This window comes from Aulostomus chinensis, chromosome 11, assembly GCF_037954235.1.
Source record: "Aulostomus chinensis isolate RoL2024-O1b breed Wild chromosome 11, RoL_Achi_v1.0, whole genome shotgun sequence".
Lineage (NCBI taxonomy): Eukaryota > Metazoa > Chordata > Actinopteri > Syngnathiformes > Aulostomidae > Aulostomus > Aulostomus chinensis.
Window position 1 is genome coordinate 24,691,235 of NC_141330.1, and position 142,503 is coordinate 24,833,737.

Genomic DNA, 142,503 nt, shown 5'->3' on the forward strand with positions numbered 1-142,503 from the left:
ATAACTGGCAACATTTTGGGGGGGGGGGTAGCTGGGTTAAGTGGTTTGGGTTAAGCTCTGAATCTTTGCATCACCTGACTGTGCCCCTGATTTATACGTGTTTTGCCAAGCTTCTCAGAGTATTTGCTATATACCGTAATGATTGCGTGGATGTGCACGAGCAAGAAAAATGAACAAGTAGATGTTTAGACATTAGGGTAGGTAACTCCATTGATCAATATTTGATTAGGATGGCTTGTTGTAAAATATATTTGAATACATAAAATTTTGAAATAAAAAAAAAAAAACCTAAAAATTAGACGACATGACATCATAGGGTGACACAAAGATTTTTGCTGCCCCAGGTCAAATTCATGATTTAGTCTTCAGCAGCATTAATTCACACTTTGACCAAAGTCATAATTATGTCACTAAAACCATCTTTAAGAAAAATGATAGATCAAATTAAAACCCATGTGATACAATGTCATCCAGTCTGATTTGCAGGTCATGGTGATACAACTAAAATGAAATGACACAGTCGTTTCACTGACTAATAATTTTAAAGCGAACCATTTAAAAAAAAACATTTAAAATGTATTCACTTGTATCCGTAGCCAACACTGTGGGCCAACCTAACAATAAGCAATCATTCAGATTGATGTTAACTGTATAACTTTAAATAATGTTGCTGCCGATGTCAGTTATGTGTGAAATTTCCCCTTTGGAGATTAAGCGCCTACCTACCTACCTACCAGTTGGAATTCAGTGGTATGTCTTCAGTCAATCCCCTATCCTCCCACTAGAAATTTCAGAGGTAACTTAACCAGTTATGATATAAAAGTTTATAGTTTACAGAGTTCAATACAGAGATCACTCATGGCAGTTTCATTGCCTTGCAAACCCTATAACCTCTTCAAAAGTGAAGTCAAACAACCCCCAGAGCTATTTTTAGGCAAAGTAGACACTAGGTTATCACATGACCTCTGGTGCCGTTCGATATGGGTGCAGAGAGTCAGAGAAGGGAACTGTCCTCTCACCCAATAGTGAGGTTCATGGGTTTGCAGTTAAGGAGAGTGAGCTGACCCTTTGCATAGATTGAAAATAGGAATATAGTATAGGCACAGACTTTACTCTCCTATTATACATTTACCGTTCTTAGTGAAATACTCATTTATTTATCAGTTAACCAGCACCAGCTACTGTCTGACTGGCCAAAACAGATAAGTTATTCTCTGTTACATAATTCTATCACTGGCTGGAGACTAAGATTCTAAAATAACCCCTCTCAGCTGTGATATATCTTTTCAAGCAGGGCAACACTGACACTGCCTGAATAACTCCAGGTCAATGCAGGCATCATATGAGGCCCAATCCCTCCCCTCCAAACAACCAAGCTGCACACTTGACATTATGCTGGTCAGCATGTACATGTTGAAAAGCGAATATTGAGCTGTTTTTGACCACTGACTTTTACTCTCTGGACAGGGGAGGGAGAGAGAGAGAGAGAGAGAGAGAGAGAGAGAGAGAGAGAGAGAGATCCAGTACTTTCCATTTAAACAGCTAGCTTTGAACATGGCTTATGTTAGATGAAAACTCCATCTGTAGAAATGCTGTCATTTGATTGAAAAAAATCAGTGTGTCCATTGCACAATATCAGTTATATGTTTTAAAGTTTTTGCCAAAAAAAAAGTATGGAAACTGAGCAACTGGGTCTTGGTTACATCACGCTCAAAAAACTAGGACAAGCTAGTGACATGGCACAGAACACATGTACAAAAATTAGTTTCTTTGTGTTATGAAAGATGACTCCCAAGACTTAATCCTACCAAGACGTTAAAAAAAAAACAACTTTAATCTGCAATATTTTCTTAAGGATAATTTCTTTTAGTGTGTGATGTATAAATCCTGCCAAGAACAACCACTCTAACCCCAACTAATAGAGCCTTTCTTTCTATTTTGGATCATGGTGTTGGATTAGATTCCCAACTCCAGGTGTCCTCCAAATGTGAATATTACAAATGTAATCACAAATCTACAAGGTAATAAAAGGTTTTCTTCAAGCTATTTCTGTCCTGGGGGGTCAAAGGGACGTAAATTCAAGCAGTTTTTGGCAAAATGATCTTTGTACCACTTTCATACATCTCTTTGGTGAAGAACAGTGAAAAAATAATTATGGATACCAAACTATGTGAGGATATAGTCTTTTATTTTAAGTGCAAATTACATATATTGTGGATGTTCAACACTAAACATTTAATATGCCTTTAAATATACTAATTTTGATGATAAATACTGTGTATGAAATGATGAATAAATGTTGGCTTGCAGCACACACAAAACCATTTTTGAACTGGATTTAGTGTAGAGGTTGAGACCCTGAATACAACACTTGAAATATCAACTTTTTGCTGACATATTGAGCAGAATGATATTCAATACAGTACCAATACAACTGAAATGACATTTTTTTTTATATTGTTTGATGCACTATCTTTGATTGTTTGACTGTTTAAAAGCCTAACCATGTTGCTATACTGCATTTTAGGATAAACACACTAATACTGGTAAAAGTGTGATAGTTGATAAATGACTTTATGATAATAAGCAGTTGCCAAAAGCAAAATTGCTTAACACTCTTTCAGTGTTAGTGCGATGTAGTGGCTGGAAATAGGTATATCATGATGATACAGTCCATGCTTTACACAAGGAACACACCAATGTTTCTGTCAATACGTTTAGTCATTCCTGGATATGCTTTTGAGGAACATCCAAATTTACCAGCTACAGGCAATGTGCAAGGCCTCTTTGTGTGTATTTCTCCATTGTTTGCTGACTGCCAGCCTATTGTTAGGAGTCTTTGTTCTGTACAGGAAGGTCTAGACAGCTGACACTTACCTAATCCATGGGTCTGCCTGAGGCTTTCTCCTGTAGACCGACCTCTTTCTCCACAAGGGAGACCTTCTGAGATAGTGGTCTTTTTTTTTAAGATGGAGCAAACACTTTTAATAAAGTCAAAAACTTTTAATAAAGTCAATTGGGCATTTTCACAAACTCAAATTTTTGCGGGCAGTTGACATATCTTACAATTGATTGATGACAGGATGCAGAGTGACAAAGATATGCTCCTGTACCACCACTTTTTATACTTCCTTAAAGCAAAGTTTTAACAGTTTTAACTCTGCTGTTATCAGTCTGTTTTCAACGCATTGTTGAAATACCTTGAGAATGATGTGAAACTGACAAAAAAAGTCTTTATTCTTTATCGATATATATTCTTGTAAACATTGATATTAGATGCAATCTGATCATGTACCTTAAAAGCGCTTTCATTTTTTTATCCACAAAACATGCCAATGCACCACTACCCTTTATGTATGTGCCTTTTTATTCTGCAAACCTTCATACCCCACATTGTATTTGGTGTCATGTGTAAATGTACCCTTACGGTATTTAAGAATATTAACTGTAATGTGCCAAGTGACTGCAGATGAAAATCTGGAACACGGCATTCCATGACAATTTTCTTTAATTAGACATGATCACTTATAAACAAAGAAAAGGAAAGAAAGAGAGCAAGATGTCATCTATCTGGTGAAGAAATATTTTCAAGCATAATCACCTGCAGACACACACCTTGATGTAATGACATTTACAACCAAATTGTCTGGACATGTTACACCATCCATCCATCCATTTTCTCCCTCTTATCCTGTTAAGGGTTGGGGGGGGCTGGAGCCTATCCCAGCAGCTTTCGGGCAGAGGCGGGGTTCACCCTGGCCAGGTTTACAGTCCATCACCGGGCCAGCACATAATAGACAGACAACCATTGGCTCTCCCAGCCACGCCTACGGTCAATTTAGAGTAGACATCTTACACCTCTGCAAAAAGAAATAATTTAAAAAATTATATTAGAATAATATTTAGCGAATACCATGCATGGCAGTTTTTCCTTGCCTGAAAAGAAAATTAATTTTCAAACATCATTATAATGCTTTACATTATTTTACACGTGTAGAAACTCAGAACCCTCATGAGGTGTGCCATTACAGATGGGTGTATATAGGTTGGTGGGGGTGATTTGGGGGGTGCATGTAGTCGAGAATGCTTGTCAAACGCCCATGCTGTGTACCACGCTGCAACCATGATGCCGGCACCCCCCGATCACGCATCCACTCGCTGTCTCATTGGTCACTGCCACGCACACCTTTACATCTCATTGGGCGACACAGAGCACCACGCCCCATGCCCCCCCCCCCCCCCCCCCCCCCACCACGCTTGAACGGGGAAGAGATCTGGAGAGATGGATGAGCGACGTAATGTGACTACTTTTGTGTTCCGGCATGAGTCAGGCTGGAGTCCTCATCACTTCAAACACACACGCACATGTAAGTAAATATTGTATTATGCACTTCAGTGTAACGTATGAGCTCCTTTTTATCCGTCATGACAACCTGTTAGCTGAGTCATTTCATGAATTTCTGTTTGCATGTTTGTCTGTCCCGGTAGTTGTATTTAATTTTCATTGATAGGGTGTAAACGTTAGCATCTCTTGTGTATGGTGTATATATAGTCATAGCTGTGCAACAGTTGGGTTGAGCAGTGACCTGATGGGTATTGAGTAGAAGGAGTATGATGGTGGGTATACTGGGTGCTGGTGGTGGTCTGTAGGCTCCTGGGTCAGGTCAGGGGGGAGGAGGGGTGTGTAATCTTTCCACTACAGAAGTAGGTGAAAAGGCTCAGTGGTGAAGCAGCAGCTGATCATGATCACCTCACATGTTCAGTCCATCATTAACAGAACAGTCTGCACACTAATGGTAACACAGGTAGAAATCAAGCTGGTCTAGCCCGTGAAACTACAGAATTACCCTTGATTAAAAGTAACTCATCATCAGAGTGATTTCTTTTGGGGGTTTTACTACAGTTACTTCATCGGCAGTAAAAAGCTCTGCTCACATGTCCAGGGTGAATTACAGCCTGCAAAGACTGCAGGTGATATGGAGGCTGTGGAGGTCCTGATGTCCATGACAAGTCACTTGAAGACCAGCAATTTAAGACACTTCAGACCCCTTACACCCACCTCTGACTGTTCAGAGGATGACTCTGCCCCCTTTGGGTCTACTAGGATACAGGACTCTCGTTTGGTAAGGCTAGCTGTGTGTGCACTCAGTTGACTTGCAATAATCTCCAGTCTACTCATCATAAATAATGAATGGAACCATGTATCAGTGTTGAACTGATTGCACCTCCTTTACTTTCCTTTCAGTGTATGACCCCCCCGTACAGCCCACCCGACTTTGAGGTCACCCTTCCACCCTCAGGAGTGTCCTTCCATCAGTGTGGCGAGCTGCACACTCCTGCTTCTCAGCAACGGTTCCAGTACACCAGTGTAATCTGCCACACAGCAGATGGCCGCCATTGCTTGAATAGTCTTCATCCTGTCCCAAGCAAAGACAGAATCACTCAAAAGGTCAAAGTTCACGCAACAGACCCAGATACAGATTTGGACACTGAAGATGTGCGGAAGCGCAGGGACTCTGAGGAGACAGGTATAATGCAGAGTGACTGTAACACTGCCACACCACAAAAACCTGTCACCGAGACTTTGCCAGATGTGGTTGAAGCCGGTCAGAGCCCTCTGAGACTTTCAAGCCCATTTCATGAATCAAACACACCTCATTGTGTCCCTTCTGTCCAGGCTGGTATTGCTGGAGTGTCCCCTGCTTCAGTCCACTGCAAAGTTCTTTCTGTCTCACCTTCATCTACTTGCACACTGGTCAGCACCTCTGCTGTGCAGAAACCTGCTGCCCAGCAGCCACAGCAACACCCACAACCAGTCACCACTGTCTGCACGCAGCACCACCAACAACGGGCACAAGCACAGGCATCTTCTCTAACCCAGGTCTTATTCCTTGGGGCTCAGGTGGCAAAAGGTCCCATAATGCTCCTTGTCCCTCAGCCGGCTGTTCCCACTCTCTATATTCAGCCAGCATTGGTGCCCTCTGGTGGAACCAAGTTGCCAGCTATTGCCCCCGCACCGGGTCATGGCTTGCTTGAGCAGAGACACATCCCGCTGCAACCAAAAGTGTTGCGTACACGCAATCATGTTTGTCCCCGTGCAGACTGCAGCAAGACCTACTTCAAGAGCTCTCACCTCAAGGCCCATATGAGGACACATACAGGTAAGCGATAAAGGATTTCCACAGAATTTTAAGAGTGTAGAGTAAAAAATAAAAATTAATGTGAGTGTGGGACTCCTCCACACACACAGACAGACGACAAAAAGGGGAGGACAATATATTCAAGGAGGTCAAGGGTTGCAACATAAAACACGAGTAGGAGCAGATGTCAAAGCGCCACCAAGGCTGTCCCATCATCCCATCCAGCCAAAGCCACTGTTCTTACCCATAACTGAAATGTCCCCCAATTTGATTTACTCCAAATTGTTATGAACGAGTGAATATTTGACACAGAAAGTCAAATGTAAGTGAGATGTTCCAGCTCACCAGTGGAAAATCCTAATACCTCTGGATCCAGATTCAGATGGTAAGTGCCAAAATCACAGCTTTTGAGTGCCTGTTATCAGACTAAAGTTCTTTTGTCTAAAAAAACAAACCAATCATGTGTCCTCCTGAAAGACTAAAAATGTGATCCGACTTAGCTCGTGAAATGACATATTTGTCCTCCTCTCTCTTTGTATGTCAAACCGGCCACTATCTTTATTATTTATTAGTCTCATTCTGATTATTTCTTCTGGACTGTCTGTGTCCTCTTAGGTGAGAAGCCCTTCAAATGCAAGTGGGAAGGCTGTGAGAAGGAGTTCTCGCGCTCTGATGAGCTTTCTCGTCACCGGCGAACCCACACTGGGGAGAAAAGGTTTGCCTGTCCCGTTTGTCTCAGCCGCTTCATGCGCAGTGACCACCTGGCCAAGCATGCCCGGCGACACCTAGCAGCGCGGAGGCCACCCTGCTGGACAGTTGGGATCCCAGCAACTGACAACAATCCCCCTCATGGACCTTGACATAAGAGAATGAGGCAGAATCTCAGTGTTTAAACGTCAGGCGGCTTAATCACATCGTTGCATGTCATATCCATGCTGCTTTACTGTTCTTTTAATGCGTCTACACCAACGCTGTTATCAGAGTTTACGTGTGGTTTTTACCACCTTGATTTGAGCCATTACTGAACTCATCAGTTCAAGATTCAAGTTTACAAGCTCTTATAAGTAATTTTTGACCAAAGAATGTAGAATATTTTTCTGTGCCATACAAGAATCTGTATTAATTTTGCACACTTGACTTCTTCCAAGATTATTTCTTCTTAATTAAATTTGAGCACATGAATCTCTTTGTGTCCCCAAATCTATTTTGACGTGCTTCCTTTTTTTTATCATGTCCAGCAATAACTTTCAAGCAGAATGCTCTCATCAGTTATATGACTTGGCAAAATAATTGAATTGGAGAAAGAAAAGAGAAATTACACCATATATTTACATTTCCTTTGCTTTCACTGGGTTCATCAATACTAATGATAATAAACCACACAGAACCAGAGACAAATATCACTGCATGTGGATTCTTCTCTTACAAGTATATTGCCATCGTGAATTCAAAGTTTTTTGAAAAACATACACAGTATATACATGGAGAAAGTTTTTGTCACAAGTATTTTTTTTTCATTCCTCCCCCCTAAGAACACAGGCTGGCTCAAAGCAGCTTGCAGCACAGATAGACCTGGAGTAACAGGCAAAAACCTGGAGTAACAGGCAAAGAACAGTACAGCTTAACATTCTGCTTGCTGCAGACGTCATGGATACATTTGCTCATTTGACTTTGATGTTATTTTAGCCTTTCTACTGTGCTGTCCTCCACTGCAGGTCAATTCTCAGATACATTTAGGCAGAGGAATAGCCGTAGCCAACGAGAAACTCAACGCCAATGGTGCAACGTGATCACTCGGCTACAAGTCCTCCTGTCCAGCCAGAAGACAGATACACAGACTCGCTGTCTATTCAATAAGGTCTTTATTATTGTTCATTTAGACACGCATGGCTACATGTTAATAACAGGCAAACGCCTGGTAATTCATCTGGCTTCAGACAGATAGGTTGACAGTTTCACAGATATGATACACACTGCAACTTGCACAGTCACAAAATAATATTGCTTCAACACAATCATATGTGCTGAAAAGTACTGTTACACAAATCCAAGAGAGCAACAAAGGAACGTTTCCTGCATTATAAATTGAGAACCCACTCTATATGAACCGACGCTGTCCATCAACACTTCCATTATTCCTTCTCCAGCACATGCTGTTTGGTAAACTTGCTTTGCTGTGTATTACCTGTCAGTCCTTCACTCGTCTGGGACCCAGCAAAGGCCACTGACCATTGAGCCGTTAGCTCCTAAACTACACGTGAACTGATGACAATTATCCTATCTCCAGGAGTGCCATGGAGGAGACACAACTCTGACCACACTGTCTCCGATTACTGCATCTAATCGATGAGTATCGCACCTTCTTGAACAAGCTTGCATTTCGAAAACACTGACGGGTACACCTGTGGCCTGTACTTTCGAGCAAGTTTCAAAATAACTAACACTAAATGAACTTGCTTCACAAAATCTAACAAATACACATGCGCATAAGTGGTTTCATGTTATAAATGTGTTATATCAACCCAGGTTTTCTCTTTATTAGCTGAGAGCAAGTTTGCATGCAAGGGGGTGATGAAGACTAATCACAAACAGTCCAATGCTTCCCTCAAGCAGAACAAACTACCACTTGATGGGTATATCCATAATACAGGATAAAACCATGGGGATATACCCCATTGAAAAGGGAACCACATTTGATCCTGTTCAGACCTGGCATTAATGTGTGTGCCATCTGTGCCACAGGCAGTCTGGGCCACGTGGTTAAAGGTGTGAATGAGTGCGTCCAGGGGCCAAACTGAAGGACTGCTTCATCAGCTGCTGTATTTCTGGCAGACATCAACATATTATCACATCTGAGCATTTGCATTTTGTCAGCCACAGATGTATTAATTGCATTGATTATCATTCTGCGGTACTGTTGAATAGTACTGACATACTGGAAGTTGCTCTTAATATTATGTCATTTAATCATACAAATGGGATGGATGAAGACCATGTACACCCAACAGTAAATCTTCAAACTTACCAATAAAATAAGTCGCCTCCTCTCTTGAACAGATGTGGTAAAAACTGAACATTAGAATCCTCACAAAGGGGGCTTTAATGCAGCGCTGTCAGTGGTTTAATTTTGGTTGATCTGTGTATTATGTGGGAATGCAGCATGATACGTATGATTCGGTGTCCTTTTGATTGCTCTCTCTCTCCTGCTTTTAATTTTGACTGAGACAGAAAAAGCCCCACTGTCTGTGCTGCTCACTCGCTCACCAAAAGCTGATGTGGCTCACACATTAACTGATCGCAATCTCTCTCTGCAATCAATTTTAGAAAAAAATAAATAAAGCAGACAATTGAAAATATCTGGAATCGACATGAATGGGTGTGCTGGTCAACGCAAAACCAAAAACTAAAATATATATTATGATATTATATTTCACTGTTCATATTGAAAACTTGAGGTGCATATAGAGCAGGGAAGGGAGAGCCAATTCTTAGTGGAGACATATTTTAGACATTTTAAACATATTTTCTACCACACACAAATTTCCCCGTTGTGGGATACATAAAGTTCTATCTATCTATCTATCTAAGTCAAGTGTGAACTCAGATGTGTTCACCTGTGATTAGACCACTCAGGATATCATAATACCAGGTCTAAACAGGGCCTAAGACACACAGAACACTTAGGGTTACCCTCAAGATACTTTGCCGCCTCCCAAATCAGCTTTATAGTACAAGCCCTGGTATTATCAAGTTCTTATCTCTCTCTCTCGCTCACACACACACACACACACACACACACACACACACACACGATACAACCAATTAAAATAAATACAAATCTTGTAGCAGAGCATTCCACAAAATCTAAGAACTGTGGTTGTTTAAATACACTGTTTCACCTTCACAGATCTGATCTTACTTTACAAGGTTGCCAACAGCAATGGAGACAATATGTTATAGATTTGTCAAATATAATCATTTAAAATCATTACAGTTTATTGTATGAGTGTAAACTGTAATTCAAAGCAAAGGGAAGAGTACGTCTGTCCCGTTGGAGTCATCCAATTTGTTGCATACTAATTATTTCAATCTACTTTTCTAGTCACATACTACCCTGAACATTGTGGTTTGCATGATGAATCCAGTCTGGTCCCAGCAATTTCAAGCATGATCTGCAATGTTGGTTCAGTTCATCCCAGTGGAATGTAGACCAGGGGAAATGAGCAGCAGAAAGTGGTAGAGGACCCATCTGATGGCTACTAGGCTGGGACAGAGAGTGCAGCCTCTGTTTGGCAGGAATTGAGGAAATAGGGGACCAATGAGAAGTTCTTCAGTGTAGCCTCTTGGGAGACTCCAGTGTCCTGCATCTCAAACCTTGTGGAGGATGAACACAAGTATGACTGCTTATTTCAATGTATAACACTTTCTCAAGTATTTAAAACTGTGAGCAATCCAACACTCTCCAAATTGAAAAACAGATCACGACTGCACTTCTTACCAGTCTCTAGAGAAGATGACATAGAATACAGGCGGTGCGGGCGAGTCGGGTGAGGTGCAGAGTGGCTGGCCCAGACTATAGCCACCTGCATTGGTGAACAAGAGCCAGTCTCCAATGTTGAGCTCTGGCAGCAGACAGTGCTCCATTACCTGGTCCAGATCATCACCAGAGGGACCCCACAGGCTGCTGCTGAACACTGGAGCATCCAGGGCAGTTTTCTACCAGCACGCAGAGCAGAGATTGTGTGTTTATACAACAATCCTCAATAATTACAGGGTATGCATTAAAAAAGGACAAGCACCATTTAGAGTCAGTCAGATTTGAACCCAGAACCACTCAGCTTGACCTGTCTAAACATAGCTGGATCAACACAAGCAAGTAGCTCCAGGGCATGGCTCTGAGATTAAGTGTGCCTTCTAGGGCCATCTTAACTACATGTGATTTACAGGTTACCAAACTTTCGACTAATCTTGACACAGGATCTTAGATAAACTCACCTTTTGAACAGATGGAGCAGCAATCAGTGTATCTGTCAATTTATTGGCAAAGGATCCATAAACGCCCTCATTCATGTAGTACTGGAACTCTGGCTCATCATTGAAAGATGGATCATCTGTGCAGTAAGATTGTAGGCAAAATGCATTCGTTACTGTTGGTGATCCACACATTTGAGTGGTTCTTTTTATGAAGCCTTGACATGCATTTATACATTAAACTCATCTTCACTGTTAGTAACCATCAGGAATGCTCAGTTTTTTTTGGAAATGCCTCCCGAAAGCCAGACAAGATGATGGATATCCTTCTCTCTATGCATGCTTTAGGGACCTGAGACCCACACAGAGTAGGTATCAATGAATGGTAGTGGATGGGCAGATTAGGATACCTCTGTCATTGTAAAATATTCTAATTCTAGAGTTTGATACTTAGCCCGAACTACTTTCTTGATATAGTGCGGTGATTTGTCAAATCCTTTGTAAAAGGATGAGGAGGATTACTTCAGAATACACCAAGACCCTGAAGTTCATCTATATGAACCAGACTACACAGTAGAGGACCTACTGGAGTGGTCAAGACTGAGGTACGCTCCACAGCCCATCCACCACTGTGTGTGCGCGTGTGCGTGTACTTCCAGTCAAAAGGTTGGACAGTTCTTCCCATTTAATTGTTTTTCTTTATTTCCCTGACTATTTACATTTTAGATTTTCACTGAAGGCATCAAAACTATGAATGAACATAAATGGAATTACGTCGTAAATAAGAAGTGTGAAATAACTACAAAACATGTTTTATATTTAAGAGTCTTCAAAATAGCCTCCCTTTGCTTTGATGACTGCTTTCCACACTCCAGGCATTCTCTCAGTGCGCTTCATGAGGCCGTCACCTGAAATGGTTTTCCAACAGTCTTGAAGGAGTTCCCAGAGGTGCTGAGCACTTGTCGGCCCTTTTGTCTTCACTCTGTGGTCCATCTCATCCAAAACCATATGGATTGGGTTTAGGTCAGGTGACTGTGGAGACCAGATCATCTGAAGCAGCCTCCATCACTCTCCTTCTTTGTCAAGTAGCCCTTACACAGCCTGGAGGTGTGTTTGGGTTCATCGTCCGGTTGAAAAATCAATGATGGTCCAACTAAACGCAAACTGGATGGGATGGCATGTCTCTGCAGGACGCTGTGGTAGCCATGCTGGTTCAGTGTGCCTTCCATTTTGAATAAACCCCCAAGAGTGGCACCAGTAAAGCCCCCCCACACCATCACACCTTCTCCTCCATGCTTCACGGTGGGAACCACACATGTAGAGACCATTCGTTCACCTTTTCTGCGTCACACAAAGACACGGCGGGTGAAACCAAAGATCTCAGATTGGGACTCATCAGACCAAAGCACGGATCTCCACTGGTCTGATGTCCATTCCTTGTGTTTCTTGGCCCAAACAAATCTCTTCTGCTTGTTGCTTTTTCTTAGTAGTGGTTTCTTAGCAGCTATTTGACCATAAAGGGCTGACTGGAGCAGTCTCCTCTGAAAAGTTGATGTAGAGACGTGTCTGCTAGTAGAACTCTTGAGTGGCATTTATCTGGGCTCTAATCTGAGATGCTGTTAACTTGGGATTTCTGAGGCTGGTGACTTAGGTGAACTCATCCTCAGCAGCAGAGGAGACTCTTGGTCTTCCTTTCCTGGGGCGGTCCTCATGTGAGCCAGTTTCGTTGTAGCGCTTGATGGTTTTTGTGACTGCACTTGGGGACACATTCAAAGTTTTTGCAATTTTCTGGACTGACTGACCTTCAGTTCTTAAAGCAATGATGGACTGTTGTGTCTCTTTAATTAGCTGATTGGTTCTTGCCAACAGTTGCCAGATAGAGCTGAAAACTGTACACCAAACTGACTTCTACACAACACAACTGATTGTCCCAACCCCATTAAGAAGGCAAGAAATTCTGCAAATGAACCCTGACAAGGCAAACCTGAGAAATGAAACCATTTCAGGTGATGACATCATGAAGCTCATTGAGAGAAGGCAGGGGGTTTGCAGCGCTGCCAACAAAGCATAGGGTGGCTACTTTGAGGCATCTAAAATACAAAACATGTTTAGAGTTATTTAACTTCTTTTTTTCTTCGATACATAATACTATATATCTTGCTTCATATATTAGATGTCTTCAGTATTTGCCTACATTGTGGACAGTAGTAAAAATAAAGAGAAAACACTGAATGAGAACATTGAATCCTTCTGTCTCTAGTACTTAAAATCTTGAGGTTTCTGACATCTGCTTCAGTTAACTTTCATTTCCTGCCTCTTCCTCAGCACATTTTGTAAGTAGCAGTTTCGGCAAATTGACTCCAAAGCATACCTGACCTCAATGTGAGAACATTTTATTTCTTTCCCTATTTATCTGAGAGACCATCCAGCATCGTGAGGTGCTTTGATGCAGACTTTTTTACTGTCACGGAGTTCTCAACATTTTGCCATTTTGAACAGGAATAAGGAATCCAAGTAAAAAGCTATAATTTTACATATTATGCAAGAAATAATAATGTGCTTTACTATTTTGTACCCAGTTTTTTTGTAAAATAGTAAATTTGAAAATTCATGGATAACAGCAATAATCATATTTTGGCATTGTAATATCATTTTAGTTAAAGAGCTTCTACATATTGCTGGGTTTTTGTTTTGTTTTTTCAGGTACCAATGCTGTTAATTCAGGGCAGCTGTGGCATAAACCTTTCATTGGGTGGTGGTCTAATAAATTTGTTAAGTACTGTATATAGTTGTGAATTTTTGGGCTAGACTGTAAATCAGGGGTGTCAAACTGATCCAGTAAAGGGCCATGTGGCTGCAGGTTTTCATTCCAACCAAGCAAAAGCAACACCTGATCCAACAAGTGAGCTGTGAGGACACTGCTTGATTGATCTAAGTTGTTTCAGGTGTTGCTTTTCCCCAGTTGGAATGAAGTCCTTTGCAGGGCCGTTAGGAGCAATTAGGAGCTCAGTACCATGCTCTGGGATACATGGACATGGTCACCGAGGGAAGTGAGGACTGAACCAACAACCCTTCAGCTGCTACACAACCACTCTACCTCTGAGCCATGTCACCCCTAACAAAGAACTTACTTTATCAAAATGAAATAACAAAATAAACTGAGTGCACTCTGCTAAATAGACTACCTTAAGACATTTCAAATCACCATAGGCACTGTTTTCTCCATATTATAAGCTGTAAAAACATTTTTAAAATAGGCCCATAGTTGAAAACATAGAAACTGATATATCTGTGATAGGCCTTTGATAGGCTGATATATATCCATTGGGCCCTACAAGTTAGCATATTCCCAAAAAGATAGTGTGCTCCTTTAACATAAACGGATATCATGCCACTGACCGTGGCTTTGAAGATCCCGGGCCACCATCCCCTTGGAAATCACATTGACGGCCAGGGTGAAAGCAGAGGACACAAAGTAGCTGCTGGGCTCAGCAATGATAGAAATTTCAGAGGAAGGAGGGAAGTACAGGTCCACCATAGACATGATTGTATCATTGATCTACAAAGATAAAAGGTAAATGAACATAGTTATTCCTTTCGTGATTTGAGGAACAGCTGATTTCAATGCACTACAAGGGTACTGACCAATTCCAGCTGGGTCTCAGAACTGCTGAAGTCACCTCCAATATCCAGGATTTTCATTTTGAAGCCAATTTCCTCCTGCAGGGGATAAAGGGTCTTGTAAATAACACAGTTATTACCAAAGCAAATAGCAGGTAATGGCGGCTTAGTAGTCATGGAGCTGTGTCACTGCCTATGCAATGTTTACTTACTCCCATATCGAAGACACACCGAGCATCAGAGATGGCATTGATGTACACCTGGTCATCCTCACATGAGCGAGAAATTAGGGACCTGTGGGGTCACAAAATGGATTCCCAACTTTCTTCTGATTTTCATGTTGTTGAGGCATTTCAATGTGATGCTACATCCCAAATTTGTGGATTACCCATACACAGTCAGTCGAAAGACTTCTCTGTTGAGTTTAAATATTCAATCTACTGGTGCTTTGAGTACCACAAAACAAATGCAAAAACCCCCCATCATCTGTACTATGATATATTAAACGTTCTACAAACAACACGATCTAAAAGGATAAATTGTGCAACAGGGAGGAGAAAGAACATGTTTTTTTTTATTGTGGCAGAAGGGTCCCTTTATGCTTGAATGGTGTGCTGGGGTTGAACATTGGGAAGTCAGCAGAAACAGCTTTATATTTCTGTATGTGTGCACTAGTGTCTCTTTGTCACTCATCTTTTCCATTTATAATGCTATCTGTTGTTTAGCATAGCGACCATGATACAGGGAGGAAGGAGGTTGCATTTGGTTAAAAACAACCCTTTGTTTTTTTCTGTCCTTCTAACAGTAACATTATGTTTCCTCAAACTCACCTGACCCCAACCACCTGCACACCCAGCTCCTTGGCACTCTCCAGCAGATGCCGACAATCTTTGAGTGTACAGCCAAATGCCATGCTCATCTCCTCATCCTGGCTCAGTGCCTCTGTTGACACCTGTAGTAGCAGCCTGAATCAACACAAGAAGGAAAGGCTTTGATTACTGTTTTTTACTAAGATTAGTGTGAATCATTTTTGTTGCTGATAAGACATAAATCATTCTAGGTGATATACAAACAAATAGTAACTTCTGAAAAATAACAAGTGGTCAAATCACTTATCAGTGTTGAAGTGGCAGCTTTTGTTCATTAGAAATTGTAACAATACATGCAAAGCACCTACTTGGCATTAGGGTGGCAGCGGGAAATCTTGCGTAGCTCTGCTTCATTATCACACACCAACAGGTCAACTCCATTCTTCGCAGCATACTTAATCTGGGAGACCTGTTTACACACACCACTGTAGATGATGTCTTCAGAGGGAATACCATGGCTTTGCACCAGCTCCAGCTCAGACTGAAATACAAATATGTTATGTTCAAAGTGATGTTACTTGTTCATCTTAAAACAGTGCTTTCGTACTTGGTTCCAGTATCTATACTTATTCAATTTTCTGACAACCTTTTATCTTTAACTCAGTAACATACTTGTACTTTCTACAGTTCCCATGTAAAAACAGGCTTGTTACTTTAGTTTCGACGTATGATAGACAATAACGATGTAAAAGATGTAACCCTCTTATTCTAAAGTGACTACTGTGCCAAATTAAGCCTCTTGAGTCATGAATGTGTGTACGTCCACCACCTCTGAACATGAGTGTTTTTGTGTGTGAAAGCTTTGGTGCAATGTACCTTGTTAGTACATATAAATCCAGTGCCTAGGGCTGCCAGAACTTCAATAACAGCAGGACTGCTGTTGCATCTAACAGCATAGAAGGGTCGAATTTGGGTCATGCGGGTTCGCCAGCGAACATGCTGTTTCATTATAACTCCCAAGTCTGCTACAAAGAATGCATTCTTCTCAGACTGAGGAAGAAGGAAACATATATCCAGATTCAGAGTCAAAAAGACACAAAATTAGTCGACACTGCCTTTAAATTCATCCACATTCAGAGCTTGACTCAGAATCCAACTTCATGTTGCATTATAAGACAATAATAAGACTGTACTTAAATGCAAATATCAATTACAAGGTGTTAAAGTGAGATCCCTTACCAAAGTTTGCTCATAAATGTGATTATCAATCACGTCACAGAGGGCGGTGCCTCCTTCCAGGAGGCACACAGAATACAGTGGTTCATCGGTGATTCCCTTCATCCTCTCAACCGTGCTCTGCTAATCCAACAGGCATAAAGAATATGGCTAGTTCGAAGTGATCTTGCTCTCTCCCTCTCGAGCCCCTGGGTCCTAGGCCTATGCAACAAGCTGTAAACAAACAACAGAGAAGACAGAACACATCATTAACCCTCCTATTATCCTTGGGGTCACTTTGACCCCATTCAATGTTATCATTGGAGAATAAAAATTTGAATTTTCTTTAGCTTCATATTTCATGACTTTTCCTAATTTGATGGGGACAACTGATTGTGCATTAAAATGATCATGATGATATTATTTCAATGTGCTGAACTGAATTGCATACTTTTGCTGTTTCAGCTGTGTAAAACTTGTCTGTGTGTGTGTGTGTGTGTGTGTGTGTGTGTGTGTGTGTGTGTGTGTGTGTGTGTGTGTGTGTGTGTGTGTGTGTGTGTGTGTGTGTGTGTGTGTGTGTGTGTGTGTGCGCGCGCGCGCTAACATCCCCACACCTGCAGGTGCAGAGTTGAGATACTTTTGAGTTGATTCATGCCAGGGGGCTAGGGAAAAACAACTATTCCCACGACAACTTCGATACTTCTCGTGGTGGGGGCATGTTGGGAACAACTTGACTTGTTAACTCCTTCATGAGGAAGCCAATGTAGGCTTGCGTGTTGATCAAATCCAAGTCTTTCCAACTTACGCATGCCTCCCCTCAAAAATTATCATCTCAAGTACAATATATTCAATTGATTCTTGATTTTTTTCCCCAATTTTTTCCAAACGATTTCGATCGAAGAGCTCAAATAATGACTTAATGTCTTCAACATGGCTGACTGTGTCTGGTGGGACACACTCTTAGTACCATGTTTACCTTGTTGTTGAAGTGAGTAGAGGGACCATAATTTTCCATTTTTGGTGTTAACATGACATGGGACAGGGAGAAACAACATTCTCAATAGAACTTTCCTGCACCATGGGCATGAAGGTATGTGTGTGTGTGTGTGTCTGTGTGTGACCTACTGTACTCACACCTGCCGAAGCAGACCATGCACACACACTTCACATCCTGTGTACTGTAGTGTAGACTAAAAGCTTGACTGTGGGCATAAAGAAATGTTCCATGTTCAGACTATCTGATTCGTGTTCTCATTATGACTTTGTTTCACAAATGAATGCATTTTCAAACATGTGACACCCCCCCCCCCCCCCAACACACACACAAAAAAAACAAAACAAAACCATAAACACACAAAAAAACCATTTTAACTCTGCAACTGCCAGTCCCAAGCCTGGATAACAAAAAAGGAGAGGTGAGTGAGACGTTAACTCTAAAACTGAAAGTTTGACCTGATGGTGGTGCTACAGGAATGGTGATATCATCACCAAAACCAGTAAGGTTCATACTCTTGTGGTCAGTAATGTTGCCAGTAAATTTGAAGATTTTTATGAAAACTTTTCAAAACAAATTGATTCTAATTTAAAGATTGGCCTGATGGTGGCACTACAGGGCAGGTCAACTCACTAAAAGGTTTCATTATCAAGGGGTTATCTATGCATTCAACAAATAAACAAAGTGCCTGACACAAAAAAACTTGGTCAACAATATTCTGTAAATCCTTTTCTGGAAGCATATATCCCTGGTGTCAGATTGACCCCCAAGGATACAATGTGTCAGTAATATTTGAGGATACCAGGAGGGGTTAAAAAAAAAAAAGCCATCATTTTCCAAAAATGCATTTTTACTGATGGTGTCCAATACTTTTCCAGTTTGATTCAGCAGCTGAATCCTGGATCTTTCTGATGAGATCTTCAATTAAACAGTAATTTTTTTAGAGCAACCAATCAGAGCACAGGACAGGTTGGACATCATGGGGTAGCTTTGTGGAAGAGGTCTATTCTTCTGGAAATCCACAGTGAAAACACAGCGTCTGGGGCACAGGGTTCATGTACTTTACCATCAATTACTCTCAACAATCACCATTAATCCCCAAGCTGGTGACCCATAAAGGTTCTTTTTGATGGCATTAAGCAAGGTACAATACTGGCGGTGTCTGGTCAAGCTTTACTTTTCAGTAATGTTGCACAGTACATCATAGAGACACAGCAGTCTGGGATGGACCAGATATGACACAGCTGGGGTTTTACATGGCTATGACAAGGCCAGGGCTCCTGCCCTACGAGAGGTGCATTCATGAACAGGCATTTTCCATACAAAAAGAGTAAAGCTTTTGAATGATCCTCTTTGGTGACAAATTGTTCCAAATTAAGCAACAGTGGGTACTGTTCAAAGTAAGTCAATTAATTCTGTAAACGAAAAGCATGATACTTCTTTCCCAAAATCTTGAGAGGTGTGACTGTATGTATGGTAAGTATTGTGCAAGAATAATAAAGACAGTCTGATATTTATACATGAACAGATAAAAAGACAAGAGTTAGTTTGCAATTCAAATACACTTAAATGTATCCTTTGTTCCTCCTGTGCTGAGACACAAGTTAAAAAAGGTTGAATCAAACCTAAGACTTTTTTACAAATAAACCAAATTTGAAAATGTTTAACTGTCAGTCACATTTACTTCAGAAAAAAACTGTTATCTTTAACTAGGAACACTAGAGGTAGTAAATTATATTTGTATTACACTGCAGTGGGAACAGTATATTAAAGAAAAAGTAAATATCATACAATTGCCAAATAATTCACTTTTTTATTGCAACTAAAGCAGAGCAACAGAAAACCTACTGCAGATAAAAAGCAAATAAAAACACAAGTCCTGTAATAGAAATGCTGAAAATAGATCTGAAGTGCTGCATCTAAAATAACCATTCGCAATTATTTGGCACTTGTCGCTTTCTTCTGTTCTCTATTTTGGTCTAACAACTGGTCACAGTGGATTTAGTAGCAATCGAATGTATCCCTGCAAACATATACACAGATATATAATGCAGGCTGATTTCCTTAGCACCTGTCTCCCTATAAGAATATAATCAGTTCTACTCACGTGGATGAGTCCTGGGATGAACTCTTCCACTATCAGCTAGGATCCCAAGGTGGCTCGGCGTTGAAGTCAAATGGCTCTCGATAAAGAGCTGCCCCTAGATCCTCTGGATAGTTGTTGTACACCTGCAGCAAAACAAATGAGAACAGGACACACAGGAGTCAGTCACTAACAGAGAACCACCTCTGATCTCGTTTACATTCATGCCACAACTACGCAATAACATACTAAAAAGAATGTCCCTGTACAGACGGTAGGTTGTGGTTTTGTTTAATAGTAGTAACGTTACAGTGAATGACAGTAATTGTTGAACCTTTAACTTCCTTCCTACTGTTAGGACAACCATGACTAGCAGTTTTGAATGAACTCGGTGACAACGTCAAAGGTTAACGTAATTGTTAACCTTGTGGCTCGTGTGATTGACGAATTTAAGGCTATTGCTTATTCCACCGACAGTTAATATTTCAAACAAGAATAACCTTGCTATCACAATGCTGCTCTGGACATATTTATAGCGTTATTAAAATCCATTAGCATTAGCTACCTCCCTACATTCAAGGTAAATAATATGGCTACTCCATTCAGCATAATTCCGCCACCTGACATTTTCTAAAATTTCTTTCATATAATTTCTGACTGACAAGCAAACTACATTAACGCTACTTATCCGGTAGATTTAACAAGATGCTAATTATCAAGCTAACAACGCGGTTAGCTAGGGATACTTACGTCTACGGAAAACCCAACAGAGGGGACAGAACGCTTTTTCTTTTTAGGCGGAATTTTTAACGACTGGTGGGGTTACTAAAAGAGAAAATAATTCCTGCCATGGACGAAATTGATTAAGTCAAATTAAGATCAAACGAGATTTTATCGCTGGAGTTTTGACCGAGAAGTAACCGACGGCGGAGAGGAAGAGAGAACGTTCGTCAACCGTAATGTTTCCGGTTAATATCAAAATAAAGTAAGATTACTAACAATGTCTTAGCATTTCGTCACATTCTTAAATAATTGCCGAAGTCATTTTTTGACAAAAACAAGTTGTTGTTGTTGTTGTTTTGGTTTTTTTGCCTGAATCAGCTCTTTTTGATGTTTTGTCTCCAGTTTGTTGTGTTTCTGGAAAACTAGAAAAACATTATTTTGAGAGGGAGCAACGATTTGGATTGGAGCACTAATTAGAAATGTAGAAATTTCTTTTAAAAAAATGCACAAAAAATGTTTTAGCTAGACTTATATTATGAATTAACACATAATTCCCCACTCAGAAAGAGTGAAGAATTATGCTATTAAGGATGAATATTAGAGCTGTTAAACAAATAGTTGAATGATTAAATAAATAACGAAACATTTTTAATTACTATTATTAAAACCACATTATATAAATTCCATAATAAATAACACAACTCTAAACCTAATCATCATCATCATCTACAATGACAACAATGATATATTTAACACAACAAATTAATGATCTCAGTTTTTTTTTCTTCAGTTGATCATATAGTATTCTCAAATTTCACCAAAATCCACACCCAAAAAAGAAAAATCTCTCTTTTCTTGTCCACAAACAATATGTAAAAACATACATTAAATAGGTCAGTATCATATTTTCCAAGATTTACCTGGGTTATGTCTTCATTCTCTCTCCCATGGCTCAGTAATAGGGACAAAATGCTGTCCAATGAGGTGAAGTTTGGTGTATTTTCCTTTTTTCCTGAAGTCAGTATCAACAGTTGCAAAGCATCAGTCCCAGCAGAAACAGATAGCTGGATGCATGTTTTTTTATTTGTCTCTGGGTTTAACCTCAACCTGGATTTTCTCCTTCCTCTGCCGGTGTTGTTATGACTTTTACTTGTGCCTTTCTCTGAAAACACAAGGTCTAGGGGAGTGGGTTTTTTTTCAAGGAGATAAATTTGCATGTCTCCCTCCTTACCACTGGAATAGGAGGGTGCCAAGGAAAGCTCAGCTACTGTTGGCTACACATAGGGGAAGTGTTCTCTCGCAGGCTGTTTTTACTCCATATTAGACCTGACATCACCCTGGCCCACATACCTGAGTAGAAAATTCTGTAGCATGTCACTGATTTACTTAACATTTAAATTTGACATTTTTACCCTACACAGGTTGCTTTTGGGGTGTATATTCATTTACTCTGGTTTCCTGGAGCCAAGGTCCATTTTTAGCAGTATCTGTGAGTCTTTTTTTACACAATGTTCCCTTACTTCAGGGGTTTCAAATATTTGTTTCAGAGAGGCACAAACACGAGACAGCACGTTGTGATCATAAGTTCTTTTTTTCTCAAAAAAAAAACAACCAAACAAAAAATACTGATAAGTACATATCAATAAAATACTCCAACATAGTAAAACTTGATATCTTGTTATTCCATTGAGGTCACTCTAAATCTTGACTTACCAACACTGCATTTTTATCCTCATGTATATTTGATGATGTCTGTTGTCTAAATTAACTGCAGCAGTTTAGTGAGCCCACATAACTATGAAATTCTTCACAACATTTGATAAGCTTTGCACACTCCTTAGGGAAGAAAAACACAAAGCAGTGTTTGTTTCACTAATAAAACTATTGCTCAGAATCCATTGTGAGAGGCAATAACTTTTCCTCAGACTACAACACAAAAGCTGTTCCGTGTTTTGTGATTTTTTTTTCTCCAGTGCTAAATCAGAATATATATATACATCTAATCGCACATAGCATCTAAAGTGGCTTCCAGTAATGCACAATGTTTGATTTCCATTGTTTGGTTCATAATAGCCATCGCAGCCACTGGGTATGCAGCAGCTAGACATGTGTACCGCCCACTGTGAGGGAAAATACTCCAGTGGCTGCATTGTGCAGCAGGAATTCTTATTTGCAAACAGATTACATCAGTGCACAGACCTTGCATGGATTAATCCCACTGACCAAGTCTCCAGTCAATTGGAAATTTAAAAAAAAAACAATTCACCAATAAAAAGTTAAAGTGATAGAAGAAACCCCCTTTCTTTCCTCACATGAAGACCATCCATCTATCCATTTTGCTCCGCTTATCCTGTTCGGGGGGGGGGGGGGGCTGGAGCCTACCTAACATGAAGACTTAAACCTAAATTAATGTATAAGCATACATTCCATCCATCCATCGTCATCTTCTGCTTATTCCTTACAAGTAAGGGTCGCGGGGGGGCTGGAGCCTATCCCAGCATCTACGGGCGAGAGGCGGGGTTCACCCTGGACAGGTCGCCATCGTGGGACAGTCCATCGCAGGGCCAACATACAGAGACGAACAACCATTCACACCTATGGTCAATTTAGAGAATCCAACCAGCCTAGTCCCCAATTGCTTGTCTTTGGACGGTGGGAGGAAGCCAGAGTACCGGAGAGAACCCACGCAGGCACGGGGAGAACATGGAGACGCCACACAGAAAGATCCCGCACCTGAGCCGGGACTCGAACCCAGAACCTTCTTGCTGTGAGGCCACAGTGCTAACCACTGCACCACCGTGCAGCCCTAGCATACATTCCATCACATAAATAATAAATCCAAAGTATCAACATATTTACCCATTATACCAACATGAATGACAAGTTAAACCTACCATAAAGTGGTCTTATGCAACAGATATTGTTGTAAGAGTTGTTAAGTCACTCAACAGTGGATTCAGTACTTTTTGCCAAAAGATGTTGCTCAGTAAAGGAACTTGACACAAAAGTTTGGTCTGACTTGTCTGAATGTTAAACAGGATTAAATAAAGAAACTCTCCTGGAATATGACAAACATTCCAAATAAATCTCTGTCAGAGATCTGAAATAATTAAGTGTTAATTTGATACATAAAACCAACAGTTATGAAATATTTCTCGGACCCTAACCCCAGAGATTATTTCTAAATATAATGACAAACTAAGATCTCATAGCTCGAGAACCTCCGGATGAAATAATACAAATTAATTGCATATTTTTTTCATGCAAACAAATTAATCATTTGTTAGTAGCTAAAACGTCTATAGATGATTAAAAAAAACAGAACAGGTGATAATGGGAAGTACCTCCAATCGGTCAAGATGAAAATTATTCCTATAGAATCTTGAGAATCACAGAACTGAAACACATTACATAAGGGTGGAAAAAAAAAATTCCCAAGATTTGCAAAAATGGAAATCATGATTTAAGATACGCAACAAATGGAGAAAATAACTCAGAAAAGGTAAACCTGGGTTGATGGGAAATTATTGTGATGGAACAACTTCTGTTGATGAATCCACTCATCCAACAACACACTGGCAACCATGCAACTGAATATCTGACTACACATGTGTACATTATATGTAATGATGGAAATGTATGTATGTATGTATGTATGATAGATAGATAGATAGATAGATAGATAGATAGATAGATAGATAGATAGATAGATAGATAGATATTTTCTACATCTTAACAACAGATATTTTTTGAAAATTATAAATATCTTATTTACCGTTCCTGAAAATTAAGTGGAGAAAAATGTAGCTGTCTTTATCTATCAGCTTTCCCAGAACTAGTATTTTTTTTTTACAATAGTATCAATGTGGTGGGGAGATAAAGCAAGATGTACCATGACAGTGAAACAATACCACTATCTAAAAAAAATGATGCATGCTTCACCCTCATTTCCTGTCTGACACAATACAACAGATTACAGTGCAATTTGTTATATGAACATTATAACTGAGAGTGCATCAGCTAATTTGAGGCAGCAGTTTATTTCAAAATGTTTCAAGACATAAACAAAGTTTAATCAATACAAATGAAATGGGTAGTTCATTTTACTGCATCTATAATGTACTTTCCTATGATTTGTCAGACATTTGACACCTACACAGCCACATGTTTCAGTCAGAATCTTACACTCCTATCACTGATGAGTCTATGTGTGTGTGTGTGTGTGTGTGTGTGTGTGTGTGTGTGTGTGTGTGTGTGTGTGTGTGTGTGTGTGCTCTCCTAACTGTGACGAACAGGCAACTAAAGTCCATGAAGAAAGCACAGTGAGTTTAACGATTAAACAGGTGATGTGCACAATGAGACATAAAGCACTGAGACTGACTGAAACCTCAAACTTGGCAAACTCGAGTGGTTCAGCAACACTTCTCAGAGGGGTTTCACTTTGTTATTGTGAGAGAAACAGGCAGTAGTTAAAACTTTCTCAGGAAAATGAGCAGAGGTGGCCACATGTTCATTGAATAAAAATGAAAATGAAAAATTAGGCAATATTACAATGGCTCTACTTTATGTCAACGACATCTCTAGGCCCAGTACAGATTGGAGACAAACCTCAGCAATCTTTCCTGAGAGCTGTGGGAGTCCATGCACAGCTTTGAGATGTGTGAGAGGGGATTGCTTAAAGCTGATAAACCATGATTTATTCATCTTTTATTGCTAAAGCAACAGTTTCCTGTCTTACTGAATATGAAGAATTTGTACCAGACTCAAAGCAGTAGCCTACATTCTCCCAACTGACTGATTGTAGCCCCTGCGTGTGTGTCCTGATAACATCCCGGCAGACTGGCACCCAGCCAGCCATGGGCAAACTCACCCTGCTGTTTGATGTTGAGCGTTGGCTCCAGGCAGACCAAGCATTGTCTACCAAACAATGAACCCCAGACCCACTGAACTATAAACATGTCCCTTTGGGGGGCGTTTTCCTCAGATTCTGTGGAGGAGACACCCAAAGCCAGGAAACTTGAGGCGGCTTTTCTAAATTTAGTAACTCTTAAGTTTGAAATGCTGCTGACTTGGCATCCAAGATCGAGATTGTCTCCTACTCCAATAAAGTAATAATGGGGTTGGAATGTTGACTAAAGTTAAGTCTGGGGCGGTGGTCTTATCATATTTTGCAAGTCAGGACATTTGGTGCATATTAAGATAGAAAACAAAACGTTGCCTCAACTAAATTAGTTTTTGTGTTACTGACTGGTTTTCAAAATATGACAACCCCACTCTACAAAATTAAATTACTTACTTAATTAAGCCTAATTATTTGAAGAAGAAAAAAAAAACTTGTTGAGACGCCCCTGGAGGCTTCAACCCTATTAGTTGGTAAGCGTGACCTGTCCTTGACCCTCAGGGATCAGACCCTTCTATTTTCAAGGTTCCTTCTTCTGTAGTAACCACTGTTTACCAGCTGTTGTCGCTACTGAGATTTCTCAGGCAGTGTTGGAGAGGCCTTCCGGTTCCTCTGGCAGATCAGCTGACTCTGATGCTACTGTCAGGAGACCTCACGAACTGTACTGAGTGGCAACAATGAAAATTATCAACCCATAGAAACGCTAGAGAACTCTATTCTCACCGGTAACGACCGTATTTTATTACACAGGTGAGTAAACTGTTAAATAACACGAGCTGTGTTTCAGTTTTGTGTAAAGCTAAGTGGCTAACGGTTGCTAATCCCTTCTGGTATTTGCTTGACCTTAACCATCTTTTTTGTTAGCTTCATTATACGTACAGTTTTCTGTCATACTTGTGTTTGTCGTTCAAACGTAAAGTAGCTATCAGGTCATGAATATAAAACACTGGAAATATAAGAATTGACTTGAACCCTGAATGAGCTTCCCTTGCTCCTCTAGCATCGTTTCCTTAGCTTGTTGAGGGATAAACAGTTTCACTTCATCTTCTGGACGACATCACTAACTTTACATGTATCTTCACTAGTTTAGGTCAGACACAGCCCAGTGTGCCTAACATGTTTCTGCGGGGGGGGGGGGGGGGGGGGGGGTTGTCAGTCGTCATTATTTGAAATCATTTATAATACTGCAGGTAATAGTTAAAATGCAGTTCTCCTTTTAGTTTTCCTTTGCCGCCCCAGCACTGTAAGCATGACAGAGTTTTGGTTGATCTCTGCTCCGGGAGAGAAGACCTGCCAGCAAACATGGGACAAAATGATGGCAGCCACCACACGAACCAACAATCTTTCCACCAACCACAAGTTCAGCATCCCAGACCTCAAGGTTTGCATGGATTTGTGGATTCTACCCCATTCTTTGGAGGCACACAGTCACTTATACACAAAGATATTGAATTTACAGGCTTCAAATTCAAGTAGTTTATTTTTGGAGGTGGTGCTCACTTTTGCTGTATATGTAACGATTCTTCTATCTGTTTAAAAAAATCCAGACTTAGGTTGTAGATAAAATGAGATCCCAGTCAAGTACACTCACCGTATGTATCCACTGTCAAGAGTAAGCTGACTGTGTGTAGGTGAAGCAGTCTTTAAAGAGATCCAGCGTTTGCATGTTGACGTATCGATTTGGTGATGCTTTCAACCAGAGCAGCTCAGCTTGTCTGGTACGGTTCCTCCTCTGTGCTGAAGGTGAAGCAACCCCGCTGACCTCACTGCTGCATGGGGCTGCGCTGTTCTCTTGGAATTGTTAGCAATGCATGAGCGACTCTGGACAAGCAGGCGCCATTCTAAGCGCATAGGGCCCCCTGGATGTCACTGTAGGCTGACTGAACCTCAGATGTCGCTGTTTAAACACAACCTTGATGACCTCCACTTCACTCCATGATCCAAATGTCAGGACTGATGACTCTATTAAGTCTTAATGTGTTGAAGTTCCATTCTCTTGCTTTCTTTGTTTGATGTTCTGCTGTCCGTCCAAACACAGGTGGGGACATTAGATGTCTTAGTTGGACTGTCAGACGAGCTGGCCAAATTGGACTCCTTTGTTGAAGGGTAAGATATGTGTTGTGTTATGGCTCTTATCAAACTCCTCCTCATCCTAGTCATATTAATGATTTTATTTGGATAGCAACTTTCATACAAAGATTGCAGCTCAAAGTGCTTTATATAAAGGGGAAAAGAACATTCAAAACATGTTAAAAAAAAACATTCAAATTCCATTAAAAGAGAAAAGTAGGGAGGGAATAAAACCAGTGCATGTCATATGAAGGGAAGTAAAATATAAAAGAATAAAAAATCAAAATTAATATGATCATAGAAAAGAAACTGAAATTAAAAATATGACCAAGGCATTATAAAACTGTTCAGAAGACACATGTTTTGTTTTTTTGGTTGTTGATTTGAAATTAAACATATAACTTCTGTATTTGAGTAATTTTGGGGACAGCCTTCGATAGACTGTGCCACCCTAGATTCACACTACTCACCTCTGACTGAAGGAGGCTGCACCTCTCAGGATATAAATATGACATTGAATTATTAAACCCTTGTGATCATATTGAATGTACCCTGTGTCTTACACTTCTGTGCAGCATTCCCAGCTCACTGATGTTGCTGGTTTCCCGTTCCCCTAATCCCGTCCCTTCCTTTGAAACAATGAGGAATTTCACAGGACCCTGCAGCTAGCGAGCCTCGCAGTCTAAACTTGGCAATTTACAGTTGGGTGACACACCGACACCCCTTTTTTAAGTTATATTTATACCCAATGACTTATGCGCCGCAAGTATGTTTGAGTGTCATTTATAGTCTTTTGGAAAGATTGACATCCAAATCTCACACACAGCCATTACTGTGTAAGGCCTGCTTCGCTTCCCCTCTGGTTATTTCCAAGAGTGTGTGAGAAAGGTCAGCCCTACTACACGGTTTGAGGGCAGTCTGTCTTTTATCAGTTCCAGGTTCTTTTTGAAGATTCCTTCCTTATGTATTATGAGGAACTTAAAGTGTATTACAGACAGTTAGAATTCAGCCTATGTGGCGGATAGGCACTCTTACGTATCTTTTAGACATAAACTGCGATTTGGCTCTCAGTCTTTTTTGGGCTTCCTGTTGCTTTGATGTGCTGTTGAACAGTGTGGTTACACACCTTGAACTCTGAATAGCCGGCATGTTATAAATTGCCTTGTCAGAACCTTAACTCAGCAGGTATGTGTGAAACCTTTTGATGTGTGTGTATGTTTGTGTTAGATTTTGGCGGTAAGGTCGTAGTGGTCGTGTGAGCATACTGTATGTTGGGTGAATGTTTGATTTACACTGCTTCGTGCATGCAGTTTGTATTGGCAGTGCATGTTTTGATTTGTCCTGACTGTTCACAGTGTGGTGAAGAAGGTGGCTCAGTACATGGCCGACGTGCTGGAAGACAGTCGAGATAAAGTACAGGAGAACCTGCTGGCCAATGGAGGTACAATGATATTAGAATGAAATGATAGAAAATCCCAAAACAACTTCAACTGGGCAGTCATAAGGCACATCAGAAGGTCTTTTTTTTTTACATCATATATTACCTATGAGAAAGAAAGTGTATTCCCTAATATTGCAACATAAAAATTAACTACTACATTAGAATGGCACTCTATGACCTCCATAAACTCCCCTCCTCAAAAATGCAGGGATTTTCTGTGCTGTGTTGAATTGATCTCCCCTAGAATGTAATTGGTTATTCCTTGCGGCAGACTTCAGACCTCTGCCATGATGGTAGACATTGGGTCAGTAGTTTTTGTCTAATCCTGCTAACAATCTAGCAGACGCCAGATAAAACCTAACCCTGTTGACCATGGTGATAATTACCCGAAGGAACAGTAGCAAACAGTATAATCCTGTGTCATCCAGATCACTGGCCTATTAAAAATGAATGCTTTTGAAAATCTTTCGAACAGTAAAAACAACTTGTAACTTTTTGTAATTTTCACTAAGTTTCATTGATAAACAATCTGAGAGTGCAAATCTCTGCTTAATCACAAGAAGTGACAAATTCTTACCTGAATCTCATGATCCGCAGATTAATATGTCCTTGGTTGTGGTTTTTCAGTTGACCTTGTCACCTACATCACAAGATTCCAGTGGGATATGGCAAAGTACCCCATCAAACAGTCACTAAAAAACATCTCTGAAATCATCTCTAAGGTAATCTGCTCTTGTACAATAAGCATTGTTTCTTGTGTGTATGTGCATAAATTTTAGCCTAACTAATGTGTAGTGGAGCTTTCACTGACTAGAGCGAGAGTGAGGGGCTCTGAGGTGTTGCTGAATTTGTCATCAGTCACTGTCTTAATCTGTTACAGCAAGTAACCCAAATTGACAATGATTTGAAGACCAGAGCGTCAGCTTATAACAACCTGAAAGGAAACCTGCAGAATTTAGAAAGGAAGAATGCGTAAGTAAAAAGTCTAAAGCATAATTTCTACATTTTAGCTTAAGCCTGAGCCATGTCATTGGCTGTGTGAAGCCCTCAAGTTCACATCAATAAGCCTAAAACGCTAATTTCCACATTCTCATTTGTGAAATGGTATCGGGGGGTGTTGTACTAGGGGTCTCACTAATCTGCCTCATTTGAGACCTATTATCACCTTTACTAAAGAAACAGAGAGAGCTATTTCAGAGGCTGAAGGACAAGAGTGTAAGTTCTTTTGACATCTAGTGGTGAAGTTGCAGATTGCAACCCATCATCCCTTCTCTCTAACACAAAATGCCTTGTCAGCACCAACAACCATAAAGCAGAATTTAACAACAATAATTGATCCTCTCAAGGCAATAAGATAAAGTTCCTTTTTTGGTACGAAGACCATCATGGCACCGCCTGACAGCAGCAGTTCCCTTTCACTAGTTCTCAATTCCATGGTGGTCCGTTTCACTAAAAGGGAAAAATCGAACTACGCTGATGGCACTAACAGAGAAGTTAAGAGTAATACCTCATGAATGTCTGCACCAGATTTCATGTCTGTCCATTTAGTTTAAATATTTCAATCTGGACCAAAATGTTGAACTGATTGACATTACCATCACTAAGCCAGAGTAAACACCACAAACATTGCGGAAAGCATATGTCACTAAAAAGACCTGATAGTTAGATCATGCATGACTCCTGACAGTGTCAATTTATCCTTTTGTTATCTCACCTCAAAGATTTTGTTTATTGTTAAAACTATGTCAGAAGCATCCGTGTGTTTATTTTTTCTGGTAGGCTCATATGTCCAACTTGAATGTTCACCCACCGTATGTGACCATGTCAGTGGGATCTCAAAAGTTCATGTAGATTCAACATACTTTGCTACACTTGTGTGTCCTGTTCTGTCCATGTTCTTGTAAGCACTGTTTTGTGTCACCAGGGGGAGCCTGCTGACCAGGAGCCTTGCTGACATTGTCAAGAAGGAAGATTTTGTGCTTGACTCAGAATACCTTATTACTCTGCTGGCTGTAGTACCGAAGTGAGTATTACTGTCCCTGAGAGTGGATGTAAAGAGTTGACTTTCAAAGACATAAATGAGGTACCAATCCAGTGTGACCTGTCCTGTTGCTGTCTCAGAACAGCATACACTGACTGGCAGAAAACGTATGAAACACTGGCTGAGATGGTGGTGCCTCGATCCTCGAAGTAAGTGATGTTATGAATTGCAGTGTTGGATGAAAGAGACATCACAATCTGTATTTTCAGCATGCTGTGCTGTACATGGTACTTGATTGCATGATTTAGTTTTCATCTGTATTTTTACTCTTTTCTTGTATAAGGCACAGGATCCAAAATTCACTTTTTGGTTTACCAGAGAAAAAAAAGTATATTATATTATATGCTAGGAGCCGAACTGCAAATGTTATGTACTGCCCTTATTATATTATATTAGCCATTCATCCATGCATTTTCTACTGCTTATCCTCTTAAGGGTCGCGGGGGCCTGGAGCCTATCCCAGCAGCCTTCGGGTGACCGGGGGGGGGGTTCACCCTGGACAGGTCACCAGTCAATATAGACAGAGTGAACCCCACGTCACACCCGAAAGCTGCTGGGAAAGGCTCCAGGCCCCCGCGACCCTTAACAGGATAAGCGTAAGAAAAGGGATGGATGGATGGATGGACACGTAAAACACCTAGCAGTGGTGAGTACACTGTAAGGAAATACATTATTTTGTATTTATAATTGAGAGTATAGAAGAGTGCATGAAAACTGCTAATAACAATAAAATTGGAGTATTTTATTTGAAGATTTATTTTCAAATGGTAATTATAAAAGCGAGAGAAGAATAAAGAGGGCAATTAGGAAGTGATTTATTTCAACAGATGAAATGAAAGAAAAACAATCATTTTTGAAGTTGTAAAGCAGCCTCTTGGTCTCTAGAATCAATGGGTGACTTGGTGCAGCTGAATGCTCTGGATCACTAGATTTCAGGGTTAAGAGCTGTACTTGAATGCACAAATGATGTTGCTTGTTTACACTTGTGGTCTAATGCACAATTGATCTACTTTATTAAGTGGAAAAAGCGAGATGCCATTTACTTTTGAGTTTTCCTCCTAGATTTACCTGCCAAAAGGAAAATCTATCTGAGTGGCTAGTATTAATTTTGGTCTCTGTTTTTTTTCCTCCCCGAAGAAGCATGGATATGTTTACAGTTTGTCATTAGTATCATTCCAGCAGTATGACATCTATCACGTTTGTTCCAGTCTGCTATTTGAGGACCACGACAGCGGATTGTTCAGTGTCACTCTATTCAGGAAAGCTATTGATGACTTCAAACACAAAGCCAGAGAGAACAAGTAAGTTGTTACAGTCTGTGGTGAGCTAACACGCTCTTTACATAGAGCAAGATCACAAAAAGGTCTGTAATAAGTCGTATCTAAAAGTAGAGAAAAGCCAGACTTTGAGGTAAATATTAAGAGCTCTGGCTAAATATATCATCAGAAAATCTGGAGTCACAGTTTTACTGAAAAATGTTATTGTCACTAAACGAATTTTTGACGTGAAGAATTAAGCCAGTGTCCTGATGCTGACATAAACGTTCACAATTAAAGAAGCTGATTGCGTCCCTCTGTTGTGTTTAGGTTTATAGTGAGAGACTTCCAGTACAATGAGGAGGAGATGAAGGCAGACAAAGAGGAGATGACACGGCTGTCAACAGATAAAAAGAAGCAATTTGTAAGTGATAAGACCATATCTCGTTGAGTTGATGCCAGTGAGATTCATGAAAGTAGTGGATATTGTTCATATAATTTTAGTCTGTCAAATGACAGTGTTAAATGTCAGAGGTGTTGCTTTTATTGATGAAGCCACAGGCTATTATTATTAGGGCTGTAGTCAAGTAGAGCTAAGCAATGTGGCCACAGCAATCTATTATGATATGATATGTAATGATTCGTTTCAATTGACAAATGGTTATCATAAGCACACACACACACACACACACACACACACACCATTCATTAAATTTGATTAATTCTCTTATTTGAAACTTGCCATACAAGAAAAAAACAACAAGCACAACAAGGTCTTCTCCCTGATCTTGGGTTGGCTGGAATGTCAGTGGCACATATCTCCTTCATGTCTTCCCATATCCTGTTATGTTGTGAGGCACCAGAGAATCCAGTCTGGTTTTGCTGTATAGGAAATGGTATTGCCAACTTACCAGTAGACACTTTTCTACCATTACCCAGGGTATATTGCCAGCTCCATGTAGAATGCAACAACAGACTCCTGACCCTCGAGAACTACTGAAGTGACACAGCAGTGTCAAAGCATGTTATAGAATCTGAACTTTACAGATTAGTGCAGCAGTACCTGCGGTAGCTGACACCAGGGAGGGGAGCAACCTCCAGCAGCTTAGCACGGGACAAAAGTTACTGAATAAACTCTGCAATTATTACAAGTGATTCCCCAGTAAGTTCCTTATGTTACTCATCCTGTACCACAGTACTCAGTTGAGATAAATGTAACCAATTCCAGAGGGTGATTATAGTTGCCAAAACAAAATAGGAGGCACAAGGAATTTGAACTTTTAAAGGTGCAGAAACAGCAAGGTGGTATGTGGCAGCATGGCAGCTATGAGGCCATTATCTGTTGCAAAATATATCTGTGGCACAATTTGACTTAGAACTCAAAAATAAGATGCATCCAAGTGTCCATCTCCCTCTAACACACAAAAATAATGGCTTGGTCCTTATCTGACTAATGAGAATTTGGTGAGAAAAAGAACATCGTTCAACTGACCAGAAGATGACACAACTGTCCTCACAACTGTCACCTGACTGCCACCGTCCAGAAGGAGCTTAATAGCACGTTTCTTCTCATTGTCTCGCTATCTGGTGTCAAATTTGCAGCTGCTCCTCAGGCTGCTGTTTTCACAGAAAAAGTTGCTCTGAAAGCCACGATGCACATCCTGCTCAGGACCAGATGTCAGATACATTTAGTGGCCTGCTCTTGAACAAAGCACAGAGAAAAACCAGAGCCGAATCGAATCGTTATGTTTCTCAGCAACTCGTCAAATTCAACCCAAGGTGTGGCTGTTGAAAGGGATATTTCATCCAAAAATTAAGATTTACTCATTATCCATGCACCTGCTTTGCAGTTATCTCCATAACAATTGAAGTGAATGGTGACCAAAATTGAAATGGGGAAATAAATACATAATGAAACCATATAATGTGTCTATACTGCTAGTCTGAAGTAATCCAAGTGTCCTGAAGCCTCAACATTCCAACTTGGTTTGAAGAACATCACTGATGCGGTGTTTTTGTAAAGCTAAAAACATGGCTGGGATCTGCTTGGCTGTTAAGCATTTATTTTATTCAGTTTACAATTCTGCATGAACTCCACTCCTCTCCCTTTGTGGGTTCAGATGATTATTTTCAACTATCCTTTGTGCAGGAGAAACATTTATTTTTGTCAACCAATGGCAGAGCCAGAAACAGTTGGAAACATTGGTGCACAGACAGCAGCCTGGAAATGCTGACCCTGTACAAATGCACTGCAGTAAAGAGATTTTATTTTGTCTCGCAATTGTGCCACTGAAAAGCTCAGAAAAATGATAATGACTCCATCTTATCCTTTAAAAACCTGCCAAACATATTTTTATTTTGTGGATTTGATTGGCCAAGATTCTAAAACAACCATAGCCCAGTCAGAAATAACCTTTATGATGCTAAACTGCATTTCGTTGCTGCAGGGCCCGCTGGTTCGATGGCTAAAGGTGAACTTCAGTGAAGCCTTCATTGCATGGATCCATATCAAAGCACTGCGGGTCTTTGTGGAATCTGTCTTAAGGTACTACGATCAGACAAAGCTGATTGCGTCTTGCTGTGCTGTGGCGTAACTGCATGTTGTTGCGGTGTGCCATCAGATATGGGTTGCCTGTCAACTTCCAGGCCATGCTGCTGCAGCCAAACAAGAAGACCATGAAGAAGCTGCGGGAGGTTCTGAATGAGCTGTACAAACATCTGGACAGCAGCGCAGCAGCAATCATTGATGTGAGTACTTCAATCCATTTGCAGGGCCAATACATATCACTCACACTCACAGCCCCACCTACGGTCAATTTAGAGTATCCAATTAGCCTCGTCCCCTCTTACATGTCTTTGGACTGTGGGAGGAAGCCTGAGTACCAGAGAGAACCCACGCAAGCACAGGCAGAACATGCAGACTCCACACAGAAAGACCCCGTGAAAAAGTAAAAATGTATAAAGCAAGGCATATCTTAATGTCTTTATGACATATGATTTTTCAAACTTAAGGTGTGCATTGCTAGTGCCTCATGAAAGTGCAGTGCCGATTTTAAAATCATTTGGATGACTGCTTCTTACTTATGGAAGCCAAAAGTAGCTTTTTTCTGTGATGTCACATTGTGACTAGATTGCTTTGTCAGAGAATCAGATTCTGACATGATTCTCAGTCAGAAGGACTCTGAATTCTCTGTAGCTTTGAGGCTTTGTGACATCATCATACAACCCATGACCCTGCCTCTCAAACATCAGGCACTGCCCTTGTGACAGTAACTCCAGTCGGTACAGCTAGAACACCACGTGCTCGCACCGGTTGTTCGGGACTTAGATTTACTTGTTTGAGGATATACACTGTCTCTGAACTCATTACTCATCAGTTAGAGTGATTTGCATGTAACCATGTGCTTATCCGTGGCTCAGAGGTAGGGTGGCTGTGCAGCAATTGAAGGGTTGCTGGTTTGAGCCTTACTTCCCCTGGTGATTGTGTGGAAGTGTCCTTGAGCAAGATACTGAGCCAGCAAGATACTCCATTCAACATGCTCATACCCTTTGACTCATTGATAGTGGACTTGCAATGTCCAGCTGCCAAGTATTTGACTTCCTCACAGGCCACAGATGATGGGAATAGGGAGACCCACCTCCCTCTTGGTGTCCTTGCTAACCCTCAGTATGATTGTACCACAGTGTTGTGTACCCAGCCTCCTGCACTCCCCTGTTCTTTTACGAATGTGCTGCCAAGCCAGGTACAGCCTAAATCCTTGTCAGATTTTGGTTGACACACACAGGCAAACCTCCTTCTAGGTATAAGATTACATAGTTGTTGTTTAAAGTCTGAATTTACCCTATTTTGTTGAGGAAAATGGAGCCTTATGGCACCTTTAGCATGTGACCACAGATAGTTAAAGCTATTTAAACGTCTGCTCATCGCTGTTTTTTAATTTTTTTTTCAGTCGGCGATGGACATCCCAGGCTTGAACCTGAGCCAGCAGGAGTATTATCCTTACGTCTACTACAAGATTGACTGCAACCTGTTAGAATTCAAAGTCTAACATTTCCCTCATTTGTCTTCGTATTGAGTGCTGAAATGTTTTCCGTGGTACAAACCTCCCTCTCCTCTGCACCTGTCCCCTTGTCCTCACTGCTGCCCTCTCAGATCAGGTCCTTGATCTACATGGCTGCATGTTCATTCCCTGTTGCTCAAAGGCACATCGACATGCTTCTACCACTTTTACAAGCAAGGGACAAAAAGAAAGACTTTTTTAAGAGTTCTGTTTACAGTTTGTTTTTCTTCTCAAGCCACACAGATAATTGTCTTTTGTGATGTGAAATGAATGAAGAAATCATTCTGGAGAGTTGGATATTTATTATTTTGTGTCATTCCACTTTTGCTGGTGAGTATTGATAAAAGCATCTTCTCTGTTGATGTTCAGAGGTTTGTGTTAACATGGGCAAATTCATCATTGTATCCGTGTGTTTCTGAGACTGTAGGTAACACATGATGATGTTGTACGACAAAGATGTAATATGAGTGTATGTTGTTGTTGTTTTGTGTACAGTACATTTACTGTCAAAAGAGATCTATATCTAACATTGTTGAAGCCTTTGGTTGAATACATGTGATTGATGAATAAGTCATGGAATGTGTTTGAATTCATGAATAAACATTTTAAAAATATGACCTCATTATCTCGTGGCATTTGAGGAGAATATTTTGACTTTGTATGGTGATAAGCATGCAAGCATTTTTTTTAGGAAACAAAAAACTGGAGACAAAAATAAGGAGTTGATTTAAGCAAGAAAAATGTTCTGTCAAAAAATGAACGCGGCAATTATTTTAAGAAGGTGATGATGTGGAAAAATTGAAAATGAGATGAAACGAGATCCTGTGAAGCCTTGTGATGACACATGATATTTCCAATTTCCCCACTGAGGGACGAATAAAGGTTTATCTTATCTTATGATCCTCTACAGACCTTAGTAGAATTTCATGGAAAGTCTGTATGCAGAAATCATCTGGAATACACAAAGAAAACAAATAAAATACCAATTAGCCTATTTTGACAAGAAAAAGCTAGGGATATCAGCAGCAGGTGCCACCAGAACAGGCTTTGGACAAGACTGTTGCATGAAAATGAAGGTGTTTTTGTGTAGATCTTTGACATATTTAAATCCTTGATCACATCTATTATTGCGTTATACACAGTGGAGCACTATTTTACTAAGAGCATCGACCTCATGTATGTGCGTATGTTATGTCCTGTATGCTTTTTCACTCAAAAAGCAGGTTTTCACGGCATGCATGATTGTGAAGTATGCTGGAGTTTCCAGTCTGGTTTGAAGCTGCATGTCTGCGCATTGAATTTAGGTATTGTTGAAAATTGTGGTCTCAGTGAAGCAAGGTACAGGAAAAGTTTTATCCCCCGTGCAATAACTATTTGGCAGAAGCTTCACTGTCCCCTTGAAAAATATGCATTTACTCTGCACCTATTGATTAATGTGAGTAACCGATCGACCTCAGAGTCTCTGCAGATTCACGCACTTCCTAAACCTGAACTACAGAGGCTGAGCTGCGTTGGAGTATACTCTGAGGTCTCATGTTGAAAGTAAAATCTGTCTTGTCAATGTTATTGTAGATTGAGATATGCAATAAGAAAATCTCCACGGATATTATAAGTGGAGGGAGGGGAATCTACAGATCATTAGATGGACAGGAGTTTAAGCTTTACATAAGAATGTAATTGTAATTATTTCCTTCACACTAATTGTTTGACATATAACATGTATGAAGTGGCTGGTATTTCAACTCTTTCAAGTCTGAAGATATAAAATAAAAGTTTTACTTCATTAAAAAAGAGAAAACAAAACTAATGTATACTTTTAAAGTTTCACTGACCCTTTTAGACTTCAGCAGAAAAACCTGCTCCCGTCTGACATTATTGTGACGTTAGCATGACTGCAGCATGACAACTCTGCAGAGACCACCACTCTAAGGTTTGTGAGACTTATTGATTCATTTATCATCAGTTCAAGCATAACGGTGGGTGTGATGTTCAGATATGTTTCTTAAACATGGTTTGAATGTCTTTCACCTACAGATATTCCAAAATCATCAACAAGGCTCCACGGTGCACCAGGAGCATGAAAGAGCAGCTGAAGCTACCCGGACCCAAACTCAACAGATTTGCAACCATAAATCCAGCATGAATAGATGTGATGAGCATTACAATGTGAAATGAAGCATAATATTTTATTGTTGTAGGCTACATATGCTCAAAAGTTTAGAAGGGGGAGCCTGCCAAAAAATAACTTGATAACTTGCAAATCTGAGCTGAATATGGTTATTTTAATTATCATTTGACTAGGGCCTTCAGTAATATATATATATATATATAGAGAGAGAGAGAGAGAGAGAGAGAGAGAGAGAGAGAGAGATGAAGGAAAATTTGTTCAGATGAATGGCTGCAATCATGCTGGTATTTTTTCAGTTTTACCTTTTTTTTAGGCAAGGAAGCCACTGTAAGGTAGAGAGAGAGAGAGAGAGAGAGAGAGAGAGAGAGAGAGAGAGAGAGAGAGATCATGTGATGCAGGAATAAGCCTGGGTTTCTGTGTTGTGATGTGAGACTCTCACTGTCTCTCTCAAACACATCCAGTGGGCAGTCGTCGTGAGACTGCTCGTACCAGAGCCTGAACCCTTCCCAGTGTGTCACTGCAGCTCCGGGAGACGGGAGATAAGCAGCAGCATCAATGCCTCCAGGTTAGCTATCATATCGGCCTGGACCTGCTCTCATCACCGGGCCTCCTGCGCTGAGATAATGAAAGGATGGCCGAGCAGAGATGCGGGGACCACCGAGTGCTGACGGATGTTGCGACCCACCAGGATGAGCAGCGGCACCATAACACGATGACTTCCATGGAGAACGCGGCAGCAGAGGACCTGTCCCTGGAGGAGATACTGAGGCTGTATAGCCAGCCCATCAATGAGGAGCAGGCTTGGGCAGTGTGTTACCAGTGCTGCACAACGCTGGCGAAGGCTCAGCGGGGCAGGAGGAGCTCTCCCGCCGCCGCCGCCGCCGCCGAGGCGTCATCAGCCGCGGCAACGAGGAGGATATCAGGACCGGAGGATGTTAGGATCCAAAAGGACGGGTCTGTTAGGGTGCAACACCGAGGATGTGAAGGTAAGATATTATGTAAGAGTGAGTGCGCGTCCAGCTCCTTGGATGTAGGCCAGGCCATCAGTTAAAATAGTGGGGTTGTGTGTCCTAACGTAAATAGCCAACAGTCAGACGCTACAACACACAAATTAAACAAATTTAATGTAATAACAAACATCGCTATAAATTAGGGTGTAAATCGCGTGTCTTTCTTGATTTCTTTCTTTTTTTCCCATCAAGAATTTCTCTTATCTCTGCAGCAGTAAACAGTGTCCACAACACATGACCACTGATAAACAAAGAAACCTCTACTCTCCCACCACCCCTGTGTTCTCATTTATTGACTCCTCCTTATCTTTTCACAGAATTTCTGCTTCCCCCCCTCTTCACTGTGTATATCATGTGGTTTTTGTTTTCTATAAAATCCTCTCAACCTCCTCATATCAGATCAGGCTGCTCATTCCATTTGGCCTGGTTAACTCATGTGATTACATGTTCTAGTGAACTGATCTGATCGAGGCGTGGGCTGATGCCTGTATGAATAGAAATGGATGAACAGGTGGATTTTGGTAAATTTTAATAGAGTATAGTCTCATGCCAGCAGTCCTTGTACGCTGAAGTACTGATTCAGCTGCTCCATGTGACATGGCCCTGCTGATCATGCTGTAATTAATGGTGCTTGAAAAGTGAAGAGCTGCACTGCTGTGGTATGTGCACACTCTTAAAAATATCCCTGCAATATTCAATTAATAATGTGTGGATTAAAAGTGTGTCCAGAGGGAACTTTTGGACCATTCACTTAGTGCTGCTGTGGTAATTAGGTAAGGCCAGTCTTTTTAATGAGGGACAACCCAGTTCACTCACTTGTGTTGGTACAGTCATGTTTTGTTTGTTTGTTTGTTTTTGTACATTCAATTCAAGCAACACTTCAGCCAAAAAGTCTATTTTGGTTTTCAATTACTCATAAATAGGTGCCTCTAGCCTAAACTCTTTCTTCCTGCATCAATTCTTTGTGCCTCCACAATGCAGAAACAGGCAGCTCGTATATTTAGCTTGAAGCCAAAGGCTACAGGCTAAAAACAAATTAACAATATCTCCTGGCAGCTGTTCAGGGTAGCACTGAAAAGAATTGTTAAAATTAGTTTGTTTCAAACTTTTGTTGGGGGGGGGGGGGGGTTGTTTATGCTTATTAATTTGTGGCCATGGGGAGTCACTCGGGGTGCAGTGGTCAGCACTGTCACCTCACAGCAAGAAGGTTCGGGGTTCCAGCCCCGACTCAGGCATGGGATCTTTCTGTGTGAGTCTCCATGTTCTCCCTGTTCCTGCGTGGGTTCTCTCTGGTACTCCAGCTTCCTCCCACAGTCCAAAGACATCAAGAGGGGACCAGGTTAATCCAGACTCTAAATTGACGGTAGGCGTGGCTGGGAGAGCCAATGGTTGTCTGTCTATATGTGTTGGCCCTGCGATGGACTGGTGACCTGTCCAGGGTGAACCCCATTGATTCCAATAGCTTATGCTTCTCTAAGGCCCCTATTTGCATAGGATTATGTCTTGGCATCAACCTTTTAACGTTGTTCAGGGCCATAAATGCTAGGAGGGGCCACATGATTGTGAGTTTACACTTTGAGCTCACAGAAATTGATGAAATCTTCATGAGTCTTGAAGACCACATGATGTGGTGGTGGTACCAGGAAATGTCTCTGTGAAAACAGTAAGATTTGTGAGGTGTGTGATTTTTTGGGTTTTTGAGGATTTGGAGCCACAAACTTCCTGTTCGTGAGTACTTGAAAGGAAAATACACTTTTTGGGTGAAGTATCACTTTATCTCAGCCATAATATGGACACACACACACACACACACACACACACACACACACACACACACCACTGCTGCATCAACGGTATGAGCTCTGATCCAATAACACCACCACATTCTTCGTCAATCCACAAGCACCTTTAAGACGCACAGCTGTGATGATGACGATGATGATGCTGGCTGTGGCCTGTGGTTAGAGTGAATGGGCTATTTTTAGGAACATGGAAGAAACCATTGGAGAGGGGAGTCCAGGTTGCTATCCTCTTGTCACTCATGCAAAATTTATTAAATGGTCTTGAGCTACTCAGAATTCATCACTGAGTTTACAATGCTGTGCTTACATGTACTTAGTTATTACATTACAGCCTACATTTCTATATCTTATTTCATGTTATACACAGATGAGAGGACATACACTATCTATATGTGCGTTAGTAAGAGAAGGGTGAGATAATCAATATTAGCAGGCCTTTTCATCATTTTGAAATAACTGAGATGCTCAGTACAGAGAAGTAAGCGTCTTGAACATTGTATCCACACAGTTGTTGTTTTTTAGAGTAATTAGCTGCTCTAATTGCCACTTATCTGTGTGTTGCTTATCACTGCAGGATCCATCTGAGCACTGGCAGAGACACTCATCCATGTAAATAGATAAATCTGTGGCAAAAGTCTTAATGGTCCAGAACTCTTCATTTGCTGCACAGTCACTAAAAGCTTTCAGTCATTTAGACAGACCATGCTGCCTCTCACATCCGTGATCCGTGTCCACCTCGTATCGTGTTTATTCAGCAGCATGTCTGGGGCGCGTGACACTGGGGGTTATGTTGGAATCCATCACAGGAAGGCAGGACAATTTTTTAATCTAGACCCTGACCAACATTTAATTTCACTCTTCTGGTAGCACCAGAGTTCTCTCTCTCACACACACACACACACACACACACACACACACACACACACACACACACACACACACACACACACTCACACAAATTTTGAAGCCACATGATGAAACTTGTTCCTTCAATTTAATTTTTTGTAAGCACAAATTGTGTTTCCATTATTTCAGAGGACATTACATTGATTTGCAGTCATTTCTGGGAGGTTTATCCTAACCCCACCCATGACAAATATGAACCTAACCCTAAACTGAACCTAACCCTAACCCTAAACCAAGTCCATCCATCCATCCATCCATCCATCCATCCATCCATTTTCTTCCACTTATCCTGTTAAGGGTCACAGGGGGTGGAGCCTATCCCAGCAACCTTCCCCCTGGACAGGTCACCAGTCCATCACAGGGCCAACACATAGAGACAGACAACCATTGGCTCTCCCAGCCACGCCTACGGTCAATTTAGAGTATCAATCAGCCTCGTCCCCTCTTGATGTCTTTGGACTGTGGAGGAAGCTGGAGTACCAGAGAGAACCCACACAGGCACAGGGAGAACATGGAGACTCCACACAGAAAGATTCCACGCTTGAGCCAGGGGTCAAACCCGGAACCTTCTTGCTGTGAGGTGACAGGGCTGACCACTGCTCCACCGTGCCGCCCCCTAATCCAAGTCTTCAACCTAAAATTTTATGCTTTTTATGAGGGGGACTTGCATTTTTTTCTCAATGAAGAAAGTGAGTCTCCCCCTAATGCAAATGTGCAAACAGGTTTTGTCTACACAACATGAGTAATACAGGTCAGCGTGTGCACGCGCGCGCACACACACACACACACACACACACACACACACACACACACACACACACACACACCGAGTAAATTCTTCCTCATCATACACAGCATTTCATTCTAATCAACTGATGAAAGTTAAGGTCATGGGATGATGTCAGAGCTGCTATGTTGCGTTACTGCCTGTTAAAATACAAAACATCCATTTGTTGTCAGACTCATCTGTTAACACAGTAAACTCTGTTACTGATGTACCCTGGAGAAATCGTCAAGTGAAGGGAGCACATTCATGCATAATGACTCTTTTGGTAGAGTTTTGACATCACAAAGCCACATGCTACTTTAACTGGTGACATGATTTGAAACGAAACAGAGCTTTTGTAATACAACACGTCCTGTGTGTTTTGTTTGCCTTTCCTGCCCTGAGTGTCCCTCCTGTTTTCCTGTAGACGTGCCTGCTCGCTTCCTCACCTGCTCTGCATCAGCCTGTTCACTAAGTCCTTCCTAGCCAATCAGCTTGGTCCTTGCTCATCTGTTTCTCGCTCCTGTAATTAGCTGCGTTTATTACTAGTTTATTTTTATTTTTTATTATTGTTACTGCTTTATTATTACTAGTTCAGTTCTTTCTTTCGATCCTGTACGAGCGTGCCTGTGATATACTAATACAAATTTGGAGGTTTCACCTTTGTTCTAACGATTGAGAACAATGGTAATTGAACACTATTAACAACACACATAGTGACCCACCCTATGTACCTTCCTCACTCTACTCATGAACACAGCCAAAAGTTTATTTGAGTCAGTCCCAGTGCTCTGCTGCTGTCATTGCTCCCTGCCACTGCTAACTTTTCCCAGCAAATGCACAGTTGAAATTAACACTGTGGCTTTTGTGCGCTATCTTTGATCCGCCTCCATTCTGGCAACAGTAGCGAGCCGGAGCAGAGGCCCTATATTTTGGAGTCGTCCGTACGAGGGCCCGACCGATTTATCGGCCTGCCGATTAAAGCCCGTTTGAGAATAATTGGTAATTGGCCTAAACTGGCCGATAATCGCCGATTTTTTTCAGAAATAATATGCAGGGAATGAGACATGGTTTCACTTTGAAAGGAAAGGGCATGTGAATATTTTAATTTTGTTCTTATAATTCTTGCCCCACACTACCTTATTCTTTTGCAGTTGTTTGTTTCAAAGATGTAAGATGAGCAAAAGAGTTGTACGTTAACTTTATTGTTTGCACTTTATTTTAAAAACAAAACAAAAACAACACCACCACCAGTGGTGCCTTGACTTTCAGTAGGGGCTTGTGAATATTTTAATTTTTTTCTTATAATTCTTGCCCCACACAAAATACCTCATTCTTTTGCAGTTGTTTTTTCATTGTTTGTTTTCAAAGATGTGAGATGATGAACAAAATAGTTGGATGTAGAATTACTGTCTTGCACGTTATTATTGTTATTATTATTATTTTAAAAAGCTAATGGTTCATTGTTGTTGGCCTTATGTTAAGGATGGTTATTGTGTTAATATGCTGCTTGCTTAAGCAATAAAAAGGATTTGAAATTAATTTTCTGCCTCTAATTTACATCTTTGTAGAAGTCTGAAAGGCTCAAAAGCAGCCATTTGTTCTCTCTCTCTATATATATATATATATAAAATTAAGTATATATATTTATATATATATTACTTAAATCAACACAATTTAAAAATGTAATTAAAAAAAAAAATCGGCCAATTAATCGGTTATCGGATTTTTTTTCCTCCAATAATCGGCATCGGCATCGGCTTCGGGCCCTCATCCGTACGTCCGTTCTCATTACTGGTAACTTGAACACACGAGGGAGGTGTCGGTGAATGTTCGTTGTCATCCAGATCATGGTCACTCTTAAGTACTGTGTTGTCATCAACTGGACAAAAAGGAAGCAAACTGAATGCAGTCCAGCTGAATAGGACAGCACTTCAGAAACACATGAGGGAATTTCTTCAAATTTACCTAAAGTGACCAATCAGACTTGAAGAGAGGTTAGAGGTCAAAGCTCAAGGTCACTGCCACCTCCTATGATATTTCTACAAATACAGTACAGAAATCCACCGGTACTCAAGAGAAAACTAGCAGCAGGGTTACAATCTGGCACTTTGCACAGAGTTTCATTAACATGCATGGTCCCTATCAAAATAAATACATAATAATAAATAATATATATAACCCTCCATGGATACATTGGTCTGAGTGTAACATGCACTATTGTACATTACGAAGCCTTGTCATCACCTCTAGTCTCCATCATGGGATTTGCGTACATTTAAAAAATAAAAATAATAGTTCATGACCTTTCCTGTAGAGTTTGGCAGCTAAATCTGAATTCCAGAGACGATGTTCAGAGATACCTGTACCTCATCTCACTTGGTCAGCTTTGTGATTCAGACTCAATATGGGCATGTTCCCTCCGTGTAGGTGTAGCAAGTAAATGATTATTTACACCTTTGCTTTGGATCTGACAACAGATATACCATTGATTTTGAAGTACTGAACCAAAAGTAGGCCGAATGTATTATCTTTGCTGTAAGTGGCTATACGCAGGACCACAGCCCATGCTCGTGAGGCGCTGGTCACTTGTACTGTATGCATATATGTACTGTAATTGTTCCTGTGGAAGCTGATTTATATGTCGATTTACATCAGCTGCTTATCACAACATGGCTCTCTTCTTTTCCTGCAGGTAAATACAGCCCTTGTACAACAACAGAGGTAAGTAAATCCGTTGTGCTATATTACTTATTTATTGTATTTCATCATCTCACGCTTACAGGAGTTTGAAGAATATCACGTGGATGACATAGAAAGAGGTATTAGCAGAGGAAATCAATATTTTGTGTTCATTCCGCCCTTCTCTTGAAACATACTCAGTTCCAGTTATCCAGAAGCAGTTACTTAATTAAAGATTGATTTTGCAAGGAATTATATGGTTGCCTGAGAGAATGCTTAAGCACAATAAGTGCAGGGCTTTTTAAAATATTTATTTTCCCTAGCTGTTACTTTACAGTAAGTGAGACTAGACGTCACGTCTATGGAGAGAGCAATGAGAGTGGCGTGGGCACCCTGCAGGGTTATTCCGAGTGCCTCTGGTGTTGACAAGGGCTGTTAATTGACACTGTAATAAGGCATGACTGTGTGATGTGTTTCTTCTGCAGAACTGACATGTGACACGTGACAAGCATCAGTATCATAATCCTCTTGGCTCACGTGCTGATGTCATGACTAATGAACTCCCATTTGCTTCCCCGTGTCTGCGTGGGTTCTCTCTGGTACTCCGGCTTCCTCCCACAGTCCAAAAACATGCAATTGGGGACTAGGCTGATTGAATACTCTAAACTGACCGTAGGTATGAATGTGAGTGTGAATGGTTGTTCGTCTCTGTATGTTGGCCCTGCAATGGACTGGCGACCTGTCCAGGGTGAACCCCGCCTCTCGCCCGTTGACGCTGGGATAGGCTCCAGCCCCCCCGCGACCCTTAATGTGTAGGAATAAGCGGAAGATGACGATGGATGGATGGATCTTTCTATTATGCTGGTCAATCATAGAAATCCAACAAATTATTTTTCCAGGCTGTTGTATGTAAGGAAATAGTTTTACAGGACCACCCCCTTAAACCCTCACACCAGACATATAAGTCCCTTGCATGTCCAAAAACTGGATCCTACCCTTGTCATAGTGGGTCTTTTGTTGTGGCCTCCTGCCTTGTAACTTCACATCTTTCAAGCTCCATGCCCCAAGTCTGACATGCTGGCTCTCTGTTAAAAGCCATTTTAATAGCAGACATTTTGACTTGTCAAAGCAGGAAAAAAGTGCAGGTCTAATCGCAAACATGAACTATGGCTGCATTCCATTAATGTATCAATAAGTCATATCAAGTGTGAGCGTATGTTGTACCACAGAGCTGGTTCTGTTTCACCTTAACTGGATGCAGACATTATTAATGTTGTCCACCTGTGTTTTTCTTTCTTTGACAAGTCAAATTGTCTTCTGGGAAAAGGGTCGATTGTCGTGCATATGTCAAGCTCATGTTGCCCAGCCAGCACCAGCATCCTGGTGATATCAAGATTGATAGTTTCTCTGTTGTCGACAGAACTCCATAGATGACACCATCCATCAGCATCAGTTTTTCACAGGCTGAGTGATACCAAACCTGATAAGTGGAAGGCCAGCTTTTTGGGAAATGTGCTTATTGTCTATTACTTAAGTCAGATAAGTAGACCGTTTCCTCCTCTCTGCTCCAAACCTCCATTGGACGGCTGACCGCTAGTTTCCTCAGCTGCAACTAATGCTAGTGGTGGGGCAGTAGAAACTATTGTCTAGACTACATTTCAAAATGCCTTTGCCCGCGCTGGTAGAACTAGAGCTGTGTTTGATACTTGCTGTGAAAAACGGAATATTTTGAGATATTTTAGAATCAGGTACTTCCCAGGAAACTACTTTCCTGGCTGGGTGCAGTGTTTCACAGACGCAGGACCTGAAAAACCTCATTGTCCTACGAAATGTTTGTTTATGACTAGAAGAGCGACTGCTACTACGACTCATAGTCGATGTTAGCAGAGAGGATGAGGAGAATTACTTCTAAACAGCGGAGGCAGTCCAGGTAGTTTCATGTGTGTACTTGACTCTTACAATTTTCAGTATTTTTTTCACATCAAAGGTTAAACACAATCCCAATTCTGTTATAATACAGGTAAAGACCTTTTTGGAGAAAAGTGAATTTGATGACTTTTGAGGGCTCTTTATCTACTGCTCCAGTGCCAGCATTAATTGCAGCTACACGAACTATCAGTCAGCTGTCTGATGAGGGTCTGGAGCTTCATGCACTCAGAGGGGAGGGAAGGGGATCTATCTGCTCATCTGGCTCTACAAATGATGGACCCATTTAAATTACAGACCATGATGCTATGGTTGAGTGAGTTCATTGATGTTATTGATGTAAAACTTGTAACAGTAGATTTTCTTGACATTGGAATGTAATTCACCTTATAGAAGAAGAAAATAAATGTTGAAAAAAAGAAAGAGAACAGCATACCAGGGACAGGACAGTGTTTGCTTATATATAAAGTAATAATTTTAGCGCCATTATTTTGTTTTCAAAATTATTGGAAGCCGCATTTGTAAATAAGAAACCCAACTGGCTATTTTGACCAGCTCTTCCAGCTGTGTTTCTCTCACCCTAGAGCTTTCAGTTGGCATCTCAGATTGACTGGTTATATGTCATCTGCAAAGCCCCCCGTCTGATGAAAGCTCACATTACAGACCTAATTAAAGAGCTAGACAAAATTACCCCACTTTCCAACCTCTTCCACACACCCTCCCTGTAATAACATCAGCTGATGGTGATGTTGCTAGCTGTTCCACAAGTCTTACACTCAGTGTGAAGGGATTAGCTTTTCTGCTTACTTTTGCTTTTCAGGAATAGTTTACTTGGTATTGTGGGTGGAATGATTTCAGCCCGCAGAAGTGTTTCTGCTGTCTCTCCAGCTAGCTTTTCTCAGTTTTGGAATAAAAGCTTTGTGTGTGTGTGTGTGTGTGTGTGTGTGTGTGTGTGTGTGTGTGTGTGTGTGTGTGTGTGTGTGTGTGTGTGTGTGTGTGTGTGTGTGTGTGTGTGTGTGTGTGAGAGAGAGAGAGAGAGAGAGAGAGAGAGAGACGTTATCAGATGACTGTGGATCTAGTCCCAGGTCATTAAAGACTGCTCAGCAGCTTTCAGGGAGTTCTGGAGTTGGATCGCTGGGAAATAGGACTGTGATAACAGATGTACAGCTAATAACTCAAGCAACACACACGCACAAACACTTGACTGTAGAAGTAGACGATGTGAAACTGTATAGACAAATCCCTGCTAAGCAGCTTTGCACTAGCGACGAGTTCTCACAATAGTGTGTCACAGACGGGCTGAGAGAACTACCGGCTTGACTTGCTTGATACTGGACTGCGTTGCCTCCTGCTGCGGCTGCATTCTGCTAACATACAGTGTGGAATCAGGCCATAGCTGAATGAACAGCTTATTATCTACGAACTGAATTGAACAGCGTGAACTCTAGCAAATGATGTGAATATCACATGATGTTTTCCATTTACCCAATGAGCCAAATTTCTGGCCATAGGATACTGCAGCACATACTTCTTTGTTCAGTAATCATTAGCATATGCTTTTTTTTACTGATTTTTTTTTTTGTATTATGCCACTAAAATTTCTACTCTTGTTCCTTTTTGTATGCTATTTTTGCAAAGAATTTGTTGATGCTTGTTATAGATGAATGAATCACGATCCAGTGTGGATGATATGCAGTCACATTGCCCTCTTTTATACATATTTACAGCACATTCAGTGTTTACTAGAAACAGGAAATTCAGCTGGGACTTGCTGGAAATACAGGTGCCTCTCTGCAGCTAATTCCATGTTGCTTCCATGCAAGTAAGTGAAATAGAGGAAAAGGTTTGAAATAACATATGAATAAATGTAGAATATCACGCATGCTCTGACTGAAGTGTTTTCACTGCTCGGAGTGTGAAGTTCTGTGGGTTCCACGTTTTCCAGACAGTAAACCAAAAGAGTTGTGCTCAGTCATATGACAGTCAGAGGTCAGAGCAGCATAGTCAGGCGTAAGAAAGGGAAGGAGAGGAATGTCCTTAGAATTTGTTTGCCTGAGAGGAAATAACTTGTTCATTTTTCTGTCTCGCATCATGAGGCTTATCATTGTGAGAGGAAAGAGGTTGAACTGAATGTTGAGCGACTTCCTCTCGTCCAGTTTACAAATATATTTAATGATAACTGAAGTAATGATTTGTCATGTGCACATCTGTGTGCGTCTTCTTCTTTGTTTGTAAGTTAGCTGGATATCTCAAAATCTAGTGAATGAATTTTGATCAGGTTTGGTGGAATGAGGGATATGAAATAATAACTTTCTGATTAAATTGAAGATCCTTCATCCAAACAGCTGTTCTAGGACAATGATAGGATCGCGTTATTCCAGCTTTGTCATAGATGAAGTTATGATTCAGTTCCTCAAGTCTGTGTGACTGGATTGACAGAGGAACAGTAAATCATCTTGATTCTATTTGATTCGATTGCATATCTGTAATCCAGCAGTGCTATTTATATTTACAAAGAAATCTGAGCATATTTTGATATGATATTGCCATGTATTTTAATTAAAGAGATAATTGGACTAATTCTTCTATGCAGGGCTCAAAGTTCATTGCATTCACATAAACTCATAGTAGAGGCTGCCATTCAAAGTGCCAACCTAGTCGTCTGGAGCAACTAGGGGTTTGTGTGAAATATACATTATATATATTTTGTGGGATATGAAAGAATCCAGCGTGTTCTTCATCAAGTACTTTTTTTGTTTTTAGCCTGTAGAGAATTCTTAAAAGAGTGTCAGAGACGTTAAAAACGAAAGGACAACAGGTGGCCTGGTATTGTTCCTTCACTGCCACCTTTTTTTAATCATGTAATATCATATTTATAAATAATACAGAATGTGTTGCAATTTAGAACACAAGAGCTCACAAGTGCCGTATTTACAGCAGCGGATAATTGAACAGTTCCTGTTTATTTTTACTCTCATGACCTGATTCTTATGTTTCCTGCAAATATGGAAGAACAAACACCTTTAAATCGCCACATTGTTCCTACAATCCTTTAAATCTAAGCAGTTGGTGCTGATTCTGGTGATAACAGGAGGGCTGGTGACCTCATAGATTCCGGTTAGATTTAATCAACACAATTGGCTCTTGTGTTTGGTCTGAGAGAATTGCATCAACTAGAACTAATGTGGTTCACAGTGTCTGACTGTGTCCAGTAGAAGAGCACATGCACATGCACATTTGCCAGATCCAGGGAGGCCCCCCGACCTTCTTCAGTCAGACAGGCTTCTTTTAGTCTCATTCAGGTGTTGTAAGACATATTGTGTAATATTTGTGTTTGATTAGAAGGACTACTGCGCTCGACAGATTATTTAATGGGGATCATAAGTGTTTTAGGTGCATCCCATCGATACGCTGGCCCCTTTGGTGCACATGAGTGAGTTGTTTTCATGAGATTACTTGTAGGGATGTAAATGATTATTTGAAACTGTCATTTGCAAAGTTTTGAGATTCAGCGTCATGGTGTTAAAAACTGCATATGTGGCATCAAATACCTGTTAATCTGTGGGGTCTTATTACAACATTCATGATGTCCTGAACCAGAATCAGTGAAAATGAGACTGTGTTGTCATATCTTATCCTGCTGGATAAGTAGTGAAATCAAAACAGAACTTTGTCACAGTCAAAAAAACCTACAATTTTTAATCAAAATGTGGTAGATTGATAAGAGAATAGGTGCAAGAGAGAGGCTTTGTGTAAAAAGAAAGGGATTTACAACTGCATTTGTTAGAGCACAGTGGAGGTTTTGTATTTCAGCTTTGTGTCTCTTCAAACATTGCATTCTTATACTGAATCTGCATTCTGTTTTTTGGGTAAAATCTGGAAAGGTGTAAAGTTGGAAATCTGATGACGTCACTTCAGGAGGTCAATTCAAGTCATGCCGGTTTTATTTGTACCTTTCAACAGAAGTGCCTATGTGAACTGTAACTAGCTTCCCATTTTCACCTGAGTCTAACTGAAAGTTTACGTACCCAAACTTATCCAGACTTCACTCTTAGTGTTGGTTTGTAACTCGGGCACAAACGTGTGCTGTAGAGGAAACAAATGACCAACATGGTGGTTTGGGTTGGAGCCATGTCTGCGGTGGTCTTCCTCCACGTCAGCATTCACATTCACAATGTTTTTAAAATGGATGAAATCTTATTACACTGTGCAACTCTGTGCAGCGCATTCATTTACCAAGTCCCCTCTTGTCCTGCTCTCAGTGTTATGGAAAACAGAGCCGTTTGACAGTTAACTCTTGTGATACAAACAAGTGAAACAAGCACACTGACCAGCATCATCCTCGAGGGAGAGCTTTCTCCTTGTGCATGTTTGCAACTCGCCATCTTGTAATCAGTGGTGTGCTCGATTTTAATGTATGAGGTGGTACAAATGGGCAGAAAAGCACCAAATCTGGCAACACCGGGGCTCTTCGATTTGAAAAAGGCACCATCAGTGAGATGTTCACTGGAAAATGAATTAAAAGTTTATAAGCAGTATCGGGTGGGTTCCCTGGGGTAGCCAACCAGAGCCACACTGGACACCCATCTGCCTCTGCACTTGCTTGCAACTGGGAAACACTGTTTACAACTTGTTGGCTTCATTCTTGCCAACCCTTGATTATTTTGTAGAGTTTTAACATTTATGATTGACATATTTGGTCACAGACAAATGAGTTTCAAAGCAGTGTAAACTGTTCCTAACACCAAATATGTTTCTAATCAATGCAATCGCCTCAAAAAGGTGAAAAGCATAGTAGCTGGGAGCATCAGTGGGAGCTGGGCTTGGTTAGTTGCCATGAATCTGTCAGCAGGGGGCTGAATCTAATGGGAATAAAATATGAATTGCACAGTAATTTAGGATGAAATGAAAGGTTCAGTTGAGGTTATGGGGACTTTGCAGGAAAAAAAGCAATTATGCAGAAAAAAAATGTTAAAACATTTCCCATGTGCGTCACAATGGCTTTTATTTTGGCCCTTGGCCTCGCTCTCCTGCTCTTCGTGACTGGAATGCTGAAAATGAAGCCAAGCTGTTTGATGTTGGGCTCGCTTGTGATGATGGCCACTGCAGCGCCTGCAAATCTCCCTTGGTTGACATCTTCATCCTGTTCCCCCCCTTTTCTTTTTTCTCCTCCTTCTCCCCATCCCTTCTTCCCCTTTATCCCATCATTCTGCTTAGTCGCCTGGAAGCATGGGAACTGCTCAGGGAGATTTGTGGAGCAGGGCAGCCTTGCTTTCTCCATCCTTCACGATCAGACTCCTTCAATTCATGAGGGAGGTTCATATTTCATATAATCAGTCATAGCTTGCAGTTGTTTGTTTGTGAGAGTGTGTCAGATATGATTTCATCATGCTCTTTTAGAAGGAAACATAATTGACTCTCACAATGCGAGTAGATGTGAAAACTAAAGCATGGTGCGCAGTCTTCTTTACAACTCTAAATATTCCTTTGATCAGTTGATAAATTTGGCGTGGTCACATGGGAAGTGGTGGTTCCTCAACCGTAGCCTTTCTTTTGAGTAAATCTTTTGCCCATCGCCGAAAAGTTTGAGGGTGTGTTTACAGGTTCAAGTAAAGCTGCAGCTAAGAAGCAGCTGTACCTCAGTGACAGACTAAAGATGATGGATAGAGGAGTAGAATGTACGCTTAAATGCACAGACATTTTATGTGTGTGTGTGTGTGTGTGTGTGTGTGTGTGTGTGTGTGTGTGTGTGTGTGTGTGTGTGTGTGTGTGCATATGTGTCCCTGCATGGTGGTCTAGTATATCGAGTTGAACTCAAAGAGATGCTATTCAGCCACCAGCCTCAGCCTCCAGGGAAACCCAGCTCTTATGCACCGGGGAAGAGGAAGGGTCTCTCATGACCTCCAAGAGTATCCATTGATCTGCCCTTGATGTTCATGTCTGCACACACACTTGCACACACGCACACACACACACACACACACACACACACACACACACACACACACACACACACGCAGGCATGCACACACACTCTTTATGATTGTCTTTGTCTTGATTTTTTCACTGTTCTCCCCCTTTTGACCTCTCTGATCACCCAATAGCTCCCATCGTCTCATTTCATCTTTATTTTTTCTTCTGATAATCTATCCCCGTCTCCCCTCCTTGCTTTGATCAGTCATGCTCTCTCTCTTTCTCTTTCTCTCTCTCTCTCTCTCTCTGTTTATGTGCTGTCTGGCCTGCTCCCACTCTCCTCTCAGTGCCCAGGGATGCAGAATAATCCCCTGTGTGATTTCTCACTCTTGTATTTTGTCTTGGCATCAGCACATCGACTCTCCAGTTCCAGAGTAGAAAGAGGGGTTTAAGGATCAAGCACACTCTCTCCTGACATGCTTGTATACGTATGTGGAGTGTGTTTTTTCAAACAGTCCAAAGTTATTCACTTGACTATCATGTACGACAAAGACGAATTATCACATTGAGAAACCAGAAAATATTTGTCATTTGTTCTTAAAATGACAAAATTAATATTCATATATCTAATACGTACCCAACACCAGTTTCTCCAGTTTCTCCCAAATGCAAAATAATAATTGGACCCCAGCTATCCTGTCTCCAAGAGTACAAAACTGCGTGCTACAGGAGTGATGGGAGAGTTTTAAACCTTTTTTTTTTTTTACTCTGTCAACCATTAAATCAAACAACAAATGATCAGCATTTCCATGTAAGTCTATAGATACCTGGTTTAGGTTTCCTGAAATATGAAATATACAAACAAATGCCAGGTGCCCTCTCATACCTGAGTATTTGAATTTTGTTATCCTCTAAATTGGTGGGCCATGGGTGACACTGATAATTAGCACTGTACATCAGTTCGTGATTAGATCAACTCTCAGGAACCTGCTGCTGGGCGGGATGGTCAAAATATGTGTGTATGCATGTGTGTGTGTGCATGTGTGTTTCCATGTGTGCAGGAATGGCAGAGTGAGTTCTTTCGTCAAAGGTTAAATCGTGAGGTCACACGTTACAGCTGTTCAGTTTAGGCTCTGCGCATAAAAGAGGATCATGTTGCATAACAAAGACACAAATACATATTTGCTTTTATTGTTCTAAGAATAGAACAATGGAAAAAAGCGAGCTAAAAGGTGCGTTACTCATAAATAATGAGCGTGTTAAATCTACTTTCATCACCACACACTGGTTATTTAACTGAATTTCACATACAGAGCAAAAATCACACCTACAGTGTATAATAAAATGTTTGCTTGATATAGGAGGCTTCTGTCTGTGTGTGTGTTCCTCAGTCACACCCAACACTCCACTAATAACACAGACAATGTAAGAATGACCTCTGAAGTTGTTGCTCTGGGAAGGGAACCCCAAAGCACTGTCAATCACTCTGTCCGGTGACATTCAAAAGTTGTTGTTTTTTTTATCATTTGTTTATCTGTTTATGTGAGAAAAAGAGTCCAGAATATATTTTTCTTTGCTGGAATTAAAGGCGCAAAAATTAAAATCAAACTTTATATTACCCTGGGTACACCTACCAGTGCAGTTATATCCACATGATGTTCACAGTTTGAGGAAATGTAATATTGACAAAGGTGAGAGCTCGAGAAATGGGTCTAAACAGAATAATACTGTTAGATCAGCCGAACACAGATACAGTGTGTCTGGTGTCACAGTAACACAATGTCCTTTGCGTTGCTCTTGTAGGTGATCGAATCTCTGGGCATCATGATCTACAAAGCTCTGGACTATGGCCTGAAGGAGAATGAGGAGAGGGAGCTCAGCCCTCCTCTGGAGCAGCTCATTGACCTCATGACCAACATAGCTGAGGCTGAGACGGATGTCTGCCCTGACGAAGGCTACGAGGCCACAGAGGAAGAGGACGAGGCAGAGGACGACTCTGACAACATCTTAAACGTTCATGGCTACGGACATATCCTCAAGGTTAGAAAGGGATGTGGCTTTCTTCTCTGTGGGTGATCAGCAGCCATGGCTACCAACGCTTCTGCAATCCTTTTATTTTATGCAGATTTTTTCTTTAGACACACTGCCTCTCCATGATCTTTGACACCAAAATCTATGTTTTCATTTAAGCACAGAGTCAAATGATCACGTGTAAAATGTGATTGGTTTGCTTCCTTATGCAAATGTTGTACTGGGTTTGCTGGATGTGTGAGTACTTGTCGCTTTTTGTAGGGCTCAGCCTCCAAGTACTCAACAAAAAATATGCAGCTTTAAATAGTTAAAATAGTTTTACAAGTTTTTTTTCTTCATATAAGTAAGCTTATTTAATCATAACTTTTCAAGAGCATTTAGTTGAAAATAAGGTAGTGGATATAAAATAGGCTACAGGCATGACACCCCCTCCCACAAAACAAAACAAAACAAAACAAAACAAAACAAAACCCACCATAACACAGAGGAAAATCTAAACAGGTAGCTGCTTTTTGAAAGTGTTCACGGTATCATAGAGAGAGATCCAAAGTCTACAATCTCCTGTAGTTCGGCCTGCACAGAGGAACATCCACATCAAATTTAGGCAGGTGTCTGATGCTGCACAGCTCTAGGAGTGATCACGAGAACCATGAAATGAATCAAACAGGGTGGCAGTGTAGCGAAATCAAGATCGGTCACATGAAATCTAATAGAAAACCTGGTCAAGCTCAAACTAAATTGATTCCACGCTGAATATCTCTGCATGATTTAGTGGCGCATGAAAAATAAAATAAGTCACTGTAACTAAGCAACTAAGCATTGGTAAGTCGCCTCTTTTTTCCCCCACCTTAAACATCTGAATTCTTAAATTATATTAAGTATTTAAAACTGCTTTCTATAAAATAAAAGTAAAAAGCACTTCTCTCATGGAGTCTGAAAATTAAGGTTGTTTTATTAAATTAACAGTTAGACATTCATTTCATGCTGACAAAGTGCTATAATGGTAGCACTTGAGCGAGAATTATTTGTTTTGTTTTTTAAATTTGTAACATTGCCTGATCATAAACTGCACATGCAATATTAATGAGATGAAAAATGTAATTTGTAAAGTAGTGGTAAATGAATAAATGATGTTAGGTAAGAGATATTGAATTGTGGCTTAAGAAGAAAAAAGTGGCAAATGTGAACACTTTATTATCAGTGATAAATTTCAGGAACACATAACATCTCTTCAGAAAAAGAGGAACAGTGTGACACACACAAACACACACACACACTCACACACATACACACACACACGCACACACACAGACCACTCCCAAAGTTTTTGAGCTCCAAAATCTTCCTGGGGAGACAAAAAGCCTTAAAGGATTCCTTCCTTTCTCTGTATCATGAAAACACTCGTACAATCATGCAGCATGTGTTACTTGACTCCTGTGTTTAGTGGTAAGATGGTCGAAGTTTACAAGAAGCTTGTTGTCCCATTACTTTTGTGTTAAGTGAAAATTTATCAAACTGCGAGGCGGCCTTCACATGTCCAGCAGCAATCCAGCGTAGCCACCCTTCTGCTCCTCTGAAAGAGGTGGGGACAATGATTGCGTCCTCTGGCGTTCTTGCCCTGCTAACTTAGATGAGCAGATAATAACAGTTTCTTGGAGTGGGCAAATGTTGCTTTTTGAATGTCCTTGATGGGCACTGCTTGATTTACTGTCGCAGGTGCAGCGATCTCGTTCATAACATCTTATGCTCTGTAAAAACACCTTGTGTCGCTGGTATAGATCGCTGAGTGAAACCTGTGAATAAGGACGAGACCTGTCAGATCTTTCGTCTCTTCTGTTCAGTCTTCACTTCAACACAGTCTGACTCACAGCTGAAGCAGACTCACCTCGGTTGACCCTGGACATTTTAGTATTTCAAGCAGGACATCAGATCCACTCATTATTTTCACCATGACATGTGTTTTGGTTTGGTGATGTGACTCACACACACTAAATGTACAAGTGTAGGGAGAAGTAGGAGCAAGCAGAGAAGATGACCACCACCCAGGTTGTAGGGACCACCTAAGCAGATATGAATGGAGAATATATGGGAAGCACTTGAGAACTTTTATGCCTGTCTGAAGTACGGAAGTTTTGTTGTTAGCCAGTATGTGTTGAGCTATCTAGTGCTTTGTTTCAATGTCCTCTAAAACTTTCCACTGACAATGTGTCTGTCTTCCCTCCAGCTATGTATGGGTCATCTACCCAGTGTGTCGGACGCGCCCAGCCACTACCAGGCAGTGTGTCGGGCTCTCTACACAGAAACCAGGGAGCTATGCACTTTCTTGGAGAAGATCAAGAGTGCCAAAGAGGTGGGTTCTCGTCATCATCATCATCATCATCATCATCATCATCATCACTACAGCTGAGTGTGTAAACCCCAGTGACACCACTTTTCTTACTTTGGGTTCCAACTCTCCAATGGTGAAGCTGGTGGTGATACCAAAGTAAATATTTCATGTAGAAATGATTATGATACACGTACATACTTACAAAACTACATCATTGTTGTTGTTTTTTTAAGATAAGCAGATGTAGTGGTATAAATTCTTGCTGTGTCATGGTCAAGACACTGGCACAACTACATGACCCATCATCGTGTTGCGTTACCCTTGCAGGTTCCAGTCGTGGGGGGTGGGGGAGTTGGGGTCAGGTTATTGTCAGTCATGGCGACGGAAGGGGTAGTTATACTGTTGGTCTTGTATTTATTAAAAGACAAGAAAGGAAAGAACGATTGTTGACATGATTGTTTAAAATAGTCAAGTGTGCAACCTCATGCTACTGTAGCTGAGCACGAACATTAGTAGGGAATGATAGCCTTGCATAGCACAGCTAACCAGCTACTCACAGAGTTGCTGACATTTCTGTGTTATGCCTTGCTAGCATTTATCCTTCTGGACTTTGACATGTTAGTCCCTTGATAAAATGTCAGAAATGCAAGGGGGTTGTTGCAAATGGACCTTCCCTCTATTTTGTTGTTCCACCTGACAGAACCAGCATGACGAGCGTCAGAGAGCGCTCTGTCATTGTACTGGTCAGTGTCACCTGAACATTGCATGAATTGTCACACTAGAAGGTTAAGAATAAAATGAAAAGACATGATGCTGGACTTTCTTTTCTGGTCACAACAAAATCTGGTCTGGTGCTCTCAGCTTTTTAAATGAATGACGCGGACTCTCGTCTCTCCTTTGATGCTAATTTTAATAAAATATTCATGTTCTGCAATTGCTGGTCAATTGTATTTGAGAATTATGCTGCTGCTAAATGAAATTTAACATAATTATTAACCACTTCAAGTGACGGCAGTTGCACGATGGCTTTATTGCTTCAAATGAGGGTGCTGGGAGAGCACAGCAGCCCTGTCTGTGTCACAGCTTACCTGTTTCAGTACGAAGTCATCACTTAGAGGAGGACTGTAGTATGAGGGAGGGACAGACATAAAAGGGACTGACAGGGACGTGAAGGGACAGCAGGCTTCCATGTTTTCTGTGAGGAGGAACAGAGGCAGTCAGCTGATAAAGTGAGGCGTCGGCAGTAATGACTGTGGATAAATACATGCACGCACATCCTGTATTACTCATGTGATGACATAACACCCCGAACTCTTAGGTCAAAACTTACTCTTTTTCTGCATTTCCCTCCATCACCCATTACTTAAGTGAACAAAACCAAGGACATGTTTCTTTAATTTATAAGATTAGAGATTTGTATTTTATTTGAATTGTTAATAACTAAAAGGTGGCACGGTGGGGCAGTGGTCAGCACTGTCGCCTCACAGCAAGAAGGTTCCGGGTTCGAGTCCTGGCTCGGGCGCGGGATCTTTCTGTGTGGAGTCTGCATGTTCTCCCTGTTCCTGTGTGGGTTCTCTCTGGTACTCCAGCTTCCTCCCACAGTCCAAAGACATCAAGAGGGGACAAGGCTAATTGGATACTTTAAATTGACCATAGGTGTGACTGTGAGTGTGAATGGTTGTCTGTCTCTATGTGTTGACCCTGTGATGGACTGGTGACCCATCCAGGGTGAACCACGCCTCTCGCCCCAAAGCCGCTGGGATAGGCTCCAGCCCCCGTGACCCTTAACAGGATAAGCGGTAGAAAATGGATGGATGGATGGATGGAGAGAGTTAATTAACCTTAAATTGACCTTTTATAAAGCCCTCTATGTAAGAGCAGAACAAGGGTGGTAAGGAATAAATTACTACTTTTGTGACCTTCTAAAAATCAATTTATATGCATTTGTTTTGCACTGAAGTGTTAGGGACTCGATGCCAACTCCACCTGCATGTAACAGTTAAAGCTACTGTATATTCAGATGTTCCCTTCCCAAATATATAAAATAAATTGCAGTCTGTTGGCACAGTGACGAATATCGTACCTTCACCACTGAATTAGTTTTAGCATTTTTGGTGAAAACACAGAGACCACTACATGTGACAGCTTCAAGACATTAGTTTCAATCATTTTGAATTGTGTTTTAACGTGACTTTTTTTTTAATGATATTGAAACATTTAATTTCAAGCTGAAATGAAAAATGTCTTTTTTAACCCCTTAAGTTAAAATATTCACATTGTTCACTTAATCAAAAGTACTGTATATGCCCCCCCCAAAATACTATTGTATTTTCTTCCCATTAAACACAATATGATGTGTACGTAAACAAGACTGTGCCAAACAATTTCAACCACTATTATCGTGACATCCAGCAGTCAATCTACAAATTTGTGTGTAAGTCTACAAAAAAAAAGATACATGAGTTAGTTTGCTAGCAAAAACAGGATGTTAGCTTTGCCTTTTTGCCCCTCAGTTTTTTTCTGCAGCATCATGGCGACAGACATGTTGACTAAAACAAGTTCCTGCTTAGGAAAGTGGGATTTGTGTCACGCCCTGTTAGGACCCTGTCTAATTTACGGACTTCAGGTTTTTAACTAGTTTGTGTTATTAAGTGTTTAGTTTTGTAGTTTCTTATTTTTTTTCTTTGTATGTTTGTAATTCTTTTCTTATTTTTTTCTGGTTCATGGTTTGTTTTTTCTAGTCTCTTTCAGTTTTATTTTGTGTCCACTTCCCTCCTGTGCCTTTGTGTGCTTTGGACTCTCCCTCTTTGTCTCGCGCCTTTTTTCAGTGTCACTTGGGTCTTGTTAGAGGTTCTCTTGCCCTGTCAGCTCCTTCCCTGTCTTCATGATATCTCCTGTTTCTTGTTTTGTCATTAATAGAATATTAACTTAAATTCAGAGTCGAGTCAGTCTCTGTCACATCCTTATGGAACCATATCCCACTCTGCCTGTATTAAGTCTCTGTCTGCTGTCTTCCGGCTTTTTTGAGTGTTTTAAAATTAAATCCATTCACCTGCTATTTTTGTGTGCTACTACTGATTTCTGCACTTGGGTCCACTTGCCTCTTCCCTCAACCTTGCCAATAAGTCTCAGGCTTAGGTTATGATCAAGGACTTCTTCAGTTCTACTCGGAACACAAGATGAGGTTCATACAGCTATCCCTTTGCTTTGCTCCAAAATGCTATGTTAATGTGAAAATGTGAAGAGTCTCAATCTGAATAATGAGATGATACACCTTCTTGTCAGCGTTACAATCAGAATCCACGGGACTGTATTTCCCATCTTTCTTTCCCGTTGCACTCGTAACTATGTGATGATACAGCTGTTGATAACCTTGAAATGCTGTCCCAAGTGGACTTTAATGGAACCTTGCTTGATGTCAGCAAAGTAATTATGGTATCAATGCAGCAATTTTTTTTTTGTTCTGGTATATTATTCAGCTGTTGGTTGTGATAAATTAGGACGTTGAAGGAGGAACTGAAGATTGTATTTCAGTTAATTGGTGTTTTTCCTCACAGCAGCAGCAATTACAGAGTATCTAAACAACAGATTTTGACAAGATTTTATGGTCACTTTATACATATTCAGTTTTTTACACGACAATCTGAAGTATCAACACAGGTTACCAGCTCTCACCGACGTTGACGCAAACGTCTCTAGTGTATGTCACTACTGCTGTAGTGTCCATGAGCTCTCACACTCTGACAAGGGGAAGTAGGCCACAGTGAGGAGGGAGTGAGGTGTTGTACGTAGATGACAGTGTCTCCAGACATGCTGCCAAACCGCTGGATTTGCTCTGTCATGACCAGTGTTCGGAGCACAGACATCATTAGAATAATAGCTTTCGCGGCTTGTTCTGGTAGGTGGATCTGTAATGTAATCTGTTTCCAACTTGTTCACATACCTTGAAGGATTACAGCGCCCCTTGGCTCATGCCTTTGTATTTTTTTGAGGGTTTGTCAGGTGATATTACTTTCCTCCTTGATTTGTTATTAGTGATTAAGAAGTAGAATGCAACATAATTGACTTGATAAAAAGGCTTGAATAGAGATTTGGGGAAAATTGATCATGACGAGGGGATCCTTTCAGCTCACATGCTCAGTCTCATTCAGGATGTTTCTGGAAACATAAATCCAGGTGTTGATACTGTCCACGTTTCTGTTCTTCAACTCATTCATTAAGATGAAAGAATCCTTTTAGACTTTGTTTCTACCCAGGAACATTTCCCTTAGGAGTGGTCTGTGTGTGTGTGTGTGTGTGTGTGTGTGTGTGTGTGTGTGTGTGTGTGTGTGTGTGTGTGTGTGTGTGTGTGAGCACCTCAGGGTTCCTTCCTGCGATGCACTCGTGAGGCTGCCCTTTTAGTGTGCGTAATGCATCTGAATGAATAGAGGGGATTTGCAAGGTTACATAACTGTAAGAGCAGAGAGGAGAGGACTCATAGCAGGGTGGAGAAGGCTAAGAAAGAAGAAGAAAGACAGAAATGGCACAGCCAAGGACCACATAGTAAATGAACTTTCAAATAAACATTACATTTTCAAAGAAGATATAGTAAATAAATTTTATTTATATAGCACTTCTCACAGAGAGAACTCACAAAGTGCTTTACTCAGGGAGGAAAACAAATACTCATATTCTTCAAAGTGGAAGAAGCGTAGGTTTGTAATAAGAAAATCATTATCACGTTATTTGTTTTTGGTTCAGATTTAAAAGATGAATCATAAACAGGTTTCATCCAAAAGTTGAAGCCCTGAGCAACACAACCTGCAGAGGTTGTTAAACCTTTTACTGTGTCAATATATTCACAGGTTCAGACACTGTAAGAATTAAATGTCACCTCCTCCAAGCTGTCATTCTCCTGTTGGTATGGGACACCTTATTTAGGGGGGGGGGGGGGGGGGGGGAGGCCTTTGCAAGCTATTTAATTCACTCATTTACTTCAATTTTTAACTTAAAAGTCGGTTTAAGTGTTTATAAGTCCAGTTTGCTGGTTGAAGAGCTGCAGCAGGCAGAATTATCCAGGAGGCTGAGCATGACTGCACCCTCCAGCAGGAAGGGTTTTCTAAGTATGACGTGTTGCTCTTTGTCTCTATAGTGAACACAAGATCTGCTAAACATCATCGAGCAACTCGATTAGCTGTCGACATGCCCACTCTTTTGTAAAAACTGTGTATATCTTGACCTGTTAAATTTTGTCATTTTATTCTGTTAAGGTAAACAAGGCATTAAGTGTTGGTAGGAAGCTATCTAAATGTCTAGAGACTCTTAAGATTATTCAGAGTCATTACTACACTTATGTGAAAAGTGTGAACAGTTATAAAATTTGTGTTGTACTGGTGACCATGTATGTGTGTGTGTGTGTGTGTGTGTGTGTGTGTGTGTGTTTCTCTGCATTAAACGGTATATTTGATTGTATATTTGTTTCCAGATAGATGCATTCATAAACAGACAGGCCTCAGGCAGTAGCTTGACTTGTTTGTGTGTATCTGCGCATCTGAGATGCTGCACGTGTGTCCTTGTGCGTGTGTATGTGTGAGATCAGCTGTGAGCGCCCACCCCCTACCCATCTCCTTCTCTGTGTGGCAGAGCTGTACCAATGAGCCGCTCCACAGGGGATCCATTTTTATCTGTTCATCGCCACCAGCCGTGCCTGCCAAATAGTTTGTCTCTCCTCAAAGATGCCTCCTGCTGCTCACTGGAATACAGCGATTCCCAGAAATAAGACTGTCTGACTTCTTTTAGACATCTGAGACGTTGTAGATGTAGTCGTAAATTCACTGATTCATGTCAAGTTCCAGGAGAAAGATTCATGGTTTTATTCTCATGATGGATTATTTGCATGATTTCACTAAGACATTGGGTCAGTTATATGCAGAGAACAATGCTCAATCACCTGTCCGAAATGTGAATATGTGGCGTTGATGTGAATTGATGACACACCAGTCCTTGGAATGAGATAATGGAGCAAGTTTCCCTCTTTAGACCTTTCGCTGGTAACATTAGCAGTGTTTTAATTTGAAGGGCAGTCCTCAAGCTTTTGTGTTAACGTACCGCATGACATCGAATACATATAATGTAGGTATGCAGAGTTATGATGCAACAACATGCATTATGTTGAGATATTATGTAACTGATACGTTGAGCCTAGCCAGTCAGGGCAGCTTTTCTCTGGCAGCGGGATGGGAATTGTGATTTCCCAGCAGTCTGACTCCACAGTCAGCTGGGCAGACTCTCGTGATCGTCTCATCAAACTCCCCTCTGCTGTGACGTGGCGAGCGTTGTCTCACCGCAATTATTTACCAGAGGGTGAGAGGGAACACATTTATTTGCCTACTGCTTCAGAATACTTTTGGTTTGGTTTTCCTCTCTTGCATAGATACACACACAGTGAGATGTCGTGCTGTAATTTGAAGTCTGTGGCAGAGGTTATGGTTGGCTCACTGCCTTGTTTTCCATGGAGATGCTGTCAGTGAGGCTGAGTGTAACACACTAAGGGTCTAACTCTGAGCAGGTTCACGCTGGTGTCAAGTTGGAGGCTTTAGGCATGATGTTGACTGCCTGAAAACAGGCACAGTAGGAGCCTCATATTTCATTTTCATGACATTTCGTAATTATTATCATGAACTGTTCCAAGTCAGAACAGTTAGCTAGCACAGACCATACCATGATTCAAACAGCAGCATCTAAATGGAATTCATCGTATAACTTCCCTGGACACTAGCAACGTTAATACGCTAATGTTTTGTAAAATGTGGGATGGTTTTAGTTCAGCGTGTTAATAACGGACCTGATGATGATGAAATTTGATTAGATGTCAGGAGATTAGTTTATTTGAGGGACCATGAATATCTGCACACAATCTATGCATCTAGTAGAAGTTGAGATGCGTCTGTCAGGACCACGATACTGAACATGTGGTGCTTATCAGGGGACCATGTTGCTGTGGCATCAGACTGAGATCAGGTAATCCTATCAGCATTATCTGGGTCTACCCTGGAACCATTATCTGGGTCTACCCTGGGGTCTTGTGCTTGGAGCGCAGCACACTGGAGGGATCCTAATCAGATTCCTGAGCCACCTAGCTGGCCTCTTTTGACACTAGCTGTGGTTCTACTTAATCTTGATAGCGTAGCACCTCATGCTAGTTTGAAGGTTGACACCAGACATCCCAGAGAGGGAAGTCATTTTCACTGAGTCACCAACCAAAGCTTGTGGCCTCAGTTATTGGAACATAGAGAAGTCCTGACGTCCACAAACTGGACAAAGTCCTCCCTAGCCTTGTGAGCCCTCCTTTCCCCTCCTTTGGTGCTTAGAACTTCTTTAAGACCCTTACATCCCTCTGCGTGACTTCCCCTTCTCTGGGTTTTACTTTGGCAATCAAATAGGCCACTGTTCTTGTGACCCTTCACCTTTCTGTTGCTCCAGTAGACATCACGACTAAACCTCAGAGACCTCCTGCTTCAGCTACACAGCCTCCTCTATGACCGGAATCCACTAGCTCATCCATGATGAGCACAAGGATCCAGTAACAAATCTTTATTGAAGTTGCACCCAATCACCCCTTCCTGGTGTCTAGCGAAATCCATCATCAGAACTATCCAGTCCTAGATCTCAAGTTGGCCGGATCCTCTCATCTGCAGCATAGCAATATTGATCACATAAAAAAACACTGTAATGATGCCTATTAAGTGTTATTAAGGTTGAAAGCTGACTTTATTCTCATGGCAGGATAAACTGAAGAAATAGCTGTACCTTTATCAGTTAAGCCCTTTCACCCTTTACTTTTTCTTTCTAATTCTTTCTACCAGAACCTCCGCAAGATGGAGCAGGAGTCATCAGAGGAGTCTGGCAGAGACCTGAACGAACTACAAAATGCTGATTGGGTACGCAACTAGACTCTTGATCCCAGACCTTAACTGATCATCCTACGAAACATCTGCTGAAGTCTTAAAGATCTAACTGACTAAACATTCAGCCCTTGTGGTTTCATGAAGTCTACAACCATACCATTACCTAATTTTCAAAATGTTTATGCATACGATTAGTGATAAACGAAGTTCAACCCATTTGATGACATATATTTCTGTTGTCCAAATTCATTCATATCTAAAGGCTCATATTTCCCGCTTCCCATCTCCAGTGCTGACCTTTGCTTTCTCTGTCAGGCTCGATTCTGGGTTCAGGTGATGAGGGACCTACGTGAAGGAGTCAAGCTCAAAAAGGTGCAGGAGCGCCAGTACAATCCTCTTCCCATCGAGTACCAGCTTACTCCCTATGAGATGCTAATGGATGACATCAGATCCAAACGCTACAAACTACGCAAAGTCATGGTCAGTATCAAACTGCCCTTCAACACCCAAAAGCATTGAGTGTTTACTTACATTTTTCTATTGCCTATTGAAATCCAAGCTTATATTTGAGCTAGCAGGAAGTTTAATATTGTCACCCTCTTAAAATGATTGCCGAAGTCATTTTTTTTTAGAATTTTTTGCCAAAAACAACTCCAAATGCTGTTTTGTCTCCAGTTTTTTTGTTTTCTGAAAAAAATGCCTTAGGCAATTATTTTAAGAAGGCGACATTATATATAAATCCTATCCTCACTCTGTAAATATGATGCTAATATTTTCACATATTTTTCCATTGTTGTTTTTAAAATGTATTCTTGTTATTTATCAAGATAAATGTTTTTCACAAATACCCCTGAAGTTATGAAGCTTTACGTAAAAATGTCCCGCATTTTCAAATCGCGCCTGCAGTGCTGTAATTTTTACCGACATGGCCGCTGAGTCAGATGTTGACAGCAAAGTTTGAGAGAAGAAAAATGTTCCACAACTGTCTGAAAGTACAATATGAGAAATAAGTGAAGAGTTACTAGACACGTGAAAGTCAGTTATTATAAAATTTGTATACAAAAACATTTACTTTGAAGCGTTTCCAATGCAGACTTTGAACAAACTGGTTGAAATGTCTGATTATGGTAAATGGTGAATTTACAATAAGAAATCTGAAATATTTCACTGAACCCATTTATATACGCTCTCAAACACTAATGATTTACAATTATTCTACAGTCACATTATAACAATGTGCAATATTTTCTTTATTTCATGTAACTGTCAGTGTTCTATATGTGCTTGCTCAAGCAAAGTAAGTCATGTGTATTTGCTGTGGACTCCTGGAGCTGCCATGGGTCATGTGACATTACCTCACATCAAAGCTGTCTCGTCACAAGATGATGTCATTACTTCCTTACGCCCATCCCTTTATCCAGTGCAGCGCCAGCTGTTTTTGGGGTCATGGTTTGTGAGATGGCACAAAACCTCTCAGGCTACTCTTTGACTCTGGTGTTGGTTCTCTCATACGCGCACCTACAGTTCACACACAGAGTGGCAGCATCTAAGCTCTCCAGAATCCTGACTGTCACCTCAAACCCTCAGAATGCAGATGTCAAATTTGGCGCTGCACTTCCTTGAGGCACCAGCAATGCACATGCCGAGTTCAACAGGTCAAAGCCAGACATGCAGAGATTTATTAGTGAAGTGAAACAATTAGTTTATTGATCCAAAAAAGAGGACAAACTAAAAAAAATGATAGAAATACTTGTTTGCAGTTCTGACTAAGTGTACCTATTAATGTCCTTGATATGTCAGTGCAGCAATTATTCAGTTATTCGTCAATCTGGTTTCAGTGAGTCTTGTGCCTTTTCTGTAAGTTTATTATGCAATGATCTTTATGTATGTGTGTGTGTGTTTGTGTGTGTGTTTGTGTGTGTGTATGTGTGTGTTTGTGTGTGTTCACATGGCTTTTTATTCTAGGTAAATGGAGACATCCCTCCCAGGTTGAAGAAGAGTGCTCATGAAGTCATCTTGGAGTTCATCAGGTCCAGACCACCTCTCAACCCTGTGAGAAGAACCACAAAATTAACCTTGTTAGTTAGGACAGTCAGTCGGCCATCTTCAGCTGGAGCGCTGATTCGAAGCCTCACCTGCTGGAATGTTCCGTAGGTGATGTAAATCTTACAGCAGAAGGAGGAGGAGCTGTTTTAGCAAGGTGCTGAGGAGAGAAGGTTACGAGGAACAGGCCTACTGGCTGTAACTCAGACTGTAACTCTGGTTTATACCAGAACAGTAACTGGGCGGAAATACTTGTTTACCTTACTGAAGTATTTGAACAGATGTACTTTATTTACATACTAAGCGCTAACTATACTGTCCACTTTACTACATTTGCTTCAGACTGGGGAATATTTTATTATTATTATTCCTCGGCAGAAATCATCACATTTACCACATTTTAGTATATTAAACAATGGGATTTTCATGTAAAAATATGAAAATGAAAAATACAGTCAAATACACTCATACATTAAGAGACTGTTTCCTGTCGGTAAGAATTATGAAGCAAATTTTGATTTCAGAAGCATTTGAGAGGTTCAACTTTATCACTTTGCCTCAAGTATTTGTTTCTTTTAAGTCACTGTTAAAAGGAAACACTTTGCAAGGAGAAAGAAGTATCTTATATTACAGTACAGCATATTATTTACCCATCGGAAACGTTTGTTAGGTGTCGGCTCGTAAGCTGAAGCCACAGACTCAGCCTCCTCCGACACTGCATGAGCGCATCCTGGAGGAAATTAAAGCAGAGAGAAAACTTCGACCTGTGTCGCCCGATGAGGTCCGCAGGGGAAGGCTGGGTAAGACACTCGATACTTTCTTATACTTCTGTATATTGCACATTTACACATTTGCACACTCACCACGCAAAAACATACTTCACTGTGGAATGCCATTTTCTAGCTGAAGTATGGAACTCACTCAGTTCCAGCTGAAACAGTACAAATACATTTGTTCCTCTGCTCCTTGCTGTTGTTGCTAATGCTGCCCAACTTTTCACCTTTGCGTTGCACCTAACGCCTATTATTGCTTTGTTAACGACATTCTTTGCATTGTAGTGAGAGTTGTCTAATAATGCTAAGTGTCTGCAATTCCATTAACACTAGCACTAACATGAACACGTTTACTGTTGCTGCTTACCGATCTCTCACCATTGGCTTAATTAAAGTAGTTACACTGTAATGATTTCAAACTCGGCAAAAAGCACACTATCCCTGGATTTCTGGCTGTATGTAAGAAGATCTCTCTACCACTTAATTACTGTCTTGCCTTAATTTATGTCCTAATCACAATAACTGTTCGATGCCATGACTGTTTCTCATTGCAGTAATTCGGCCACTTAGCATGTCTTTCAGTTTTGATGCGTCAGGTAAAGACCTCCTTTGCTGTTTACCTGGCTCCCCCCCCCCATCCCTCTCATTTTCTGCTTTGCTGCTGCTGCTCATCTACTCTCTCAACCCTTACACACATACAAACACACAGCCATCTGCATACACATTACATGTCATGCGTCAGTGGTTGGTGACGTCTGCTGTTGTCCATGGAGATGGAACATGCCAATGAGGGACACTGGTCCATAGGAGGATGATTGATGGGTGACATGTGAGAAATAGAACACGCAGGATTCTCAGTCACAGTCGACACAGAACTGAGGATGTGTGTGTCGTGGTTTCATTTTTGTTTTAGGGAAGAGTTTGTGTAACCTGGGGGACGAGGGATGATATGTCATCGTATCAGATCCAGTACGACTGATATGCTGATATTTTTAAAGCTGAAAGGGCCCTATCTGTATGTAAAGATGGTAATATGATATTCATGTTTGGTACGTACTGAAAAACACAAGTAAAGTAATGTTTATTTCCAAAGCATGTTGGAGAAAAGTCCACAAATCATATATTTACCATATTGTTTCCTCAGACTGGTCCAATATGAATATTGGTGATGAATATTTTCAGAAACACATGACATGCCAAAACTACTGTGCATCCCTATACAATATTTTGCACTTTTGGTCTTAAACCGTATTTTTGAGAGGTGGAAATTAAGAAGATATGACTGAACAGTTTGAGCAAAGTACATAATTAGAATTACCGACACGCATCTCCTCAGAAATCTGCTGTTGGTTTTGCACGCTACAAGAATTTTGCATTTTCTCATGACACAAAGATAAAACAGCCCAGCAATATATAAAGTAGTTAAACTAGTAAGTAGTAAGTAGTAGTATTTATACTTAAGTTTTATATAGCACTCCTAGTTTTATTTAGATATGTTGACTGTGCTTAGTATCAAATCATTCTGTCCTCTGCAGGCTAGCAGTAAGAAAACATCTGTGTTTGATACAGAGCTTAAAAAAATTACACATTACAAAATTAATGTTTTTTTCCCCAGTGAAAATGACAATTAAAAAAATCACTCATCCCTTTAATACCACAAAACATATTGCAATATCTGTCAAAGTAATAGCAGTTTGAAATTTTTTCAAAACTGTGCAGCCCAACCAACTCACCAATGGTGAGTGATGTCAATTACAGCAGGCCTGAAATTTTGCCTCCACTGAAAACTTTGTTTTCTTCCTCTGTCCTGGTTTGGCATCCAGGTTTGCTCTCCTCAGTGTTTCTCTCTCATCACTCTCACACTCACCACTCAGATATGATCGCTTGTCACCAACCCAATATCATGAAACAACGTTTGATGGCCATGACATGTCAGAAACTGCTGGTACCACTGGAAAATCAAACCTTACATTATTTTTTATCTTAAAGTCTTTGACTGTTTCAATGACACACCTTTACACAACCACATTTACAGACAACATTTTGTCCCTCTACGTGTTTCTCACTGCTTACGGGGACATGGAGGACATGCTCACACTAGTGAATGATAGAATTTCAGCAGTTTAGAGGGGACATTCTACTTTGACGTCCCCTGTCAAGCTGTTATTTTTTAAGTTCATACTGCTGTCACGCGTGTGTAAAACACTCACTAGACGTGTGCAGCCAGCCGTCCGATCAATGGAGGAATGGGGTTGATAAAAGCGTCACAACCTCCACTGTGTCATCAACTTCATACAAAAGTGTCTTTCATGAGGCAATGTGACTTTGCAGAATTTAATCTTTGTGCTGACAGTGTAGTGTGTAGAAGGATGTGTGAGCCTCTTTATGTTCCGTACAGCAATCAACAGTCTTGCGTGAGGTATACTCTCTAAGCGCTGACATGGGTTGGGACATTTATTTGAAAGCACTAATGAGATGGCCTGGATTGAGATGTTGCACCGCTGAGGCAGGCAGATCAGAATAATGCTGTGTCCCACCCTCCCTCCCACTGAAGCCAGTGTCTCTCATCACACTACAAACTTTATCACCTCACACTCAATCATTCATGCTATCAAGCAATCTAAATGTGTGTGTGTGTGTGTGTGTGTGTGTGTGTGTGTGTGTGTGCGTGTGTGTGTGTGTTTGAACCTGTCTCTAGAATGGGTAATTCTTATTTATTTGCTCCTTGTTTTATGGGGAACAGGTGCATTCTAGCCAACACTTTAATAAACACACGGACGGCATTAGGTTGAAAATGGTGTTTCAAGGAGAAATTGAGTTCACAAGATTTAAACATTGAACTGATAATATAACTTATTTTGCACTCCCGTATCCTTTTTTGTTCAGTGGTGTAACTTCTTTTATTCCCTACAACAGATGTGGTGTGATATATTTTAAAGTGATTTGGCATTATTTGTCTGGTACCATTTTCACGAGTGTTTGTTAAGTAGAGGCAGGAGTATATTTTAGCTTAGCGTAGCTTAATTATTTTTTGAGCTTGGACAAAACAATTCAATTTGAAGAAAAAGCATCTTAATGTCTGTGTTCCAAAGCTGAAAAATTTGCTTTACACTTTCAATGCTCACTTTTTAACATTAATAAATGTAAAGTTGTGGTTTCATTGGGCTGACCAGTCTAACAGTGGCCACATGGTGCAACTTCCTGCAGTGACGTCAAATGCTCACTGCACTCATTCAAGAACTCAGTCAGGTGCATGTAACTTGTCCTTTGATATATGCATACGTGCTCTTGAAAAGAACAAGTTGTGGCATGTTTGTTTATGATTAATACAAGCGAACAGCAATGCAGTGTAACTTCTGTACACAGTGTAAGACAGCAGCGCGTGTTGAAAACATAGAGCCATGTGGAACGTTTGCTGTTAAAAACACAGGATATTTTTTGTATCCTTTTTATTTCCCCTTTAAATACATTTAAAGGAATTGTAACAGCCAGTGGTTAACCTCACTATTACTCTCTTTTCAATAACTTAAGTTGGTTTGTGTAGAGTTTAGTCGGTGTAGTTTCACATCGGTTTTGGCCAAGAACATTATTGATTCCTCAACAGGAGACAGAATTCTACAGAGCCAGGGAGGTGACATGAATGCATGTCTGTTGTTGTTTTTTTAAAATCCTGCACAATTTGATAAAACCTCTGCTCAAAATATCAAGGACAGTTCACACTGATTTTATTTCCTCACGAATTGGAGAATATAAAGGATTTATTCAGCACTTGTGGCTAAGAAATCGTTGAAGCTGAGTATTAGATATCTGCTCAAATCCAATTGTAGTCTTTTAGACAAATCTAATGTGATGCTTACTCTACAAATTAAATGGTAGAGGAAGCAAACGTATGTTTTCTATATTCCTTTTTACTCTTGTTGATTCTTTTATTACTCAAAATGAGCCTGCACTGTTTTTGTTCCAAATTCAACTTAGTTATTTCTCCTCAGATTTGACATCTGCTATGTTGAATTAGTCCTCCTTATAATTATTGAGTGAAAGCTCTCATTTTAATTACAGGTTAAAGGTATGTGCATATAAGGCTAAAGCAGAACATCAGTCACTCACTTTTTCTGTTTTATACATATATGTAATTATTTTTGATTATTTATTTAATTGCCACCAGAACTTCTTGTGGCATTTTGATCTTAAAAAAACCCACATTCAATTACCCTCCCAGCCTCTGCAGATTTCAATGTAGGAATTTGATTTTCAAATTGGTGTGGCTACGTGGCGCAGTCCACAATGCAAAGATCCCTCTTCCCAGCTTGTCAACTTGTGGAAAACTATGTCAACATAAAAAGTCCCTTGCAGATGTTGTGTTAACAGTGAGTATATTTTATGCTGGAACCCTCTTCCAGCTATCCTAATGAAGGAGCTATCCCTTTTTAGGTTTTGGCAAAACTCGCAGTATGCCACAGGACTTGTTCCGTACAGGAATAGGTAAAGTATGAAAAAAAAAAAGTGGTTTGGAGGGCTTTGCTCACCCTTAACCCAATGGCCTTGTCTGTCTGCCTCCCTGGTTGAAAACTAATATCTTCTCTGTTTAAATGTAGAAGGGCTGGCGAAAATCACAGAGCTTTAGCTTTGAGTTTGGGTCAAGGCCAGAGATAAGAGTTTCTCAAGGATCTAAGGGGTTAGAAACACTGTTCGTCCTAGTCCAGCAGCAGCCTGTTAAGGCAATGAGCTTTACAAACAAGAGAAAGCAGTAGAAGGGGAAACAAGCTCCCATAGATCCTGTTGGCTGTGGCTCTTTATGTGTCTTTTGCAGCACTCACTTATCTTCTCTTCACAATCCCACCCTCCTTCTAAATCTTCTTTTCAGGTTGTGTTTTTCTGCTTTTGCACTCCCAGGAATCATAGCTAAGAGTCAGGCAGTTGGGTAGGTTACTCTCGATTGTTCTCTACGTTCAGAGTTTGGACCTATAAAGACTCTTCTCGCTGGGAAGAATCACCTTGATGGTGATTTCTTGATGGTGTCAAGAATTTGTATCCTTTAAAATATCCTCTATAGATTGTCAGGAGACGGAATTCTTTATGGTGTCCAGAGTCTAAATATGTCACCAAAGAAGCATCCATGCTCTGTGTGTAACACCAGCTTGCTCCCACGCCTCCCCTCCCAAGCAGATTAATTTTCCCATTCAACCCTCCAAAACTCTGGGATGGCTCTCAAAGCTCTGTCTTCCATCATTGCATCTTTATGTCTAATTTGACCACTCCATTATTTGAAAGGACTCGTATTTTCAAGGGCAAAGAACCATCATGAAGTGTTTTATATCACTGCAAACCAAGGGTGCAAGGAATTAAATGAGGACGTGTTTTGAGACTCAGCCCAAGTTCTGTTTGTCCTTTCGCCCAATGAATTTCTTTAATGTGTGGCTTTGTGCAGATGAATTTAGTCCTTACATGGGCAGGAGGACATCCAGCACACTATCTCTGACCAATGGTTCGGAATCTGCCAGAGTACAACCCTCTGGATCTCAGTCTGTACCCCAGAGGAAGAAGCTCCTGAAGGCTCCCAGCCTCGCTGAACTGGACAGCTCTGACTCCGACGTCAGTATGGCTTTGCTCTTTTCTGCGACGTCTGTGAAACAGCATCTGGTACAAGATAAATGAAGTGCTTTTATTTTCAATCCAAACGTGTTCAGGATGAGTTTGCTGGTCGCCGATCAGCAAGCAACTCAAGCGTGACAACATCTGTGATGGATGATACATCCCCAGAGTCTGCGCTGGGGAAGAAAAGTGAGTCAGGAACTCAAATCACCTTCTGAAGTCGACCGACACTGATCAGAGTTAATCTTTTCCTTTACTAATTGTCTTTTGGATCAGTTATTTTAGGCTTTTATTGACCAATCAGTGCATGTTTTCATTTTAGTCAGTAATTCATGAATTACCCTTGTCAGTTGATGGTGTTATCTTAAACCAAGTCTTGCTTGTTTCTCTTTTCTATCTCTGCTTCTGTTTTCTTCTTCTTTTCCTGCAACTCTGAACACCAGCCCCCCCACTCTTCCTGCCCATCTCCTCCACACCACAACCAGAGAGGCGTCAGACCCCTCCGAGGAGACACTCCATCGAGAAGGAAACCCCAACCAGCGTCCGACTGTTTCAGCCGCCTTCCAAGCAGAGTTCCAAATCTCTCGTGAGTCAGACTTCTTTTCCTACTCATCATTATCTGAAGAATTGTCTACTTTAGTCCTCACAGGATTTTGGACAAAAAAAGTCACTGGATTAAAAAGTATTAAAAGCTTATGACACCTCCAAGGAGGCGATGCGATCACCTTAACAGGATAACACAAAACCTTGTGGGTTGATTTTCATGACATTTGGCAGAATTATAGAATTTTAATTGAGGAACAATTGGTTGGATTTTGGAATGGATTCTGAACCATATCTGTATCTGATCTCCTTGGTGGAGGTGTGACTTGGCACTCCTCCATTGCCCTCTAGTCTATGATTGTGAGAGGGGGAACATTGAGCTTTTGACTTCCCCAGGGCAGTGTGGCATGGAAATGTTTGAATCCAACCTCCGACAAAACAAATGACGCACTGCCATCTCCCTTTTCTTTTGATTTGTGCTCCTCGCCTTTTTTGTTTTAATTTCTTTCCCTTTTTTTTAACCCTTCAAAAAAAAAAAACAACCCATGTCCCCTTAGGGGCTCCGTACAATACATTTAGTATATTTCTAGGCTAGTATCAGCAAATCAAAGTACTTTTAATCTCTGAATTTCTATGACAAAAAGCTACATATTTCTGCCAAAATCAATACAAGTGAAAAAGCACTTGCAAAGCTCTTATTTAAAAAAAATATTCATAATACTGTAGGTTAATTGGTAATATATATTACATTATTAAGTAGATCATTATATTTTATTAACTGTATAATGCTATATATATTATGATTATTAAATTGCTTGCTACTATGTATTAGCAATGTGTGTGTTCTGTAGTGTATATAATGTATTTTTATATTTGTATCTAGTGTCTTCTCTTAAGTGTGTCTGCAGTAAATGAGATTAATGTTAAATGTTTTTCTGGCCCCAAAAGCGCACATGACCATGTGTACACCTCGCCAACGTCATGATCGGAGCCTCCGGGTGAGACCGTTTACAGAGTACTGGCAGCTTGTGAGAAGCACCAGTATGCAGTAAAAACTCTCAGTACATCATAGAGTCAAATGTAGAAGTGCCTGTACTGCGTATTTGTGAGTACGAATCCTCTTCAACATAGACCTAAGAGCGGAACCTGAATTTTACACAAGTTTTTCTGTGGTCATCAGTTTTAACCACATGTTGACATGTAATATTTGACAATATTTGTTTCCAGTGTCCAACCAAAGTTTCTATTTCAGGTTGATTGAAAGCGCAAAAAAATAGTAGCATATGTTAGTAGTTGTTTGTTTTTTTCCAAATTACTATTAATGTCTAAGATAGCCTCAACATATTACCAATGAGATGAAAACATATTTTGAAGTTCTCCTCTCCTCTCCTCTGCTATGGTCACAAAGCAACATACTGTTACTCTCAGCAGTCATAAGATCTGCAGGAATCACACTACATTATCCTGCATGCTCACGTGTAGGACTGTTAAAATGGACTCATGGACTCAATTTTATAGAGCGCTTTTCTACCTTAGCGGTACTCAAAGCTCTTTACAGTGTCATCTCATTCACCCATTCACTCACACACTGATGGTAGAGGCTGCCATGCAAGGCGCCACCCTACTCATCAGGAGCAATTATGGGTTCAGTATCTTGCTCAAGGACACTTTGACATGGTCACCGGGGTCGGGGATCGAACCAGCGACCCTTTGGTTGCTAGACGGCCACTCTACCCCTGAGCCATGCCGCCCAAAATGACCCTTAACAGGACGCCTTAACATACATACTAATAACATTAGTCCTTTTTTAGTGCCACCTCACTTGATGGTGCATATTGAGCTGTAGGTAGTCATTTCATGTCTGAAAATGATGATGATTATCATTAGTCGTCGTAGTGCGAGTGGTAATACTATTACTCCACAACAGAGGAAATGTTGGGCCTCAACCTCAGATGAAAAGTGCTCTGAGATAGCGTCTGGTATGTTTGGGAGCTTTACAAATACAACTTACAATGCTGTTTTCATCCTTGAACAGTGTTGAAACTCCAGCATTTTGGTCCCCACAAAGCACATTGATCCCCACCAGTATTGTGAGCTCCTGGTTTTCAGACCTCACGTAGTAAGACAGAGCAAGTATACTGTATAATTCAAGTCCAGAGGGAAATTCAGGTCAAACTCATTGCAGTCATTGTAGTCGTAAGCTGTACACAATTGTGTTGCAGACCAGTAGTTCCCCGTCCAGAATCGGTGATAACCTTGATATTTAACACATCACATGTGTCATGGTTATTCCCTCTGAACTCTACTAAAGACGAGAACTGGCTCTGTAACTAGAGTCAGTTGCGGGACACTTACTTTCTGTTTGTTTGTTTGTTTGTGTTTCTCAGGAGGAGTTCTGTTTCCCCGTAGAGTGCCTGTCTCTGACTGTAGAGGAAGTGATGCACATCAGACAGGTGCTGGTTAAAGCAGAACTGGAGAAGTTCCAGCAGTACAAAGAAATCTACACTGCTATGAAGAAGGGAAAGGTAACTTCCCTTTGTATAGCACACATGACTTTGTATACATTATAACCTCACTACATCATGAAGAAAGAGCAATTGCATTTTCTGACTGACATACTGGGAATGTAATGTTTTTTGTCACGGTCAACACACTGTTGTGCGATGAGGTATCTTTAATATTTCCTGTTTTTTCATTGCAGCTTTGCTTCTGTTGTCGAACCAAAAGGTTTTCCCTTTTCACCTGGTCCTACATCTGCCAGTTTTGCAAAAAGTAAAACATCTGTATGATAAATGAGAAATATTCAAGTCATCTAAAAAAAAAACCAACATGATTTAGAAATCCAGGGATAAGTTTCATATTTTGCTTTCTCCCTGCAGGCCCGTGTGTTCACAGTGCTGCAAAAAGGTAAGCCAGAACAACTCAAGAGCGATGAAGTCTTGCAATCCCACTTGTTAGCTGAAAACAATGTGGTGCCTTTGATATACTTTTAGTTTCAATTCTTTGAAATGTGACAACTGTATTTCAGAGGTAATTCACAGCACTGACTTAGGTGAATTCAATCTAAATTCAAAATAGTGGCGCATTATAAAGCTCAGAGTTGCAGTTGTAATTATAATTTGCCCAGTAATGAAATGGTATTTATTTCCTGATGCTCTTCCCTGTTTTGCAACTTCAGCATATTTAAAGCAGCAAGCTATATGCTTTTGTTGTGCATCAGTATGTTCATAACACACTTGGAAATCTCCAGACTAACATCTGTCTGAGTTGTTAAGTGTCCCAGCAACATCTAAGGTTTAAAAACCATTCTCTTTGTCACAGATGCGGCTGCCCTCGAAACCCTTTTCCAGCCTGCCTATCTACTCCATCGGCTCCACCAACACTCTACCCAGGGAGAGAATAGGTGCCATGGCTGCTGTAGGACAAGGACTGTCTGTGGCGGGAGGTCCTGGACCATCAGCAGTGGAAGGAGCAGCAGCGCCCCCCGCTGCAAGAGGAGCAAAAACAGGGTCATCTAAAGGTGCTCGAAAAGTACCTGGAGCAACAGCAGCAGCAGCAGCAGCAACTGTTAAATCTACAAAATCCTCCAGTAGCCCAAGACGTCAAAGCATTCACAAGACCATGTCCAAGTAAGTTCAGTCTGTCAAGAGTGTTTCCTTTTTCCTGAACCGGTTTATTAGGAAGTTAGATAAGAAGAACCCACAGATAAAGTCTCTCAAAATAGTGCTGCTTTCTAAAAGCGCAAAAAGTGCACACATATGTCTGAGGTGTCGTATCAGGGCAAGGCTTCTGTACCATTTCTCACGCTTCCAGAAACGTATCGGCCTCAATAACTGTAAAGTGGAAAAAGTTTGAAAATATTGGGCTTCCAGATTTGGTCAAATTAAATAACCTTACAAAAAGGTCCTTAGTCAGGAAGATGACCAATAATCCAAGGGTCAGTCTAAGGAAGCTGCACGGTCCTAAGCAGAGACAACCACTAATTTCTGGGGTGGAAAGGACATGCATATGTCCATCCATTTTCTATTGCTTATCCTGTAAAAGGTCACAGGGGGGCTGGAGCCTATCCCAGCTGCCTTCGGGTGGAAGGCGGGGTTCGACCTGGACGGGTCGTCTGCAATGCAAATGACCTGGCACCTACCATATTTAGCATAAAAAAACCCATCCAGTCATAACTGAATATATTTTGATTTTAGGTTTTCAAAGCACGGCTCATTGAAATCTCACGAGGAACTGGAGCTCCCTTCAGAGCTGACGGAGGACTGGGCCACCATGGAGGTGTGCGTGGACTGCAAGAAGTTCATCTCTGATATTATCGCCTCCAGCAAGCACAGTCTGTCACTGGCCACCAAGCGAGCTCGCTTAAAACGTAAGACCCAGTCCTTCTACATGTCCTCGCCTACAGGAAGAGAGGACTACCGACCCTCTGAACGGACAATCAGCGAGTGCTAGGCTATTTCTCCCCCGTCTCTCTCACTCTGGCTGCCTCCAGCTTCAGTGGCACAATAATGATGATTCTTACATGTATCTGTCAGTCAGATAAAGCTGTCAGAATGGCTGATATTCACCTCTGTGGTGGACAGTGGGATTTGTGTTGCTGTGTCCTGACCATCATGCACAGCTCCTCCAGACAACAGCATACCATAGATCTCTGAGTCTTTTCTAGCCATAACGTATCGTAGAACCAAGCTGATCACGAATGACAATGCCTCAAAGTGGAATGATGTACCAACAGCGTGGTCTGACTCGCACGAAAATCAAAAAGCACAAGCCAGAAGGACTCGATTGAGTTTGACCTCGTGTTATAAAGCGAGCGTGGTTATAAGATTCAAAAATACTTTTTGTATGGGTTTTAATTTAGTTTTTTTACACATTTTTCTGTACACTAAATGATTGTTTGATGAAATGTCACCCTCCCAGGTTTCTTTTTATCGAGCATAGCTGTAGGCATGCTCCTGTCAGAGGAGAAGTCTTTCTTCACAACATAGATCATGTTAATCTCAACAAATGACATCACAATGTCAGTTTCAATTTTCATGCAGTTAATTACTTACTTCTCATCTCTATATGACCAGAAGATGAGGAGTTGTGACAAAGTGGTAAAATAAAAACAACAAAAAAACAACTAGGCCAGCACCGATTTTTCACTTCCCCTGAAACAGGTTTTAAGTCTTGTGTATTTCTAAAAAACATTGAAAATTCATTTACATGAAATGTTCATTAAAAACAAATGAACTCCACCAATTGACTTCTTCAGGACCTTGTGGTTGTGACTTCAACAACAACGGAACTGTCATCAGGCTCGGATTCAAATGTTACTAAATTCAGTAGGTGTATGGGAGCATCACTTGGTCTTAACCTAAAGCACATCTTCTAGCCATATATATATATATATATATGTGTGTGTGTGTGTGTGTGTGTGTGTGTGTGTGTGTGTGTGTGTGTGTGTGTATACACATACATATATATATACATACACACATATATGTGTATGTATATATACATATATGTATATATATTTGTGTATGTGTGTATATATATTTATATGTATATATATAGATATATGTATACATATATTTTTTTCAGCATGTGTTCATTTGCAGCCATTGTGTAGAATTTTTTTCAAACCTGACCTTGACGGATTTAAATAGATAAAATCTACATATTTTTGCTCTTTAAAATGTAATCATGAGTTTAACAAAATACACATTATGTGTGCTTTTATTTGACAGTACCTCGAAGGAAGCAATTAGTGACATGTCAAGTAGACAGAGTATTTACACTATATTTACGTCAGTTTCAAGTTCATGAAGTTCCTGAATCGTGCTTAAAGAGGAATAATCAAATGCTTCATGATCCAGTTTTTGTACAGATGTTCAGGTCATGAGAGATCGTTCACTATGGAGGCAGCAACAACAACACATACTGTCCTACAGTTCAACAACCAATGCATACCCTTTACCATGCAGAGTCTCACTAGCAGGATGAGATACCCGATGGCCTCTTTTTTTTCTCCTTTTTTTCCTTTTTTTAAATTTTTCACCCAAAAATGTTTCTGCCTTAAAATGCCTTTCATGATCACACTCATCTGTTTAACATTGTCTACTTCTACTGTACATACTGTGTAGTGGTTGGTTTGTAGATCAGTTCTGTGTTGCCTCGATAGTGTGCTGACAGTGAAGTGTGTGTCAGAGAGAAAATACTACCCCAGTACAGTGTGTTCAGGTCAAGATGGAAGGGGAGTTGTGGGAACCTCACAGTGTGACTGCATCATGCATGTGTTACGGTAGCTTGTACCTTCAGTCTGTATTACCTTCGAGCTGTAACTCCCTGCCAAGAGTGCAACAAATGATGACGAAAATAAAGTCATGCAATAACATCTCTGGATTTGTCCGATATTTATATTTAGAAATGTATTTTCAAAAGCACGGTTACTTCTCTTTGGGGGTGCTCTTTCAGGTGGATGCAGATGCTGGTGAGATCCTACAAACAATACTCTCTACTAACTGACAAGGGTTTACACGGTCATGGAAGAAGTCCGCAGGATTGGAGAGGTTTTGAAAAAGTCCTTGAAAATTGCTTCACAAGTACTTGCATATTAGATATCATTATGCCGGGAGCAAGCCTGGAGTTAGTGGATCACTGGTGCCAAAGTGTCCTTGAGCAAGATACTGAACCACTGATTGTTCCTAATGAGTTGGTTGGTGCCTTGCATGGCAATCTCCTTTTTCAGTGTGTGTGTGTGTGTGTGTGTGTGTGTGCATGTGTGCGTGTGTGTGAGTATTGTTATTGTCAGATGTGTTAATTACTCAGAATAGGCATAACCGGTAAACTTGGATTAGAGAACGCTCACCTGGGCAAGCTAACTGCTAATCTCAGGCTGTCCTATGAATGAAGGTTAAGTTTAGGTTACTGGATGCATTGATGCATTCGAATGTTGTGGATATACATAGATGGATAGAAACAGAGAGAAGATCATTTTACCCCTAATAATTAATATTTTGTCATCAAAGAAAAATATTTATATATTATAGAAACAAGAAAACCTACATTTTTTTTGTTCAGCCTACAAATGTAATAAAGTTTTGTTTAAAAAAAAGTAGGGGTGGGAGTGTTGTTTGTCTGCTCCAGGCAACGTGCAGTGTAACCATAGCAGCGTGTACACATGAGCAATAAGCCACTGATAGGTCACTGGTTCCTTTGAAAGATAAACTACAGAGTCACAGTGTGAGGGACTTTTGTTGAAAACAGCTGAGGTGAGTAACTTCCTTCATCTTGCATGAGTCTTGACAGAGATTCCCACCATTGAAAAGATCTCCTCGGGTGGGATGTGACTTGGTGCACGGGTGGAAAATCCCTTTGAGAATACACAGCAGTTGTAGCCTTTGCAAAAATGTGGTGGTTAGATTAGCACTAAAACGTCACATTAATCGTGATAATTTTGGACAGCAACCGCTGAAGAAATGGGTTGCCATATTGGCTTGAAAGCCCCTAATCAGTAAAAGATGGTCTTAAGTTTTTCACCACCTTCTCCACAGATGTCTTTGTCCCACATTCAGAGTCTCAGACTGGCCGCTGTTTTGGAAGATTGCTCTGACCAGCTGGACATAGTGGGACACTCACTGACAGTCCAGGGCTGCAGGGCTGCAGGGGTGCAGGTAGTTCACAGGCCAGAGAGCTGCAGGTCGCTGGCATCTTCTGACGATGGTGTGAATGTTTGTAATGGCTAAACCATGCATATATACTGTATGTTTTCAGGAAAAGGCAAGAGTGAAAAAACTGAAACGCGACTGGTAAGCACGGATGAAATATTCCTGTGTCGTTAAATCAACTCACTTTATTGACAGGATTTCTAAACTTGAGTTAAGTCTCCTGTTAAGATTGTGGTTCTTCCTGTTCTTGCCCATCCCCCATCTCTGGCTGTATCTGCAGTCAGTACATCTCACAGCAGGTGTCCAAGTTACATGCTCAGCTGGAGGGAAAGCAGAGTTTCACCTGTCTGTTGCAGGTGGTGGCGCGAGAGGACCAGAGGAAGAATGATGAGCAGGTCCAAAGGTGCATCACTTGGAGCCAGAAGGGAATTTTGTAGAGTGACACATGTTAGCGGGGCTGCACGGTGGTGCAGTGGTTAGTGCTGTGGCCTCACAGCAAGAAGATTATTGGTTCGCGTCCCAGCTCGGGCGTGGGATCTGTCTGTGTGGAGTCTGCATGTTCTCCCTGTTCCTGCGTGGGTTCTCTCTGGTACTCCGTTTTCCTCCCACCATCCAAAGACATGCAATTTGGGGACGAGGCTGATTGATACTCTAAATTGACCATAGGTATGAATGTGAGTGTGAATGGTTGTTCATCTCTCTACGTTGGCCCTGCGATGGACTGGCGACCTGTCCAGGGTGAACCCCGCCTCTCGCCCGTAGATGCTGGGATAGGCTCCAGCCCCCCCGCGACCCTTACTAGTAAGGAATAAGCGGAAGATGACGATGGATGGACACATGTTAGCAATGTAGGCTTCACTGATTTTATTTTCATCAAACCTTTCACAACGTGTAAGGAGATACTTTGTTAGCCAACAAATGCTTAAAACACGGTTTTAAGGTTCAGGGAATTATAAATGAATGAAAATATAGTTAGGAAAGTTATATTCTGCCAATTTTTAAATCTCAATATAAAAAAAGTTATTTAAAAAAATAATAGAACTATTATTGTTTTTGTTAACAATAAACAAACTGTAAATACCAAAACATGCATTAAAGTCTCAGTAAGTCTCAATAAGAAACATAGTCAAAACAAATGTTATTTAAAAAAAGTTTAAAAAAAAGATGTGTTAATGCGTTAAGCTTGTCTTTTTTTTTTTTTAAACATACCTTCATGGGCACCTCAAGGATCAGAGTACAAATAAATAAATAAATACCACTTGTAGCCCACCTGTGACTTTGTTGTTATCTGACACATTTATGAATACAGATATTCCTAAATATCCCCATAGAATTCTACTAGATTGTGATCCAGATCTGGCTCAAAAAGTTATGGCTTTTTCCTTGGTTCCTGATCCAGCCCTCCATCAACTTTTTTTTTTTTTTTTTTTGCTTTTTAATATTTCATTTTCCAATTTTCAATTTAAAAATATGTACAAAAAAACCCACACACAAACACACAACTCCAAACCCTTTCCCCAACCCTTCCACAAACAAACTGAGAGAGAGAGTGGAAGATAGAAAATGAATAATGAAAATAATATCAATAATGATAAATAAATACGAATAATAAAAAAGGTTGATAGGCAAGGCAGACAACAGCACGGACGGCAAAGCGCTTGCAAAAACTACAACCCGTCCACCGTAGAAACTGGCAGTGTCCATATGTGCGAAATGGGGCTGCCATGTCTCTGTAAAAGTATTTTACTCATTCCTGAGTATAAATGTGATTTTTTTCAAGTTGAACACAGCTTTTCTTGTCTGAAACCCATCTTCCAACAGAAAGCTGGGAGTCAGACTTCCACGTGATGGCGATGCACTTCCTAGCAACACACAAGGCCAGTGAGAGAAACCTCTTTTGAGCTTTTCATAATGGTGTTTAGTAATTAGTAGTATCTTCTAATAAACAGGTATGAGGATCTAATGGGAGATGCAGTCCTAGAATTTTTGTCATGATGTCAGAAATATCATGCCAGACAGGCCTGGTGGAGAAAGTTACTGTGATTCAGCCGGTATGTGGAGTTAGCAGAGGCACTTAGACTTTTCTGACACAATTCAGACCAGATGTACCAATACCAACATATTCATTTTAGTGCAGTTTATTAGGCCGATCAATGTAAAAGGTAAATGTATCCATCTCTGTAAATCCTCTACTGTTCTACCAACTTGTGACAAGTAGTTGAGTTTTGTATACATTCTAGTATGCGAATTATGATGGTTTAAATAATGAGAACAGTCTTTGGTTTGGGGACGCATTTGCTTCCAAACATCTGTTAGATTTCTGTCTTCATGAATGATGGAGTAGCTGAGGCTGTCTTAGACTTTGAGATGGAAATTGCTGATTTGTCCAAAATTGAGTCTAAACAGAAATTACTGGAGATTACTGTATGTTCATGACCTCCTGATACTTTACGAAAAATGTCTTGAATAAAGGAAGTGTCATCATAGTTTGGGGCATAAAGGTTTAACGAAGTCCATTGTTCAGGATAAATTAGACAGTTTATTAAGACATAGCGGCCTGGTGGATCACTAATCCCCAACTTCCCGAACAGTGATGGGCATGTTTTTGTTTATCAAAGTAGCGACACCTCTGGCCTTTGAGCTAAAGGAAGCGGAGAGGACTTGATCCATCCATCCTCTTTTTAATTTTTTTATGCTCCTGCGTGGTGAGATGGGTTTCCTGGATAAAGGCTATAGCTGTGTTCATCTTTTTTAAACGTTAGCACCCTTATCCTCTTAACGGGTCCGTTAAGGCCATTGACATTAAAACTGACAAATTTCACCACCTTATTCATGTGAAAAATTTAAAGATTTGACAGTGACTTGCCTTGTAGCCTCTCAACGATGATAAGCTTAAAGAAAGTACCTCTCTCTCTCAAGGGAACCAAACAGATAAAATCAAAACCTCCATGCTACTCTCAGCTTTCATGAAAATCAGCCCAGTAGTTTTACATAACTCAGACAGATAAACCAATAGATATGAATGAAAACATAATAATAGACCTCAAATCAGTGTGTGTGTGTTGCGAGTGTGCGTGCTCAGGAAACATAGGGGACAAGAAACAGTAGAAAATCAACAACAACGACAACAACAATGAAAGACTGGCAGGAGAAACAAAACTGAAAAACAAACTCAACCAATTACACAACAACATATTAACGGGTGAATGCCAGGGCAGGAAGGAGCCGATTGGACATGACACACCTGGAAAGGGGGCTGACAAGACATGACACAGGTGGTAAAAGGCGGTAAACAGACAAAGTCAGGAAGTAACAAGCCTATGAAAACGTGGGACAGAGAAGTACTTAAAAACACAACAAAACCACAAACACACCAAGGAAAATCAAGAAACACAACTAAGATGAGAACTACTGAACTAAAGAGTCAATAATACAAACTAAAGCCTGCAATACTAGACGTCCACAACTAAATATCAACCCAGTCCTAATGGGACTGTGACATTCTAAGGCACTAAAGAGTATTGCTAAGGTAGGAAAGCACCACATAAAAAGAGCATTTACCATTTATTTACTCAAATATTCAACCTGGGTTACACTGTGGACAGGAAGGAATACATGAAAAAGTGTGTGTTTTGCCAGTAACCTAAGTGTGTCTCTGTCAGGGAGACAAAGAGAGAGCGAGAGAGGAAAAAACTTACTCTGCAACGGCAACAAGAGGAACTGCAACAGAAGTCCGAGAGGCTGAAGGTTAGGGTGCAGTTTCCAAAAAAACAGTCTCTCCACATGAACTGGGGACTGTTGATGTGAGAGAAGGGACCTTTTGGATGGGTGAATGTCCAACATCGTGTATATCCCCTTCTGATCAGGACATGCAGCGGCTTGTCAAAGACCTGAGGCTTGAAATGAGTGAGCAGCCATCAAAGGCAGACAAAAAGAAGCTTGTGGATTTAAACATTGAAATGCAGCTCAGGAAGACACAAAAAGAGATGAGCCAAGCTGAGATGCTGCTGCAAGACCAGCATGAGGTGGGTTTACGACACAAGTCCAAGCTGCTCCTGCCCACCCACCTAGCCCACATCTTGATGGATCCTCCGTGAACAAACATGACCACAACACAGCTCCCAACTCTTAAACTGTGAAGTACCGCTACCTCCATGTACAGTACTTCAAACCTGCTCTCGCTTTCAGCTACTGAAGGAGCAACTGAAGCAGGAAGTGAGACTTCATGAGGAGTGCAAGAAATTCCGGCGAAATCAATATGAGGTTTGTCCAGCAATATCCCAACTAGCATTAAACTTAATTTCATAATCAGCTGATAGATTAATTCAGCTATTACTACAATGTTTTCAACGAAAGATTTTTAAATTCAGCTTAAATTTTATTGTAAGGGAGGATGTTCTTTTTGTACATTTGTGTGAATTATTGAATGCGTAGCTAGACTTTATTAGATAAAACACACTGTATATTGGCAGCACGGTGGTGCAGTGGTCAGCACTGTCGCCTCACAGCAAGAAGGTTCTGGGTTCAAGCCCTGGCTGGAGCACAGGATCTTTCTGTGTGAGTCTCCATGTTCTCCCTGTTCTTGCGTGGGTTCTCTCTGGTACTCCAGCTTCCTCCCACAGTCCAAAGACATCAAGAGGGGACGAGGCTGATTGATACTCTAAATTGACCGTAGGTGTGACTGTGAGTGTGAATGGTTGTCTGTCTGTACATGTTGGCCCTGCCATGGACTGGTGACCCGTCCAGGGTGAACCCTGCCTCTCAGCTGAAGGCTGCTGGGATAGGCTCCACCCCCCCCCCCCCCCCCCGCGACCCTTAACAGGATAACCAGTAGAAGGGTGATGGATGGACACTGAATTTTGTTTCACCGAATAATAGATATGTTATGTTTTCCTCTGTTATTGAAAAATGTTTGCATCTGAGGTTTAAATGCTGGGAAAAAATTGCCTCCTACCTCTCTTTGCAATGGAGATTTCAAATGTATTCATGTACAGCTTGAAAAAGTAGTCACAATTCCAATGTATACATAGTAGAACCGAGGACAAGGTTTAGCTGAACCATGTCAAGATAACTGCTACATTATATTCTTTGTCATATAAAGCAACAAACAGCTAATTTTGCTCTTGTGGTTGATCAGGAGTTGCAACAGCAGCTGCGACAGTGGAAGCAGCGCACACAACTGCTGCAGCAGGACAAGCAGCAGCAGCTCAACAATGCACGCTGCAAGAGAACAGTGAACTTGGACAAACTGATGGAGATGAGGAGGAAGGTGAACAACTCTCACTGCGAAAAAAAGTGTTATGCTCCATCGCTGTGAGGCAAAGATGAGTTAGGTGCTGGTGTGTTTTCAGTGTAGGGAGATGGAGGAGGTGGTGATTGAGGACAGGGAGGAGCAGGAAATACTGCACCAGAAGCAGGAAGAGGCCAGAGCTGCAACCAAGGTAAGAACACCGCATAAGAATGGGGTTTTCCCAAGTATGAGATGGTAGAGGGGCACCTACTTGGCCTTGCTTATATTTTTGTTTATCGAATGATCATCCATTCATTCATCCATTTTCTATACCACTTATCCGTGAAGGGTCGCAGGATGTAGGATCATTTATGTTATTTGATTGCAGGCTTTTAACTATTTAGCAAAGCAAAACTTCAGAGCACACCAGATAATAATAATAGTAATAATACATTTTATTTATAAGGCGCCTTTCAAGGCACTCAAGGTCGCCGTACAACAGTTTTAAAAACAATAAAACATGCACAATTTAAAAGAAGAACAACACAAGTCTCTAGCAGAGCACAGAAGAGGGCATTCAGCCATGCACCTGTCTAAAAAGGTGAGTTTTGAGATGTTTTATAGATAAAGGGAGACCTTCTGCCCTCAGCAATTTTTTTGGTGTCTCAAAGTAGGAAAAACAAAAAAGTTCCCCTAAGCTACTCAATCTAAACCAAATCCCACACCTCTAGGCTGTTACATGATGTGAAATGACAGCTGATGTTGTTTCACATCGGCTCACTGAGCATTCCGTGAAGTACCTAGAGTACCTCATGAGCTACACCCTCATTCTGACCCTCAATGGAGACTTTTGACCTCGCAGGTGCAGGCCTGGTGGAGAGGCTGCATGGTCCGTCGAGGCATTGGCAGTTTTAAGAAAGAAGTGGATGACAAGAATGGAAAGAAGAAGAGGAAGAAGGAAGGAAAACAGAAGAAAAAGTAATATTCATCTATGACTATTTCCTGTCAGTCAAAACATGTCGCAATTATGTAATCAGTTTTTATTTTCTTTATCTGAACATACATTTTTTGTCATTTCCAGCCAACAATATGCACCAAAACATGAATACAGTGCTTAATAATGTTAAGAAAAGTACTATACACTCATACTTATTTCATAGAACATTGTTTGTTACAGTATAAAACGACTGAAAATGGCACAGTTCGACAGGCACTATAATGACTTCCAGCAAGTCTACTTCTTGTGACCAGAGGTCATACACTTTAAACACCTTTTTCATAACATGATCAAGATTTCAGTCACAAATGCGGTATTTCAGCAAGTTTACTGATGCAGTAGAAGAAGTCCTAATCTGTCACGCGTGCATTAAAAGTTGTACTCGTCAACCCATTTAACCCATCCTCACAATAGTGGTTCCTCTGTCTCAAATGTCTGCTCTGCTTCCATGTTGTTGTTGTTTCCGATGATGACACAGCTGAGATGCGAGCTGTGAATGTTTATGTTGTGAGGGTCTACTGATGGGCAAGTCAGACAATGGGGAGTGGAATCAGTGGCAGTCACTGACCCCTGCTGGCCAAGGCTGCAGCTGCACCTCATGTGCTCTATTAACAAAGAAAATGGTTTTACTTATAATTTGTACACTTTGCATCACTGAAATAACTGTAATATGTCAATGCAGATAAAACTACACAACACAGTACTTGAAGATACAACATAAAGCACTTTTTACCCACCATCCATTTGAAGGTCTGGTATCTGTGCTAGTAGAGGATTTTCTTCCCCTGCAGACGTGTTGGTGTTGTTCCCTATCACACAGTTGTTCAAGGTGGAGTTGCAGATGTTAACTATCAAAATGGTAGACGGTGGTCTCAGGACTACATCCAGGTAGGAGTTAGCAGGAAATGGAAAATGAGAATACAAGAATAGGAAGTTGTTATTCCAGAGTGCTGTAATTAGCAGAAATATGCCACTGTAACAAAACTGTCTCTATCAGCTTTTTTCTAAAACTATTTTCTCTGTCATAAAACCTGTCCAAATGCAATCAAACAACACTATAAAAATAATAAACTAGCAGAGCTTATCTTGCAATTTCCATTACCTTGTGTAGTGTTAGCCTCTGAAGTTTGGTGAGTTTGGACTTGAAAGATGGAAAGAGAGAATATTAAATTCACGTTGATGGAAGACATTACTGGCAGATTAACATGCAGATCTACACTGCTCTGCTTGTTTGAATAGACTGGGTAGTTTGTCTTACCTGGGCAGTATGTGAGCTTTTCATTGAGCAAAGGGTCTAATGGCCAGCAGAAAAGCTGCAAGGCTCTCCTACAGCTCCTCTGTAGCACCGTCAGCGCTGCTTCCATTACTCTCTGCTTGTTAAAGCCTTTGTTAGACATCAACTAGAAGAAAAAAAAAAGTCTCTGTCCACTTTCTGTACGACATTGTCACTTGTCATTTGTGTAAGAAGGAGTAGAATAATAGGGTCTTCGCCTGAAGCACCTTCTGGCTCAGGCCCTAAAAATCCCATCTGATGTCACCAGGTAATACACCTGGATGTTAGATGGAGGGCCATTTTCTCATATCAAACATCATTTTGAAAACCAGTGGATTCAACACCTGCTGGCTGGTTTAAGGTACTTCACTTCAGCTTCTGGTATGTTTCTATCGCTCTTCCTCTCTCTGCTGCCACTGATGCTTTTGTTTCTAGGTCACATAAACAGTGAACGCAGCTCTGTTTCTCTCGTCTCCTGTAAGAGATCAAAGGGCGCCATTTTGGATGTACAGTTACCGTCATTAGCAGAGTGTTGATAAGCCCCTCTCTCTCCTCTCACCTGGCTGTGCACCAGTGAGAGAGTTGGTGCTTCACTATCACCTTCCCAGTATGTTGGGCTACTGTGTGCATGATCTATTGAATTAAAGGAACACATTTCAGGAGTCTACGCTATAGCAGTGAGGTATTTCATATTGATTGAGGAATTAATATTCTAAGATGTCATTTAAAAAAAAAAAAACCTCTACAAACTATTACACTTTAGCCAAAACATCAAATCGTTGCCCTCTTAAAATCATCGCCTAAGTCATTTTTTTAATCAAGTTTTCAAAAAATACAAAAAACTGGAGACAAAACATCAGGAGTATCTTTATGAAACAGCAAGAGGAACTCGAAGGCACTCTTAGAACAAAAGTTAAAGCCTTTATTGTAGTCTAAATTCTTGCTTGTGTTGTACGTCGCTTTGGACAAAAGCGTCTGCTAAATGAAATTGTAGAATTGTAGTGGCTTGGTCACATTGGAGTTCCGCTTGCAGTTTCAACTCTAAGGTTTCCCATCCAAAGAGCACCTCAAACAAACAAAATCGGAGTCCAGGAAATGACTTAAGCAATTATTTTATGAAGCTGACTAAATACACCTTTTTGTTTTCAGCCTTCATTAAAAATAGAAAAGGTAAGTAAGTTAAAAGAAGCTGACTTCTCTCATTATTCGACCGAGATCATTAAGACCTTTAAAATGATACAGAAAACCCACTTTCAGCCAAGATGTCAGCTACACCCTTCATGCACCAAGTTAAGTGAACACTTTACCTCCATGTCCCCCCTATCATGATGGTTTGATTGCCTTATCAGCTCAACTGACATGAAGTTGTCGTCATAAATACAAAACATATATCAGCTTTCACGGGCATCTCGTGGAAGGCTCTCATTTCCCCACGAATGTTTCAATCAAATCGGCGCTCTTGAATCTTTTTCATCGAAACAACAAACAGAATATAGAGGACTTTATTGTATGTAGTTTAGCGAGAGGACCCCCGGCCTCGATGAGAGAGAGCCGACGAATGTTCCACCTGTAACACAAATAAAAATTCTTACCTGATCTGAGGACTTTCTCTCCTTCATGTTTCTGCTCCGACTCGGGGCTAAAGCGTTTGTGTTGTTCATCTTTCTCTTGTCGTGATTATACAGAAATATTTTCTCGAGAAAACCCCGAAGAATAGTTCTCGAACAACGCGGCGCATGCGCTTATAAAATGTGGAGTTTCCAACCGCGGCGTGACTCCTAACCTCAACTTTCACGAACAACAACACCCGCTGCGCTGTATGTTGATGTTGAAATGGAATAAGTTATGTTATTTTGTATTCAATGGGTTGTACTAATTGAACATATATTAACATATTCATATTCATAACATCACATTAAAACACACCATATTTTACAAATATTCCTTGCATTTTTAAGCCGAAAATCTCATGTTGTCCAAAAAATGATTGTGTAGTGGGGAAGGCGTATATCTCATAAATGTAACGAATAATAGGATATATCCTACATACATCCACAACTTTTCTACAGCGACTCCCGTGCAGCTCATTTCAGAACGCCTATTTGTCCGAGTACACCTGAAAGCAGCCCGTGTAGTAGTCTCAGCTTCCTGGATGAGAAGGAGCGCGCGCACACCCGAACACACACACACACACACACACGCGCGCAGGTAGAAGCCAGAGGGGAGGGCGTCTAAACGTGTTTGTAGTGATGAGTTCGCCCTAAGTGTGGCAGAGAGACCTAACCGCTAGCAGCTGTAGCGGTTATAACAACTCCTGGCGGTAACAACACGTGTGAGTGTGTGTGGTTGTGCTGCTGCGCGTGTTTGTGCGTGTGCGTGCTCGCGCGCGCGTCGGAAAAGAGCACTGCGGTTGTGGGACGGAGGACTCCGGCAGCTCCCCTTCTCAGTGGTCTGCATAAGGTAGGTGTCCCCTCCCGTCTTCTGTCTGCATCACCTTCACTTTCAGATGCTGTTTGTGAATGTTAGTATGAAATAAATGTGTCACCATTTCATTTTTGACCTATCCGTGTAAACAACCTTGAGGGTGAGCTGTGTCAGCGCCCCTGCATTGTAACAGATCAGATATTACCTTGCTATTGTTATGTTTTGTTTTTTTGTTTGTTTTTGTTTTACCAACCACAGCATTGTTGCAGAACATATCACGGCGGTGACATCTTTTGGGGGCACACCTTTTAAATCAATGCAGTAGGCTGATGGCGGAAGCATAGGCAGCATATTTGTGTTTTCACACTTTTCTACCTGTTTGTAATCACAGTGTCTGTATCAACTTCTCTCCACCAAAAACGCTACAAGGCACCAGAAGGGCAGTGATACGATGCTATATTTAAATTCTACTTTGCAGCTGCCTCTTTCCAACACAGTGCCTGTCTGTATAGAAGCAGTAATACATTTTCACCAGGCAGATCTCTTTTGTGTGTGTGTGTGTGTGTGTGTGTGTGTGTGTGTGTGTGTGTGTGTTTCCGCCTCCATGGTCAACAATGATGCTTTGATCCCCGTTGGCTGGAATGCCACCAAGATCTTGATCCGTCAGGACTGCTAATCACTTAGTAGCCAGCTCCACACCTAAAGCAACTCTTTGCAAACAAGGGCCTTTTGATTAATGAACAGCTCAAGAAGAGATTCAAGCTGGGAAAATAGCTCAATTCCTTTACAGCAGCTGCAGTCAGCGCAGATTTTCGAAAGCCCTTGCAGATTAAAATATCCTTTGATGATGGTTTTTAAATTGCTATTTAATCCATTTAAAGTCCATCCCACAAAAGGAAATATTGAAAACCCATACTATTACCTTTAAGGCAGATGGCAAAGCTTGGTTTGCTGTTGTCTACAATTAGGGCAAGGCTCCTTCATTCTGGCTAATGTCAGCGCTGGTTACAAAGAGATATCTGATTGTAAAGAAATGTAATGAGAAAGTGATTTCAGTTGATTTATAACCTCACTCAAAATTTTCCTAAAGCTGTTATGGTCCCAGTCTACTCCAGCATTCCGAAAGAGCCAACCCCCTTATATTAGCTTGAAGCTAATAGTGGCTGCCAACTAACAGCAACTAGCCTGTCTAAAAAGACGCTGAGTGAAAAGTGTAATGATTTTGTCACAAAAAACTGTCTTTTTCAGCATTTTTGGGGGGGGGGGGGGGGTAAAACAGCCATTCTTGGTTTGCTGTTAATTTGTACAAAAAGTACCTTTAATTAATATAACAATTAATGTGAATTACTGATGTAACCCAGCAAGCTAGCTAGTTTTAGTGTTGCTAGCTGATAACTAGCCCATTGCTCCTCCCCAGCTGCACCATTCTATCTTAAGATGTTCCCGTCTGGCTCAAAAGCAGATACTACAAGATGGTGATAAAATGCTGCAAGACTAAGTCCTAAAACCTATAAATAAATTAGCATTGTTGAACATCTGGTTCCTCTAGTCATTTTTTTTTTTTTGGTCAAATGCCTGACATAAAGTCAGTGGTTTATTCTAGCTTAAATGATATTAACATGAACCTTTTTTATGTAACAGAAAATACTGAATTTTAAGCGTTGATGGTAATGTTTTTAACAATACTACACATGTCCTAGTGCCAACGGCAGAGTAATCACAATGCTACTGTAGTTGTGGTAAAGCTAAAGTCATGCATCTGTGCTGTAGTTCATGCATGGCACAACGTGAAGATTAGCTTAGTGAATAAAATGTGTAACTCTCAGAAACTTCTGCGTGCCCTATGGCTTAGTTTTGGCAATGAGAGAAAATCCATTAATAAATTCTCACTGGGTTTTAGTCAAGAGAAACCCTGGCCTGGCCCAAAAAACACATCAGCTCTGCTGTGCTCTACAGGACAAGTGGCTAATGCCACCCTGGTGAACTAACGTCTTTATACAGTGTACAATATGTTGTTATTGCTTATGTTGACTGACGGTTACCCAGATAATATTCATGTATTATCAAATACATATTGGAGTTTCCATGCAGGACTGCAGGCTGCATTGAGACCTTATATGAGACCATGGGGCTGCTGGGGCAGGACTGATGGCATCATGAGCTGACGGCTGAAGCCTTTTCAAGCCTGCCTGTCTCAAAGCAGTGCAGAAATATAGAAATATATGCTTTGCTTTACCAGCTGCACTAAGATCTGCACGCGTGCCACCACTGATGAAAGGAAGAAATTATGACAGGGCTGTTTGTGGTTGTATTGAGTTGCTCCAAATTTCCCTGCCAATGTTTCCCGACCCTTTAAATGCAGAACATGAATATGGAGCAATGTGTGATTTCAACAGTCACCCAACCTGCAGAGTTTTAATGCCACAGTTTCCTGAGTGACCCTGTACTGTGGCCAACCCATGTTATCTCCTGCAAATCACAGATATGGCGTTATTATCACCCATGTATTTTAGGACTGGGCAAAACCAAAGGGCAGACTCTTGTGGTTTGGTGTTCAGTATGTTTTTAAACATCAGCTTAACACCACATTTGTACTCTGATAGCCAAAGGTAAGAGTTAGACATTAAATTTGTAGTTAATGCTGTAGTTGAACTATTACTTGTTTAATCCCCAATACATTTCCTATTGTTTTTCGACATTTTATTAGCATTGGTTTGCAGGAAGATCAGCCATTTGGTCATATACTTTATATTGAGCAGTTTAAGTTGAATATTTGAGAAGTCATGCCCCTCATTGGATAAGGTCTTAAGGACTTTTGTGGGTCCCAGCCTGACTGTTACCTCCACAGCTGAAACATTCTGACCAGAAGTGATGATGTTGCTGGACTTGTTAGTAGCAAGGCTACTTCACTCCATCTCTTGTTTGTGCTGTGTGCTGTGCATAAATATATATACTTACTCTCCCCTCTTCTGTTTCCACTAACCCACTTTTATCTCCTTCCTTACTATAACATGGACTTCCCTCATTTTTTTTTTCATTAAAATGCCGACATCTCTGTTCTCATATTGTTGCAGTACAGGACCCAGTCATGACAGCAGTGTTGATAGGAACGCAGGCTTTGTGTAATTGGGTTGTTAATGTATACATATAACTTATATTAAGGACACTAAATTTACATTTGTGTTTTACAGAGGCTAAATCCTAATGGCTTAAAGATTTCCTGAGCTTGTCTGTAGAGCTACATGTCAAACATATGAAATGAAGCCTATTGCTTGATAGTAACCAAGTGTGTAATCAAGAATAGTGTTGACTTTCTTTAAACGATTCAGTCAGTATTTACTATTTTATAGAAGTGATTGATGAAGGGAAACTATAAGCTCAGCAAACACAGGCCCTGGACTTTGGCCTTAAGAATCACAACCACTAATAGGGAAACAATGGAGAGGATTAATCAATAATACATCAGCATGTAATTACCAATAATTACGTTTTACTTCATGCAGCTCTAAACTGATTAATTCATGTCTCAGGTAACAAGACAGTGACCTGCTCTACTTAAAAAGTGTTATGAGATAACTTTTGTTGTGATTTGGTGCCATAAATATAAAATTGACTTGACCGTTTCTATGAAACCTTTTAGCAACATGGAGGCTCCAGCTGCTCACACTTTCCATCAGAAAGGCTAGAAGCAGCCTGAATCTGCCTTCCCTTTTGCTGGCTCTCTTCAACATGGCCAGCACACCTCCCACACTCAGCCAGGGAGCTGGGTATTCAGCCCCTGAGGCTGGAACCAACCCCCAGCTGGGTCCTGAGGTCTTCTGTAAGCTGTGTCTCAGTGAGGAGCCGTCTGCAGCCACCCAGGAACTGCAGAACTGCCACTGCATCTTCTGCACAACAGTAAGGAGAAGTGAATGTATCTGTTTTTTTTCCTACACGCTCATAGGCATATGAGCCAATTTTAGAGTGTAAAGTAACAGTGACTTATTTGGTTTTTTTGCATGAGTTCTGTGAATTGTTTTTGCTGGAACAGGAAACGGTGCTTCCAGACTATATTTAAACCAACTTTTGGTTTTTAGTCACTTTGTGTGGGTGTTGAAGATTTTAAAGAGGTGATTCATCACTAAACTTTGGGCAATTTAGAAAAAATCTCCAAATTTTTGTTTATTTGAAATGGGATGCCTCCCTTTATTGCAGAACAATTTCCTGTCATAACACCTCAAAAAACATTATTTGTACATCCAACATATTAAAGCTTTAGTGAAAGATAGTACTCGCTTTCTCTTACAATATTTCTATTTTTCTTTGAATTGTTGATTTTTTAAAATTTCTGTTGTGAACAAGACTCTCAAAATCACTGCTTATGAACCCTCATTAATAAAGGTAAGCTAGCACTACCATACAGGGTTATATATTGCATAGCTGTTCTTTCCAGGTTCATAGAAACTGAGATGTTGGAGATATGCCCCAGGAATATTGAGGCTGCCAGATAATGGCAGGTGCTAATCTGTGTCCGTGCTAGTTAAAATGTTAGTGTTGTATGACCAAGGTCACGCAGATAAAACGCGTACATGCACACCGACATCAGGAAGAAGGAGAGAAATGGACATCGTAAACTCTGCTTATCAGTTGGACTTCACTGTATAAACCTTTCCCATCTCCTTTTGGAAGAACGAGTGTTTTCACTGCGGCTAGGATGAACAAAACATTTATTTGAAAGTACAAGATTATCACAAATTAGAATGTACAAGTACTTCCCACTAGGCCTTAAAAACATCATTTGTGGATTTGTGTTTTAATCACACTTAATGACATATAGCTGTTTTTATTTTCTCTTCCTCAAAACTGTCTACATTTGTGCAACATTAAGATTGTTTCCCCTACCCTGTCATCCTTTATGCTGGAGGCAAAATTTGACATTTAAAGAGTGATAAGGAACTGGTGTTTGTACAGAATTCAGTTTGTGCAACAGCTCATTTGTCCTCATTGTCCTTTTTGCCCTTATGTATTTGTCAGGTTTTGTGTGTTATGATGAAAGTACCATGTGTTAAGATATATCTGCCGTTCTATACAGTAAACAGGGTCATGCTGCAGTGGTATTTCTCTCTCTAGTGTCTGCAGCAGTATGTTCAGCTGGCCATCATGGAGGGTGGGGGGGCACCCATTACCTGCCCAGATATGGCCTGCCGAAAGACTGGAGTCTTACTTGATACTGAGGTATGTTCTCATTGAGACAGCAATAGGAAGGTAAGGAGGAACACAAAAATTAAAACATATATCATCATAACATAATCAACAAGAATCCTGTTTATGCCAAATAAATTGGACTTTTTGGGTCACCATTTGTTTGCAAAATGTGATTTAAAAAAAAAACCAAACACTGCTCATGTCACGATCTCTATCCTGTGTTCCTGTTTTACTTTGTAGTTTGTGTCCTGTCTTCCTGTGCTCTTTCCTGTGATCACCTCATGTGTCTCACCGGCATTGATTGCACCACCTGTGTCTCATTTCCCCCAACCTATTCAACCTCTGTGTTTCCCTTTGTCAGTCTGTGTTCTGGTTTTCAGTCGGTGGTCTGGGTCTCATGTTTTCTCCCTCGTGTTCCCAGCTCCTCCACGTTCCAGTGAAAGTTTTGGTTTTGTTGCTACTTTATGCACGTCCAGGATTTAGGCCTGTTGACCCCTTTTGTTTGCTATTTTGTATTTGCTCTTCTGTTGGTACTTGGAGTTCCTGTGTTGTTACTTTGTCTTTTTATCATTAAATACCTTTTGTTGAACACTCTTTGCCTGCCATCTGCATTTGGGTGGTATTTCTCCGCCCACTAACCGTGACTGCTCATCCAGTCTGTTTATGATGCAATTAAAGTTGACTGACTTTGGTGTGAAATGAGGTTAGCAGTAAAAAAGAAAGCAAAAACAGATGTTGTATTGCTGGTATTACATAGTAAACAAGGCAGAGCAGCCCAAAGTGCTGATTCATGAACAAATGGAAATTCCATGCTTCGGTTCCTCTTTTTTTTGCTGCTCATTGCATTTACATTTGAAGTAGAATTTATGTCATGATGTTATCATATTTATCCCCAGTATTTGTTAACAGTAGGTTGCAGTTTGGTGTTTTGTAGCCTTCTCTGATCGGATAATGTTGCGTTTGGGGTCTTGTTTTCCTCATTTGCTGTCTACAACTAATTAGTTATCTTGGATACAATGCAGTAAATTGTTGCTTCTCAGAAACCAAACAAAACTGCTTTATCCTCATCCTGACTGCTATGCACTTTTGCTTGTACAAGAATGTAAACAGACGCTTGAATACTTCCCCTTTCAATTCTGTCTGTAATTTGTGTTCATGATATCTGATGTGTATTAGACTTGACTAAAGCTGCTCTGTCTGTGACTCTAGGTAGCCAGCTTGGCCCCAGCAGACCAGACGGAGCTGTATCAGCGTTTGAAGTATGAGAGAGGTGGGTATTGTTGCTATAGCTGCCCAATGCCTGGAGACAGGTTGTGGTCTATTTGACGTCACACATTAGCTGGAGGTATTACACTAAGCAGGCCTGCAGAGCTCTCAGCTTCACATGCTTGGAGATTGTGAGATCTGGAACCCTTTTTCCTACACTGCTCTGATTCACTCTTACCCAAGAAGGTCTCTGAAACAGGGGGAAATTGTAATAACTGAATAATTGCGGTAACAGGTATTTTGTCAAATGTGCAGCTGATTGCAGCGTAAGTTTTGCACAAGACGTGACAAGACAATGTCAACATTTTAGATCAAGATTAGTTTGCCTTGCTACCATAAGACTCACAGTACTGATGTTGCTGGCATAGTTTGAGTTCAGGGTCACAAGTCATCTAGTTTTTCTCAAAGTTTAGTGCTTCAAGCAAAATAAACAGAGGAAAAACAACATTACATTGTAGATGCAAATGTTTTGCCACAGAGTTGCCATGTGGGCAACAAGAGAAAAATGGCAAGATATAACTTGTTCTTTCAATGTAATTGTGTCAAAGTTTTATATTTTAGCTACAAATTAATTAGACTGAGAAAAAAAGTTATATCTCATTTCCTAAGAATAATGCCCCTAAAGATATACAGTTTGTATAGTAGTCATCTTGCTAAGGAGTGATCCCACACTGATATATGAGAAATTAGGTTAAGTCATTCACATCTGTTAATTAAGGGTTTATGAACAATGCCATTTATCATATACTTTATTAATAAAAACACATTTATTCATCCTTTATAAAGGGGAGCCGTTACTTCATGTTCCATAGCACCTTACAACATTAAAAGCATGCTTTCATGAATTACAGGTTGTATCATTATTTACTAATAGTTAGTGGCAGTTCAGAAAGGCCAAACATAACTCTGTAACACTGTCTATGATAAAGGTGTAACTGCATCTGTTTTCTTGGCCCAGGAGTGAAGCTGGACCCCAGTAAGGCTTGGTGCCCTGTGACTGAATGCCAGGCAGTGTGCAATGTGAAGCCCAGCTCTGAGGGCAAGCCCTCCGCTGTGCCCTGCTCAGCCTGTCACACTGTCTTCTGCTCAGCGTGCAGAGGACCCTGGCAGGAGGGACACACCTGCCCTGAGCACCAGCCCATGATGTCACATCTGTTTCCAAGTAAAAGCAGGTCAGCGAGGCAGCCAGTAGGTCAGAACCCACAAAGTCTCAGCTGCGCTCTCAATACACCTGTTATTGGTGGAAACAAGTTATAGCTTAGTTATTGACCGACTGTGGTGTTTGTCAGACTTTGACTATTCTGTGCCCATAAAACACGTCTACTTTTTTACTTTTATTCATGCAATATCAGTTCCATTATTTCATTCAGGTAATTTTTGAGAAAATAAAATCCCCAGTCAATTTAAAAAGATGCAACATAATAACAATTCAATCACATTTTATTGTGTAAAGATCCGTATGCTAGGACTTTGAGCCCTGATTTGAATCCTGCAGTCAAGGAGCAAAGCCTAAAAACAACCAGGCTTTGCTGCCCACCTGTAAGACTGAATTAAGGGTTAATGTACATGAGTTCTATCATCCTAACATTTCATGAACGATAGGAATGCAAGATATTGGGTTTTTTGCTCATAGTCCATCTGCCAATATTTTTCAAATGATTTGACCTGTAGCTTTTACTGTCAATATTATCTGCTGTTTGAATTTGGTACTTGTTGAAAAACAAATAAAAATTGAGAATTCAAAATGTTTTACTTCCAAAAGATTTCAAAAAGCCCATAAATAATCCAGTTATTGCTGTGTCCGCATCAGTGATAATGAGCAAAAAAGAAGAGACCTGAACAAAACAGAGACAATATTTGCCATTCAACCGTTACCAATATAGTTACAAAAATGACCAATATCTGCCAGTTTCAATGATGCTTCAATATTTTTGTGCATCTTAATCTCTAGCTGTACCTTGGAAGCCCTCTTCTGTACTGAAACAATATTTTCTGTAGCTTTGACTTCTGAATTAGTTCAGTCAGTTCATAGATACGTCTGACCCTTCACTCAGTTGCTAAATAAAGACTTCACACTCTGTCCAGTGACTCCTGAGGCCTTCGGGGCTTCAGCTTCTGCCCCCCCATTAACTGTGTACTTGATGTCTCTTGTCTTTCCTCCTTATCAACAGGCCCCACTCTGACAGCTCCACGGACCTGCCAATCAAGCAGTGTCCTATGTGTGGCGTCTACATTGAGAGGAACCAGGGATGTGCACAGATGCTGTGTAAGAGCTGCAAACACACTTTCTGCTGGTACTGTCTGCAGAATCTGGATGTGAGTTTCTCCCCTGCTCTTGGAAACATGTTCCTTGTGATCACAGTAGCATAGATTGTTGTCTTAATGTGTGTTTTGAAATGGCAGGGTGACATTTTCCTGAGGCATTATGATAAGGGACCTTGCAGAAACAAACTCGGCCATTCCAGGGCCTCAGTTATGTGGAACAGAACACAGGTGAGGCCACCCAGCCACCCACACAAAGACCTAACAGTGTGCCTTACAGGTTAGTGGGGACGCTGTTCATTATCTATCATTGTCAGCCCACAGAACCACCGACATCTATCTCTTAATTTTACTTTAAAATCAGCTAGTTTTTTCTAGCCGTGTACCCAAATAATCCTTGATCATGATAATTAAATAGACATGAAATGTAATTAATCTCAGCACTAATCTAAAATTCCTTTCCTGAAGTGATGCCCATTTAAAAAAATGGTAAAAGTAGCTGCCAAAGCTACATTCTTTCCACTTTACCAGCTGATGCTATTATCACATGCCTAGTAACAAGCTCTCGGTGAACCTCCTGATTGTATCTTGATCTGCCAAGTCCAAGTACACACCAGTGCAGTTGTTGCAAAACAACTCGTGATAGACATAGTTGCCCAACAGGTCCTTTAAGATTTGCTAACGGTATGCTCTGCTCTGGAACTGTAATTTCCAATGATATTAATTACTGTAGTTTAACGGTTGACTTTTATATCAGTGAGAAATATAGCCAACCAGGATTCAATCTAATATACCCATAAAAACTCCTGCCTCAAACAAGACAATGCCTGTTCTCACACTTAGTGTGACTGGAAGCTTATGGTGTGTGTATACAGGAGAAACAGCATGTTCATCGTCGATGGCACTAGGAAGTTAACTACCCTTTTTCCATAAAGCATTACTCTTGATGGGTAATGTCAGGTAGCGTCTGAAAGTATTCTCCATGATAGTTGCATTGGTTTAGAGGTGATTTTGTCATATGAATCAGGTGAATCAGAACTTCCTGAACAGGTTGGTTTGTAATGTTAAAGAAACGATTTGAAAACCCTCTGAATTATTGAAGAAAAAAAAGGGCATGACCCCCCCACAGCTGGAAAGACGGTTGTTTTTCTGAGCCCTTGAAACATTTTGGCAGCTACACTATTATCAACAAGTCTCCCAAAAACATCCAAAGCCCTAATGATTTGATCCTATTAACAAGTACAGTGTGTGTATCTAAATTCTGACATTCCTTCATGTTGTCTAAAAACAATTAAAAACCCAGTCATAGTTACACTGGGTGATGCTTCTCTTTTGTTTCTCTTTTTTCACTGAAACACACACTGTAGTTTATTGTGATTAGCTCCCACATACCCCATCATGCTGCAGTGAAAACACACAAGTCGATAATGCCTTAATCCACTACTGAAAATACTCCCCAAAAATGCACAATGTATGTCTTTTTTTGGTGATTTTTTTTCCAAGAATGTCTGTGTGCATCTGTTCCAGGAAATCACTGAGTCCTTTTAAATATTTTGATCATATTTTACCACCTATGGATAGATAAGAGGATATAGGTTGGCCTAGAATGGCTGGTGGTAAAAAAAAAAGAAGAAACAACAACTTTGCTGTCACTGCCCACTGTGATGCTCTTGAAACTTCAGCAGACTTGAAGAAAATCTTCATGAGTCTTTTAAGAGAGTGAAAGAATTGTTCACGTCATAAGCCTGATAATTCAATAAATAAATGTACTGAATTTAATGTGCACCCTAACCTCAGCCTGAGCTTGAAGCTGTTCCCAAAAGGGTTTCCACTCCTTTTTGGGCAAATGTATCTTTTGGCCCCCTAATTTTAGAAGTGCTTCTTTGGATTCTTACTGTACAGTAGGTTTGTGGAAAAAGATGTTACGTGTATTTTTAAGTAAGTCTATCTTTAAAAAAGAATTCGAGGAGAAACTTCAGGTGTTGTTGGATGCCAGAGAAATTTCCCCCAAAAATTGGTGTGAATTCATGACTATGTCACATACTATTACTTATCTTTTATATCTTTATTCTACCAAATATTCACAAAAGTCTTGAAAACACACCTGGTAGACCCATGGTTTCAACTACTGGTTCGTTAACCTAGAACATCTCTAGGTATGTAAATGTTTTCATGCAACTCTTTGTGACTGTGCTCTCTCATCACAAGTCCAGGACTCGACTGACATATTCAACATCACAAAGACAGATAATGATCTTTCCAGAGATACACAACTTGTCGCAATGGACATTCAAAAACTTTTCACCAATGTTCCTATGTACCAAGATCACCTGGTACATAAGAACCTCAGTGTTTACGTTATCTGGCTGTGATGATTTTACAGTTTCATCAAAAGTGGCGTATAGACAGTTGATCTTTTAATCTGATGTAACCTTTCCAAAAAAAGTGTACTTTTCTTGATCTTCCCCCAGGAAATTATCTTTGTAGTTCCTGCAACTTTATTCCCAAGTGTACTACACACAACTACCCGATCATAGGTACAGTAATGAAGGTCAGAGGGATGATAACTTACCCCACACAAAAAATATTATCTCCCTCATGCAATGTCCATATGGCTCAGCGTATGTAGGGAAAACACAAAGAGTGTTAAAAACTGGAGGAGGACTTGCATTCAAAACCAGGACCAGCATAGCCGTGCACCGTGGTGGTGCACTTGAGGGAGGCTAATCATCCTGTGGCACCCTGTGATACATCAGTATGGAGCACGTCAAAGCCCCGAGACGAGCAGGGGATATGGGTGCCTTCCTACCAAAAAGAGAGACTTTACATCTTCTCCTTACAGGCACTGTCACCTCGGTCTAAATGGTGAATGGACTCATCTTTACATAGCGGCCTTCTACCTTAGCGGCACTCAAAGCGATTTACAGTGTCATCCGATTCACCCATTTATACACACACACGCACACACGCACACACGCCATGCAAGGTGCCACCCTACTCATCAGGAGCAATTATGGGTTCAGTATCTTGCTCAAGGACATTTCGACATGGTGAGGATCAAACCAGCAACCCTTTAGTTGTTTGACTGCCGCTCTACCTCTGAGCTATGCCGCCTAAATCAAGGTTATTTTATCAAACATTTTCTTTGAAATCATTTTTCACATGTCACACCATTTTGTTAGACTAAAAGAGGTGTTCGAGGATTTTAGATGATCATCTGTCAAAGTCTAGGATGTGTAATTAAGAGGAGGTTTGTGTTCACTCTGAAATTGTTTGACCTGACTAAGATCCATTGATCAAAATGTTTTGCAATAACATTTTTGTAGCTGGCGGCACGGTGGTGCAGTGGTCAGCACTGTCGCCTCACAGCAAGAAGGTTCTGGGTTTGAGTCCCGGCTCGGGCACGGGATCTTTCTGTGTGGAGTCTGCATGTTCTCCCTGTTCCTGTGTGGGTTCTCTCCAGGTACTCCAGCTTCCTCCCACAGTCCAAAGACATCAAGAGGGGACCAGGTTAATCCAGACTCTAAATTGACCGTAGGTGTGACTGTGAGTGTGAATGGTTGTCTGTCTCTATGTGTTGGCCCAGCTATGGTGAACCCTGCCTCTCGCCCGAAAGCCGCTGGGATAGGCTCCACCCCCTGCGACCCTTAACAGGAATAAGTGGAAGAAAATGGATGGATGGATGGATTTTTGTAGCTTGGAGTTAGTGTGCAAGCTTTTTCCCTTTTTTTCTACAAGATAATCTGACAGCCTTGTACTTCCTTGATGTGCGTATAACGTCTCCTTTCACTAGAATGACTGGTGGTTCATCAATCAGTTACCACTCAATCTGACAGCGATAACTCATCTCCTGTCATTCACAAAACAGGATGCATGAAGTGCTGCTTGGGTGTGAAAAAAGTAAAACCCTCTGGTGCTCTTCAGTTTGGGGATCAACCAGTGATATTCAGTTGAATAACACTGAGGCGCTCAGAAAGGTGAAAGTTATAATGTCTTCCAGACAACCCGACCATTAGTTTTAGAAGAGCCCCCACCCTCAGTGATAAACTTGTCAAGAGTTTTCTTCGACCTGTAAGACCAAAAACTTGGTTGAGTACCAGAGCTGGCAACCACTGGTGCAGAAACTATAACCACTGTGGTAATATAACCAAGACAAACTGCTTTACTGGCATGACATCAGGTCATCTATATAACATGAAGTGTTTCATCAATTGCAACACCTCATATGTGGTTGAGAGACTTGAGTGTCCATGCGGTTGTTTTTATAGTGGGAGGACAAAACGTAAATTAAAGTTGAGACCTGCAGAACACAAACATGCCATAAGGACTGACAATTTTCAGTGTCCCATGGCTCTACATTATAAAGCAGCAGGTCACAGTGGCTGTAACTCCCTTAAGATCATTGCTATTGAACATAGCTATGCATAACTCAATAAGGGGTAAAGACAGGTTAAAGAAACTCCTACAAGGAGAAACAACCTGGATGTATACCCTGAAAGCGACACAATATCCTGGGTTTAATGTAGAACTTGATTTCTCTCCTTTTCTGTAATGTTTCTGAAGTTTCTAAAATTGTTTTACTGGCATTGCAGTGAGTAAATATTAAGTGTGCAGGATCATTTATGTTTACCCTATTGTCAAAACGTGATGAAGGTATTTGATTAGATGACTTTCTGGGGGGCGGCACGGTGGTGCAGTGGTCAGCACTGTCGCCTCACAGCAAGAAGGTTCTGGGTTCGACCCCTGTTCGGGCACAGGATCTCTCTGTGTGGAGTCTGCATGTTCTCCCTGTTCCTGCGTGGGTTCTCTCTGGTACTCAAGCTTCCTCCCACAGTCCAAAGACATCAAGAGGGGACCAGGTTAATCCAGACTCTAAATTGACCGTAGGTGTGACTGTGAGAGCCAATGGTTGTCTGTCTGCATGTGTTGGCCCTGTGATGGACTGGTGACCTGTCCAGGGTGAACCCCGCCTCTCGCCCAAAGGCTGCTGGGATAGGCTCCACCCCCCATGATCCTTAACAGGAATAAGTGGTAGAAAATGGATGGATGGACTTTCTGGAGGCTATTTTATTGTAGTTGGTCATGTGACTTTTTACCTGCCCACACTCATCATGTGACTCTAAATATGAACTGCCCAATATTGCAACCATTTTGTGTTTGCATTTCGTCCACATAAAGGCCTTATGTAACTGAAACACATAGGCATGTTTTGAACTTAGAGCCATGTTTGAATAAAGGCTTTTTAACTTTCACTTTTCTGAGTGCCTCAGTTATTCAACTGAAGACAACTCATCTCCTGTGTTGCCCCTCAGGTGGTGGGCATCTTGGTTGGGGTGAGCGTTATTGTGCTGGTTACCTCTCCGATCCTCCTTCTGGCCTCACCCTGCATCCTGTGCTGCATCTGCAAGCCCTGCAAAGGGAAGAAGAAGAAGAAAAAGAAGAAGAGGAAGAAGGACATCAGCCAACCAGACTCCTCCACATCATAGCAGCCTCCCTCTCACAGTCATGCACAGGGTCACTCCACCAGCCTCACCCCGCTGAGGCTTAGGGCACCAACAGATGCAGCTGGTGCATAGTGATAAAGAATAAATTGACAGAACAATGGAACTCTTGTTCATGACTTGGCAACCTGGAAGCCTTGTTAGTGACATCATCAGGAGGTAATACTTACAGACTTTTGTATCTCCAGGCTCAGTGAGAGAGGTCCCTCTTGAGTTACAGGAGCTTGTGCTTTACATGCTGGAAGTGTAAATATATGGAGAACAGGTGAGTCACTTACCTTGTGGGTTTAGTAAGGAGAAGGTGGCAGCTGGTAAAATTTTCCAGCCCACACTTGCACTCTTAACACACACATGCAGATCAATGCCACACTCATGTGCCAAAAGTCATAACGCCAAACCGTGTTGTTGGGTGCCCAAGTGCCTCACTCTACAGTGCCTGGTGCTTGTACTTGCTTTGCCTTCCATTCTATCCTAATCTTATGCAACAATTTTAGCATTAGGAAAATGAACAAGTGTTTTAAATGATGCAAAACATTCTTTCATAATGGGAGCGTGAATGTATCGTCTGTACTTATATATAAGGTTGCAAAAGTGCACAGAGAACCTTTCTTCTGCTAGTGTTTTCACTTAGCCTCCATTCAGACCAAAGGCTTTACAGGATAATGTGTACTTTTATAAAGTCTGTTAATATGTATTTATGAGTAATATATGGGTGTATATGTTATCCTTGTATCATTTCTACTTCTCTGTTGATGTTTCTGCATCAGATGTTTTATAAAAGCACTGTAATTGAAATAAAGTATTGAACAGGCACCAGATGTTTTTTATTTCTCTTTCCCTCATTGCAACAAGGACATAAGAAGGATTCACAAACACGAGCAGAAGTAATAAGATATTGGAGCTTTCTTTGTGGATAATGGCGTAATATTGTATGGAAAATTCACCAGAAACATGTGATACAGATTCTTAGAGCTCTTACAGCTTTGTCGCCAGTTATGTGAAACATCTTTACCACTTACTAATTTATGAACATTTAGATTTTTTACAATTGTAATTCAAAACAAGTCAAATATTAAAAAAGAGAAGGAAATCCATTCTTGTTCGGATTCATACTGAAATGAAATATCAGTAATGACAGTAACCATGAGATTTCAAATGGAATTCTGTTGACCAATGAATTACAAATATATGACATTTAGACGAGTGATACCAGGTACTGCAGTTTTTACCCAACAAACCGTCCTCTAGCCAGAAGTTCAAATTGATGGATATCTTTCCAGCTTCACAGAACTGTGGGTAACAGACTACATGAGTTAAGCTAGCAAGGAGTATTTAATTTCTATTTTACTTGATTTTTTTAATTTTTATTTTTTTAAACAATTATAGCATATATTGCTCATCAAAAGCAATATACATGGACCCACTTGTTCATTTGGCTTGACGTTTTCTTTTAAAGTAATAGTAATAGATTTGCTCATAAATCTTACAAGTGCAGTCTTGAAAATGCTGCTCTCAAACCAGTTTTGTTTGATTGCATCATAAAAAAAGAATGACCTGTGTTTGAGTATGTGAAGCTTTTCGAATGGCAAAAAAATATGTGTTGAACTGCAGGCAAAGGATTTTAATTTGCAACTGAAACCAGATTATTTGCAAACAAAAGTTTGAACTGTCATCTTACCATTAAAAAAAAAGATTGTTGTGTGGGATTGCCCTAAAAAGGACTTTGTTTGATTGCACAATAAAGACACAAATTTGTGTCCATTGTATATTTAAGAGAAACACTTTGAATATGATGACACCCTGTGGTTGAAAATGGAACTGAATTCTGTCCTTTGGAGGAAGGACTTGCGCAGGCTGCTTGCAGGAACTGTGGAGGTTCTCACAAGAAGAAGATTGAAATGCTCTGCAAAAGTACAATCCAGGTTTGGGTTTATTGCACAACACATATATTTGTACATTAAATCACAATAAAATGAAAGGCACTAAATACTGTTATCTATATATCTATATCTATATCTATATCTATCTATCTATCTATCTATCTATCTATCTATCTATCTATCTATCTATCTATCTATCTCTATATATATATATATATATATATTTGTCTTTATTCATTAATAACTGTAGTATGCCCTCAGATGTACCCAGTTCTGGACCACGAGATTTTCAGTGCTTCAGACATACATCAAGCTACTGTCCATCTAGTATAGACACATAGAGTGCGTCATGGCTGAGTAGGTGATTCTAGCTGAGGCTGGTCAGAGGTCAGGGTCCTCTCTGGCTGAGCTTGGTTCTTGTATAGCTGAGCGCCAGAGGAATATGTTAGAGGAGTATTATAGTCTGGAGAATCACTTAGGAGATGAACAATGAGTCCAATTGCATCCCCTTTGGTTGAAAATTACTTCCATTGACCCTTTTACATTAATTTAATTAATTTGGTCCTCTATGTCAACAGGAACTGAAATGCAGAAGTTTAGGCTTCTTCTCTACGTGCTCTCGCGACTGATGCGTGATGTCTTCGCCACAGCATCACTGAACTTGATGGTTTGTTGCAAGACGCCTGTTAATTGCTCCCACTGCAGCCACGAATGCCTTTACATTTCGTGGACTCTGACAGATTTATTCCTGACATGTGAGGTTAGAATGATGAAAATACTTGTTAAAGTAGTACTTCTGTCAGCTTCTTTTCCCACCTTTTCCTTTGTTGTGGTGCAGTTAACCCTGCAATAACACCAATTTAAACTAAATTTGTTTGAAAGAATGGACAAGGGGTGGAACTGCTAGGTTTCATGTTCCAGGTACAGAGAAAACATCAGTTTCAAGACAGGGACAAACTGCATGTATTTCTGTCAACATTTGAACATTTTATGATAAAGTTTTGTCCAATATATGCTGTATACTGTATGTATGTTGAACCTTTAATGGATAAGCAGTATAGACAATGGGGGGATGGGCAGCATGGCAACCGTAGGGCGGTTGGTTCGATCCTCACTTCCCCCGGTGACCATGTCCAAGTATCCTTTAGCGATACTGAACGCCTAATTGCACCTGATGGCCCTGCGATGGACTGGTAGAACCTGGCCTTTCACCCAGTGTTAGCTGGGATAGGCTCCAGCCCCCCATGGCCCTTAACAGATCAGTGATATAGAAAATAGATGGATGGATGGATGGATGAATGGATGGATGGATGGATGGATGGATGTTGAAGTTTCCTGTGTTGTATCCTCTTTGGCTGCTCTGCACATCTGATCTAATTTGTCTCAAGGTGAAAAAGATCCCATGACATTGTTTCAGGCCTTTACCAAGCAGCATGGCAAGTAAAACTGAAATCAAGGAAGCAAGAAAAATATGAGTGAAGAAAAAGGCTGAGTGTTGCAGTGGGTCAGGCTACAGCAATGGAGTGTAGAATCAGGCGCTCTTCAAGGATGCGGTCAACAATTGTCGAGCAATAGAGAGGAAACGGTCCATGATTTAAAAGAGGAGGTTTTTTTCTATACTCAGAGTACTTCAGACCATTTTCCTGTCTATTGCTCTAGAAAAATATGAATCTTTTATTCACTAGATAAAATAAAAGGTAATTTTCCTATATTTTCTTGTGATAATTGACATTTTGTCTTTCATTTGACATAGAATACACAGATTTGTATAAGATGACAAATGTCGAAACAAGTAAATAATGACATGATGAGGCTGATGAGAGTTTGTCTCATATATAATCACAACAGTGAATCTTGTTCCATCCATCCATCCATTTTCTACCACTTATCCTGTAAAGGGTCGGGGGGGGGGTGGAGCCTATCCCAGCAGCCATCAGGTGAGAGGCGGGGTTCCCCCTGGACAGGTCACCTGTCCATCACAGGGCCAACACATAGAGACAGACAACCATTGGCTCTCCCAGCCACGCCTACGGTCAATTTAGAGTCTGGATTAACCTGGTCCCCTCTTGATGTCTTTGGACTGTGGAGGAAGCTGGAGTACCAGAGAGAACCCTGCAGGAACAGGGAGAACATGGAGACTCACACAGAAAGATCCGGTGCCCGAGCAGAGGTTCAAACCCGGAACCTTCTTGCTGTGAGGTGACAGTGCTAAACACTACACCACCTGCATGTCTTCTTGTTATCCAGAAAATATGTTTCCGTTTATTTACACTGCATTATTTGCTCATTAATCCTATATTTGTTAATTATATAGAAACGAAAAAATACTGAGAAATGTCTATTTAAAAAGTAAGGACTACAATAAAAGAAACAATGCAAAATATTACCAAAATGAAGATGGTATCAATACATTTATCATTTAAAATAAACACTAACAATGGGGGAACCATATTTATAAACTGATCATCCATGTCATCATTATTATATCTATTTGCTTTCCTGATTAAACTAGATCATGTGGGGTTGAACCTTCTTCAGCTGTGACTTGTTGCCAAGTGGGATTTTATTCTGGAGTAAAAAATGAAATGTAGTTTTTATTTTTTTTTCTCCACTGAATTATGGATTATTTCCCTAAGTGCTTTTGTGTCTGATTAATATCATGTGGATAATTAATGAATTGTATACACTGTGTGTGCGTGTGTCATACATTTTCAGTCAAGTACTGTCCTGAAGTACAAAGTTGAAGTATTTCTGCTCAAGTATTTCTATGGGACTTACTACTTTTACACACTTATCTCAAAAGGAAATATTGGACTTCTGTATACCAAAAAATTAATTTGTGGTCCACAACATTCATGTGAATCCATCAATCACTACTCATTTGCAAAAAAAAAAAAAAATTGAAATGCATAGAAATCATGGGAAAACCTGATGATGATGATGATGAAATCTATCTATCCATCTGTCAATCTATATTTATATATACAACATGCAACATACGCACATATACATATCTGTGTGTTATGCATACACACAAACACACACAATGTCTACAGACACTATTCTGATTATTATGATGACTAATTTTTGAGTGTGTGCACCAGCTGTACTTGTCACTAAGGCAAAGACACTTCAGGTTTGGTTATCAAACAGAGATTTTACTCCACGTGCCACCACCGACAGTAAATAAATAGCTCCATTTCCCCTAAAGGCCTTTAGGTCTATAGGTACCCGGATGCTTCAACCTCTCGTCCGTAAAATAAATGAAATCCGCACCTTTCCACTGACATCACATCATACTACTGTCCCGTCAGCCAGCTGTCCAATCAGCGGCTGGGAGGCGGGTCGATAGTTCTGTATTTGACCAATCAGCGGATAGCGTGAGCTCTGTCCACCGGCACGTCCCTCCTGATTGGAGGATTGAGCAGTGGAGGAGGAAGGATGCGAACCCAGCCAATCCAAAGTCCCCCGGTGCCTCTGTCGTTACCATGCAATATTCAGCATCACTGTCCGCTAATAAAGTATTTATCATCGGTTATAACAGTCACATTTTGCCGTGGGTGGGTCAACCTGTGGCAGAGAAACAAAATCAAAAAGAAGAATTAATTTGTGAATTTTTACATTTACTAGTTATCTCTGTCAATTTGACCTCTGCCCCCCTCCCCATTTTTTTTTTTTAATTCTAAAAGATGTGGACTTTCCTGGGAATAGCAAGCTTCACGTACTTCTACAAAAAGTCCAACACAGTCTTGAGCTACGTTCCAAGAGAGCTTGTGGTGGCCGCAGCCGTGTGTCTCACAGCCGGGCTGTTGCTGCTCTCAGGTGTCAGGTTTTTCCAGAAGTCCAGAGACTCTCAGGTGTTCAACTGGTCTCTTTTACCTGTAATCAAGTATTTCATCCCTCACACGCCAACACAGACGAGCGAGACAGAGGAGAACAGCGGTAGACAGGTAAGACCTCGCACCTGCGGCTCAGGCTGTGATTGTCCTGACAAGTTTGTCTGCATCCAGTGATCAAGTTGACTTTAGCGTTAAAGACAAATCTCTAGTCTATCATATATTTAAATGCAAGTACACATTAAAATACTCTTGAATTAGTTTTGACTTTTCAATCATTTCGTTTTTAAGTTTTTAATGATATGTGGTGTTGTAAGCACGATTAAGTGGTGACAGAATGGCTCTCATAGGGCACCATTATGGAGTTAGTTATCTAAATGCTGACGTTTTGAGAAATAATTACCACAAAGATCCCAGAGAGCCACAACTGAACCTCAGCAAGTTGTCCCCACTTTGATGTTAAACTGCCTTCATTTTCGTGGGAGACATGGATGTGTTATTAAATTGCTGTCGATCTGTCACATTTGATCTCAGTAAAATGGCTCTCGTGCTTCACCATGTCCAGAAAGTGCTCTGCTGAATTGAGCTGTTGACAGAAATGTGGTCAGAATGATCCAGATTTGTGAATCCTGTGTTTTGTCATCCAGGATCAGATGCGCAATCTTAATTAGTGCAGTTATGTCAAATTAACAGTGAATTTGATCATGAAATTCACTGCAAAACCTGGATAACCAGGTACCCTTAATGGGACTCCATGTCACAGTGAAGCTGATCTCTAACATGCATGCGGTCTGCTGAAGTGGTTTTATTTGAGAAGAGAGCAAACAGCACAGTACAGGACCTGTGTGACACAGTCAGACCATTAAAGAACCCCCCACAGGCAAAAAAAACGTTTGTGGTCTTGTTCCCTCACTTGAATGTTGGAGCTTCACTGTACACAATCATGCTGGTTGTCACATTCATAGGTGACAGTGTCGGTTTCCGTGAAGCTGCCGTGAAGAACCCAGCCCCCAAGTGTGGTTTGCGACATTCCAAAAGTTTAAAAGCTGGTCCTGGTTCGACATTCAGCAAACACAATGACAAATCCTCCATCCAGCAGCTGAACGTGTGAAATGAACAATATTTGTATGTAACATGTAATCTGGGAGGGAGAGGCGTTATGAGGATTTTGATGTGAATTATTGTTGTTTTCCTGCACAAAAAAAATCACATACATGTCATATTATTTATCGAGTTTCATTTTCATACTTAATAGATGTGCAGACGGTATCTTTACATGAAAAACGTGTTCATTCCTTTTTCTGAGTAGTTGGATGGGCACAGCTACTGAAGCGGGGGAGCTGTGCCGAAACACAAAACTACTCGTGTCACAAAGTGATTACATTAAAAAATGTTTGATTTAGTTTGGATTTGCCTCCAGTGTGACGACTGCATCACATATTCAAGGGTATCCCACATGCTAGTCGCCGTGCGAGCATCCGTGGAACCTCACAGGGGTACTTTGACCCCTGTTACATAAATATAGAGATCAGACTGCTCTGCCCGTAGATGATGAGTGTTTCTTTCTGATTTGCTTCTATACTCTCAGAGTCGGAGATCAAGGAAAAGGGTGGATTCAGGGTCAATCTCCGTCGGTGGCTCCACTCGGGTCCCTGAGCCAACTGCAGAGCCAGATGTGGTGATAGTTGGGGCCGGGGTCTTGGGCTCAGCCATGGCAGCTGTGCTGGCGCGGGATGGCAGGAGGGTGACGGTGGTGGAGAGGGACCTGAAGGAGCCTGACAGGATAGTGGGGGAGCTGCTGCAGCCTGGAGGCTACAGAGCCCTCCGAGAGCTGGGCCTGGAAGGTCAGTGGCTCAACCCTCATGACCTCCTCAAAGAGATCCCACAGGTTAAAGGACCTGCAAACTTTTTCTCCACCAGCCAGTCTGCGTGAGGATATGACTGTTATACCTGAGAGATTATCTATTTCCTGTGCTTTGGTTGTCTGACTGGTTTGAAATAGGTCTGACATGTACCATTTTGTCGTCAGTGATTGGCCGTAGGCACACTTCCTTACACTCCCTACTCTTACTTCCTGCATCATGTGCTTCCCTCCATTTTTATCAGATCGCTTGTGTCTCATCAGTAATCTGTCCTTGCACGCCAGCCTCCCCTTAAATGCAGAGGTCTGCTTTGGTAGAACTCAAGTTCCGCATGCTTCTGTGTTTGGGTCCGCCAAAAACCATCAATGACATCATCGATTAATGCAGACGTTCTCCAAACTTCACATCCGGGTATTGAACGTTGCTATAGTTTCTTCTTCAATGCTTCCACTAAGTAATTCCAATGAAGTCCAGTACCATTTTCATATCTTCACAAAACATTTTGCTATATTAACATCCTTACAAATGACCGCCATGCTCAATGATTAAATGTTTTTTAACTAATTTTAAAGATGCCAGTTATTCCAGGTTCCATTTCCATCATCCATTTTCTACTCCTTATCCTGTTAGGGTCGCAGTGGGGGGGGGGGGCTGGAGCCTATTCTAGCAGCCTTCGAGTGAGAGGGTTCACCCTGGACGGGTCACCAGTCCATGGCAGGGCCAACACATAGAGACAGACAACCATTGGCTCTCACTGCCACGCCTACGGTCAATTTAGAGTCTGGATTAACCTGGTCCCCTCTTGATGTCTTTGGACTGTGGAGGAAGCTGGAGTACCAGAGAGAACCCAGCAGGAACAGGGAGAACATGGAGACTCACACAGAAAGATCCTGTGTCTGAGCCAAGGCTCGAACCTAGAACCTTCTTGCTGAGAGGCACCAGTGCTGACCACTGCTCCACCGTGCCGCCTTTATTTCAGGTTGATTTGGGGGAAACGTGTATCAACTTATGGAAAAAGAAATAGTTCAGACTTAAAAATATCCTCTTCCAGGTAGTTGGAGCAAGCTGATACTGTATATATGGATGAAGTCTTGTTTTACTTAATGAGTCATTGGAGTTAAATTTTGTAAAGTTTGAGGTTTGAGGTACAGTCAAAGAGTTTTAGCCAACATTGCACCCTATTATCGCCTCTCCTTTAACCCCTGACATGTCTGCTGTAACGGCTCTCATTGGCCCTCAGGTTCGGTGGAGGGTCTGGATGCCCACCTGGTGAACGGATATGTGATCCATGACCTGGACAGTGGGGCAGAGGTGGAGATCCCCTACCCTCTGGAGGAGAAGAGCGTTCAGTGTGGACGTGCTTTTCATCACGGTCGATTCATCATGGGCCTGAGGCGAGCTGCCCTGGCTGAGCCCAAGTGAGTGGAGTGGTGTCAGAGCGAGCTGACGTGTCGCCTGGCGAAGGGGATGTTTCCGACAGATGGATCACGGTATCTGTCAGAGGCCACGAGATGTTAATTATGTGACATCAATAATAATTTGTTGTTCTGGATCAGGAAGAAGTTGTCTGATTGAAATGAGAAGATGTATGCATTTGGCCAAATACAGGAAAAATTAAGAAACTTTAAAATACCAACAAATAAGGAGGATAAGAGGTTAAGATTACAGTCATGTCACAGTTCTCTTGTAGTCGCGGCTTAGAGTTGGACATACTAGACATGCAACTTCCGGCACACATACATGTACACATACATGTACTGAACACTGTGTGTTCTTTTAATCCGAGCACGCAGTGATGGTACAGATCTACAGATTAGATCATTCCAAGATGTATATATGGAATTAGACAATCTCTTAAAACTTCTACACATCGATACTACACATCTTTGTAGCCATGATTTACGTCACTGACATTAGGCTTCCATTTAGTGGCTGTCCTTTATTACGCGTGAATTCAGCAAACATATTTTTTTTTGTCAGAGAGACTACCATCATCATCCATATACAGTAATTTATCAATATATATTAGAGTGAGTTCATCTTTAATCATTGGCGATGAAATAAATATATCTTTCATTGAAAACACATAAATAATTTCTTTTTTTTAAACAATATATTTATATTCTTAGGTAATTCATTCATATATAATAAATAGTAAATGGACTCATTTTTATACAGAGCCTTTCCACCCTAGCAGCAATCGAAGCGATTTACAGTGTTGTCTCAGTCACCCGTTCACACACTCACACACTGATGGTGGGAGCTGCCATGCAAGGTGCCACCCTACTCATCAGAGCAATTGGGGGTTCAGTATCTTGTTCAAGGACACTTTGACATGGTCACTGGGTAAATTAAGGATAGAACCAGCGACCCTTCAGTTGCTAGACGGCCACTCTACCTCTGAGCCACGCCGCCCATAGTCAGTCTGACTCAGTTCCAACTTAGTATACTAAGTATAGGAAAATATTTGAGATTGTTTTAATACATTTTATCAGCAGAAATGTACCATGCAGAAAAGTTTAAGAGTCCAATATTTCCACTTTTTTTCTACCATCCATCCATTTTCTACCTCTTATCCTGTTCAGGGTCACGGGGGGTGGAGCCCATCCCAGCAGCCTTCGGGCGAGAGGTGGGGTTCACCCTGGACGGGTCACCAGTGGGACAGAAAATGGATGGAAGGAAATCATTACGGAAAGACAGAGGAATCAAAATCCTCTCTAAATCCTTATTACCTACAATGGAAGAAAAAAAAATCAAGAGGAATACATAAGAGTTATTTTAATGAAGAACAGATTCTCTGTCGTTGGATTCATGCAATTTTCCTTTAAGAATGTTTTGAAAATGTCCACAAATGATTCATAAATGTATTATTTATTTCCCTGATGAAGTGTTATAGGGCTTTGCTCAACAGGAAATATATTTCTAAATGTTCTAATTGTGCCCCCTAGTGTCACATTCATAGAAGGCACTGTGACCAGCCTGATGGAAGAGGATGGCTGTGTAACTGGAGTCCAGTACAAGGAGAAGACCAGCGGGGACGTCAAGGTGAGGGGCAGAGGAGGGAACCCAACAATCCACCCTGCCTGATATCTATTGGATCAAGAAGTTTATGTGTGTGTGTGTGTGTGTGTGTGTGTGTGTGTGTGTGTGTGTGTGTGTGTGTGTGTGTGTGTGTTGTAGGAAGTCCATGCTGGCCTGACAGTGGTGGCTGATGGCTGCTTCTCCAGGTTCAGAAAGAGTCTGGTCTCTGGGAAAGCTCATGTCTCCTCTCACTTTGTTGGATGTCTGATGAAGGTGATGACGCTTTTTCTCGTTTGAGAAGGAGAGGCAAGGATCGACATTCACAATCATATCCTGCTATAATGCCAGCATGATAATCAGCTTAGGGTTTTGTGTAATACAGTATTTCAGAATTCTCACATATCGATGCAGAATAATCCTGTGAGGCTTCCTGGGAGAGTTGCCTAGAAGTGCCAAAGCACACACGTTCATTCCTCAACACGACGTAAGGCTACTTGTATGAAAAACACAGGACGTACGAATTCAACCTGTTCATTAATGTAAAAGTAACAAACGACAGGCTCCTGAATGTACTCAAACTCAAAACACAACAAACAAAAAAAATGGAATACTATATAATATATAAAACCAAATGTCCAATGTGTAGCGCATCTTCAAGGCAGCAAAAACAATCACCTTACGTCTACGTCTATTACAACATTTTTGTCTATCATGCATTAAAACTAAAATTAACAACCTATTTTAAATTGTAAGGAGTAGGAAGTAAAAATATTTGTGTTCAAGGTAAAGAAGCTGCTGGCAAATGTCCTGCGACTTAAATTGGCTTGGTTGCTGTTGTTCTCTCATTTGACATTTAAAATGGTAGAGGAAGTGCACAAATGTTACAAATGCTCCAGTCTGACGGCGAAATGGAGAGTCCTCAAATACTGACCTAGTCTTCTGCCCCCCCCCCCCCCAGGACTGCCCCCAGTTTAAAGCCAATTATGCAGAGCTGGTGCTGGCCAACCCGAGCCCCATCCTCATCTATCAGATCTCCTCCACACACACCAGGGTGCTCGTGGACATCAGGGGGGAAATGCCTCGCAACCTGCCTCAGTACCTGGCAGACAAGATCTACCCACAGCTGCCAGGTAAACAGGTTCTTCATCCTGTAAAAAAATCTGTGGTGCAACATGACCTTCACTGAGTGAAGGAAGTTTTCCCTGAGGAACACCTCCAGGGTTCCTCCTGTGCTTCTGCTGTTGTGAACAATCCTGGCGGTCCGGGTGAAGAACCGGACATTCCTGGTGCGTTTGGTTTTCTCCTATCAAAGCTGCAATATCAAAGCCACGCTAACGTGACTGAGTCACACTGATGGTGTACATTCAGACACCAAAGAAAAGGCCCAGCGTGCACCGCTGAGTTCCATGCACAGAGACAGTTGAGTGATCCAGCACCCCCCATCTCTCCTTCAGAACATTTAAAGGAAGCTTTCATGGAGGCTCTGCAGAACGATCGGGTTAGGTCCATGCCCGCCAGCTTCCTCCCCCCCTCCCCGGTCATCAAACCAGGTACTGAAGGCTACTGGCTGTAATGTTTGTGTGTGTGTGTATTACTGATATTATGTGGACATAAATCTGTTTGCACAATTACATTAATGGTTTCAGCATGGTCACTGAAACTATTAATACTTAAAGCTGATGCATTAGGGCATGTATGTTCTCTGAATTACAATTATGTTGAACTTTTATAACACACTGTAATGTACTGTATACACACACACACACACACACACAGAGTTTTGCCTAAAATAGACATGCAGCTGATATTGCAGCTGCTGAGGCTACAGGTTAGTAATCTGTTTACAAACTGAGACTGGAGGTAACGTCCAATTACTCAGCAGCATGACGTGTTTATTCATATGTGTGAGTGTTTGCCACTCAGCGGAGGAAAGAAAACAATTGGTTGACGTATTTGAGAGACTTAGCAATGTTGTGCGCAGGCGTGCTTCTCCTGGGCGACGCTTACAACATGAGGCACCCTCTGACGGGAGGAGGTATGAGCGTAGCTCTCAACGACGTCCGCATCTGGAGGGGCCTGCTCCAAAACATCCCCAACCTGAATGATGATGGGGCCATGCTGCAGGTGAGCACACACTCCGGAGCTTCTCATTGTCCTGACCACGACTCTCTAATGTCCCTAAACAAATGGAGTAGTGCCTGCAGGGGTGTGTGTTATAAAGCAGCTTGTGCATCACAATAAATAGTAGCTATATTTAGAGTCTCTACGGCATCACATGTCCTGTTTTCCCCTCTGCTGGTAGGTAAGACTGCAGACCAGTGTGCAACGTTCCACTCAGCTCTTTCCTTTCTTCTTCTCAATAGGCAAAGAAAAAATTCCACTGGGAACGCAAGTCATCACATTCTTTTGTGGTGAACGTGTTGGCCCAGGCTCTGTACGAGCTGTTTGCAGCCACAGACGGTGAGTCTCTGAATGACACGCAGGAATTATTACTAGTTTGCACTGAAGTCATTTCAAACTGATGATTGTCATTTTCTCATCACTTCTGTGTGACTGTTGTGTTTTGACAAGATTGTCTGCAAGAGCTGAGGAAAGCCTGCTTCCAGTACTTCAAGCTTGGAGGAGAGTGCATCGCGGGGCCCATCGGGCTCCTCTCAGTGTAAGCAGGAAAACTACTACTGTAAAAACGCTCCAGGATTTTAGAAGTGCCTGTTAATCCTACAGGATTGTGATGTTGGCTGGAAGTCATTGTGAACCTTCTCCTCCAGGTTGACACCCAAACCGATGACCCTTATTGGACACTTCTTTGCCGTGGCGCTTTATGCAATTTACTTCAACTTCAAGTCTGAGTCGTGGATCACCAAACATCGGGCTTTTTTCAAAAGTGGGGCCATCCTGTGCCGAGCCTGCTCAGTCATGTTTCCCCTCATCTACTCTGAACTCAAGTACCTAGTGTACTAAAAAGGGACGGACACACACACACACACACACACACACGTGCACTGACCAGAGGCTCGACTCCACATCTCTGACTAGCAGAACAAATCAGGCAAAGAACTGAACCCCCAGAGAGTGGTCAAATCCTGGCTTAAGACTGTAAAAGCCATTTTCTCTGAGGATTTTCCACAGCAGGACACCTGACGTTATTGTCTCCACGTCCTGCCTTCGTCCACTTGGACAGGCATAAATGCCCTTGTGTTGCCTTTTTTGCGCTCACCCACGTATGAGTGCAACATACAGCATACCACCCAACTACACAGAATATATACTGCATACACATGTACAGCAAACATACAGTACTGTGGAATTATTCCTGCCACATGCAATCACCGTGCAGAACATGATGGCTGGATTTGATGACAATGAATTTCTGCTGTATATTTACTTCTTGGGCTGAAAGGAATATGAGGATCCATTTGTAATGATGCTCTGGTTATGATACTGAAGCACTGATGTCACTCATGCAAAGTCCTTATCTTTTTTATTGTCAGCTTAATTTTTTTGAACAAAATGTCTTCACTTCATGTGTTCACACTGTTTCTACTATTGTCGCGAAAGGGAATTTTTTGGTAAAAGATTTTGATGCTTATTATTCTGAATCACTGAATGGTGACGGTGACAAGCTCATATCGTGGAATCTGTGTGAGAGGTACTGATTTATTATCAGGTGCTGTTAAACTAAAAAAAAAAAAAACATGAAGGGAAGATTTGTGGCTGTACTTGAGTATTGTCTTAACCCTCGAAGCCCTAAAGATCCCTTCGCTGTTTTGGAATGTCAGCAAAGAGCAGACGCAGCCATCTGCCTGGAGGAAACTCCAATCAGAGCTATGCTAGTGCCTGCACCACCAGGTGTGCCTGAGTGGCCTTTGATGGGCCTTAAATAAATCCTACAGAACATACAAGAGTTGTGTTGCAGTTCACTTGTTTCCCTGGTATAATCACACAATTATGTTCATTGATTTAACGTCTGGACCATAATTTCATATGAAGCAGTGAATCAGGCAGGACGGAAGTTTAGTTTAACCCTGCAGGACCAACACAAGCAAATAGGACCACTAGATGGCGCTAAATCACAGCCGGAGGACCTCCTGCTGCTCTGCTGGATCCCATGATGGGTCAGGAGTGTACGTTTTTGGAGTCTTGTGCTGCAGGTTTTTACGTAGTGATTAACATTAAAGGCTGATAAGACATAAAAAAAAACGTAAAAGCGGCAGGCAGTCAAAGAAGATTTCTAGGCTTGCCTGTAGAATTGAAGGACCTTTAGAGATTTGTTAGAAGGACTAAAAATCTAGGGCATGTCCACTTCCTGCAACATTTGACTGCAGTTAAACGTCACACAGACTCATTTGTTGTATTTGACTCATCAGAACTCCTTTTGAGATCACTGAGCAGTAGCTGGTCACCACCCGTGGGTTTGGATCACCGTATAAAATCAAGTTACACTTGAAATATTGTTATAGCAACCCGGTGCCATTCACTTGTGGGATGCATCAAATGTAGCATAAGTCACCAGGAAAACTTTTTTGGTGCAATTAACTGATACAAAATGATAAAGTACACAATAATCATGATTCAAAAGTGGCTTATACCTTTGCAACATTTAAATGAACAATGAAAAAAATGAAATTAATCTTCATTAGTCTTTTTTTTTTTTTACCATGAAAGCCTACGAGGATTCCTGAAGATGAGAAGGGCCCTGCAGTCCGTCCCTCACCCATGTCCAACTTTGATGATCACTTTCAGTTTCTCGATGGCCTCCTCAAAGGTGCAGTGGTGGTGCAAAAATAAAACTGGATGGAAGTGCAACCCACTGAGCAGCTGCAGGAGTTCTACGGGCCAGACTCCTGCTGGCTCCTGGTCCACCTAGCAAGTTGTGGATTCTGCAAAAACTGTTAATTTTCATGAAACGCAGGGGAGAGTGGAGCACAGGCCAGGGTCGCCTATTCAACATTTACATATTTGACATTGAAAATATATTTTAATTTTGGGGGGGGGAGTATACTATAAATACAGATTGCAGCACATTATAAAAACAACAAAAAGAAAACCCAAACCCAACCTTGCAGTTGTATTTGCAGAAGTGGCATCTATGACATTGTAGTTTGCATCCTGACTTGATTCTAGAAATGTCTTTTTAGAGGGGGGTGATCAGCATTGCTCTTGGTGCCCATGATTCTGAAACTGCTCGTTAATGCCACGTACTCATCGATATCACGCATTTCCTAAATCGGGTTGATTAAACACCAAAAATAAATAACTGAAGTGAAACATACAAAAGATGACAAATACAGGCATGGCCAAGGTTACAACAATTATTTCTGCTTTATTGTTATTTATACATCACTGATACATTGTATTTTGGTGAAATAATCGGAAGAATTATCCATATTATTCTTTGTGACTTTCCACAAGGACACAAATACTGGTGTGGAAGACCAGAAGGGGGGAAGAAGCTCCTTGTGGAGGGGGAGGGTTCTACACTGTACACGCTCCCATAATCTGCCTGTCACAGGTCAGTCTGCCTGCATACCTACCTGTCCTTCCTGTCCAGACAGCCACATGAGGAGATACCAGACAACCTTCATCCCCCCCCCTTCCAACCTTAGAGTAATCTGATTTTAGAAACACAGAGCATTAGGGCACACCCTTATTGATATTGGTAGCAGCAAGCCTTCTACTAACAGTTAACATCTTAAGGATCTAAACAAAAAAGTACTGTACAGCTACTGCTAAGAGAATCTAGGAGCCCAGCCTCGACGCTTTTACACCAGAGTAAAGTGCTAGAAGCAACCCACCAATCCACACTGTATCATATATATATATATATATATATATATATATATATATATATATATATATATATATATATATATATATATATATATATATATATATATATATATCAAGTAATCTACTATTTTACCATTAATTTACAGGGTAATATATATATATACATTATATTGTAACAGCTGAAATATCAGCACATATAGATCACTGTCACACTTAACAGCAATATATATGATTATATAAATCTCTATATATAACCATATATACCAATATATAATTGTCATATATGCATGTAAAACAGTTAAGTTAACCACGTCTCAGGCTTTTCAAATGATACCCCAGAAAAGCAATCCTGTATCAAGACGTAAAAGCTTTACAAGTTTCTCTCTTGAAAGAGCGACAAGGTAGCGGCAAAAGTGCCACGGCCTGCGGGTATTTGAGGTCACAGGACAGTTATTTGCATATTCCACAAATCTATTGCAACACGTTACTGTCTACAAACAGTACAGCCAGCATCCTGCGAGAGGAGCCGGTGTTAGCTGGACTCACACGTACACCCACTGAACAGAACGTTACGACGATGGGTGATCTGGTTATAGCTATGTGCTTTCAGATGGTGTGCTATGACAGTGAACAACAGGAGGACTACAATTCACAATACTCTATAGTTTAGCCTCAGAAGACAACCCAAAACTGGACTGTAAAAAACCCAAAACAAAAACGCCTCCCCCTCCAACAAATATTCTCTTATCTCTTGAGTTTAGTGTCATCGTATCCTGCTGCTGATGTGTTCTGTAAATCAGTGTTTGACTATTAATCACTAGATTTGGACACACCACTGTCGCCAAGTGTAGTGGAATGTGTTCAGCTTTAAACTTAGCTTGCCCCTCTCTCTCTCTCTGTCCCTCACTGGATCTGTCTTCATCAAGGCTGACATGTACAGTGAGTAACACCCTACTGAATGGACAAGGTTGAGTGCTGGGGACACCTTAAGGTTCTGTAGAAGTTCAGTAGGGCAGCTCTCGCTCGCTCTCTCTTGTCGCAGCAGTCCCAAACCCCAGGACATCTTCACCACCTCTCAGGAGAGAGGAGCTCCAATGTTCCTTTCCTTCTCTTGGCCTGATGGTCCTTTCATGTTTTGTTTTGAACCTTTCACATATTCCCTGCTCCCCTCTCTTAATCCTGCTAATACAACCACATCTTAGTCTTTCCGTTGTGATTCTCATTGCTTTACACACTCCCCCTACTCTGCAAAGACGCTGCACAAGGCTGTAACAAGATACACACAAAGGTAATTTTCCACAAAGAAAAAAAGCTCCGTAATAACTGCAGTAGTAACGCACAACAAGCATCCGATAGCTGGCTTCCGGCCTGGGGAGCCCTGGTGATGTGCAGTTAGGTTTGGGACATTGCCATTGTTCTAAGGAGGAGGACTCCTCGGTTTGCCCTTATGCAGGACTTGTTTTTCCCTCTGGTGCACTCTTTTGTTATTCAAAAGCCCAGATCTCTATGTCCTGCACATAGAAATCCTCCTTTTTTGACAGCATGGGGTTTCCAAATGTTTTACAAGAGTGACTTCTGCCGTGGTAAAGGTCTCCATCCAGCCACAGCCCAAACTCGCCACTGGAGGGGGAAAAAAAAAGTACTAAGATTTTTGAAAACCAAACCTACCTTGGCACTAATAAACAATGCAGACAATAAAATAAATAATACATAGTATCACACTTTTATCATCGGCTATCTTTAGATATCCCTTAAAAGCAAAGCTCCATCTGAAACTGTCAGAACACTGAGAACTTTCAACGATGAACACAAATAAAAACTACAAGAACTCACCTCCCTCCACCAAAAGCTAGAGAGTCCATATCTCCTTTGATGAAGAACATGTTGTCACCTGTCCATTTGAACACCTGTTGCAGACACAAAACTGAATATATCACAGGAGCTATTCCATGACTGTTGACATTAATGTTCTCGGCTCACTTCTGCTTAACCAGACAGCAGACCAAATGTGCGCTCGCCTCAGAGGCAGGATCCTGAACCAACACCTGACAATTCAGCCACAGCCACGGAGCCCCTGATGCAGGCGGAACCCAACACACTCATCTAGTTCTTGGTTGTTTTAAGACATACTGTGGAACTTGCTTTGATGGGATTGGTGCAATTCTTCTCCAGGTACAAGTTACTGTTTGTTCCAGGCAAAACTGCTCTAGTCAATGGGTTTCCATTCATCACAGCATCAATGGGTCGCATAAATATGTGTCAAGCTCAATAGTGAAGTACAAAAGAGGAGAGAAATGCAAGTTAGAACCCAGTTAGCTATAGGTAACAAAGCAGCTCCCTGCTTCATGTACGCTAGTGTGGGATTGTGAGAGCTGAGGCAGTTTGACTGCTGAATGCGTCCCATAATACTGCAAAAACTCCAGTAGCACCCACACACTGCCATTAAGTTGGATACATGCCTGCTATACACTTTAATACTGCATCTAAGATCAGCGTAATCCACACTGTAATCAGATTACTGCATCCTCCGACTACAAGCTCAGTCAGGTTAGGGTCATTACAAAATGCTGTTTACACGCAGCGTCTCACTCAAGAGCTCGTTACAGTCAGATTAGTATTAGAATCTTGATGTCAGTGTAGACATAGCTACTGTTCTGAGTTCATATACTCACCAACTCCTGAGGATTAATGTTCACAGGAGCTGACAGGTCCACTATGTTCACAAGCTATTTGCCTGAACTATCTCAGCTGGAGCTGTGTGAGGAGACTACAGTGAGCTTCTCATGCATTTCCCCTGAAACCTTTTGTGTCAGAGCAGGAGACGGTGCTGGTGAGAGTGAACTGGACAAGTAAAGATGTCCAACTAAACCAGTGAAGAGAAATCAGCTAAAAAGGCACAGCTGACATTTTGACCCTTGGTTCAGATGAGCCAGATGTGGACAGCGGCCTGCTACTACCTGGGCGGCAGATACTAAATATTGATTAGTGCAGCTTCAATATCAATCACGCATGCAGCCCAACGACCCTGTCGGATGTATGAACATGTATTGTTCACTAACCAACATGCTGCTAATTCTTACGACAGAATTTTGAAGTACCTGACATTTAAGAGGAAATAGTTGAAAGGAAACGATGTACCTCGAACTCTGGATTGAAGGTGAAGAGGAAGGTCTCTCCAGTTCCATAAAAGCCATCACTGACTTTAAACGGCTCTGATGCCAAAGCCCCGAAAACCTGAAGAAGCAAAACAAAATCTTACTGCTCTGACTTCTTTAAGCAGGTAGGACTATGACACACACCTTGACAGGGAGCCTCATACCTGCCCGTCGCTGTCCTTGATGACCAAGAGCACAGGGGTGTCCTGGCCCTGCATGGCTCGGTACAGCGTCTTAATGCTCATGCCATGCTTTGATGTGCCAAAGGCCAGTGTCCATGGATACCCAATGGTCCGTGGCGGGAGATTCCTGGCAAGCTGTGTAGAGGAAAAAGAGAGGCGAAAAGGAAATGAAACTCTGAACGGCCACAGCCACCAATGCTCAATTACATCTGTGGTGACCTTTTAACACCATCTGCCATTTAAAGAAGAGTAACAGGGCTCCAAACACCCAGACGTCTCTGGAGAAAGGCAAGTGCAGCGCTCCCTGAGAGAGTGTTGCTCTACTGCTGACAAACTGAAGGATTAACAGCAGCCGCGGTGCAAAGGGAGATCAAGCAAACAAATGTGCTGGTATGGCAGCGCAGCGTGAGCTTCATTTTAATGGACAGATCAAACACACACTGCCAAAAACATGGAATTTAAGTGACAACTTTTAACATGGTCCCACACCATTTCTGCTGTATGGAACAAAGGCTTTTAAACATTCTGTTCACTCTCTAATAATTCATCAGTCCCTGCCCGTTTCTTGTTGGTTCAGCAAATTCTCTGTAGTGCTGTGCTGGAGCTGCAGCTGAAGCAGGCTGTGTAATGAGCAGGCTGACAACACGCCACGAGCCCCTACTCCACTCACCTCTTCACTGCTATGGGCCGGCCTGAGCCCCCGGCCTTGTCCTCAGGGTGATTAAAGAAAGTCACATATTGGCAATCTCTTGGTCAATATGCCAACTGGGACTCATTTAGAGGCGTGTGTGTGTGTGTGTGTGTGCATGCTAGCAATTCACAACACTGAAATCTGTATTAATTTCTTACACCTCCAGCAAAATAAATATCTGCTGACCCAGAAATATACCTTTCATGTGCATCTCACAGCTACAATGCATGTTGATGCAAAGATTATTTCAATACATTCAATGAGTCCAAATTCAATTTCAAATATTGGGTATAATGAAGTGAATTATCGAATACAAAAACATATCATTTTTTGTTACCCTGCAACTTTGATAGAGTGATCTCTCATAGTTTCTTGTAGCTGATGCAGGAAGTCATCAGGTCACCTAAATGTTGTCAATGGTGTCTAGAAACACCATTCGTCATGCTGAATATGTTCCTCCTCCCACAGCAACTGTTGAACCAACCTGCAGCAGATGTGCAGTGGGCAGATGTCTAATTGTTACCAACACCATTTGTTTCCTGAGGAGCATGTTGACAAATACGCCTCGAGAGGGAGCTATGGGAGTCTTCGTTTTACCTTCGCCACATTTGAAAGTGAATACAGCGAGCCCTTCGTTTTTGCGTGTTAACATCTGAGAAGTTCCAAGTGACACAGATGATTGGTGCAGGGTGCACGTTCCCTGCCTCCAAGAATGATACACTACCACCTTCCACTGGAAGTAGTAGTACACACTTTACATGTGAACAGTGTTTTAAGGAGAGGACTGCGTGTGTGTTATGAGCAGTGCAACAGGACTTAAAATCAGCTTAAAAGGTGCACTAAGCGTTGCTGCCTGATGTTACTTGCGCTGGCGTTCGTTGTAAATACCAAACAAAAACAGAGCAAGCTTGCCCCTCCCCCCGTGTTTCTGTAAATGTTATGAACGCGTATCGACAGTCCTTATAGAATATCTTTATGATGTTAGGTTATGAGTTACAGCTGAAATATGTAAACTTGGCGTCTTTTCTTTGGTTGCGCCTCGGCCATTTCCCAAAGCGTCCGTGTTGAGTTGTAAGACGCCGTCCAGCTATCTGGCAGCTTGCTACTACACTACTCAATTGACTGCTTATTGCCCAATGAAGGCAGACGCACGGATCATCTTTAAGTACTAGACTTTAAGTTAAAGTCAGTTATTTTATTAAACTGAAAAATTCAACTATCTAAATTTGCATTGCAAAATGTATCTCTTAATTTTATATCAATTTCTTTCTATGTCAGGCCTGACATCTAATTTATGATGACATTTGGCTTTGGTTTGTTGCAGGATCGGTATTGAGGTATTTGAGGCATGTATCGTATGGCCATCATAATTATGGTCTTGTAGCAACATGCACATCAACTCATGATCAGATGCACATTTCCAGGTTATGTTTGTGCGGCTGCCTGTACCTTCTCTATCTGGTGGGCCTCCAGGAGATCACTGGGCTCTCTGAGGTTGGGTTTAAAGGTTTCTGGCTCCAGCTCAGTCTTGATGGATGTGTCATGCTTGGAGTTCACCTCCTCCTTGGTGGTGATCTACATGAACAAATATTTGTCAGACATGGATGCACACTCACAAGGATCAACTTGGACCCAGAAAGCACAGACAACATGGCTAATGCCACAGTTTTGTCATAGCAGATCATAGCAGATAACTAATATCTAGACCATTACACCTAACAAGCTACAATCTGAGGCACTAACTGGCTGTGAGTATTCTGATACTGAGTGAGATGGGAATAAGGTACGATGTAGGATCTGTACTGGTGAATAATGAATTCTAGAAAAGGAGAAGAGCATGTCCTGAACAGTTCCAGGACAAAGGCCAGGATGACAGGGGTAACATGAGGAAACTAGCGTGAGACACAGCCTAACCTGAGTAACAACATCCCCCCCTCAAAAAAGAAGCAAAACAAATTTAAAATAATCGGTAAAAAAGTAACCAATTTGGCAGGGCTTTCTAAGGCTGTCTGTGTGGGAAGAATGTTAATTGAATAAGAAATCAAGCCAATAAATAATTTGTGCTGTTTGACATTTTCTCTGACCAGCGGACTGTTTGGGTTATTTATCTTTCTCGATAGCAGAGCTGATTGTTAAGTGCTCGGCCAATGTTGGCTGGGATGCTCTCATGTTTCAGTCCTCATTCAAATTGGTTCTACCTGCATTGTCCTCAGAGCGCAGCTTTGACCCTATCAGAGGGGACTCTTCCTCCCACCCCCTCACCAACAAACCAACTATTTCTCCCTTAATGCTTTGACTGCCTCCTATTCTGTCCTCACTCCAGTCACATTCTTTTTTTACAGCTCATTTGAGCATCAAAGACAGCTTTTTAGAAAATAGAACTCCCTCAAGACAAACTCGTTTCAGTGACCTATGTAAAGTCTACATGAAGTATGTACCCGTTTCTAACACATATAGCTAGTCATAAGCACCAGTGTCATCTAGCTGGCTCAAGTACTAAAACGTCACGACTGCAAGTCTATGAAGGAAAACCTGACATGTGGGGATAAGAATGATGTCAGGAGGAAAACCTTGTCACTCCAACAAGCCAACTTTTCGGTAATGATGTGAAAAAATAATTTTACAGCAAAATGTAGCTCAACAGGAACTGACATTTTTCCAGAAATCGCTAAAAATTCATGAACCTGTCTGAACCTACTTATTTTTAGGCAATGGGAAATTTTGTTTTGCTCTTGGGATGCTACTACAGCAGCATCCTGCAGTATGGAGCCTGCAGGGAGCCGTGATGGTGGGGACAGCAGCTGGGCAGGGCAGAGCGGGGGGGGGGGGGGGGGGGGGCTGGTCAGGGCACCTGGAGTCGTTTGCAGAGCGAGCGCAGATCTTCACTGTTTAGTGCATCAATCCGACGGTGGTACTCCGTCATAGACACTACCTGGTAGTACAAAGACAGGAACAGGTGGAACATAAAACTCCCCCCGTTCTTTTGCTGGCCATGGGGAGGAAAGGATGTGTTTTTTTAAGGGACAATGTGCAGTAGGTACTATGATTCAAGAAAATACACAGCTTACGGCCAAGTCGAGCACAGAAGGGGGTGGAAGATTTCAGATCACTCATTTTGCATGTTTGTGTAATATGTTTAATAAGACTGACACAGTTGCAAGTTGTGGTAATAGTAAAAAAAAAAAAAAGTGCTAAAACTGGTGTTTTAACCTAACAAATAAACCTATTCATCTAACTCATAGACCAATGGACAGAAATGATACTGTAGAGTAAAGCAAACTTTAGGAGCATCCATCTTGCTTCAAGGCAACCCCAGAGCAAAATAAACACACAAAACGTTCTTCTGAGTGAGAAGGCTGTTCAGAAACAGACGACGTTTTAGAGCAGGAACAAAAACAAAACAGCTGAGGTGGTCTGACTGACACAACCGTACCATACTAAGCCCATGGACATTCAACCACGCTCTGTTTGGTAGCAGCAACAATCCACAAAACTACAACCCAGACGGATCAACACAGTGACCTAAAAAACCTGGCTTCATTCCAACAAAGTTACACCCCACGCAGCCGCACACTCATCAAGAGTTACTGCTTCTGTTCTGCCACTGTATAAATGTTGGTGTATTAATAGTCTGCTGTGTCACAGTGCAAGATGGATATTCAAAGCCTAGTGCATGAGATAAACTTGGTAAACAGATACTGTCTGAACACAGATGTGATCACCTCTCATTAATCACTGTAGCCTCAACAGCTGAGAATCACATCCCCGACTTGTTGCTTTTGTTGTAAATAACTTTTTTGGTAACAAGCTGTCCCTTTACAGCTCTCAATAATGCAGCAGAGAGGGTTAACTACAGCTCTCATAAAAAATGCATCCAAGCCTCACTTCACCTCCAGCTGAAGCCACTTTGATACACTTGTTCCCTGAAAACCGGTTAGCTAACAGCGTACAGGCTGCTGCAGAAGGATACCGACATGATAATGAGTTTTACAGCTCAGTATCATAAAAAAAAAAAAGACTGGACAGTGAATGTGACCAATTTCATATTATAGGAGTGAAACCTGAAAATACCATTATTTTCAATGCAACTGCAAACTACATCCTTAAAAATAATTCTGTAAACTAAGTCATAGCGCTCAGACATTCTCAATCAAAACTAAATTCAATCATTTCTGTAGAGGAAGAATTTAGGACTGAATGTTTAATGGAGCGTTATCAGGATGAAAAGCTGGTTTGCACCTGTGTGATGAGGGTTTAACTGCTCTCCTGAGCTGCTTTCTCAATCACAATGGATTGTACACAAAAGTAGCCAGCAAGCGTATTATAACTATGTAATACACATGCACTCACTCCTTACTTTAACTTATTAGTAAAAATTATACAAAAATCATATAACTCTTACTTCCTCCACACATCGTAAGTATGGTTAAGAGTACCTCTAATGTGTCTAAATACCTGATCACATTATGAGTGTTAAGTTTGTGTGCTTCTACTTTCTGGAGGGAAAACACTGGACTTGCACTTCTGCTGCAGATGCCGATCCAAATATTCAAAGAGAAGGATGTAACACAGGACAAGGAGGCCAGCAAATGAGCCCAAATGACAGCACATGTCTCACGGCTCTCTCTCACACACCTCAACAGTTGGCATCTAGCCACCCTAAAATGGATGCTCCAACTCCTATCGGGAGCAACATTCCAAACACTTGAGAAAAAAACCTAACATACACGTTCCACTACATGCAGAAGCACGGTAAACCCAACATACAGGTAGGAGCATTCATTTCTTTTGTGTATGTTAAAACTAATGACACGCCAACCAGAACACAGGTAGCCCTGACAATAATTACTGATACACTGCTTAAACCTATTTGCTGCTGTGGGAGCCTCAGGGTCAAACTGACATGCAGCATTCATGCTACACCAAGTCGAAAGAGACAATTTACACCAGAGCACATGACCATAAATGAGAGAGGATCGGGTCATTGAAGGGAGTCAAGGAGAGACTGACCGGTGACTATCATATCATCTAAAAGCCACCTGCATCGCAACTGGAGGTATAATAAGAAAGCATGATCTTTTAACTTCTACCTTGCCGGGCAGAGTTTCGGACAGCTTCGAGAGCGGCACACATGCTGATACACAGTTCCAACTGAGAGCAACGTCCTCAATGCCAAACACTTTTGTTCCGCCTCAGTCGCCGGTACAGGACACACCGGCTAAATGGCTAGTTAGTTAGCCTTGCTAGCGAGCTAGCGTGGAGTGCTGCTAACAACAACAACAACAACAATATGAGAACATACAAGACTTTACGGAGCTGCAGAAAGAGCACATGAACTAGGCACCAGAACATACACAAGTGTACTTCGGGGTCAGCCGTTTCTCTTGGTCCTTCACCCTCCTAGAAAACATGTCTTGCTTTCTGGGCGAGGCTGAAGCTGGAAAGTCACATTACAGATTCCTTCAAGTTCTCCCCGTATAGCCCCGAGATAAGCGGGCGGAGCAGTACCCTCGCAACCTGCTGGACTAAAATAGATACTGTTTTTTTCGATGGGGTCCTTACGCCGTACGATTTGTGTGACATCGCAAAAATCCAATAACAACACGGGACACGAGGAAAGCCAGCTCCCTATTGGTCAAAAAATATAATGACCACATCCCACTGCTGAGAGAGTTTAAAGCCACAGTAACACCTTTTCTTGTACACTCGACAGATCCCCCCCCAGCATTATGACACTTAGTTTGTCAGTAGTGCTTTTCAGTAATTTTAATAGGTGAGATAGCTAAAGTAACAAAACTAATTCCTTTAAAGGTTAACGTGTTTGTAAAAGTTCATGTACGTTAACAACAGGGCAAAGTAAAGCAGGACGTTCCTATTTACTTATTCAAATGTAATGGATCGTGTAGCTTAGGTTTGCCAGGACTCCGGGACAAACAAATCAGTCCACTTTGTTTCCTACATCATTCATTTACATTAAAATTTCAAAGCCTGTGCTTCCACTGTATCTATTTCTTCATATAATTGAATGCATTCTTTTCAATATGCACAAGCCTGCAAACAATCTCATATGACCAAACTCTATCAACTCTGTGCACTCACAGAGCCGCGAATGTTTCTTCTTCTAATGTTTTTGTCTGTCTCTTGTCATTGGTTGAATACTGTGGGGGTACAGGTGTTGAACCAGTACAGCACAAAGGCTGTTATCTGGAGCTGGTTCAGTAAAATAAAAGTACCCAAAGTGTATAGTATAATAAAAACATGTTGAGAGTAGGGCTGCAGCTGTCGATTCTTTTAGTAATTGAGTAATCTGTCAATTATTCAGGGGATTAATGGAGTAATTTTTCGATTACATTACTTTTGCTTTATTTAAGAACAATGGTACTATAAAAACATAAAATAAGACAAGTCTCCTCAATGGACAAGTAGGAAATGCTAATGTAATAAGTACTAGGTAAAGTAACTTTGCTTTGACATTACTCTTACTTTTATTGTTTTTACTTTACTTTTTACTGAAGTACAAACAGGGTCCTATAAGGGATTGGTTCACCAACTTGATCTTTTTTCAAGAAAGGAAATAATTACATGCAAGATTTTTACATTGTTATATGACTGCTTTTACTTAATTAAAGGATCAGAGTACTTTCTCCATCACAACCGGTCAGCGATCAGTGTTTCAGTGACTCTGTGGCTCAGTAAATAGTGTTTTATTTATGGCGCCATCCACATTAAAACACCGGCACCACAGCATGATTTTCTATTTTTGGTCTTTCTTGGTGTGTCTAGAATGTAACTCTTTTATTTGCACAACTCACTCTGCAGTGTTTCACACACACAGGCTTTATTTGTGTGAACACTAAGGTTTTGGTATTTTTATTTTTTTAATCAGTCTGTGAGGACGACGGCATCAACGATTGATTAGTGATCAGTCTGGCCTCCTCTCCCCCCTCACCTGTTCTCTCTGCTCTGAGCAGGTCTGACAGTTTCTGACAGAGACACAGACCCTCCTGTTTAATGTAAAGGCCTCCATATACGGCTGTTTAATCTAATAAGCACACCTGGCTGGCGTCGATGTCATTCACCATCATGTTAGTTTCCACTGTTTTAATAAACTCGGTCATTAACAAGTCTCCTCCACATGCAGCTTTCTGCTGTGAAAACTGATCGCAGATAAATTTATACATGGAAAACAAAAATAAACACGAGTTGGGTCTGGGGGAGACTTTATAAAACATCCTGCTGATGAACAAACTCAACAGATCAGACACCGATAGAGTAAGAGGAACGCACTGACCGCTCTGCGTGTGTGTGTGTGTGTGTGTGTGTGTGTGTGTGTGTGTGTATGTTCTGCATGTGCGTGTACGGAGGAACTGCACTGACGCGGAGAGGAGAGACACGGCAGTCGTGTGATAATTAATTATATCAAAACTTAAACTGAAGCTTATCAATACTCTGGTCTTAAATAATTCGGCTGTTTAACACTGAATTTCAGTGCCCACCCCTACGTGCAAGACAAAGTACAGATCAGATTTAAATGAGGGTTCAAAAATTTTGCCTCAAGGAATTTTAGTAATCTAATTACTCGAATTACGCGAGGAATCGTTTCAGCAGTAACTGAGAGGTTATCTTGGCATGACAAAAATTGAGCAGCAGTGTCAAGGGGTATTTATAACCAAAAACGTTTTAGTTGCTCAATGTTTGCATTCTCCTCATACAGTATGCTGAGCAACACATAATACAGTGCGCTCTTTGCCATTCAGCAAAATAGGTTGCCAAATGCTGACCAACAAGCGTGACAGTCACACAACATGTAATGAATCTACAATACACTGACTGAGAAGAGTAAACAATTCCACAAACATGCAAAACACTTTGGTTGGAAGTTCACAGAAGCACATTTCCAAGCAAAGCAAGAGCTCATACAACCTACACGTGTTTTTAAACTCACATAAAACTTACATTCAAATCAAAGAATGAGGTGGTACACCAAAGTGAAAACTACAGCAGCAGAGTACAAAACTAAGGCTTGAAAGCTACACAGTTCTGATGGGTTCAAACACATGATCAACACAATACATTTGCACTATGCAACGCATAAATGAAATTAAATTAACTCAACAGTTTGAGATTCATATAACATAATAGTAAAGTTAACGATTGTGGTTCCACAGGTTATGGATTAATGCATAGTGGAGAACTATAATATAATCCATGTCTGTGAGCCTGGGGAGAGACAACACAACAGGTGCACTGGTGACGCAGTGTGGGAGGAGTTTTAGGTGCGTCAAGCTTACCTCCCATTCTTTGACATTGAGCTCCGTGATGGGCTCATCCTCTGTGGTTTCTGATACCTCGTTCTTCTTTACAACCATAAACCCAGGCTCCTGTCCGATCCCCCGGACCCCCTCACCATACATATCCGGGCTCCACTGCATGAAAAACACATAGAGATGGTCTGATCTGTGGGAGGAGATGAAAGAAAAAAAAGTATAAGAGAAGAAGCTAACTTATCCAAAGCCATCTAAAATCATTATCTGTAGTGTTATCACTCAATATCTCTTAAAATATTAGGGCCACTATCAAGGATCCTTTAAGCCAAATCCAAAGCAAAAATGAGACAAAGTATCTGTTTAGCAATGTTCATTTAATTAATTCTCAAATGCTCCAAATGGCTGTTAAGAGTCAATTCATATTTAGAAACAACACAAAAGAGAGTTTATTTGCCTTCCCTGCTACTCGTGGTGAAACACTGTTTTGTCTCTTTGTCACTGCATTTCCTCATTTGTTGGAAAATACTTCGGCAACACAAGATTTCACTGTGTGTCTATGTACTGGTAACACAAGGGATTTGCCCATCAAATGCTTTTGGTCCTGAGTGCTATAATACATTCTGAGTCCAAAACTTGCATCTATATAAGAGAACTTGGTCCTGGTTCAAAAGATTTTAAATAATAATCAAAGTTTTATATGCTGGTGTCAATCAAATTTAATGTGCATAGCTCAAAATCACAAAGTATGAATTCATAAATCTGACATGTAGTGTATTATCTTTAAAAAAAAACTTCTTAAGTTAGCATGACAGGAGTTGCTAGGGAGACGATACTTCATCGATCGGAGCTGATGGTATGAAACACTTGCACTGTAGCAGCACTGAAACTACACAAGCTGTTCTTGAGTCCAGACACAAACTGCAGAGAGCAACTTTCTATTTTTCATCAGTCCAATCAGAGAATTTACATCATTTAGTAACAGATGATTTCACCTGCTGCTCGTGTTTGTCAGTTTAATTGGTGAAAGCCACTGTCTATAATAACTTGTGCCTGTTTATTAGCTAAAAATGGATTCAGGTTAATGAGAGCACAGAGAGTGAACCAAACTGCAGAGGAACTTGTTACTCAGAGCAACACATTTACATTGCCTGATGTCATTTGATCGATTATCAATATAAAACTGTTCTATGAGCAAGTTTGAAGCAGGAAAGTCGCCTGTAATAGAAAATAAAACGATCCTTTTGTCTCTGTATGGTGGTTTTGCACCTCCTTCTCCTCCATATTGCAGAGGAGAAAGGCTTTTTATGTCAACCATGTAAACAAATTAGGATGTAAAATAACAGCACCACATAATTCATGGAAAAAGGCACTAACAGAGCACAGTATGTGCCATGTTATGGTGGGGAGGACATGAAAGAGCTGTGGCAGACTCAGTAGGTTGAGCTGTGTTGACTTTCTTGGTTGTATATGGCTTCCTTTTCTTCACACAACACTGCTAAGACACTTAAAGACGCATCATGCGGCTCATCTCCCATCTAGGTCAAACTACTGTGTCCACTGTTGTCTAAAGAAAAGGCCAGTCCAACCAGCTTATAATCACTCCTCCCACACACCTTCACAGCGCAAAGCAGGACAAGTTAAGATAATGAGTGGTAGCATGTACAAGTGCCATCTTTTAAAACTAGTGTCCCAAAGCTATTTTCCCCAAGAGCAGCAGGGAGCACAGCAAACTGTTTTTCCAGGTGGAGCCTGCTGTATCTAAGCAACCTGTGGGTGAAGGCAACAAAGCTCCATGTTTGAAGTTCACAACGAGGGGAATTTTCAGTGTCGTTACTCCACTCACTGCCTAACCCAGAGGCATTTATGGTAACGTGCCTAACAAAAAAGGACACGCCTGTTTGCCTGAATCAAATATAATTTGAAGTCTGAGAAAACAGCATGTTTGTTGTTGTGGTTCAAATATATACACAGTAAAAACACAAGGTGTCATGCAGCTCGCATTTGGTCAAATAGCTTCTCTGACAAAGTACCTGAGATTATTTACATGTCTGTCTTCTTGTCTCTAACAAGTAACAGCAAATGAAGTGCTAAACCCATACACCAACAATCCCCCATATCTGTTCATTTGGAGATTTGCCTTAAGTGGATTGATTTAATACAAGCCACTTATCAAGCAAAGTTATTCATGTAATTGACAGTAATTCTCTATCAAAACATACAGCTCAACTTCTATGAAAGCACTTATTGTCCTTTGTTTCCTTCTTGTCTGAAGCAGTCTAATGTCATTATGACTACTGCTGACTTGGCAACTGCACACCAAGACTGAAGAGATCCAACTTAAAATGACATAAATGAACAAATGCTATTTTCAGCTGATTCAAAACATTGAAGGCCAGAAAGGTGAGAGAAAGGGAAGAGAACAAACAGAACCTAGAGATCCCTGTTCCCTGGTCATATGTGTGCCTGTACACAGGAATAAAGTCAGTTTCCCCCGCAGAGGGAATGAATAATAAATTGTTCCACTGTCTGGCAGAGTTGCAGTGGGAGACAGACCTGATATAGGACGCATATTTGAGACTAACTGGGGGTGAGGGGCTTCAGCTGATTATTATGGTGTATAAGAGACGTGTTCAGATATATTTAGTTTGAATCCCTGTAGCTTTGTACAATAACCAAGGCCTTACTCTCTGTGGATTAACCATCCATTTCACACTATATTTTTTAAATACCTTTATAAAATAGTGAAAAGCACAGAAACCTTCTTCAAAACTATCCTGCTTTCCCAAGGATATACTAAGATGCAGGAGTTACTGACCTCTCCTGCGGCACGGCAAACCAGTACTCGTGCTTCTTGCCCTGCTGGGCGTACTGCTGCATGGAGGCACTGGCGTTGGAGACAAATGTCTTCTTCATGGGCTTCCCCACCCGCAGACAAAGGAACTTGTGAGTACGGTTCTTTTGCCTCTCTGCAGACCCTGTCCCTAGAAAAGGTCAAAATGTCACAAATGCTTAAAAAGGAGTATGTTTCATAAATATATTCATGAAAGGCACATTTTCCATCAGCAAAATGTAAGAATTTAATTCTGTTTTAAACACTTCTCTTCATAGAACGTATTACTGTATTTGTAATATTTCTATTTGTACTGTATTTCTCTTTCTATTACTTTATGCAACCTAATCTTCCTTCCACTGTTTACAGGCAACTTCAGCTGGCATTAGCCATTTTGTGTCAGAAACACAGCAGATGACAAATAAAAAAGGAGTAGCACACTGTAACTGGTAGTGGCAGTGAGGCTTCAGTGCATGGTCTATTATCTTCGGCCTGTCGTAATGTCACAGCCCCAGGACAACGAATGACATCACTGACATTACACTGGCACATGCTGTCAGCTCCTGGTTGAGCACAACCTCATGGCAACCATAAAGAGACTTAAATCTATTAATCTGCTTAGACAGCATAGCTCAGTGGAACAAATTCAATTTTCAAAATGCATTAATTTGGTATTAATGCAGCTTGTTTTTGAAGTTGCTGCTCTTACTTGTGTGGGCCGTGCTAATGTGCACGGAATAAAGGGCAGCCCTGCTGAGTAATTCCTGTGAATTAGAATATTTTTTGCAGCCCAACTCTCTGGGTAACAATAATTGCCAGGGGGTAAATGGTAAAGCGCTCTCTTGTACTCTCTTGGTCTGTTTCTTCCTGGACAGAGAAATCTTTTTAGAACCATGTCCAGCTGGAACAGCAAGTGAGTCACAAACTGGCTGACCACATACTATTGAAAAGATGTTGTAAAGGTTTCGATCTTTTGAACCACATCAGACTGAATATGTTTTCCCAGGCATTTTCAAAAGCACATCTTGCTGTTTTCTGAGTAAACATCCTGACAGTCCCATTTCAGTACACTGAGCATTGACTTCTTTGACTCAGGTAATCCATCACAGTGAGCATCAGGTAGTTATGTTATCTCTGTGTGGAAATAAAGTTGACTGAAGTTCGTTAAAATATTTGCGGCTGAGCAGGTTTATGTTTACTTTGAAGGACTATAAAGCTACCACCTTATCATGGTGGAGGAGTTTGCATGTCCCAGTGATCCTAGGAGCAAAGTTGTTTGGGGCTTTTATGCGTCAGGTAGGTTCACCTAAGACAAACAGGTCCGAAGGAAGGGACCAGACAAAGAGGAGCTTAAAAGACCCCAATGAAGACACACAACTTGCATCCAGGTTTTCCCTCACCCAGACGAGGGTCACTGGAGCCCCCCTCTGGAGCAAGGCCTGGAGACGGGGCTCAGCTGTAAGCGCTTGGTGGCAGGGCCTGCACCCATGGGGTCCGGTCTGGCACAGCCCAAAGAGGTTAAGTGGGTCCCACCTCCAATGGGCTCACCACCGACAGGAAAACCAAAGGCATCAGGTGCTATGTGAGATAGGTGGTAGCCGAGAGCAGAGACCTTTGCAGTCTGATCATTGGCTGCAGAAGCTGGCTCTGGGTATGTGGAATGTCAGTTCTCTAGTGGGGAAGAAGCCTGAGCTGGTGCGTGAGGTTGAGAAGTTCCGGCTAGATATAGTCGGACTCACCCCCATGCACAGCAAGGGCTCTGTAACCAGTCCTCTCGAGAGGGGTTGGACTCTCCTCCACTCTGGCATTGCAGTGAGAGGCGATGGACAGGGGTGGTTGCCCCTCGGCTCAGTGACTGTACGTTGGAGTTTAACCAGGTGGACGAGAGGGTAGTCTTCTTCTGCCTTTGGGTGGGGGGATAGGTCCTGACTGTTTTTGTGCTTCTGCGCCAAATAGCAGTTCAGAGTACCCCCCTTTTTGGATTCTCTACAGGGAGTACTGTAGAGTGCAACCTCTGGGGATTCCCTTATTCTGCTGGGGGGACTTCAAAGCTCATGTTGGCGACGACAGTGGGACCTGGAGAGGCGTGATTGGGAGGAATGGCCCCCATGATCTGAACCCGAGTGGTGCTTTGTTATTGGACTTCTGTGCTTGTCACAGATTGTCGATAACAAACACCAAGTTCAGACATAAGGGTGTCCACATGTGCACTTGGCACCAGGACACCCTGGGCTACAGTTTGACAGTTGACTTTGTGGTCGTGTTGTCAGACCTGTGGCCTTATGTCTTGGACTTTTGGGTGAAGCGAGGGGCGAAATTGTCAACCGACCACCACCTGATGGTCACTTGGCCCTGAGGGTGGAGGAGGACGCCTGGCAGGCCCAAATGTATGTATCCCCCGTCAGAGGGAGTTTCAACTCCCACCCCAGGGAGCGTTTCGACCATGTTCCGAGGGAGGCAGCATACATCGAGTCCGAGCGAGCCATGGTCGGTGCCTCCCTCCCTCCCTCCCTCCCTCTATTGTTGAGGCGGCTGATCGGAGTGGTCAATACCGGTCGTGGCGGCAATCCCAGAACATGTTGGCGGACACCGGTGTTGAGGGATGCCTTCAAGATGATGTCCTATTGGACCGGTTTTGCCCATGGGACTCCAGGGATAGCCAACAGGTACCGACAGGCCAAGTAGTGCGTGGCTTTGGCGGTTGCAGAGGTAAAAACTTGGACATGGGAGGTGTTTGGTGAGGCCATGAAGAATGACTTCTAGACGGCTTTGAGGAAATACTGGACCACTATCCACCGTCTCAGGAGGAAGAAGTAGTACACTGTCAACACTGTGTATAGTGCGGGCAGCGTGATGCTGACCTCGACTTTGGATGTTGTGGATTGGTGGAGGAAATACTTCGAAGACCTCCTCAATCCTCAATATTCATTTGAGGATTTATTTGTTTTTATGCACTATTCTGTTTCTATCTTGTTACGATGATGTTCAACTAAAAATTGTCAAATGTTTGGGGTAGTTGATGACAAATTAAGTGCATTCTAGGCTTTGCGTAATTTACCTTTTTTTAAAAAAAGCAAGATAGTATTTAAATGAAAGGAAAGCATTAAAAACATAACAAAAACCATGTTGTGCTGTTTCAGGTGTTTTTTTTTTAATTTTGGGTTTAATTATCTGTTTCCCTTTACGGTAAAAGGTGTGTTTGAGCCATTTTGGTGTTTGACAGGATTTAGCTTATCGGCGGGAGGAACAGACCAGACCACCAGAGCTGGAGATCAAAGCACTGCATAAACCCTCATAAAGTCCAGCTACCTTTGCCAAGCTGATAATGACAGAAAGGGTACGATTTCCCTTCATCTTTATATTCTAATTACGAGCACCAAGGCCAAGTGGAAACAGAAAGCTTATCTAGAATTAACTTGACAGAACCAATGTGGGCCGGGCAATCGTTTCTACTTTCACATTCTCCAGCATGCTGACGTGAATGACTTCTAAACTTGTTTTATTAATGTCACCATCTAATTCAAAGTTGTGGTGAGCAGGTAAATGAACAATGTAGATGCAGAGTGTCAGATCCATGTAAAAGTGAACGGCAACTGGCTTAGAATTCAGGATTTGAGATGATCACTCATGCCAGTCAACGGGGTTCAGCAGGCAGAGATGTCCCTCGACCAAAATCATCACAGAATACACAATAGGGTTCATATTCTTGAGGTTCTATCTGAAGAATACAGATACAGAGCTAAAAGAAGCTAACAGCTAAGACAAGACCAGATAGATGTTTACCCTCTGCAGAGGTCTGCGTGCTGCCCTCTTGTCCCTTTTCTACATTCCCCTTCTCCTCCTTCCCTTGTTGCATAGTGTCCGTTTTGGAGACTTCAGTCCCCTTGTTGGCATCTCCCTGCGGACTGGCTGAGACAGGGACACCAGGGGTGGCTGCACTTTGGGACCCTGGGCGAGAGGTGCTGCTGGGGTGCTGGGCCTGGCTAGTGGGGCTGCTGGTGGTAGTGGGTGTGCTTAGTGGCTTCTCAACACTGTGCTGCTTGGATCCCATGGGGGACTGGCTATCATTTACTGTGGCAGTGTCTTGTGGATTGTCCTCTCTGGCTGCTGCAGGCTCCTCTGGATGGCTGACTGAGCTACGCACACTGCTTGGGGCCTGGGTGCTGGTGCTCTCCACCTTGGTCACAGTTTGCACAGACTCTGTGGAAGCACCAGAGGACTTATCTAGACAGAGATCCTCGCTAGATGCTTGCTCTTCCTCCCGAATGGGGGACAGCTCAGACTCTGTGAAGACATCTTCTGAGATTGAGCCCTCTGTGCTGCGCGGGGCGGTGCTACTGCTGTCATTGGCCCCTGGCTCCCTTAGGCGCTGCTCTGGGTCCTTCTGCTGGGAGGGATGTCTCTCAACTGGTAGAGGCTCCAGGTCACTGGAAAAATGAACAGTATTGAGTAATGAGACACCAGCAACTCTTCTCATGAAAAAAGGAACATTTGTTCTTCCTGAGATTTAACCTTTACATCGTGCATACACTATAGGATAAGTAA

The 142,503-nt window shown here is 41.3% G+C and overlaps 9 protein-coding genes across 19 annotated transcripts in view; 6 read left to right on the plus strand and 3 right to left on the minus strand.

The window, feature by feature from the left end:
* The first annotated feature begins 4,252 nt into the window (after window positions 1-4,252).
* Window positions 4,253-7,445, plus strand: LOC147253830 (Krueppel-like factor 10). Its single transcript, XM_086219141.1, has 4 exons — window positions 4,253-4,367; window positions 4,944-5,123; window positions 5,246-6,161; window positions 6,756-7,445. Exons 1-4 carry the CDS (start codon window positions 4,323-4,325, stop codon window positions 6,998-7,000), a joined length of 1,386 nt encoding a protein of 461 aa, XP_086075267.1. The 5' UTR covers window positions 4,253-4,322; the 3' UTR covers window positions 7,001-7,445.
* Window positions 7,446-7,989: 544 nt separating this feature from the next.
* LOC147253831 (antizyme inhibitor 1-like) lies at window positions 7,990-20,802 on the minus strand. Its single transcript, XM_086219142.1, has 12 exons — window positions 20,584-20,802; window positions 19,858-19,979; window positions 16,781-16,990; window positions 16,418-16,591; window positions 15,910-16,082; window positions 15,563-15,697; window positions 14,945-15,026; window positions 14,757-14,831; window positions 14,511-14,670; window positions 11,136-11,251; window positions 10,639-10,856; window positions 7,990-10,514 (listed from the first exon to the last, which is right to left on the minus strand). The coding sequence occupies exons 3-12, from the start codon at window positions 16,880-16,882 to the stop codon at window positions 10,400-10,402; spliced, it is 1,350 nt and encodes a 449-aa protein (XP_086075268.1). The 5' UTR covers window positions 16,883-16,990; window positions 19,858-19,979; window positions 20,584-20,802; the 3' UTR covers window positions 7,990-10,399.
* Window positions 20,803-26,034: 5,232 nt separating this feature from the next.
* On the plus strand, window positions 26,035-36,937 carry atp6v1c1a (ATPase H+ transporting V1 subunit C1a). 4 transcript variants are annotated; one of them, XM_086219144.1, is made up of 13 exons: window positions 26,036-26,206; window positions 26,696-26,837; window positions 27,495-27,562; window positions 28,882-28,967; window positions 29,595-29,689; window positions 29,848-29,939; window positions 30,892-30,990; window positions 31,089-31,157; window positions 32,217-32,309; window positions 32,595-32,688; window positions 34,712-34,809; window positions 34,886-35,012; window positions 36,215-36,936. In XM_086219144.1, exons 2-13 carry the CDS (start codon window positions 26,706-26,708, stop codon window positions 36,311-36,313), a joined length of 1,152 nt encoding a protein of 383 aa, XP_086075270.1. In that variant the 5' UTR covers window positions 26,036-26,206; window positions 26,696-26,705; the 3' UTR covers window positions 36,314-36,936. The 4 variants fall into 4 exon arrangements, with proteins under 4 accessions (XP_086075271.1, XP_086075270.1, XP_086075272.1 ...); XM_086219143.1 differs by having other exon boundaries at window positions 26,037-26,206; window positions 26,677-26,837; XM_086219145.1 differs by lacking the exon at window positions 31,089-31,157 and having other exon boundaries at window positions 26,035-26,206; window positions 26,677-26,837; window positions 36,215-36,937.
* Window positions 36,938-38,706: 1,769 nt separating this feature from the next.
* On the plus strand, window positions 38,707-81,135 carry spire1b (spire-type actin nucleation factor 1b). 3 transcript variants are annotated; one of them, XM_086219147.1, is made up of 17 exons: window positions 38,707-39,439; window positions 45,633-45,661; window positions 55,262-55,498; window positions 57,714-57,839; window positions 65,663-65,737; window positions 66,020-66,184; window positions 67,670-67,756; window positions 68,418-68,547; window positions 72,952-73,002; window positions 73,949-74,112; window positions 74,208-74,301; window positions 74,556-74,698; window positions 77,043-77,180; window positions 77,357-77,427; window positions 77,535-77,562; window positions 77,977-78,284; window positions 78,852-81,135. In XM_086219147.1, the coding sequence occupies exons 1-17, from the start codon at window positions 39,085-39,087 to the stop codon at window positions 79,105-79,107; spliced, it is 2,457 nt and encodes an 818-aa protein (XP_086075273.1). In that variant the 5' UTR covers window positions 38,707-39,084; the 3' UTR covers window positions 79,108-81,135. The 3 variants fall into 3 exon arrangements, with proteins under 3 accessions (XP_086075273.1, XP_086075274.1, XP_086075275.1); XM_086219148.1 differs by lacking the exon at window positions 72,952-73,002 and adding an exon at window positions 69,075-69,116 and having other exon boundaries at window positions 78,852-81,134; XM_086219149.1 differs by lacking the exon at window positions 72,952-73,002 and having other exon boundaries at window positions 38,708-39,439; window positions 78,852-81,134.
* Window positions 81,136-81,821: 686 nt separating this feature from the next.
* LOC147253834 (dynein regulatory complex protein 9-like) lies at window positions 81,822-90,665 on the plus strand. Its single transcript, XM_086219152.1, has 10 exons — window positions 81,822-81,911; window positions 82,194-82,313; window positions 82,414-82,448; window positions 82,588-82,710; window positions 85,970-86,054; window positions 86,174-86,332; window positions 86,496-86,570; window positions 87,445-87,576; window positions 87,659-87,748; window positions 88,400-90,665. Exons 2-10 carry the CDS (start codon window positions 82,194-82,196, stop codon window positions 88,517-88,519), a joined length of 939 nt encoding a protein of 312 aa, XP_086075278.1. The 5' UTR covers window positions 81,822-81,911; the 3' UTR covers window positions 88,520-90,665.
* LOC147253835 (uncharacterized) lies at window positions 88,030-92,060 on the minus strand. The gene is made up of 5 exons (XM_086219151.1): window positions 91,400-92,060; window positions 89,793-89,934; window positions 89,637-89,675; window positions 89,272-89,412; window positions 88,030-89,139 (listed from the first exon to the last, which is right to left on the minus strand). The coding sequence occupies exons 1-5, from the start codon at window positions 91,466-91,468 to the stop codon at window positions 88,940-88,942; spliced, it is 591 nt and encodes a 196-aa protein (XP_086075277.1). The 5' UTR covers window positions 91,469-92,060; the 3' UTR covers window positions 88,030-88,939.
* Window positions 91,964-107,251, plus strand: rnf144b (ring finger protein 144B). Its single transcript, XM_086219150.1, has 8 exons — window positions 91,964-92,267; window positions 95,872-96,128; window positions 97,341-97,445; window positions 98,625-98,685; window positions 99,640-99,853; window positions 100,853-100,997; window positions 101,085-101,174; window positions 106,256-107,251. The coding sequence occupies exons 2-8, from the start codon at window positions 95,961-95,963 to the stop codon at window positions 106,427-106,429; spliced, it is 957 nt and encodes a 318-aa protein (XP_086075276.1). The 5' UTR covers window positions 91,964-92,267; window positions 95,872-95,960; the 3' UTR covers window positions 106,430-107,251.
* Window positions 107,252-111,809: 4,558 nt separating this feature from the next.
* Window positions 111,810-120,930, plus strand: sqlea (squalene epoxidase a). Its single transcript, XM_086217404.1, has 11 exons — window positions 111,810-112,274; window positions 113,749-114,004; window positions 115,263-115,440; window positions 116,971-117,067; window positions 117,203-117,316; window positions 118,002-118,173; window positions 118,498-118,593; window positions 119,025-119,167; window positions 119,407-119,503; window positions 119,615-119,702; window positions 119,812-120,930. The coding sequence occupies exons 1-11, from the start codon at window positions 112,014-112,016 to the stop codon at window positions 120,002-120,004; spliced, it is 1,695 nt and encodes a 564-aa protein (XP_086073530.1). The 5' UTR covers window positions 111,810-112,013; the 3' UTR covers window positions 120,005-120,930.
* A 1,411-nt stretch (window positions 120,931-122,341) lies between these two features.
* The window catches only part of oxr1a (oxidation resistance 1a), a 176,930-nt gene continuing 156,768 nt past the window's right edge, over window positions 122,342-142,503 (minus strand). For 5 of the 6 annotated variants that reach the window (XM_086219158.1, XM_086219153.1, XM_086219159.1 and 2 more), the window contains 9 exons: window positions 141,742-142,385; window positions 137,944-138,109; window positions 135,153-135,318; window positions 129,713-129,793; window positions 128,311-128,436; window positions 126,153-126,305; window positions 125,972-126,067; window positions 124,667-124,740; window positions 122,342-124,453 (listed from right to left, as the gene is read on the minus strand). In XM_086219158.1, coding sequence (XP_086075284.1) covers window positions 124,318-124,453; window positions 124,667-124,740; window positions 125,972-126,067; window positions 126,153-126,305; window positions 128,311-128,436; window positions 129,713-129,793; window positions 135,153-135,318; window positions 137,944-138,109; window positions 141,742-142,385 — 1,642 coding nt within the window. In that variant the 3' untranslated portion in view covers window positions 122,342-124,317. The remainder of the gene's footprint in view (window positions 124,454-124,666; window positions 124,741-125,971; window positions 126,068-126,152; window positions 126,306-128,310; window positions 128,437-129,712; window positions 129,794-135,152; window positions 135,319-137,943; window positions 138,110-141,741; window positions 142,386-142,503) is intronic. The other variant, XM_086219155.1, reaches the window with a different exon arrangement.

Coding starts and splice junctions, on each gene's coding strand:
- LOC147253830 (XM_086219141.1), top strand. CDS start 4,323: ATGAGTCAGGCTGGAGTCCTCATCACTTCAAACACACACGCACAT. Junction 5,124..5,245: donor GGATACAGGACTCTCGTTTG/GTAAGGCTAGCT, acceptor CTTTCCTTTCAG/TGTATGACCCCCCCGTACAG. Junction 6,162..6,755: donor CCATATGAGGACACATACAG/GTAAGCGATAAA, acceptor GTGTCCTCTTAG/GTGAGAAGCCCTTCAAATGC.
- LOC147253831 (XM_086219142.1), bottom strand. CDS start 16,882: ATGAAGGGAATCACCGATGAACCACTGTATTCTGTGTGCCTCCTGGAA. Junction 14,832..14,944: donor GGTGTGTCTTCGATATGGGA/GTAAGTAAACAT, acceptor TATCCCCTGCAG/GAGGAAATTGGCTTCAAAAT. Junction 11,252..14,510: donor CCGGGATCTTCAAAGCCACG/GTCAGTGGCATG, acceptor CTTACTGCACAG/ATGATCCATCTTTCAATGAT.
- atp6v1c1a (XM_086219144.1), top strand. CDS start 26,706: ATGACAGAGTTTTGGTTGATCTCTGCTCCGGGAGAGAAGACCTGCCAG. Junction 26,838..27,494: donor TCAGCATCCCAGACCTCAAG/GTTTGCATGGAT, acceptor GTCCAAACACAG/GTGGGGACATTAGATGTCTT. Junction 29,940..30,891: donor AATTTAGAAAGGAAGAATGC/GTAAGTAAAAAG, acceptor TTGTGTCACCAG/GGGGAGCCTGCTGACCAGGA.
- spire1b (XM_086219147.1), top strand. CDS start 39,085: ATGGCCGAGCAGAGATGCGGGGACCACCGAGTGCTGACGGATGTTGCG. Junction 67,757..68,417: donor CCAGACCACCTCTCAACCCT/GTGAGAAGAACC, acceptor AACGTTTGTTAG/GTGTCGGCTCGTAAGCTGAA. Junction 74,302..74,555: donor GTCTGCGCTGGGGAAGAAAA/GTGAGTCAGGAA, acceptor TCTGAACACCAG/CCCCCCCACTCTTCCTGCCC.
- LOC147253834 (XM_086219152.1), top strand. CDS start 82,194: ATGTCTTTGTCCCACATTCAGAGTCTCAGACTGGCCGCTGTTTTGGAA. Junction 82,449..82,587: donor AAAAAACTGAAACGCGACTG/GTAAGCACGGAT, acceptor CTGTATCTGCAG/TCAGTACATCTCACAGCAGG. Junction 86,571..87,444: donor TCCGGCGAAATCAATATGAG/GTTTGTCCAGCA, acceptor GTGGTTGATCAG/GAGTTGCAACAGCAGCTGCG.
- LOC147253835 (XM_086219151.1), bottom strand. CDS start 91,468: ATGAACAACACAAACGCTTTAGCCCCGAGTCGGAGCAGAAACATGAAG. Junction 89,413..89,636: donor AGAGGCTAACACTACACAAG/GTAATGGAAATT, acceptor ACCTGGATGTAG/TCCTGAGACCACCGTCTACC. Junction 89,140..89,271: donor ACCAGACCTTCAAATGGATG/GTGGGTAAAAAG, acceptor CTTTGTTAATAG/AGCACATGAGGTGCAGCTGC.
- rnf144b (XM_086219150.1), top strand. CDS start 95,961: ATGGCCAGCACACCTCCCACACTCAGCCAGGGAGCTGGGTATTCAGCC. Junction 98,686..99,639: donor GCGTTTGAAGTATGAGAGAG/GTGGGTATTGTT, acceptor TTCTTGGCCCAG/GAGTGAAGCTGGACCCCAGT. Junction 100,998..101,084: donor ACTGTCTGCAGAATCTGGAT/GTGAGTTTCTCC, acceptor TTGAAATGGCAG/GGTGACATTTTCCTGAGGCA.
- sqlea (XM_086217404.1), top strand. CDS start 112,014: ATGTGGACTTTCCTGGGAATAGCAAGCTTCACGTACTTCTACAAAAAG. Junction 117,317..118,001: donor TTGTTGGATGTCTGATGAAG/GTGATGACGCTT, acceptor CCCCCCCCCCAG/GACTGCCCCCAGTTTAAAGC. Junction 119,703..119,811: donor CCCATCGGGCTCCTCTCAGT/GTAAGCAGGAAA, acceptor CTTCTCCTCCAG/GTTGACACCCAAACCGATGA.